Here is a 144,179-nt window from a genome sequence, read left to right on the forward strand (position 1 = left end):
CATCCAAAAAGATGTGTAAAATCATTCCCAATAGAATTAAGTCACTCCCATAAGCGACAGGTTCAGATTGTTTGACAATTTCTATTCGCGGAGCACTCGCTAAATCAGGTTCTAAATCAGCTGAAATAATTTCCGCAGCTGAAATTGGTTCTAATTCATCCATGGAACAAGAGCTCAATGGAGTAATAATATCTTGATTAATAGACCCATTTTCATCCACAACGGTTTCATTATTAATATCATCAAGATGAATACTATCAGACAATGGCTTAGGGGTCAAAGTCGAAGCTTTATCGACTAGTGAAACTAGTCGAGACTTGGGCATAACAAGAGGTTCTAGTTTGGTCATCCATTTATTAGTGTCTAATAGCGGTGTGGAGTCTAACAAGGCATTGACTTCACAAATAACACTATCATCAAAATCGTACCCAAAATGAGCTAAGCAAACCTCTAGTGGATGTTCCGAGTGGCTCTTGCAAAAGCCGTGCGAGTGCATACTTTCTTTTATCCCGCAGCACTTCAGGCTAAGGTACCTAAAAAAATCAAACAAACTGCGTAAAAAGGAACTAAAGAAAATCTAAAATCTAAAATAAAAATAAATTATGTACAAAAAATAAAAATAATCTATATACAAAAGTTGATATCAACTAGAGAGTATTTTGCTACCACTCCCCGGCAGTGGCGCCAAAAACTTGGTAGGCTCGAAAACCGGCAATAATAATACTGCAAGTGCACAGTGTCAAACTGGTAGACAATGGCAAGTACAGGTCGTTCCCACGAGGAGTGTGAAAATACTACTACTAACTAATACCAAATAATCAAATTCAATATTTCAGAAATTCAGAACAAAGTGAGAGAACAAAATGAAACAATAATAATTCTGACAATAAACAAAATGGAAATGGGTTATTAGGGTTTTCGGTTTCCACCAATTAACTATGCAAACTCTACTAATCTTTAAAAATATACTCCATGCTTTTTCAAATACTGTTTCTCCGTTATAGTTTTCTTCGCTTCATGGATAGTGATTCTAAAGCATTACCTATCAATCCTAAAGCATATCACGTCAAGGGATTTAACCAAAGTACGAAATATCAATTGAAAAGCATAAATAATCAAGAAAATCACATGAGCAATTAAATAACAAGCTATATGAGGAAAAAATTATTAATCAATCAAATCATTATTAAACATATAAATGTAGAGTTTACACAATTAAAATGGTTTCAACCTAGACCCTAACATGGCTCTAACTAGCCATGGCTTTCTCAAAAGCCATAAAAAGATTAAAATCAAACTAGCTAAGCAAAAACGGATTTGGAGAAGTGAATACTCCAAACCCTCTTCTCTGTTCACGCTTTGTGCCACCGGCCTCCTCCTTCCTCTCTTCTGTTCGATCCTTGGTATTTTTATTCTTTTCTCTCTCACGTCACAAAAATATCACCAACTAATGAGAGAGTGCCGCACCATCCCTTCCAGCACCACTTTTACCGAAAATAGATATGATATTTCCTTTAAATGTCGATATCAAAATTCCCATTGTAACTCCCTGTTGATCGTATACATATGAGCTCATTTTGCATTCCCAGCTAGGTAAGTAATTAATTTCTCACAAACAATTTTCCCTGCATGTGCTAGCATGAAAATATACTCTTTCCTTATTGGTGGGAGTAGCTAAGGTAGGTGCAAAGATTCTTTCCAAATCCAGTCCAGCCACCAACTTCAGAATTCAGGCTCTTCTCCAAGTCCTCGACACCTTCCTGTTCACCGGCAGCAACAACTCAGACTGTAGTGAACCCCACTCGAACCAAACAACCTCATTCCAGCAAACACCCAATTTATGTCGATGGCAACTAGCTTTGCTTCTTGAATCCAACAACACCTTCTTGATCTCTCTGTCTGCAGCCATCTCTGTGCATCTACATCATCCTCGAAACTCGAGTCAATTAACATTCGCAACTGTCCTCTTTCGTGAAATACCCAGTTCGAATCTGCTGCGTTTAAGACCAGTTCTAGAACACCAACCCATCTTAGAACCGAGCTCCATCACCTCTTGTTCGAATCACAACATCACAGTGAGAGACCCACGGCAACTGCTCTATTCTTACTGTTTTCACGGCACACAAAATTCAAGCTAGCTTCGACTCATCCATTCTCCATTTATATCTCATACCCAAACAACCACCATGCACAACTTTCCTCTCTCGATAAATACCCCGTTTAATCCACTTCAATCATCTCTATCACCGTCCGCAGATCATTTTCCCTTTAAGCACCATCGATTTCAAAAGCTCGACCATCATTTGATTGGTCCAAATCCGCGCCGGCGTTAATAACTCAGGCCAGTCTCCATCATCTTCTCTGCTTTCATCTCGAGTTCTTCTACACCTTCATAAGCTCGCCTTCGCAGTAGCAGTAATCAATACTGGTAGCAACCAAAACACCAGTACAATCCATGCAACATGTATCTCGGCCATTAACCAGTAATATCATGGCTTCATCTTCTTTACTACGAACCATTGACACCACAAATGATGAGAATTATCGGGACCTTTTGCTGCTGTAAGAAACATTAGTGCCGCAAGATTTCATATTTAATTTTAGGCTCTTGGTGGACATTCAAGATGGTAAGAAGAAAAGGTGTTTAGTTAGTGTACACCCAAGTAGCATGTACTCCCATGGTCAGGTGTCACTCAAATGGATTAAGGAATGGTACTCCTTAGGTGCACAACAATATATGACTAGTGGTTTATACGTATGTAACTTAACTTGGTGGACAGAAAATTCCTTGTTTACACTCCTTAGGTGCCTTCTCTTTTCCATGGGCTACTTTCTGTGCTGCTCATATATATAAAAATACCAGGTCAGTCACAGTAAGCTATTTTCATCTTCTTCTATTTAGCAGGCTATTCTTCCAATAATCGGATTCGTTCGTATTTTCTACAAAAGCACTAAAATAATATTATTAGATAAAATATTGAGTCCTAGCTAATATAAATATGGGTATAAAATGTAGCACTTACGTGCTTATCAGTAACCGTACCTAAACATGTACATTGAGTTGGCTCAATAACAGTTAACCGAAGTTAGCCCTATGAATGCTTTTGTCTTAACTACATTCATCTAGTACTTCTAGATCAAATATGATGATCAATCAAACATGAAAGATAATCAAATGAATCTAATTGTGTTTCACATGGAGTTTATAAATTGTTCACTATCTCATAAAAATATATACGAACAAGTTGAAACAAAATCGGATTGATTCGTAATCGTACAAAGTACTTATACAAGAATCAGTTCATGAATATCAAGCAATGGTTTGCAAAGATTGCATTCCTTAATTCATAAATGTTTTAGTTCATGAGTATGAGAATCATACTTAACCGATTTTAGAATTACTTAAACCACTGTGTTCGCGAACCAGGTACGCGAACAACAACTCCGGACCTTGGCATGTCCAGCCATTCGCAAACCAATACGCGAACAGCCGTCCCGGACGCAACTCAGGTGAAACCGTTCGCATACTAGGTACGCAAACAAGGTTCCCGGACCTGAATCAGAACAATAAAGTTCACATACTAGGTATGCATACAGTGTTGTATCCAGACATGGTTAATTGTTCGAAACTCTCATTCATTGAAACATCCTTAGAAGACTACAATAGCTGTCTCACACAAACCATTAGCTTCAAGTAAATTTCAAGTGATCGAATGATCAATACGAAACTTTCCAAGTCGACATCAAGTGATTGTCTCACACAAATCATGTAAGATGTTTCAAGGCAATTTCCACATGATCATCTTTTGACTTAATATTTAGTTTTCAACAAATAGATTGTTCCAACTAAACTCGTCAAGAATATGATGAACATAGTTAAAGCAAAATGCTTCCAACACATATTTCGAGAAATGGATAACTGAGATAAACTCATCTCGAAATATCAAATGTGTATAATATAAAATTCTATATAGCTATACGACTTAGTCTCATTAGGAGATGGAATAGAATAAACTTCTGAGTGATAGTTAAGTTTTAGTCTCCACATACCTTTTGTTGATGAAGTTCCTCCAAGCTCCCCTCAGTAGATCTTCGTCTTTACGATGAACGCCGTGAAGTCTAAAGCTCGACTACACATTATATCCTAATCCGAGACATAGCTATAAGTAGACTAGAAATATCAAGACTATAATTTTGATCAACTAAACTTGACAAACAAGCTTGAGATAACAACGCTTGCGAGTTCGACCGAGCAATGCTCTAACAGATTTCACCTAACTAGGATACTCTCTTATCCAATGAATATTACGAAAATACTACTAGAAGGCTTCCTCACACAAACATGAAGCTCCGTGTGTTCTGGGATAAGTTTTCAAGAATGACAAACTTTACTATTTATAATGACCAGTCCAGTTTGGATAACAAGGAATTACCAAACCCGAAAATACAAAAGATATGAAATAAAAGCCTATTTTCGATTTTGTAAATATTCCAACTGTAATTCAACTAATGCACCGAAGTCTCTCTTGGATGACAACTACATATTACCTAGCATAAAAAATATACTTTACTAAAATAGCAACCAGAGATTTGCTTATCCATTGGGATATGAATGGAGCATAATTTCCGAATATCAATAACATATTTTAGAATGTTTCGGTTTGGGATCCCGCCTTGAGTATCATGGAAAATACTTGAACATTAAGTAATAAGAGTTTAACACGTGTTCAAATACTATGTCGATATCTTGTGAACTTTCCGTATTAACCAAGTCATGTTTTCGGAAGCTATCCAACCGCTAAGTTAATAACCAAAATCGGAAAAAATCATATTTAGTGAACATTAAGGACTGGTCCATCTAGATATCCTTGTGAGGGGATTGGTCATGTTGGAAATCCTTGGGACCGGTCCTAGTAGATATCCTTGATTAAAAAATCGGTCCTACTAGAGATCCTTTGATTCTTTTCAACTACGAAACAAGTTTCACAAGTGTACTTCATTAAAATCATGAGTTTGACATAGTTTTCTAGGTATAGAATCAAACCAAAAGTTCAATACACTAACTAATAACGAATTACAAAGTAGTGGATGTCGAATCTACGAAGATCAACAGATAAACATTGTACTTCGTAATCCAATATATGAAAGTTGTATAGAACAACTAGTATATATACAGTTCATTGACACTTTGATCATAATAGAATGATCACGTCACTAGTACTAGAGATACATAAAAATACTTTATATGTTATATTTTGAATCTAAAGGACTTTAAAGAAATGTTAATAGAAATGGAACAAGTCAAATCTTTATTACTAACCTCCAACAGAAAGATGATACGTCCGTTGGTGTCGATACGTCTTCAAGTTCTCTGGAGTAACAAGGGTAAGTCTCAACATTTCTTTTATTCCTAGTCTAACCTAAAGAAGTTAACTCTAGTAATCTAATCAAGCAACTTTGAGTTTTGGAGCTAAAATATGACAACCAAACTTGAATACCAACGCTTGGTGGGTTCAACCAAGCAATTTTATAACATGTTTAGCCATATATTGCACATATTTCTAACGATTCAATGGTATCATCAAAGATACAAGTCTTGCTTCTAGGTTCCTCGAACAATTTGATTTCTCACACTTGATAAATCCTTAATTCTTCTACCTCTTACTAAAACTAAAAATTGTTCTTACGAATTATGGACAATACATATACAGAGTTTAATCGTATTCTGACAACTTTATGTTAAAGATTGTTCTTACGAAAATACAGAGGTTAATCGTAGTCTAACAACTTTATGTGAAACAAAGTTTGGCTTTTTAGGGTGACATTAGTAGCGTCAACTTATAGATTTTTTACTTTTTGTAATTTCCTCCCAAGCATAATGTGAGAGGTTACCTTTGATTTACTAGAAATCGAAGGATAATTAGTAGCAAGTTATCAAAAAGAATATTCATTTATCGAATTTGCTTTATTTTATGTTGTTTTTTCTTAGTTTTTCATTATTTGTAACTCCTAAATGAAAATCTAGCTAAGCTTAAAATCCAACTTTAGTCTTTCTACTAATAACTCGTTATGGTGTCATAAAATTTCATATTTAGGTCACTAACAACATGAGTTTTGACACTCAATAGATATAGAAGCAACAAAACAAATTTTATAAACAATCGTAACAAAAATCACGATTCAACATAAGTATACATAACGATGCATATCATAAACCACCTGGGAGGAAACCATCAACTTAGATGGGAATCGAACCACCTCGTCTTGCAACTCCCTATGTGGGTCAAGAAAGATTCCCCAAGGATAACTTCTATCCTATATGAGATCAAAACCATTTAATCCCAGGGGCAACCAACTCTCTGGGACTACAACTAGAGAGGCAATCACAAGTTTTCAATGACTGCCGCCCCTCAATTCCGGGAGGCACCCATTAACTCTCAATGACTGTATATAGAGAGGAAACCATCAGTTCCAAGGACCTTGACTCGTATGCGTCAACAATAATCATGTGCATAATGTGTTGGCAACATCGCGCTCGCGAAATGATAAAAATTATCGAACCTTAAATAAAATGATTTTAGAGTTTTTTGTTGTACATTCGATAAATATTTTAAACGTAAAATACAATCAGTTTAGGAGTCATTTTCACGCCCTCAAAACATAATTTAGACGTTAAAAAAAATCGGTTTTCGGGTTAGTGTTGCGCTTACCTCAATTGCTTTCTAATGAATATAACAAGAATAATAATGATGAAAGTGGTACTACGTTCTCGTAAGAATGTTCGGTGTTATCGAATGGTTATTAGGTGAACGATCAAATTAAAGTCTTAATAAAAATAACTTAAATGTACATGCTTGAGTTTGATAAGGAGCCTTGTGTGCTATATATACAATGCTATAATTTTTTGCAGTTTTAATTCACTAGCACCCTTGACCTAGCAAAAAGTATTTGTTTGTTAGAGTTAAAACACAACCCAAGAAAAGTACTGCATATGAATCTTAACGAAGATGATTGTATGAAAAACAATGATTTTTAATGTGGAACCCATGTAAGCTGCTGGTAAAGAAGCAAAACGAAGACGAAGTCGCTGAGTCTTTTCGCTCATTTACAGGTAACAATCATGGACGCCTCTATAAGTGACGTTTCTAACTTGGGAAATTTTGAATTATTTCTTGCCCTATAAATGGAGGTTATAAGCAATGGAACTTTAACTCAATGTTTATTTTGTGTAGTATCGAAGAAGACGTTAGTCACATGTTATTTCATTTGGATTCTGCTTTAACTATACGATGTTATATTTTATCAATTCGTTGGGTGTAAGCTGAGCATATTGAGAGGACATTAAATTCCCTTATAGCCCAATCCTCGTGTATCACGATGATTTTTACTTGCTCCTAGCATAGTGGTTAATTTGCTTGAACTAGTATTGAACTTTTTCAAGTCATCTTCCAACATATTGATTTTATCAAGAGCAGCAGCTAAATCAGCCTCAAGGCTCTTTTCTCGCGTGAGATAATCGCTTTCTCTGTCATCAAAACTTGCTTGCTGAAAGTTAATCCTTGCTTCAGTTTCTGCAAATTTCTCTTCCAACAAGAAGTATTTTTGACATTATCACATTCAAGTGATTTTCTACTTAGGTTTTCCTCGGAATCTTTGAGGATCCATTCGCAAGAGCGATTCCAACCATAAAGACCTCGGTAAGTCCTTTTTAATTTCTTATTTTCTCGACAGAGAGGAGTTAGAAAAGGTGTGACATGAGAAATTCTCATCTTCTTCTTTTCCAACGAAATCAAAACCTTAACATACTCTGAGACTTCCTCATCAACATCCTTATCAATATCTGAATCACCTTCATCAGAAAGTTAATCCAACTGTTCTTCTAGGCGTAATTCCCAATCAACAGTTTCTACATCAAGAGAATGTTTAGATATTCACTTAGATACGAGAATTATCTCGAGTGAATCCAAGCTTTGAAAAACATCTGGTAATTTTTGACCTGGTACGTTATTAGAGATAGACTCGTCTGTATAGTCAGATTGCTACAAACACAGACCTATGAGGTCTTAGCGTGTTTTCCTGCTCTGATACCAACTGAAAAAGCGGGGGTTTAAAAACCACATCCAATATTTCATTTAGGCAACCTGTATGGACTAACTCCAATATAATTCCAAGAGAATCAACTAGACAGTCAGAATCAATCAAGGAAAATATATCCAAGAGTTATATCTCTATTTGTCAATGTAAACAAAAAATCAAATAGATATAAATCCGCGAGCCTGATTATTATGAGAAACAACTTGAACGGTATCAAAGACCAATGTTCAAGTGTCAATCAATTTCAATCAAGAACCAAAGGTTGGATTTACCAATTGATTGAACTACGCACAACCTGTGATATTTCAATTATATAGAAAATATAATGCGGAAAAGAAATAACACTGACACCAGAAGTTTTGTTAACGAGAAAACCGTAAATGCAGAAAAACCCCGAGACCTGTTCCAGATTTGAACACCACTATGTATTAAGAAGCTACAGACTCTAGCCTACTACAAGTTAGCTTCAGACTGGAATATAGTTGAGCCCTAACCAATCTCACATTGATTAAGGTATAGTCGCGTTCCTTACGCCTCTGAATCCCAGCAGGACACTACGCACTTGATTCCCTTAGCTGATCTCACCCACAACTAAACGTTGCTACGACCTAAAGTTGAAGACTTGATAAACAAATTTGTCTCGCACAATTATAATCCGGTCTTATATTCCCGAAGAACAGACTGGAAATATCAATCACCTCACAATAACTTAACTATATGGTAGTAGAACAAGTTATTGTGGAATCACAAAGAATGAGACGAAGAGCTTTGTGATTACTTTTTATATCTTACCTATCGGACATAAATCTCGAGAAAATCTTAGATAAGATAGTACTCAATACGATAGAACAAAGTAAGATCGGAACACGCGACTACAGAGAAAATAGTTGGGTCTGGCTTCATAATCCCAATGCAGTCTTTAAGTCGTTAACCTATAATGGTATTAGGAAAAACCTAGGTTAAAGGAGAATCGACACTAGTCGCAACTAGTATCACACAGGAGGTGTGGGGATTAGGTTTCCCAGTTTCTAGAGTTCTCTCTTATATAGTCTTCAAATGAGGGTTTGATAACTTCGCAACAAAGCAATCAATATTCACCGTGTTAGATGAAACCTGATTTAAGGTTCAAGCTAATATATTTCCACCGTTAGATGGTCTTATATTGTTACACACAAATGAAATATACCTTCATTTAGATATGGGTAACCGTACCTAAACGTGTATATTTAGTTGGCTCAATAACAGTTAACCGAATTAGCCATATGAACACTTTTCTCTTAACCATGTTCATCTTAACACTTCTAGTTGAATCTAATTGTATTAATCTTAGAGTTGTTCAATTGTTAGTATTCTCATAGAAGTATACAAGACAAACTTGAAGCGAAGTTGGATTGATTCAAAAGAATCAGTTCATGAACATTTTAGCCACGGTTTGCAAATATTGCATTCCTTATTATATAAATGTATTTGTTCATGAATATGAAATCATACTTAACCGATTTAACCGGGTACGCGAATTTAAATTCCGTACATTGGTCACAAGCCGACAGTTTGCAAGAGGGTATGCAAACTTTAACTCCGGACCGAACTCAGTTGAAACCGTTTGTGAACGGGTACGCAAACTTGGTTCCCGGACTTCAACAGTTAAATCAGTTTGCGAACATGTATGCAAACTCAAGTACCCTGACTTAAATAGTTGAATAAGTTTGCGAACGGGTATGCAAACTTCCGAACCTGAATTCCGTCAAAACTGTTCGTACACTTAATACACAAACTGTAATGCATCCAGACATGGGTTTTAGCTCTTAACTCCCATTTCAACCATTGAAACATTCTTAGAAGATGACAATAGCTGTCTCACACAAACTATTAGCTTATAAGCAATTTTCAAGTGATCGAATGATCAATACGAGACATTCTGAGTCTACATATAATGATTGTCTCACACAAATCATGTAAGATGTTACCATGTGATTTTCACATGATCATCTGTTGACTTTAGTCAAGAATAATGATGAACGTAGTTAAACCAAAAGGCTATCCAACACATATTTCGAGAAAGATATAAGTGAGTTAAACTCAGCTCGAAATATCAAACGTGTATAATGTAAAGTCTATATAGCTATACGACTTTGTCTTAATAGGAGATAGAATATAATAGACTTCTGAGTGATATATAGATGAGTTCAAGTCTCCACATACCTTTTGTTAATGAAGTTCCACAAGATCCCCTTAGTAGTTCTTCATCTTCAATCGATGAACTCCGTGAAGTCTAAATCTCGACTACACGTTCTATCCTAATCCAAGACATAGCTATAAGTAGACTAAAAATCAAGACTTATAGTTTTGATAACTAAATTTGACAAACAAGCTTGAGATAACAACTTTTGCGAGTTCGACCGAGCAGTGCTCTAACATTTTTCATCACCCTCAATATATTGAGTTTGAAGAGCCATATATTTTTACAATCGAATAGCCATTCGTAATGGAGAAGCTTTAGTTTTCAATAACAATCAATAGTAGACGATATGTTTATTTCATTCTCAATGAAAATCTAAAAAAAAAAATGGTTGAGGTCATTTGGTTCAACAAGTATCTCCGAACTTGGAAATAATATTTATATGGTGAGAATTTACCATTTCTGTGATTTTGAAGTCATTCTACAACACACTCCATGGTCATTAAATAATGAACTCTTGCTAATTTGAGGTTTTTCCTTAAAGAATATAAATTTGAGTATGTTTATTTATGTACCCAGTCCATGGGCAGATGGGCTTCCCCTGCGTATGATGAATAGTAAGAAAATTATGGCTATGAATACACAATATGGAGAAGCAAGACCTATACATGATGCCGAGGAAGCCAAATAGACCAAATATGCCAGAGTTCGTATTGAAATTACTAATATTTTCAATATGGGATGATGTTTACCTTAGTTTCGAAAAAGAAATGCACTCAGGTATGAAAAGTTACCAAAATTCTGCTACTACTATGGATTTTTTGGTCACTCGATGAAACAATTCCCTAATCTTTCGAAGATACTAAAGTCAAACTATCAGTTATCTATAAAGGATTTCATCGAGAAAACGGGTGATGAGAAATTGATTTTCATTTTGAGCAAATTCTCTTCTTCAGATCATACGAAGAATAAGGTGACAATTCTGGTGCCGAGCTCAGAGCAGAATTATACTGATCTCTTTATTCAGTCTGATAATCTGCGATCTACCATATGTCCTTTATGGGGGTCATATCAACATCAAGAGATCATTATACAAAAGCAAATATTAGATAAATATCCTTCTCCACGAACTTTAGTAGATGTCAGAAAGAACAAGAGGAAAGTTGTAACTAATCCACCTGTTGTCACAAATGTTGAGGTAACAAATACATAACATCCTTGGACAAACAGTGGGATAAGAATTTGAGATAAAGGAAGCTTTAAATGACGAGGGTTCCAAGTACACTACAATATTTTCGATATCAACCTATAAGTCTGATACCTTGTGTGATCGTCTATGGACAAAGTTGAGACAATATAACAACAAGGTAATCACTTAATAATAGTTACGGTACAAGATCGATATACTATAGGATCAATATTAAGTGCTTTGGATTAACATACAGTGTAATTTACTTTATTATAGCTAAATAGTTACAATGCAGAAGTAAAGTAAATGACATAGCAAGATTTTTTTAATGAGGAACTCACAAATGCAGAAAAACCACGGGACCTAGTCCAGTTTTGAATACTCTCCGAATTAATCCGTTATACAAAGACACTACCAACTTCGTATAGTTGAGACCAAGTAAACTACCCCTAGTTACCTAGTTTACTTAGTATCCTTGCGCCTACAACCAATCTGACCAACGCACGTGAATCCTAAGATGGAGTCCACTATCTTAAGTTTTTTCAGTCTCTTTGAAAAATTTAAGCACTCAACCCTTTGGATCGTCTTCCAAACAATAAATAAATAATCTGTTTGGTAACCACTCTTCTGTCTCAAGAAGTTAATCAGAGACATGTATGTTGAGTGTGACAAAGGATTTTCTATTTAAAATTAATTGAAATCCTTTGTCAGGTTTTAGATCTTCCAAGATCTGGATTAAACAAGTTAACCAGATCAAGTCAAACATAACTACCAGATTCCGATACTGAAGAGTACCACCAAATGATAGCTTGTCGATCTAAATACAACTAGCCAATAGTCAGTTTATCAAAAGATAAACCAAATCTAGTCGTATCCCAGACGATTAAGTTTATGCACGAAGCAAACCACGAAGATACAAAACCAACACTACACCAAATTCAAGGATTAGTAACTAGATTTCGCAACAGCTTTAACCCTGTTGCGAATTTTCAGTTGCGAAAATTTTGCAACAATTAATCTTTGTTACAAAATTCGCAACTTGTGGTTTTTGTTGCGATTCGCAACAGATTGGAGTTGTATGTGTGCGACTCGTGAGTGTGCCTGCCCACACTTTTAGCTGACTCACTATTCAGCCCATTCAGATACTCGGAAAAGCTAACTCGGATCTCTATCTTTTTTATTATCGATCACAGCCTCTCATTCTCTATCTCATTACCTTCTCTCTCTCGTTTTGCCTCACTACTTTCTCCCTCTTTCTCCTCTCAGCGGAAACCATCCGAAACCCAGTTTAAATCATGTTTTTTCTCATCTCTCAGCGGAAATCATTTCTAATCAACTTTGTATCTCTCGATCTCACCTCTTTTATAAAAAAATAATAAAATCATTTGATTCAAATCGTTCAAATGAAAACCTAGGTTCTTCATCACTATCAGCTGCATCTTTTGGATGACTATCTATCAAATTGAAAGCCAAATCTAACCCCTAACCCTAGATTTACTTTAAACAGATGTAACGTTTCTGATGAACTAGTAGATCTGGCTTGGATGATAACATTCTCTATTGTTATCGTGTTTATAGGTTGTAGCTGTTGATTTTTACGATATGGGGTAATCTTATTGATGTATTAGTTGCTCTAAAGATTTAATCAACAATCTGCAATCAATTGGTGGTGGTTAGTATTCTGTGATATTTTCTTAGATTTAGGCTTTTTTTGAGTGAGAACATATAATCAAGCAATTGAGCTCTTGTTTTTTTTTGTTGTTGTTATTGCGATTTTTTCTTAAATTTTTAGGGTTTTTATTACTTATTTATTTGGTTTTTGTTGTGAGAGAGAAGGAGGTGGTGGTGGTGGTGATGGTTTACTGGTTTTAATGGCGTTTCTGTTTGATAATAGCTCTGGGGAAGTACAAAATATAGGTGAGATTTTAATTTTAATGATAAATGGGTTTTAATTTTTCTGGGTTTTATTCAGAAATCAGAAATATAACTAATTTTTTTGTGTTTGTTAATGAGGTTCTCTTAATTTTTCTGGGTTTTGATTTAGAAATTAGAAAAGAAGGCTCATTTTTCTAATTCTGATAATGGGGTTCTCTTAAATTTTCTAGGTTTTGATTCATAAATTAGAAATCAAGCTTCTCGTTTCTCTGAGTTTCATTTTGTGTCTATTTGACATTGTTTGATTTTGAGTTTGGTTGGATTTATCTAGGTTATGGATGTGATGATCTATATTCAGAGTTATGGAGAGCTTGTGCTGGTCCTCTTGTTGATGTTGGTGAAAGGGTTTCTTACTTTCCTCAAGGTCATATGGAGCAAGTAAAGACTCGTCATCTCTAAACTGATTTTCATTCTCCATTCTTCATCCATTTTGTGTTTTTCTGGTAAATTTTGAGCTAATTTGGTACATTACATTAAAACCTGGTGAAATCGTTACTGTCGAAGTGCTTTATGTACTAACACGTTCGTTAGAACCGTTTCCTGAAGAGATCAGACAATCAGAACCACAATTTGTGTATTTCCATGATAGTGCGATTATGTTATCACCTTATCATGTTAAGGAACAGACAACATTTGTTAAAACTCCAAGCAATAAGGTTGAATCTTTTACGAGAGTTGAACCTACTAACCGTGTTGGTGCAGAGATCAAGTATGGGCAATATGATAACCGTACTCCTTATATTCATATTCTCAAATACTTGTTCACTTTGAGAATAACATTTCATTTTCGATTGTTGAGGAACTTGTACATGAGGTTGAAATATCTCACTGGGGAAGCCTACAAATTAGAGAGCACTATGCTCTGGACCATGCCGGTGCACGTCATAAGGGCATCTTCTCAAGTTTAGTTATTAGTTCATAATAAGGTTTTCGTATCATTTCTCGTGTAAGTATTTGTGGAATTATTGCACCGTAAATGCACTTAGCTTATCGTTTTACGGCATGTTGACTTCATGAAACCAGATAATCTGACATCCTATGAAGTCTTTTAATGTTTTGAAAGAAATTCAATTTACTTTTGATACATTATTGATTTGCGGTTGTTTGTATTGTTTCTACTTCTAAATTGTTATATGTCATAATCCTCTGAACTCTTCATTCTTCCAGGGTTGAATATCAATCTAGGCCATCGATTAGTGGTGTATCTTCATTTAAGCAGCTAATTACAAAACTACCCCCTCGAGTGCACTCCGTCTACTATCACATCACACTTGCGTACTAGTAATTCAAAGGTTTTTTAAACATCTTACACTTCTGTACTACACAAATTTCTTACTAAGAAATTGCTTCATGGGGTTCTTTATAAATCACTATAACTGGAATTTTCTGTTTCAGTCTGAGCTTGAAATAGAGCCACGTTATCCATCGTTTGGAGGATGGAAAGCCACTTCCATTATTGGGTATGGACTACCATTAGAGGACTTCCTTTTCGAGTCGGCTGATGGCAAGCGTTACCTTAACTTCAGTTTCGTATGTCCCCTTGTTAACACCGTAGTTGAGAAATTTACCATGAAGGTACAAATAATATCATAGTTGTGTTAGACTCTTAATTTTATTCTTACCGGATCCTTTCATCCATGATCTATTAAGTGATATGGAAATTAAAAACGTACAATTATCTGTTTTACATACTGGTTGATTGTATATACTTATGCATCAGGTGGTGCTACCCGAGGGATCAAAAGATCCTTCTGCAATCGTCCCTTTTCCAGTTGATCAACATCTCGAGGTATTTCTTTTCGTACACATTATTAATGACTTACTGTTAAGAGTTGCTAGACATTTGCGTATTTTTGTTGACTCTACCATGAGAAATGTACTCAATCACCCATATCTAAAACATTGTATCTCTATGGAATTCTTGCAGACAAGTTACTCGTATCTTGATGTTGTTGGAAGGACAGTGGTGGTTCTTGAGAAGAAAAATGTAGTTCCTGAAACACGGTATTCCTTTTCAGGTAATTATCCAACCTATCAATCAAATGGACCAAGGGTCGAAATTAGCACTAAATATGAATCCTAGTGTCCAGTGTACCTTTTTTTGCTTTTCTCTATTCTAACTTCACTTTCTGGATTTTCACCGTTCAATCCTTTTATGAAGAATTTTGTTTTTATAGTTAGAAGCATCAACAAATAAATAATTAGTTCAGAGAATTCTTATGTTTACTCTACCTTCAAGATTCTTTGTCGGGTTGTTCATATCGAATTACTGGCATGTATTAGTCTTGGTTCTAATCTATGTTTAGATCTTTTTTATGTTATAATGTCTAGTATGATGCTAATTGGACTTTGAATATTTTGTTGTAGGCTGAACAAGAAGCCGATGAGGTTTATGCAAGAGTGACTTTGCAGTCAGAAGATGATGCAAGGAATCAATCAATCTCTCATTGAAGTGTTTTTCTTATTTTGTTGATTTGTCGATTTTGTTACTTATAAGTTTTTTTTTTGTTGTTTATGTGTTTTTGTTGCATTTTAGCCGAATGAACCTAGTAGTCCTGATCCGTGTACACAGAAACCACCAAGAAAGGTTGTTCAACCTTTTTGTAAAATTGTTTTCACATTTGGAAGAGATTGTAGTTTGTTGAACTCGTAAAATGAAGTCAGTTAATAATGTTAATTCAATTTCATATTTTTTTGATAATTTTGTTGGCTTAACTAGATTCCCAAATGAACAGGGGTAACTTGATTTTGTTACAAGGAACTTTAATTTGAGCCTGGTTTATGACCGGTCAAAACCACCATTTTTTTAATGTTGCAAAAAATTCGCAACTGTTCGAAACTGTTGCGACCTCCTAATTTCGCAACTGTTTCAAACTGTTGCAACCAAAAATTCGCAACGGCTTAGGTATCATTGCGAAAAATTGCAACATCGACTTTCATAACAGATTCAAATTGTTGCAACCCCTCTCTGCAACTGAAATACGCTGCCACTAAACACTAAAAATGGTATAGTGCAATAAGAAACATCTTCTTGTCTTCAATCTTCAATAGTCTTCTATACCTACACAATAACAAACTTGATTCCTGACTTATGATCGGTCACGCAAAGAACGAAGTCTGTTAATAACGGATGATCACAAGTCAATGTTATACTCTTGATATAGTTTGACTGAACTTATGTCATAAGAGAAGGCTCTCAAGAATAATCAAACTAGGTGCAAATCAAGAGATAACTACCTTTAGTCAATCTAATCAATAATTGTAAACTAAATTAACAATATGATTCTAGTTTCCCATCAGCGGTACTAGTAGGCGCTTCTTGATCCCAAATAAGTATTTAAACTAGCGAGCGTAAGGGATTTTTACTAATTAGGTTACTCTCTTCTCCAAGATAGTATTATGAGAATACTATTAGTCAGCTGCACCAGAAACAATAAATATGAAGTTTGCCCAGCTCAGGATAAGTTATAATAAGAACAAACTTCACTATTTATAGACCAATGTAGTTTGGACACCAAGGAATTACCATAACCAAAGATATTCAAAAGATATGCAATAAAGCACCTGTATTCAGTTTTATGAATTCCAACCAATATCCAACTATATAATCGAAATCTCAGGATAACCCAATATTAGCTAACAATTAACTAATATACATTTCCAGAGATATGTTTTGATTGCTAGTATAACAAAACATGTTAACTTCAAAAATCTCAAAAAGATTCTCTACTAATTTTGGTTTGGGATCTTACCTTGAGTATCAAGGAATGTCTTTTGAACAATTAAGAAATAAGATTTCATCACATGTTCAAATTACTCACTATGTCGACATCTTGAAATTTTCTATTTTGCATACCTAACAAATCACACAAACCCTAAAGTGTACGTGACTTATAGAATTCGGTTTTGCCTATTAGGTCTCTACCATGATACCTAAAGCAAGTTAGGATCGGTTATACCTTGACTTCCAATATAGGTAGGGATCGGTTATACCTTGACTCCCAACATAAGCTAGGATCGTTTCTACCTTGATTTCATATATAGGTAAGGATTGGTCCATACTTAAGATCTTCAATGAAAACTGAGACCATAATCCTTTTGATTTCCTTCTGACTATGAAACAAGTTCATACGTATATTTCCTTAAACTTATGTAATTAAACATAGTTTTTTAGGTATGAAATCAGACCTATGTTCACTACACAATCTAGTAACAAGTTACAAAGATTATGTCAATGTCACAATTACGAAGTTCAAAAGATAAGCATTATACTTCGTAAATCAATATACCGATATAAAGCGCTTCCTACTTAGTGATATATTGTTCCTTGACACTTTGATCACAATATGATGATCTAGTCTATTATACTAGAGTTTTATATATATATAACTTCACATGTTATGTTTTTAATCTGAAATGACTTGAAAGCAAACAATATAAAAATGGAAACAAGTCAAGTCATGTATTACTAACTTCAAATGAAAGTATGATGATATCTCCGTTGTCGATATGTCTTCGGAATCTTCGGGTCTTCAGAGTAATACTTATGTCTCGACATTTCTAGACTTCCTAGTCTAATAACGAAGTTGAATCTAGTAATCTAATCAAGGGACTTATGAGTTTTGATACTAAAATATGACAACCAACCTTGACATACCAATGATTGGTGGGTTCAACCGAGCAATGCTCTAACAAAGTTGTGTGATAACATTCTATTGCGATCGACAATCTAAGTACTGGGGCCTATGAACCAACTAAGCATCTTTTTTCTAACGAGCACGACACTTGCATCTATACGTATCAGAAAGTTTGACAATGTTTATAAGAAATAAATAGAACAACTATCTTTGAGAAAGGATATTCTTACCCAGGAAAATTATGGGGCCGGTAACTCTCATTTTGCAAAAGGAGGCATTTCAAAGTATAAGAATAAACCCAATAATACACATTGTAGAAGGGAAATAAGACCAAGTCAAAATCCTTATAATTGACTTTCAAAATCTTATCGAGTTCAGTTGACCTGTTTCAAGGGCATGTTTATACTCCATCTCATTCTGCAACAAGTGATTGTCGAAGTATAGAGATACCCAACAAAATAAAATAAATACGTGAAGCTCTTGACAAGAAGGAGCAACCTAAGAATGGGAGGGAAAATATTTTGGCAAAAAACGCCATCCATACCCAATGGATATTGAAGGGCTTCACTAGAAATCCATATAAGACCAGGTTCAGACTATTAAGTTAAAAAAAAGGTGTGGTGGATGTTCACATTCAGCCACAAGGTTAATATTAATCTTCTAATATTAAGGTTGGGAAGCACCTTGATAGTTCGTCGCCTCAAGATTTTACTCAAGGCCTGCAGTCCTTCGACTACTTTCTTGTCTGAAACTTAACTATCTTGCCAATTGTTTAATGTTGTTATTGTTACTTTATTTGGCTCTCACTTGGGATTCAAAATTCCTGAGAGTGTCGTCATTAATTTTAAAAACATTGTCACTACTTGGTTAGATGAGGGTGCTGATTTTAAGCTATTTAGGTTAGGGAGATGCATTTGGTGGGAAATATGAAATGCAAGAAATGAGGAAGAAAATCCAAGATAAGACCTTAATATTAGCAGAATCATAAGAGATGCTTATTTATGGTATAACTATGCGCAACCTTCCCTTGAGGACAATAGCATGGAGGTGACTGCTATCCTGAGCGATAATGAACCTATTGTTTGGAAGCCTTCACCTCCAGGCATCTTGAAATTAGATGTGATGCCTCTTTCGTAGATAATGTTGGTGCTTCTACTGTTTTTGCTACGAATTACCTGCCTTCCTTTCAAGGTGGAGTTACTGTTGAACATCATTTGAGGAACCCCTCGAAGCTGAAACTAGAACTATCATGTTAGCTTTTGAAGTGTCCAACAAGTTAAACCAAGCCAACTTCATCGTAGATAGTGATGCCCAAACTCTGATCAAGATTCTCAAATACGGAGCCTCTGCAGCCCCTTGGATAATTAAAGAATGGTTTTGCACCTTAAAGAGACGAAGAGAAGATGTTCCAGAGTGAATCTTAATTTCGTCAATAAAAAAATGCAAATTTTGTAGCTCACCTTTTAACTAATTAAGATTCTGCCAACCATGTCTACAACTGGTGGTTATCATTCTCTCTTCCTTATATTGGTTATCATTCTCTCTTCCTTATATTGGTTACAATACTTTTGAAAATGGTCATTAAACTAAGTAAAACCAATTTAGTTCTCTTTTGCCTTACTTTTTAATGAGAAGATTATTGGAAGAGCGAAACAAGCATGTTCAAGGTGAAGTATAAAAGCAAGGACGAAAGCACACAATCATTATTTCGTGTTATGTTAGTGCGCTTTTAGAGCAGTTCTTATGGGAATGGCCAAACTCAAAAATTTGTTGAGCCAGGTGGATGGCCAAACTGGGTTTTCCACTATGGTAAAGCGTGGGGCGTTGGACCACCAGATGCGCGACAGGACCTCAGACTCGGGCGTCAGTAGACCTGACACGGGCGTTAGGTATGCTGACTCGGGCGTTAGAAACAAAGTCGCCAACGGTCGGCTCTCTAACGCCCATATTTCCAACGGTCGAATTTCAAACCCTATAAATTCTTTCTATTGATTTCATTTTCAGTCACACCACTTTCATTTCCTTCTTCTAAAATCAAAAATTTCTAATACAATATGAACATAGCGAGAAGAGCGATGAATAGTATAAAGAAGAAAAGAGATCGAAAAAGTGAATCGACACCGTTGCCTCACACAGATGTAGATTTTCTCAAAATCGAGAAGAAGAGTTTGCTAACCCAAATATAGTTGCTGCTCCATTATTAGTTCCAGGTCATGTGTCGGGGCATCACGAACGATCTGAGGATTATCATGTCACGAGAGGAGGATTTTCAGAATTAAATGTTGTTTATGTTGGTCTACCGGCTGCCGTCCGAGCAAGGGTTGACAGATATCCTTGGCGTGCACTTTATAGAATACAGCCTAGAAAACATAACAAAAAAATTCTGAAAACAGTGGTATAAAGGTGGTGGATGACGACGCATACATTCCATTTTATGGATTTCAAAATTGGTAAGTTTTTTTAACTTAACTTAAATTAAATTATTAAATAATCAAAAGAACTAATCATAGATGATATTATACTTGTAATAGGTATTACTCTCCTTGATTTGTATTTCACTTGTGGGATCCCAAGTGGAGTGGGAGACCCACCACCATTCATCCAAGACGAATGAATCTCAACTAGTAAATGATAGAAGCTTTATCCCTCATTTGTGGAATCAGATATCCCTCTTAAAGGTGTGAAAGGAGGTGGGAATAGATGTTCGGCCTTGAAGATTTTTCTAACCAAAGCCAAAAACCCACAACATGTAGATGACTATCCTGAACTCGAAAGGATGTTTATCTTATGGGTACTGGGTCAGGCATTCTTTCCAAACTCAACTTTTGTTGATCATGTTGGTTGGCTTGAAGCGTTAGAAGATCTCGACAAAGCACCAGATTATGACTGGGGATCTGCAATTTTAGCAGAATTATACTGTGAGCTGGATAACGCGTCCATGGGCGAACCAAACTTCACTGGTTTCTGGAGCATCATAGAGGTAAATATCAAAATTATTATTTTTAAATTTATTGTAATTACTAAATACTAAAATTATGGAGTACTTTGCAGTATTGGTGGTATACCTACTTCCGTGTTGGTAAACCAATCCTAAAAGACGGGACAGTTAGATTTCCAACGATGGACATGTATATGAAGACCAACATACAGAAGAACACTGGCAGCGACGTCTTTGGTTCCAGTTTTGTGCAGATGTTACAATAGATGACTCGGAGCCACAACAACGTAGTTGTTCACCCTTACGTTGGTTTACCTCAGTATAATGAAGCGATTGGAGCAGGTATTCTTGATTATTCTTCTCGTAGAGTTGTTTTTTACAGTCCGGAATCACAAAGAGGGGTTTGGTATATGGGAGAAAGAGTGCAGTACCAAATACAAGGTATATTTGCAATTGCAATTAACCCGCTACAACAGATGTAAACCTCTACATCAGATTTTTATCGACTGAGAAGAACCAGCTGGGAGATGTATGAACTAAATACAAGGTTGGTTTTAGATGAAGCGCAGTATGTCAACTGGTACCAGTCAATTACGAAGCATGTGATTGGGATACAAAACATGCACGTCTATGGGGTTGATTTCCCAGGGTTATCAAACATGTCCCATAGTCCAAATATCGTTCCTAGCCAACCACCTCCAGAAGAGCCAAGCTTTATGACTTATCCCAGGACGGGTGCAAGTTCTTCATCATCCTCGTCAAATATGCCGGAAATTCGTTGGGAGCTGCAAAGTATTACTTCACAAGGTGAGCCAACCACGATCCCCATTGTTTCCCAAGGTATGAACCGTCATTATCCTTACGACAATGTCACTGCCAGCGAGGAAGAGTTGCGGATTCGACTCAACGATTTGCGTTGGCAGAATCAGCAAGTAGAGGCGATGCACTTGTAACAACTACGACAATGGCATACAATCTCAATGTTTGGATTGACTCCAACTCCAACTGCAAATGATGATGGGCTACAGTCACATTCTTCCAATTCCACCAAGAGCAACAAATCATTGCACGAAAGTGACGAAACCGACAGATCATGGCACGAAAGTGAAGAAACAATGGTGCGAGAAACACAACACAATACTACTTCACCACAAATTGTGCTTGTATCTCAACCTCATGCATTTCGGCTTGAACCTAGGCGCATTCCATCATCATTCTCGCCCTATAACCCAAATATGCCCTATAACCCAAATGTGCCCTCCAACCCAAATGAATGCTACACACCAACACCACCACAACAACAAACCTCTTATATGCTTGGACCGAGTACACATAGTGCTTTCCAATCACCTTTTTTTTTTCCAACCAGGTCAATCGCCTAATTTTGTTCAGCCAGGTCTATCAGGTCTATGAACATTTGGAAATTTACATACTATGTTGGCAGCTGATTTCCCAGGTCTATCCCCAGGACTATCTGAATTCTTGCCTCCAGAAAATAACAATGAGGGAGCTAGAGATGAGCGACATTAGAGAGATTAATGTAATTTTTAATTCTGCTACATTTGTAGTTTTAGTGTTAAAAGTACGACAATCTTAAATAAATAAAATTACATATGTTTAAAAGTAAAGCGTTTTACATTGGCTTCACTAAATTACGACGGACTACACATTACATTAGCTTCAGTAATGAGAAGAAGTACTAGGTGGAACAACAACACCAAAGAAGGGGTTGAAACTGTTCAGCACCTTAAGGATTTCAAAACATTTGTCGAAAGGAAAAGCGACATTTTTCCATCTTCGCCATCCAGCCAAAGATCTTGTTACCATCTCAGCATCAGTTTCACCTCTCAGTCAATATCGATTTACTTGTATGGTGAAAGCTACAAACTCACTTACTTCTTTCTTAATTGTACCAAAACGATGTTCTATGTCAGATATAGAACGATGACTCGGATTACGAGTGTCATTACAGAACCCATCGTGAATAACCGCCTAGAACTTCGCCTATGGATAGTTTGCCGAAGCAAGCTGAGTAGATAAAAAAAAACATAGTTTCTGCAAATAGATTAATCTTCTTCTTTAGCATATGGAACTCGCCGAACTAACCGGGGTCGAGACATGTTCAATCAAGAATTGAGAGTGAAGAGAAGACTGTGTAGAAGAGAAAAATGTGTAGAATGTGTGAATTTAGTGTTGAAATGAGGAGTATTTATAGAATTCAAAAAATCTAGCAATTGGATCACAACATTTTTCAGCCGTTCAGATTAAGTCGTTAGCGCCATTGGGACAGACGCTGGCGCTTTTAACACTGACGCGGGCGCTTTAGCTGAAAACGCGCGCTGGACATAGAAACACTGGCGTTTTACCTTCGGACTCCCGCGTTGGTAGAAATGTCGCCCATCCTTACCACAGACACGCGCTGGATGTTCCGACTCAATGTTCAAAGCAACAAATTTGATGATTTGAACATCCATTTTTCATGTTTGTTCATGCCATAGTGGGAGCAAAATGAACAAACTCTGAGTTTGTTCATCCCATATGAACCGTTCTTAGGAGTTATTTAGTCTCCTAAATTTATTTTCAAAAAAATACCATCCTAATTGCAACATCTATATTCCCGCCTCCAGAGTCTGCTGTGATTCCATGGATCATCTCTTCCTAATATTTTTTCTCTCCTTTCCCAAAAGAAAATGGAAGAAGAAAGAAAACAAATACGATCCTCTCGGTCCTATGGCTATCCCTATGGATAAAAGAAATATTCTAGTCCACTGGCAACTAACTCAAGACATGGAGGAAATGCTCGCTCCCTGTTCTCCATTGATATTCGTTAGGTTTAAGTTAGACTGCATCACCAAAAAACAACTTAAATTTGTCACCTTGCCCATAACAAATGACAACCAATCCAATAAAACACCAAACCAGAACAACAATGACAGCATCCATTGTGACTTCCGAGAAAAGGAAACTGGGCCCCGCACACCTCGCCTATACACCATTTGCCCACTGATACTTCTTTTGAGGTCCTATCAAGATGGTCTCTCATCTAGTTGCACGATATTCTTTCCCATCGTTCTGTACTGGATTGACTCAGTTCCTTTTAGCCACTGTGACGATTTGGAAGTTTCGGATCGGTGTCTTTGTACATGCATGATACATGCAGTTTAGACCGTAGGCATGAAATTGGCTGGCAGGTCTTATGAGTCTGCCAGAACTTAACGGTGAATCGCCTATTTAAACTCGGTACAACTAAATCCGACATGTCCGAGTCAATTCGGTGTAAATGAGCTGGGGCCAAATCATCCAATTATCTGAACCAACCAAACAATCATAGCAACAAACGTTACTTCCAATGAATCTAGTGTCGATTCGGTAAATTTGGATGAATTTAAGGGCATATGATACGCCATTAACAAACCCTCTTTCCTTCATTTATGGAGAGAGAGTAAAAAACCTGTGAAAGGAGTAATCTCTACTTTCTCTTCTTTACTCTTTCGTCATTCACTTTATAAATAAGTTTCAGAGCTCACTTTTTCTTCCTCTTCCTCTTCCTCTTCTCCTTCTTCTTTTTTCTCTCTTAAGAAAAACCAGAAGTAAAGGAGAGCAGAGACTGAAAAAAAAATGGGAGAAGAGAAGAAGCTAGGTGGTGTCTGGCCTACTATTAAGCCATTCGTCAATGGCGGTGCTTCTGGAATGCTTGCTACGTGCGTCATCCAACCAGTCGATATGGTTAAGGTTAGCTTTTATTTTAGTGAATATATAGCTTCTTTGATTGATCTTTCTGTTCTTTTGGATCTTTAATCTGATTTAGTTTATTTTACATCGTTGAACTAAAAATGTTTTCAATTGTATGGATTTCAGGTGAGAATTCAACTAGGTCAAGGATCAGCAGTCTCTGTAACCAAGAACATGATCCGTGAAGAAGGTTTTGGAGCATTGTACAAGGTTTGAATCTCTTTTATCAACTTAATTTCTAATTGTAATTTCATTTCTTACTGATATTTTGATAGATTCTGGATCTACAGTAATATCTACAAGATCTGGATTAGAATAAAAAACTATTTCATTTTATTTGAATTTGGACTGAAATGAAATAGGTATAAAGAATTAAAATCTAAGCAGATCTGTGATTGTGGTTAATGTGGGAACGAGAATTTTATTTTAGTGACTCTAATAATCAGATGTGAACACATCACAGTTGTGTTTTATTATATTCCCAGTTTCAAATGCTTCATTCCTCGTGATGCCATCAATGTTCTGATGTCTTCTAGATATTCGCAATGTCCAAATAATAGGCAAAACAAAACTGCCAATTTCTTCGTAGATCTCTAAATAATTTAGCTTACGAGGAAGGTGTGCAGAGATCATAATCATATATAGCATTATTAGAGATTGCTTGGGTTAGAGGGAAAAGGCAATATTTACAATTCACATCAGTTTTCTTATGGAAAGTGGTAGCCAAGTTTGAATTGTAAAGCCTTAATTAAGCCTTTGGGGAATTAGAAATGCTGAGTATTGGATGTTAAATGTATTTCTCTTCATCGATAAGTGATGAAGACAGCAATGTTTAACTCCTCCTTTATCTACGTTCCATATGTGGCTGGTCGTAACCTTTACTAGCTAGTACTTCTAACTGTAAACTGTTAGAAATCCTCGGGCCTAACTAACCTCGAAAACCGGCTTGCAAGATTAGGGTTGCCCAAGGCTTATTAAGCATGGAACCTAGGTTGCCCTAGGCGATGTGGTACTATTTAACATAAACATCTTTAGAGAGTAACGGATAACGTCAGATTTCCTGAATAGATTATGCTTCACTTTTTTGATTTCCTATAAGCATCACATGACCACTGGCACCTATTTACTATTAATTGTGTTTCTCTTCATCATTAAGTGATGAAGACAGCAACCTTTAACTCCTCCTTTATCTATGTTCCATATGTGGCTGCTCGTAACCTTTACTAGCTAGTACTTCTAACTCTAAACATCTTTAGAGCGTAACGGATAACGTCAGATTTCCTGAATAGATTATCCTTCACTTTTTGAATTTCCTATAAGCATCACATGACCACTGGCACCTACTTACTATTAATTGTGTTTCTCTTCATCATTAAGTGATGAAGACAGCAACCTTTAACTCCTCCTTTATCTACGTTCCATATGTGGCTGCTCGTAACCTTTACTAGCCAGTACTTCTAACTCTAAACATCTTTAGAGCGTAACGGATAACGTCAGATTTCCTGAATAGATTACCCTTCACTTTTTGAATTTCCTATAAGCATCACATGGCCACTAGCACCTATTTACTAAAATGAGAAACCTTAAATCGCCACTGCAAAAAGAAAGCTAAAGTGTTAGATACTATGATACTATTAAGTATTGGTCAAGCAATCGCTGGGAGTCTTAACTCTTATGCCCATGTAACATGTTCATGTGTTTTAGAGGCAAAGTTGTGCATGCTGGAGGAATGTCTAGCTCGATACTGTGGCCGAACATGTATTTGGCAAATCTAGTTAGGATATAGATATGATAAAAATGCAAATTATTAAAAGAAAGCAGGCATCCTCGTATGGTTAGGCTGCAGAATTGCTTTTAGTTTATTGTAAAGGTTACAACTTTGCTACGTATCGATTCCTTAAATTTTGTTTTTTACATTTGCAATGTCAAGCTATAACATTATTGGCTGTCGTGACTTCTTTTATAGTTATCTATTTGAAAAATAACGCCTTCTACCTTCCTTGGATTGTCTTGAATTTTCTGTGTGTCAAATTAATTCTGCAGCTCTGGCTCGAAGATTTTATTCTATCTTATATCTGACTGCTCTGTAATTGTTCAGGGTTTATCAGCTGGATTACTAAGACAAGCTACCTACACAACTGCACGGCTTGGAACATTCAGGTAAAATTGTAATATTTGTACTGAAGTACCGATGATAGTGCCAATTTGATAGTTATGTTATTGAGTAGATTTGTTATTCGTGTTACCTAGGATATTGACAAACAAAGCTATTGCTGCCAATGACGGGAAACCACTTCCTCTTTACCAGAAGGCTTTATGTGGTTTGACAGCTGGAGCAATCGGTGCATCTGTTGGTAGTCCAGCTGATTTAGCTCTCATCCGTATGCAAGCTGATGCCACTTTACCTCTTGCACAACGTCGTAACTACACAAATGCGTTCCAGGCACTCTATCGTATCAGTGCAGATGAAGGAGTTTTGGCACTCTGGAAAGGTGCAGGTCCAACTGTTGTGAGAGCTATGGCGTTGAATATGGGCATGCTTGCTTCTTATGACCAAAGTGTTGAGTTCTGCAAGGATAGTCTTGGTTTTGGTGAACTTAGTACAGTTGTTGGTAAGATATCTCTTAGATCTTGTTTATTCTGGTTAACATTTTTGACATGGATCTTACCTAAATTCCTTATGGTCAGTAAGAAAGCCTCTGACCAGCTCTCTATCAAATTAATAGCGCATTGTTAGATTGGTCAACTTCATTCCTTCCTTTTCTCCATATCCGTACTTTCTAGTATATATATGCAGATCAATGTGTTTTGGGAACTGAATATCTATATTACTGTAGACACTTTAGTAGCCAACCAAGTTCTAACCACTCAGAATATCTTGCATTTATTAGGAGTCTGCTTATAATATAGAGTGTGGAGCCACAATATCTTATCCAGTTTGTACTAGCAATATTAGTTATGACAGTAAATGGCCTCAACTTAAGTATTTATACATTTTTACTAAAATTTAGAATACTCAGTCAACACATCAAATCTGATAATATAACCATGAGAAATTGTTTAGTCCTGTGTTATTGGTATGAAGTTCTTTGGTGTTTTCTTTGGAAATTCGGATACTTACTTTAGTTTATGTCTGGATCGGAAGCTAAATATTTGCGTTATTTTGCAGGAGCAAGTGCTGTTTCTGGATTCTTTGCTGCTGCTTGCAGTTTACCCTTTGACTATGTTAAAACTCAAATACAGAAAATGCAACCTGATGCTAACGGGAAATTACCTTACACTGGTTCTTTGGACTGCGCCATGAAAACCCTGAAGTCTGGAGGTCCCTTCAAATTCTACACTGGATTTCCAGTTTACTGTATCAGGATTGCGCCTCACGTCATGGTAAGCTTTACTTTCTGTGTTATAAATCCAGTTTATTGATTCTTGAAGTCAGCGACCGAAACAAATAAATTTGAAGTTGAGTCAAATAATTTTGTGTTTTAATTGTTGAATGTGGTGATTATCCAGATGACATGGATATTCCTGAACCAAATTCAAAAGGTGGAAAAATCGATTGGGTTGTAGGATTTTCTTGGGCTGGCAAGCTGCTGATTTTTTTATGGAGCGGGTTTCCAACAGTTGGATCAGAAATTGATACTCTTTCATATGAGGCTTCTTTTCATGGTATAGTCTAGTAGAAATTAATAAAATTATTTGGGGAGATTATATCAGATTAAGATATTTATATTTGAGTCCTTTTTCCCCTTTATAAGTAAGAGCCACACAATGATTTTTAACCCAAGATTGCAGTAGGTCTTGAAAGTGGTCAGTCTTATATTTTATTTTCTGAAGACTAATGAGGAACATGTAAGCATACTATTTTTTGTTTTATTTTTGTGCACATGGTATTACTTTTCACCTTTAAAATTTGGTTGTACAAGTTTTTTAAGAGAATCATCTCACTAGCCTGGGTTCAACTCCTGTGCTGTGTTGAGATTGATCTCAGGAAAACCTTTAAGTCGAGTTCCATGTAGTATGACCTCAGCGGACAAAAGAAGAGCATTCGAGTTGGCCTCATCATTCTATTTACACGAAAATCATGAAAAAATAGCAGAACTTGTTCAGCTTTCCCCAGTGGCAGCTGGGATCGCATGGCATTTAACATAGTCGGCCACTTTTGCACCCACTATGGGTATGGCCAAGTGGTACATATATATGGCTAAGTGGTATATTTATCACTTGGTCAGGTGTGATAGTGGCTATACCACTCGGTTGTTAAAAGTGCCAGGGATGTCTCTATGTCCCTCGATGCTATGGTCATCGCTCAAAAGTACATCATCTAACAGTCCAAAAGCCACCCCTGTAAATACTCAACTTTAAATTCATTTTAACTCACATCATAATTTCTTAATTTTCCAATCATCTTTATTCTAAAACAAGATACACTAATCTGTCACGGACTAGTCCTTATTGTCCTTATTTAGGCACCCATTATCTTATCTAGCTTGGTAGCCCTTATCTTAAGTAGTGGTGCTTTTGTAGAGACTCGCACGTTGTACGTGAGTAGTTGCTATATGAGCTGTTTTGCTCAGACTTATCTCCCAGGAATTATTGATGAAACTTATCATTTCCTACACTTCTCATTCTCTCATTCTTCTCTGCCTTTTAATGGCAAATGCAAGGTCATGACTTCAAGTTTGATATGAGGTTGTTACCTCTAGGGGCTGTGACATAGTACTTGGAGTTGATTGGATGAAGGGTGTGAGTCCAGTGGTCTTTGATTTAACAAGCTGACAGTTTCTTTCACTAGCTAATCAACACATTGAGTTGAATGGATACCCCGACACTAGCAAAATTTTCATGATGTCTGACACAGAATTGCACAAATATTTTAAGAAGAACAAGACTGGATTAGTATGCCATCTCTTTTCCATATCAGCCACACCTCCACTAAACTCTTCTCCCACACCACCACCTATTGCCAGTCTTCTTGAATCTTTTTCAGACATATTCAAAGAACCTACGCAACTTCCACCATCCAGAGCTCATGACCATCATGTTCCACTCAAGCCACTTACTGTCCCACCAAATCAAAGACCGTATAGAATCCCTTATGTCCAAAAAGAGGTGGTAAAAAAATAGTACATGAAATGCTTAACTCAGGTGTGATTCAACCTAGTCATAGTCCATTTTCTTCTCCTATCCTACTTGTGCAGAAAAAAGATGGTAGCTGGAGATTCTGTGTTGATTATAGAAGATTGAATGAGCTGACTATCAAGGATAAGTACCCCATTCCAATCATTGAGGAGTTGTTGGATGAATTAAAAGGATCTAAAGTATTCTCCATGATTGATTTGAGAGTTGGATACCACCAAATCAGAGTGTACCCTGCTGACACATACAAAACAACCTTTAAAACTCATCAAGGGCATTTTGAATTTTTGTTCATGCCATTTGGCTTAACTAAAGCCCCTGCAACTTTTCAAGACTTGATGAATGAAGTGTTTAGCTATATTTAAGGAAGTTCATTCTAGTGTTTTTTGATGATATTCTCATCTATAATACCGACATGCAATCACACTTAGAACATCTTCAGATTGTTCTCACCTTACTTCAACAACACTCATTATTTCCTAAGATTAGCAAATGTTCTTTTGGCCAGACACAAATTGAATACCTTTGTCATATTATTTTTAGTGATGGGGTAGCTTCTGATCCGATGAAGATTGAGTGCATGGTAAACGGGCCAGTTCCAACTTGTCTCAGGGAATTAGGGGTATTCTTGGGATTGACTAGATATTATAGGAAGTTTGTTAGACATTATGGCCTCATTATCAAGACACTAACTGATCTACTTAAGAAAAACAATTTTTCTTGGAATTTTTCATCCCAAGATGCTTTTGAACAACTTAAAACAACTGTCACCACTACTCAAGTTCTAGTGTTGCCAGATTTCTCAAAACCATTTGAGGTGGAAACAAATGCTTGTGACTTAGGGGTTGGAGCTATGTTAATGCGAGAAAGGAGACCAATAGCTTACTTTAACAAAGGTATGTGACCAAGATTTTTGCCTCACTCTACCTATGGAAAGGAGTTGTTCTCCATTGTCATGACAGTTAATAAGTGGAGACCATATTTATTGGGCAATCATTTTAAAATATTCACTAATCACCAGAGCATTAAGTTCTTCTTAGAGCAAAGATCGCACTACACTCTTCAACAAAAATGGTTGGCTCAGCTCCTTGGATGTGATTATGGGCTTTTCTACAAAAAGGGAGCTAAAAACAGGGTTGCAGATTCTCTTTCTAGGCTGGGGAATACATCCTCCTCTCACTATCACTCTCTAACTTAAATACAGCCTGCGTGGATGGATAAAGTCCTTAAAAGTTACACCTCCGACCCTTTATCTAAGGAGGTACTCCCTAAACTCATGCTATATCCTACCAACATCCCTAATTATTCATATTCTTAAGGTGTGATCAGGTTTAAAAACAGGATCTACATTCGTGAGGAAGGGGACTTAAGGAAACAAGTGTTAGCAGTTATACACTCATATGCAGTGGGAGGGAACTCAGGCCAACAAGCTAGTTACTAAAGGGCAAATACCTTTTTTCTATTGGACGGGTTTAAAAAAAGATTTGATTCAGTTTATTCAAGAGTGTGATGTTTGCCAACAACAAAAGAGCTCTAACACCCTTTCTGCTACCCTACTACAACCATTACCTGTTCCTGGTCAAGCCTGGAAACATATAAGTATGGATTTCATCACTGGTTTACCAAAGTCAGAGGGAAGAGAAGTTATTTTGGTGGTGGTGGTGGACAGGTTCACTAAATACAACCATTTCCTCCCAATCAGTCACCCATTATTTACAGCTTTATCCATTTCTAAGGTATTCTTGAACACAATCTACAAGCTGCATAGACTTCCTTCTTCTATAGTGTCAGATAGAGACAACATTTTTTTGGGCAGTTTTTCGCAAGAATTTTTTCCAAGTTGGATAATGCTTTGCATATGAGCTCAGCCTATCATACACAGTCTGATGGCCAGGCTGAGAGAGTGAATGCATGCTTAGAAACTTATCTCAGGTGTATGACTAGTTACAGGCCAACTAAATGGGTGAGTTGGCTTCCAATGGCTGAATGGTGGTTCAATACCACTTACCGCACTAGTCTCAAGCTTACTCCCTTTCAATCTTTGTACGGATACACTCCACAACAGTATGGTATCTCTATTCTTCAGCCATCAATGCTTCAGTTGGAGATTACTTGCAGCAGAAACAGGCAGTTGGCATTGTTTTGAAGTCTACCTTAGAAGAAACCCAACATCGCATGAAGCAACAGGATGGTAAAAAAAGAGTTGAACGAGAATTCCAAGTGGGAGATTGGGTTTATTTACGGCTGCAATCTTATCCTCAAACCTCTGTTTAGCATGAAAGGAATCTTAAATTAGCTGCAATTTTTTTTGGTCCTTACCAAGTACTGGAAATAATTGGGACAGTTGCTTACAAACTTCAACTTCCTTCTTCTTCAAAAATCCACCCAGTATTTCATGTTTCTCATCTTAAGCTCAAGTTGAGGTATGGGTTACTTCCTCAAACCACTCTGCCCATCTTAGATTCTAACGGGTGCATCAGGGTGGTTCTACTACAAGTGTTGGACTCTTGTAAGGTGCTCCGTAACAAGCAGTCAGTGGCTCAAGTTTCGGTTCATTGGGCTCACTCTACACCAGCTGAGGCCACTTGGTAAAACTCATTGTTCATGAAAAAGAGTTTTCCTAAGATAATTCTTGAGGACAAGAATCATTTCGAGGAGGAAGCACTTGTCATGGACTAGCCGTTGCTATCATTATTTAGGCACCCATTATCTTATCTAGCTTGGTATCCCTTATCTTAAGCAGCAGTTCTTTTGTATAGACTCACATGTTGTACGCGAGTAGTTGCTATATGAGCTGTTTTGCTCAGATTTATCTCTCAGGAATTATTGATGCAACTTATCCTTTCCTACACCTCTCATTCTCTCATTCTTCTCCGATCTCTCTTCTTCTTCTTCTTCTCTTCTTCTTCTCTTCTTCTTATTTTTCTTCTTCTTCTTCTTCTTCTCTTCTAAATCTCCTCTTAATATCTATTTTTCTAACCTTCGACCCTTCCTTCACTAATTAACTGAATGCATTTATAGTGTTATCACTACATAATCACACCTCCTCCACAATTCAAAATTTCTTAACTTTCTATAATATGACTTCTCAATCTCAATCTCAACCTCAATCTCAATCTCAGGACAAAAGTACCAAAGTTCGGGGATTCAAAATTCATTGTCGCTGAAGATGAATGTATTTGTCGTAATTATTTTTATTTTACCCAAGATTGTATCAATGACTCACAACAACAAGGTAACACCATGTGGAAAAACATATTTCAAAAATATCATGAAAAAACCATGAACATCGATGGTCGTGATTCAGCTGGGTTGTGAAGTTGGTTCGTTACAATTAACAAGGAAGTCGCCTTATATGTTGTTGCAATAATGCAAGCCAAGAGAGGCCGGGAGAGTGTTGACGTTGATGTGGAAAGAAAGTGTCATGCAGACTGGTAACGCCAATACGGTAAAAATTTCTTAACCGAAAGTTGTTGTCATATGTTAAAAGTGTTGCCCGAATATAATCAAGAGTTGTTAGCATCTAATCAACAAATATCTGACAGATCACCATACAAATCTTATCCTTTAACACCAAATTCTTCATCATTTTGACCAGGTCCATCAAGTCATTTTTCTTCACTAGAAACACTTCAATAATGAACATCAAACAAAAACATGAATGACAATTATTATTATTATTATTTTTTACTAAGTCCAACAAAAGAAACACAATTATTTTGTATTTTTGATAGCCCATGACGGACTATTAGGTATGGCAATTGAATTTTGGTAAGCTACAAAGATAGATCGAACAACAATCAACATTTATCAACCCAGCTGGTGATGATGATAAAGATGTAACGAAACCTCTTAATTAGGTAATTTATGTATTAAGTTGAATTTTAAAATGTTGCTTCATTCTACTGAATTAGAAATGAGATTTCTTCTTAATTTTACCCAATTATACTTAATTATAGCATCACATTAACATCATTACATAGTATTAAAATCCAATACGGAAAACAAGAAACTCCTTGAGGATGTGAAAATGTATTTGAAATTGTTTCTTTTCTATCTTCGCCATTCCTCTCGAGATTGCACAATAATTTCATCATAGGTTTCACCACTAAGTCTATATCGACTTACAATACGAACTAAAGCTATATTTCTTCAACTTGTTTTCTTATTGCAAAAACTCGACAGAACAATATTGCACGATCCCGATTGTGAAGGTTACCTGTGTCATTGCAGAAGGTTTCATGAACTTTACCCCAATAACTCTAACTGGCTAAACCATTTTGGCAACGTTCTTCACCCCTCTTCTGATTGTATATTACATAGTTTCTGCAAAGAGATAAATCTTTGTCTAGAGTAAATTTGGGATTAGACATATGATGGAGGTCATGGAGTGAGAGTATAATACTTTTGTAGAATTTTGGTGTAAAATGTGTGAATTTGAAATGAGGCCGGATGAGTAGGTGTATATATGGGATTTATTAAAAGTTGTTGGGAAAAACTAACCGTTGGCGATAGAGTGTTTGTCTCTTGATGAACTAAAAACCGCTAAGTGACAATTAAATACTTTTACAAAAATTAATATTGAATAACAAACCACAAACAAATTAACAATCACATAAAAGCCAAAAAGTTATAATGAAATACTTTTATAAAAATTAGTATTAAGTAACAAACCACAAACCACAAACAAATTAATAATTAAATAATTAAATGAATAAATTAAATAAAACATAAAAATCACGCTCGCCGATTCTTCCAAACTCATCCTAAAGCTTCACTTTCAGATCTTCTCTTAACCTGTCATACAAATTCTAATTCTGAATATAACTAGTCATTTGCACATAATTCCTTGCAGGCATCCCTCTTTCCAGGCCTTAAATCTACATCATCATGGTTAGTTCAATCCTTATTACGGTTGTTTCATGAATTACCATGTTATGTCGAATTATGCAAATGAGCATGGTTTAGTGCATTTCACGAGCACTTGGACCACGATATGGCCTATAAATGACAGTAAACTTCCCCTTAAAAATTCCAAAAGCCACTTCCATATCATTCCTCAGCTCCATTTGTCTACTGTTAAAATACCGGTATGAACGATCCATTCTCCATCAGGGGGCTGGCGGTAACATTGAACTAAGGTTGACCATTTTGGATAGATCCCATCCGCAAGATAATACCCCATGCATTGATTGTGAAATGGACTTTTGGAGAAATTCCATACTTTAGGGCATCCCAGCCATACCCAATGCATACAATCTACACTACCTAACATTCCTGGGAATCTCCCATCCTCATTTTGCTTTCGTATTTCTCTAACATCTTCCTCGGTTGGTTTTCTTAAATATGTTGGACCAAAATATTACTTCTAAAAGCAATAGAAGATACTTGTATGAGGTTGTTTTTTCCCATACGAAGGTACTTATCTTTCGAATCCGCAGGTTTGCATAACCTAGAATCCTGAGGGCTGAAATAACCTTTTGCTCAGGGTTATAACCTCTAATATTCAGTGCATCAAACTGATAATTAAATCGAGGTTCTACCTAACAAAGCTCATTAATAATTTTTATCACCAAGTGTCGAGGTATACGGGATTGACACTGGAAATCTTGGTTAGAGTATACACAATCGGGAAGAAAATAATCGTGCATAATCTTCCGGTGAAACTTATACATCCCTCGATGTGTATATCATCTTTTGAATACTTTTATCGACTCGAGAGATCTAAATATATCTCTTGAATGTGTCAACATCATAGTGTTTTTTAGTTCTCTAGCTTCCTCCTCATCAAGTTGTCGCAACATTGGAACACATATATTTTCCTGCCTTTTAAACCGATTCATATGACCTCGCATCTCATTAGAATAAGCCATTGGTTATGAAATTAAAAGTAAGTAAATTGAGGATGAAGGTTCAAAAATTGGTAAAAACAATGTCAAGTTTATGTAAAAATAGGTATGAATAAATTGATGAAGTGGGTTGAGGGCGTATATAGGAATGGAGTATGAGGGAAATAGTCGTTGACGACAGAATAATCATTGAGAGGTAGAGTCCCCAACGTCTCCAACGCCAGAAATGGACTCTATATCGCTGGCGACATTTACATGATTGTTCGATAGCATTTATATCACTCTATACTTTGCCCATAGTGGTATGACTAGTTTGTCAGGCTACCTGATGTAGCAAACGGAAATTTATGGCCATACCCATAAGAACCGACCTTAGGCCTATTCCTATGCATATGTCATGTTTTGCCATATATGCACCCACTATGGGTGTGCCAAACTGCCAAACTCATATGCCTATATTCCAGGAATAACATATAGGCATACACGACAGAGTTTCCAGTGAGCGATAGAGATTTCATCTCTCAACGGTCAAACCAGCGCTCGTTGGTCATTAAACCGCCAGCGCTAGTCAAGCTATCACTTGACTCTCTTACCAGATCTTCATCCAACGGCTAATATCCCTCTCCCCCACCCCCATAAATACCTAATTTCAATCTCATTTCAACTCACACCGGAATTTCTAAATCTCTCTAGAATTTCTCAATCTTCTTCTTCAAATCTAAAACAATCACACATTTTCTACAATTCTTTATTTCTTGTCATATGGATTTACAATCTCAAAGTCAAGACAAAGTCAAAGCTATAAAAAACAAAGTCCATGGTGCAAAATACAGCCTGATAGAGGATGAATGCATTTGTCGTAATTATGTTTATTTTACCCAAGATTGTATCGATGGTGCACAACAACATGGTAACACCATGTGGGATAATATATTTTTGAAATATGAAAAACAAACCATGAACATCAATTCTCATGATGCAAAAGGATTGGCAGAACACTTCATTGTAATCAACAGGGAAGTAGCCGCTTATGTTGCATTGATAATGCAATCCAAGAGAGCAGGAAAGGAGAGTGGTCAGGTGGATGTTGATTTTGAAAGACATGTTCGTTTAGATTGGAAGTGAAAACATGGTAAACAGTTTTCTCTCGAAAGTTGTTATCATATTTTGAAGGTGTTGAACAAATATAATCCAGATTTCTTAATAACTAATCAACAAGTACCTGAAAGGTCACCATATAATTCTTCTCCCTCAACACCAAATTCAAATTCTTCACCAGATACTGCAAGAAACCCAAAAGGTACTTAGTTTTAATTATGATGATGGTAAGAGAAAATTGTCAGGGAGGAACAATGCAAGACTAGCTATAAAATTAGCTCAAGAAGGAGGTAGTTCCAGTGGATTTAACATGGCGGAGTTTATGGAACATTAAAAAACCGTCGAGAAGCAAAGAGAAGTTGATAGGAAATTTCAAAACAAGGAGAGTAAAAAAAGTCGTCTTTCTCAAGAAAAATTTGGGGTTGACTATGATAAGCATAACATTCTTCAAGCTAACACTTCAATTATGAACGCCCAACAAAAACATGTGTGGAAAATTGAATGGTGATGATGATGATGGAACTGATGATGAATTTGATGTAGTAGTTCCACTAAATGATTGATGTATTAAATTAAGTTTTAATTTAAAGTATTGCATTTTAATTTGATATGTTGTTGTTGTTGCATTCTACTTAATATTGGTTTGAAATGAAAAGTTGATTAATTTGAAATGTTGTTGCTCATTAATTTTAAATAAGTCCATTGCTCATTAACTTAAATAAAAATACATAACTTAAAGTAAAATAAATAACTTAAATAAAAATACATAATTTAAATTATAATAAATAACTTAAATAAAAATACATAACTTAAAATAAAATAAATAACTTAAATTAAAATACATAAAACTTAAATTAAATTACATAACTCATTGTCTTCCATGCTCAGCCCAAAGATTCAATCTCAGATCTTCTCTTAAATTGTCATACAAATTTCGGTTCTGAATGTAATTAGTCATTTGAGCATAATTCCTTGCAGGGACGCCTCTTTGTGGTTGAATCTCCGGCCTCAAATCTTCATCTTCATAGTTAGTCCACTCCGGATTACGTCGGGTTTCCTGAATTACCATGTTATGAATAATTATGCAAGTGAGCATAGTCTTGTGCATTTCACGAGGACTCAACCCATGATATGGGCCAGAAATGATAGCGAACTTCCTCTTCAAAATTCCAAAAGCGCGTTCCACATCCTTCCTCGCTCCCATTTGGGCATCGTTAAAATGCCGGTATGAACGGCCTAATGCACCGGCAGGAGGCTGGCGGTAGCATTGAATCAAGGTGGACCATTTTGAGTAAATACCATCCGCAAGATAATAGCCATGAGTGTACTGGTGGCCGTTAATCATGAAACGGACTTGGGGACAAATTCCATGCTTCAAATCTTCAAACAGAGGCGACTTATGAAAAACATTGATATCATTTTGTGAACCCGAAAACCAAAAAAAGCATGCAATATCCAACAATCGTAAGAATCAGCAGCTTCAAGGATAACTGTTAGTTTTGGATAATGACCTTTATATTGACCGGCCCAATAAACAGGGCATCCTTTGCCATACCCTATGCATACGATCGAGACTACCTAGCATTCCTGGGAATCCCCTTTCCTCATTCTCTCTCAATTTTTGTCTAACATCTTCCTCGGTTGGTTTTCGTAAATATGTTGGACCAAAATGATTAATAATTACTTCACAAAACAATAAAAGGTAAGTGAATGAAGTTATTTTACCCATACGAAGATACTCATCTTTCGCATCCGCTGGTCTTCCATAACCTAGAATCCTTAAAGCCGAAGTAACTTTTTGTTCATGACTATGAACTCTAATATTCAGCGCATCAAACTGATAATTAAATTGAGGTTCTACCCGACAAAGCTCTTCAATAATCTTTATCACCAGATGCCGAGGCATACAAAATCGACCTTGGAAATCTCGATCAGAGTACACACAATTGGGAAGAAAATAATCGTGCATCAGCTTCTGATGGTAAAATTCCCTCCCTCGATACGTATACCTTCTTGAGAATACTTCTTGTAGCTCTGGAACTCTAGGTATTTGGCATGTATGTACTAGCATCAAAATGTCGATGAGTTTCATCTTCAGCTTCCTCATCGTCAAGTTCTTGCAACCTCATTCGATGCATTTCTTGTTGTAATATAAACCAATTCATAATAATATTCCTCTCTTCATTGGATCTCGCCATTGAAATTTAAAATGAGAATAGAGATAGAGAAATTGGTGAAATATAGGTTGAAGTAGGTGTGAGTACCTTGGAGAAATACGATGGCGTATATATAGGAACCAGTAGGGAGGAAATAGCCGTTGCAAAATATCCAGTGGTCGATATAATTAATATCGCCAGCGATACTATTTATATCGCTCGGTTTAATGTATAACGCCAACGATAATCTCATTATCGCCAGCGTTATTCATTATATCGTTCGCTAGAATATCTATCGCTTATTGGTTTTCCCATAGCAACGCAATTGATTTGCCATGCCACCTGATATGCCAAACAACATTTTTTTTGCCATACCTATAGGAATAGGCCTTACTAGACTCTTTAGGCGTATGGAACAGGTGTGACATTGGAACTCCCTTTAGAGGCCGCACCCATCACTTCTTATCAGAAATACTCTCAACTCAAAATTCTGGAGAAGGGGGTTAAGGGGAGAAGTAAAGGAGATATTGACAAGAATATACAAAAAAGAAAATGGCTGGCTCTAACATAAAAGCTGTGGTTCTCATAACCGGTGATAACAATATCAAAGGATCACTTCAATTCATTCAAGATTCCAAAGGTATCTTACTTGATTCGATCCCTCTTTCTCTCCCAACTTCACTGTTTCTTCTACAGTGTACTCATGAGTTGAATTGATTGATTTATAGGGGTTACCCATATAAATGGGAAGATTACAGGATTGACTCCAGGTCGTCATGGTTTCCATATTCACGCTCTTGGGGATACCACCAATGGCTGCAATTCCACTGTTTTATCTCTACCTAAGTCTCTTTCTCTCATTCAAATGAATCAAACCCTATCATTTTGATGTTTCATTTACTTTTATATGCTGTTAGTGTTAATTTAAATTTGCTTATTAAGTATAATGATACTCTTTTACTTTTTGCAGGACCTCATTTCAATCCACTAAAGAAGAATCATGGTGCTCCAACTGATAAAGAGAGACACGCGGGTGACCTAGGAAACATAGTTGCTGGCCCTAATGGTCTCTCTCTCTCTGCATACATTGAATTGTATTTCTATTCTTCCGAGTCTTTTTATTTTGTGATTTTTTTGGTTTTGAGTAACTTTTGTTTAACTGTAGCCTAATTTTGAATGTCTTAGGAGTTGCTGAGGTTTCTATTAAAGATACCCAGGTACTGTAAATCATTTCCTACTACATTTTTTTGTTTTGTTTTTCCTTTTTACATAATTCTCATATTAAATTGTTGAATTTTTACTGTTCTTTTCAAGTACTTTGCCTGTCCTGTGAATTCTTTTTCTACCTAAAAACAGTTGAAGTAGCTTAGTGGGGTTTGTTTTGTTTTCTTTTTGGGTGATTTGCAGATTCCACTTAGCGGGGTGCATTCAATTCTTGGCAGGGCAGTTGTTGTGCATGCTGATATCGACGATCTCGGCAGAGGTATGGATCATCTCTTACATAACTCCTTGATTGAACTGCTAAGCATTGTGAAGTGTGAATTCAAGATAGAAAGTAAAAAGAACAATCATAAAACATCTATGTAAATAAATTCGTACTTTTTAAGTCTGAGCAATTCCTGGAGCGTTCTTAAAGCAGAATTGAATTTGGATTCAAGTTGCGAGCGATAGAGTTTGTTAGATATAACATGGTAACACCTACAATACTAAGTATCTATGTTTCCCAGTTGCTGCTGGATGGAGTGATCTGCCATCTTGACTTTGCTTAATTAGTTGATCTCCACGGATAGCTTCGCATCCTCTCTTATCACAAATGTATCATTAGGGAGAGGGGGAGGAACCAAGGAAGCATCAAACATCTTTAGTTTAAATTAAAAGCTCGTAGAAATAATTAACAAACCTTTGGTTTTTACCTGTTTGGCTGTATGCCCTCAGTTTATTCACCTGCTGGATGGAGTGATCTACATCACTAATTTTTATGTCTACGAATGACCTGAGCGTCACCTATATCTCAAAATTCTTGTGGCGATCAGAAACATCCAAACTTCTGTGAATTATTTTCTCTGACTTCCTCTATTTTTTGTGTATGTGTTATAACTTATTATGTAACTGATGTTACAGGTGGGCACGAACTTAGCAAGACTACTGGGAATGCCGGTGCAAGAATTGGATGTGGTAATTCCTTCTACTATGTTTTTCTTTTTTTCTTTTTTGTTTTAGTTAATAATTCTGTTCATCCAAAGTTTTAAAATCGCAGTATGGTCTTGTGGCCTGCATTAGCTGTGGCAAGATTAGGTTGAATTTTTCATAATATAGAAAACCAGAAACATCAGGTATCCATCTCCTGTGGTAATTGAGCCGTAAAAAGAGAAAAGAACTGCCACACCGTGAACTGTGCTAAATTGTTTCTAGGAGGAAATGTCCACCTGAATGGCTGAATCGTGCAACCGTTAAAACAAATATTTTGAACCACATAGAATGGGGATATTCATTTGACCAAGTGCCTAGAATTTGGTTGTGAATCCCATTACACCGAATGATTTCCTCATTTCAACTTTCCATTTATATGACCTGAAAAAACCATGGGAAGCCTTCCAGAACCTCAGAAGTGTCAGTTGAATTTCTATAGGGTAACAATAATTTTGTGAATCTTCATGAGACTGTTATTGAGCATTCTGTACATATTCCTTAGTTTTCACTTTACAGATACTACTGATGGAAGATGTTGTGGTGCAGGTATCATCGGGCTCCAGTCATCTGTTTAACCGTGGCTTGCAATTTGCATTGAACAAGTCAGAGTTGCTTACTGTCAGAAAAAGGAATATTACACCAGCATGAAATGTGTAAAAACAGCTCAATTATCATAACACTTGTGAGTTAGTTCAGTTCGCAACAGCGCTACCTCAGTTCACTGTACCAAGTACTAATGTATGCAAACTATGGCTTTTTTGTTCTATCTTGTTCAGTTACTTCAGTACCTAAGCAAGCCAAATGATAAAACCATATGAGTTTAGACACTGCATGTCTTGTCTAAATGTTTGAAATCTGAGCTTGTGATTTGTTACTGGGAATTTAAGCAGGGTATGCTGTGATGAGATGTACAAACCGACTTTTTAAGTTCAAATTCTCTTCACATCATGTATTTTAGTCTTCAGTTTGATAAACAAAATAACTTATTCCTTTGGAAGTGAATCTTAAGTTGTTGAAATCTTTCACTCTCTCAGGAATGAGACTAATGATAACAGTTGAATATCTGGTTTTTCTTCAGAATGTAAATGATGAAAACGATTACATGAACTGAAAAGTAACATGTGTAAGACTGGAATATAAATCAAGTGCAAAGGGGAGTTCTTGATCAGGTTCAAATAGATCCATGTCTCATTTTATCTTTTTTCTTGATCCAAGTCGTGGTTGCTTCTATTCCATCTCCTTTATTTTGAATCCATGAACCAACAACACTTCCGTAAGTTACTGACCGCTCCGACTATTTTGGTTTTCCCCAACTAAATCGGGATCATACATTGGAAACTAATGAAAGCTCATACTTTACCACCACAACCACCTCCTTTGCCAATTTGATGTAATTTAAACGTGCATTAGTTTTTTTATAGCACTCTCAGCCTTCACCGAATAAGGGTACTGATTGCTGACTCCAGCCTGCTCGCAGCCAATCCGTATCAAAATTTGGTGATTCAAGTGATATTTATCCTGACATTGAGTCAGGAAGATGCCACAAAGGAGTAGATAATGCTGAATGCTTGAGCACTCAAAACAACCAATATGGATGGGGTTCAGGTAACCAGTTTCTGTTTTATGAAGACTACAATAGAATGATATATGCTGATTATGGAGCTCTGTGTTCTGTAACCAAGGCCGCCAAGTTAAAACTCAATAGGCCTTAGCCTTGGTACTGAATATTACGGGTAGATTATTCACCTTTAAGAAGGCTGCTGTATATAGTCAGTCAATTAAATAGTAACCTTGTGGTCTATCAACAGAACTATCAGGATGACTTTCATAAGGAGTTAGTTGGGGAATGTACAAACTAACTTACCCAGTGCTTTCAACATGTTGATTTCGAATCAGATCTATAAACAAATACAAACTTCTAGGAATTACAACCATTTTGCTAAGTAGATATTCACCTAGTTGCATTTGACTGAGCAACACAGACACACCTCCTGGAATACACCAAAGGAGACTTTGAGTTACCCATTATACATTTTCGAGCTTATGATTACATAATAAAGACGTGGACTAAAAAAGGAAGTACTGTGTTACACCAACATTCTGCAAGTCTACTAAATAAAGCATGAAATATGATTCAACAACCAAATTTCATGTAGGAGTTAGTTGGGGAATGTACAAACTAACTTACCCAGTGCTTTCAACATGTTGATTTCGAATCAGATCTATAAACAAATACAAACTTCTAGGAATTACAACCATTTTGCTAAGTAGATATTCACCTAGTTGCATTTGACTGAGCAACACAGACACACCTCCTGGAATACACCAAAGGAGACTTTGAGTTACCCATTATACATTTTCGAGCTTATGATTACATAATAAAGACGTGGACTAAAAAAGGAAGTACTGTGTTACACCAACATTCTGCAAGTCTACTAAATAAAGCATGAAATATGATTCAACAACCAAATTTCATGTAGTCTATTCATTCTAACCATTTACCAGGTACTGAAGCCTACCAGTCAAACTGATTCCGTTTAGGCTCGAACTCCATATACATCTATTAGCATGCCGTCCTTCAAAAGACATTGGAAGTCAGCGACATATATTTCTTGAAATATGGCAGGCACAATCTGCTTTTTCACTACACGACAAAATACCAAAAATATGTGTTTACCACATCACTGCATTAGTTTTGAATGCATTACGGGAAGAAGCCAAAGATATATCAAGGTTAAAGATGCTTACAAATTGTTAGCCAGGCATTTCTCGGGGTTCTATTTGCGATGGAGATTCCTACATAATGATTGAGGTATTGTCATACACGGATCTATACTGTAAAAACTCAATATTGCAAAAACAAAACATGCGTGAAATAAAAATAAAAACAACGAGACTACACAACTGCATACCTGCTGTGGTGCGAACAAGCTATTTTGAAGATATGGCCTTCGCTGCTGAGAGGGCACTGAATTATATGGTGGAAGAATGTCTCGAGGATGAACCCCTTGGGGATGAACTACTCGCTGGTTCATCCACTGCCAACCAGTTTGGCTATAATTCGGCTGTGGCTGTTGCACTTGCAGCAATCTGGATGCCTCCTACAGAAAATAAGAGTTAAAAATAATATGCAAGAACACGACACCAGTAGTAACATATTTTCTCAAAATAAAAAACATGCATATTATAGCTTTTCTTTTGGAAGATAATTGTAAGCTAAATAATTTTAGAAACTATATTGCTGCAAAGTTGGATACCTGGTTCTGATTAGTGTCAGTTGTAGTTTTCTGAACTGCGGACGTTCTTCCTCCCCTAATGATCTGAGTTGGTGCCAAGTAGGATACCTGATTCTGATTAGTGTCTATTGTAGTTTTCTTAGCTGTGGGCCTTGATTCCTCCCTAGTATTACGTCCCTCCATCTTCGCTTCTAATTCCAACAGTAACGCATTAGTGAGAGAAAACACTTCTTCTGACTTCGAACCCTTCGTGACAATTCTTTGTGAAATTTGTAACAGCGCATTGTGACGAGCGGTTGATGATGGATCATTATCATTCGGGATTAACTCCCCAGAAGGGTCAAAAACATCTTCTTCTGTAGCTTTACGTGTCCATCTCTTCAAATAATATTTAGGAGGTAGATTTTTAAATCGCAAGTCGCGGAACAACTTTAATGCATGAGAGCAGAGGATTCCATTAAATTCAAATTTCCTACAAGAGCAATAGACGGATTGTTCAGCTTGGTTATATGTTAGTGTGCGAATCTTTTTCTGACCTTCCATCTCAGTTGCTCTATAGGTACGAATCACTCCGTCGTCTGACACCAACTCTAACAGTAAATCAATAGTTTGTTGAAGCCCTTCTTGAAAACCATAGAACATCTCTCTAGTGTATAAATTTGATGCTTCACGTTCTACAGACCATGCAGAGATCAAATTTGGTGCTGTTTGGTGTGTCTTTTTTTCTGCTTCTTTTTCCTTTTCATACCGATCAACCATGGCTTTAGAGTATTGATCTACGAACTCCCGAAGAAGAATGCTACCCGTGCTAAAATAAGCTTTCAAAAACTTGCTGATGTTTTCGCTTCTTTCTGTTGCAGTCATGCCAGCACAAAAATGACCAGAACTATAAACTTGAGCCCACATTTGTCGCAAATCATACAAGCCTTGAAGCCACTCTATACCTCTAAGCCCATACTCATCAAGCAACTTGCTCCAACTTTCTTCAAATTCCTCAATTGTTTCTGGATCATATATGCAAGCTCTAAACTGAACGGAGAATGATTTAAACGCTTTGAATACTTTCGTCAAGTGCTTCGAAGCATTTTGAAGTATATGCCATAAACACAATCCATGTTGAGCTTCTGGAAATACAACACTAACGGCATTTGAAATGAATGCAGATTGATCCGTAAATACACTTATGGGCTTCTTGCCTCCCATAGCCTCCAAGAAAGTAGTAAATAACCACACCACAGAATCCGTTGTTTCAACGTCTAACAAACCACATCCAAAAAGCATAGGTTGCCCATGATTATTTATACCAATAACTGGTGCACATATCATATCGTAATTGTTTGTTTTGAATGTTGTGTCAAAAGATACTGCATCACCAAATAATCCATAGTCTCTTCTTGACTTTGCATCACAAAAAAACACACCACATATATTGCCATCTCCATTAGTGCGAAAGGAGTAGAAAAAATGTTTATTTTCTTGCTTCTTTTTCCTGAAATATTCGAGGAGAAAATGAGCATCACCCCTCTTGAAAAATCCGGACTTTGTGTTGGGATCAGATAAGCTGACTTCTTCAGGAATGTAAGAGAAAACATCCGCTGCTTTTATTCCACGAGGAGGGCTACTGTCAACATGTGCTATATGGGCAGACTCGATTCTCTTTGGCGTCTTTAGGTAACTAGAAAATTTAGGCGGGATAAGTTCATGTGTATGCTCAGCTTTGAACCTAATCAAAGCATACTTGTCACCACTCATTAGTTTGATTTCAAAGACTGCCATGCATTCAAACCGCTTGCTTTCTCTTCTTTTTCTAGGTTTCCTTACCATCCTATATGTTCCTTCACATGAACAAACTAGCACTTGTCGATGAATCTTATCACGCTTACTTCTGTTCATGTTTGTCCTCAATATTCTCACCCGAAAACCAATCTTTCTTGCATATTCGTTATAGTAATCAAATGCTTCTTTTGCAGTGTCAAAAATCATGCCAACCTTTGGCTCTACTAACTCATCAGAATCACAAAACCGTTTTTCAACAACTTCTGCGGTATTCTCATTATCATTAGAATCCAAATCCGGGATAGTTTCACAATTATCATCTGTAACCGGAGTTTCCTGTTAACAAATTATAATCAAATCAAAAATGATCACAAAATGAACAGTCCATTAAGCTTCCAAACCCAAACAATGCAATACATCAAATCTAAAAAATAAAAAATAAATCCAATTATCTCACACAATAATGACACATCAAAGGAAATCAGAAGAAAAAATCCTAATATTTCTAAATCTTCTATTTAGATGCACAAAACTAGATGCAAAGAAAACATCAATGACTAAGATTTTGTAGTGATAAATATAAGTAAGTTTTGGGAAAATGAACGAGAAGAAATGAATTAGGGAAAAAACGGATAATACCTCTGGAATAGGATCTCCTTCATCATCAGTTTCATAGATATCAGGGTCGCCATTCAACGTACAGGGTAGTGAAGAAGAAACTATGATATTATTGTTAGGGTTTTCAGATTGGGAATCCATGGGTGGAGAAGAAGAAGAGCTCTTCAGCGGAGAGAGAGGACTGTGCGGTCTGGTTTATGACTTTGTTGACCCACGTAACAAGTGGGTGAACAGCTCTTGACGCACCATGGACGTGTTAGAAACGTTTAAAATACGGTCTGATAAGAAACCGCATCAAGTCTTTTATTGACCGTTCAAAATCGGTCAGGTTACAATCCCTCACCTCAAATGGCCCACCACTCCCATCGGTACCGTACAAAAACAAAAATGACCAAGGTAATTTACCAAGTTACATGAATAATAGACTCCATTACCACGACGACGAAAGGTAACGGAAGGAGTATTATAAGGGGTGCATATTGGTCGGTCGGTTTGGTTTTTAATCAATACCTACCATTAGCGGGCTCGCATATCTGTGTTAAATATCAAAATTGTTACTATATTTTATATATAATTTGAGTGGAAAATGCTCGTTCCAGAATGGAAGTTAGGTCAAAAGCTTGAATTCTAGAGCTCCTGACCCCCTACCAATAAGAATTAAGGATTTTGCTAATTTTTCGTTCGAAACACATATATTTGGGGTGAAAATTACTCACCGTTCCCGTACCAAAAATAACATAACCCTAATTTTCTTCTCATCCCTTCCCCCTTAGCCGATTTTCGTCTGCTTTTGCATTCTTTTTAGTACCCTATCAAAATATATTAGTTTTCAGATATTTCGGTTGATATCTCAAGGTACCCTCTTCATCATCTTAGTTGGTTGTCAATTTACTTTGGGATTGTTAAGTTTGTTGTATTTTCATCTCTTGCCTTTTCTGGAACATTCTGACGACATATTTTTGAAGTGTGTATTTCAATTTGATATTGTGTCGCGAATCAAATTTGGGGTGGTTAAGATGTTGTCTTCCATATTCATTTGGTGAAGATGAGAATTGATTTGAAGTCAGTGAGAGGTAAGTCGTCGCTTATCGAATTATATTTCAGTTTTGTTTCTTTGTTTGGATAATTTCAAGCTTAATCTTGAGATGTAAAAATCTAAAATGTGGATAAATCTCAAATAAGTGAATGTTGAATAGCATGCAAGTATTTTAATGGACATCCTATTTGATATCTATGCACTGGATAAAGTGGTACTAATTGCGACGTTGTCGAATTTTTGTGCAACCAAACCATGTCCTAATATTATCGAATTATATTTCAGTTTAGTTTCTTTGGATAATTTCAAGCTTAATCCCAAAGTAAATTGACAACCAACTAAGATGATGAAGAGGGTACCTTGAGATATCAACCGAAATATCTGAAAACTAATATATTTTGACAGGGTACTAAAAAGAATGCAAAAAAGAATGCAAAAGCAGACGAAAATCGGCTGAGGGGGGAAGGGATGAGAAGAAAATTAGGGTTATGTTATTTTTGGTACGGGAACGGTGAGTAATTTTCACCCCAAATATATGTGTTTCGAACGAAAAATTAGCAAAATCCTCAATTCTTATTGGTAGGGGGCCAGGAGCTCTGGAATTCAAGCTTTTGGCCTAACTTTCATTCTGGAGCCAGCATTTTCCACTCAAATTATATAGCATGCAAGTATTTTAATGGACATCCTATTTGATATCTATGCACTGGATAAAGTGATACTAATTGCGACGTTGTCGAATTTTTTTGCAACCAAACCATGTCCTAATATTATCGAATTATATTTCAGTTTAGTTTCTTTGGATAATTTCAAGCTTAATCTTGAGATGTAAAAATCTAAAATGTGGATAAATCTCAAATAAGTGAATGTTTAATAGCATGCAAGTATTTTTAATGGACATCCTATTTGATATCTATGCACTGGATAAAGTGGTACTAATTGCGACGTTGTCGAATTTTTGTGCAACCAAACCATGTCCTAATATTATCGAATTATATTTCAGTTTAGTTTCTTTGGATAATTTCAAGCTTAATCTTGAGATGTAAAAATCTAAAATTTGGATAAATCTCAAATAAGTGAGTGTACATGATTTCTGGATAGCATGCAAGTATTTTAATGGACATCCTATTTGATATCTATGCGCTGGATAAAGTGGTACTAATTGCTACGTTGTCGAATTTTTGTGCAACCAAACCATGTCCTAATATTATAGATATTGTTTTTGTAAAGCACCCTTTCGATTTTATAGAGCTCAAAATTTTAGGATTAAAGATGGAGTGATCTTTACTAACTTCTGTGGCTGGATTAGAGTATTAGCAACTAAATTTTGACACTCCTTACAGATTTTTTGATCAAGTTTTACCCAATAGATTCAGAAAAGATTAAGTTTTTCCCTGAAAATCTTTAGGAAACTTAGAAGGTAGACGCGTTGTACTGCTGCTTGAGTTTATGTATTTTGGTACTACATTGCAGACGATATATAATCAATTGATTAATAGAAAAGATAATCTGTTTACATGACAGACTGAGTTTATATAGCTCAACAGAATATGTCTCTCAACTCTAGCACTTTTATACCTCATACGTGCATAGCACACGCTCAATGGACACGACTCTACATGACACGCACAGTCACATTACACTATAGCATTATGTAGCAAACATTGCTATTAGTTTTACCAATTCATATGCTCATACTCACTCCAGTGACTCGCAATGCATATTCTGGTTCATGACTTAACAGGGTCCATAAAACAACTGTAATATATTGCAAGTGTTCGGAATTGTCGATGAGTTCTGCGCGTTTGATGTTGTTCATGTCCTAAAACAGATCGAGAAAAGAATACATTGTCCATAGATTTGGTTGTAATTCCAGTACTCTTGCGCTTCTACAGACACTCAACATCAGTTCAATGCACGAGAGAGTGGTTGGAGCTTCACATCACCCATGTCTCTGTGATCCAGGTGAAAATGAGGTTGTTGGTGCGGGAGGTTGTCGACTGCTGGAGTTACGATTTGTATAGTATCCACAATTGAATTACAAATATAAACTTAACAGTAGAACCAAAATACAGATATGCTTTGTTAATTACGTTATTTTCAACTGGGTCTGATTCAGCACAAAATGATAAGGTTTCGCCAATCGACGTGGGGTGCCTCTACATTTTATACAGCATGAAGCAACCTACCAGTTACCACGCTAGGGAAGGAAATGGTCATGCTGCATACAAATTTTCTCAATCAAATCTTATGTAAATTTTCTCGACATAGAGTTCAGTAGTTCATGATTTTATGAATTCAGATCCTCTAATATCGATTTACGATGTCATTTCAAAGTTGCTGATATGTCAGTAGTGATATTTAGATTTCATTTATGAAAATAGTGTGTCTCTACAGAAAACACAGGCGTAAAATATCACAAAAATATCACAATAACAAGATTAGATAGTTATCTTCTCGATTCCTTTGCAACCCTAGCTACATGCATATTTTGATTGTTTAATTAGCATTCTTTTGGGAGGCTTAATATTACTTTTCATTTGTTTGATCTTATTAATGTTGTTTTAGAAATTTGCTAAGCGTATGGAGTTTAAGGAGATAATTTCACAAAGTAAATGGAAAATGGGTAGGGGTATCTAATGTTCTCCGGAATGGGAGAAAATTGCTAAGTAAATTATATGTAGATGTAATGTTTTTATTTTAAAGAAATAATTATTGAATATTGATTTGTAGCTGCACCTGAGTACATCAATGGTAATCTTAGAACGATAAGTTATTTTGATTTCCGAACTTTAAGAAAGGCTAGAAGAATTTTAATCATGCGAACTTGCCTGGAAATGGTGGACTTGGACCCGTCTACAAGGTATGATTGCATAACTTTGATAATTAAGTCTTCCCCCAACAATGATAAAAATATCTAGCAGTAACTGAATATTGCATGATCTTCAATGTGACATTGTAAACTGAAAAAGTATGCGATTCATCACGAACTAATGCCTGCAAATCAAATATTTACACTACAAACACCCATTAGAAATCAAGAGGTGCATTTGTAGTTTAACGTGGAAAATTATGAGTATCCAACACAAAAACTTGGGTTAGATGGTGATAGTTTGTTTCATTTTTCAGTTCTTTGTTATTATTTGGAATTGGACGCCATAGTTATTATCATGTATGGTTCGCAAGAAACTATACACCGAATGTGTTTTCTTCCTTCTGCCAAGTAGGTTTGAGAGAAGCTTTGAGGTAACTCGCTTTAGTCTCGAATTTCCTTAGGCATTGAGAAAGGGAACTAATAATTCCCATATTTATTGATTACAAAAAATTAGTAAAATTACTACTGCTAGGATTGTGATTCCAGTCACCTACATAGGATGATGTCGTTGTTATCAGGTAATTGGATAACTCGCATGACTCCGCACTCTGATATAGGGAATGTATTTATATAATAAACGAAATAAATAAATTGAAATTAAGTTTCTGATAATTTGATAGATTAAGTAAGGTAGAGTTAAAAGTAAAATAGGTTCAGATGTTATTTCTTAACTTATTATGGAGTTAAATGTATTTCAGTTCATGCATTAGTTCTTCAAGTTGCTGCTTACTGGAATTGCTGGAATCAATAGTGGCATCTCTAGGCTATCCATTTTGCTATATATTTTTCTTACCTCTGCAGTTCGTGCAATCAAGGGACAGTTCAAAGATCCCTCAATAACTCTTTTTTGTGAGAAGGTTCATGGAGGTCAAGGATAACATTGCAAAACTAAGGAAGTGCTTTGCTGGATCGTTGAGATTGGACGATTTAAATGCCATCTTGCCGTTGCCATTGAAAGACCTAAATCGTTTGTTTTCAGACCCTGAAGAGGAGGTCTAGCATAACAAATTTCATAAAAAGAATGAGAAATGCTTGTGACTGCGATGATGGCTGGAGCAATACTTGAGTTAGGTTCATAGAGCACATGGAAGTTTTGAAGAAGAAGGGTTTACCATACGCCTGTCATTTTTCCTCAATGAGACATATTTGGATGGTAGATGAATTGGAAAGTTGATGAGGGGAAAGATAATTTGAGCACATTAACTGTATATGGTTGTGATAAGTCAACATGAATCTCGAAGCTCTAAGAGTCGCTACTTTAATTTGTTGTATGTGTGTTTTATTTTTTTGGAAATTTGTTCTCTGTTCTTTTTTGTCAGTATTCCGATGTTTGGGGTATTACTACTTCTACTTCTATCGATTGGGAATATGGTTGATACAGTAACTCAGGATAGCCAACCTGAGCCCGTGCAACGCACGGGTGCAACACTAGTCGACCTAATATTGGCTCGGTTTTAAACTGATTCGAGCTGATAGGGTTTGTAATATCGTGCTTTTATCTGTGGTAATGTTGTGTAAATAAAAATTCAGTTCACGAGTTGACTCAAATTAGCTGAAAATTCCTGCAAGAATTTTTGCCTGCTAACTTTTCTCATCTTCACTTGTAATTTTTGTTTTTGTACCTTCCTTTCATTCATATACATATTGTTAACTTAAATAACTATATGTTCAACATTGATAAAACTTAGAAACAATACTTTCAATTAAAAGAAACAAAATTTCAAATTAACAAAGTTCAACTTAAATGCAATAAAAAAATACAGATCGCAGAGTCCGCAAAACAATTTCAAGTGACTGTGAATATTTTTCAAGGATCAAAGACCACTGGCATATGACACGATAACACCGCAACAACAAATAAAATCTATGTTAAAGTATTTTAACAACATCGAATTGAAAAGCAAAGAAAAAAGACTAAACAAGATGACATTATCTTCCTCAATGCTAGAGTTTATGTAACACTCAGTATTTTTAGCATGGCGCATGTGCAAAGATGCGTCATGACATGAGATGAAGCTTCATATCAAGCTCCGTTGCGTGTTAAGAGGAACATTGTCTTAGAGCCAATATGGCGCAAAGTAAGGCGTATTGCGAAGATATCACACCAAGAAAGTACAAGTTGTAAGTTGTATTGGCCAAGAGCCAATCTCGCACCAAAGGTGCTTCAGGCCAGTCGGGTGGTTGGCCTTGAACAAAGTAGCGTCACAATGGCGCATTACGCAGTTCATTGGCCTATGGAAAATATCGCAACATGCCATAGAAGACTGGCCTTGGAAATGTACAACCATCACGGCTGTACAGTGGAGTGGCTTATGAGCCAAAGCCGGAAATACAACCATCATTTCCCTTCACTGGATCTGGCTCAGGAAATGTTCATCCATCATGGCCGGACATTGGAACTGTCCTGTGAGCCAGAATTGAATGTACAACCATCACGGCCGTAGATTGTAGTTGGCCAGGGTAGTATTGTGCAGCCATCACGGTCCTTGGGACTTGGTGAAGTCATTTTCCTCCGCTAAGCTAAGTTGTAAAAATGTCTTTAAAGCATGTATAGGGAAGGGTAGTTGGTTGAAGGTGCATATGCGGACTATGCACCAAGTAAGCTTAATAGCTTAGCCAAAAGAGTATAAATGATGCTTCGACCTCATTTATAGCTGTGTAGCCTTGCCAATGGATCATAATAAGCATGGGCATCACTATGCCATGTCGCGGACCAAATATACATCACTATGATGCATTTTAATGGAATGGCCTATACAAACTAGGCCATTACCGTTATTGCTTGGCCATGGCCTTCCAAACGAGTTGGCTTAAGTTTATGTCCCTTCGAGGATGAACTATGGTCAGTGCTTGATCTTTTTAGAGTAGGGGAGGGTATGTAGGTAGCCGCAATGAGTTGCAGCATTGTCGGTCCAGCATTTTGTCGCTCATATCATCTAATTTAGAGATGATTGTGGCATACTGGCGTCTCTTATCATCTGGCTCGGCAGTTCGACGTAAGAGATGATTGTGGACAATTTGATGAGGCAAGTTGAATTCCATTCATTGGATGCTCATACTTCCTATCAAGGCGTTCGACTTAGGCATATGCCAATGGCGCATTGGTCATGGCCTCGAAAGTAAGATACATCGATATGCAGGTTAACGGAGCTTTCATAAGCCTAAAGAAAGTACGACATGAGCCTGATTGATGCACCCTTGGCACAAGAAATATAAGTGCATCCTTTCAGAAATGCCTAAGCTAAGTGAAGAGGGGGTATTAGGCTTGCAATGGCATATGCGTAAGTTCAAGGCAAGTCTTATGCCTGGACAAGACTCGGAAGCCAGTGATGCATGTAAGGTGCATCATCCATAACCTTCAAGGTTTTAAATCCTTTGTAGAACAAGGGTAAATTGGAACGATGTGGAAGCTAGATTAGTTGCATCATGCTCCACACGAGCATGCTTGCAAGGAAAAATGGACATGCATTTTCCTAGCTGTAAGGCCCAGATTATGGTATCATTATGGCGCATTGGGGAAGTTATGGCCTACGCTCCCTGACGCGTTAGGCGTATTTTTCCGGTCCGTCACAGCTTATCATATAGTACATATCCACATAGAATATCAAGAGCAATGGATTTTTTGTAACCATCTTTGCTTACAGTGCAATGCCCCAACTGTCCTATATGATAAATATCTTCTCCATTAGACTAGTACACGCTTACGGTACTAAATGCTGATTCAGATGCCACTAAATAACAAGCATGGATAATATACTTTAAGGAAATGATCTTCAGGTTTATGAAAATCATGCTGAAGTTGGTGCCACCTTTTTAGCTATGAAGTTTAAAAAACTAAGAGCTTGTTTGGTACAATTTTTAAAAATTGTTTCAAAAATAGTTTTCCATTGTTTTAAAAACATACTTTTTTTTTCATTTTCTAAAAATTGTTTGGTTGAATAAAAACTGTTTTTGAAAACCAAGGAAAATCAACTAAATCAGGTCAAATGTAAAGACTCGTCTAAGAGATAGTGATACTAGCCATGACTCATTTGCAGTCATTCCTCCAATCTCTTACTTTGTTCTGAAAAGAGGAAGAAGGAACAAAAAAAAGAAAAAAGAGAAAACACAGAAAACAATAATTTGTTTTTTTCATTTTTTTTTCTTTTCAAAAACAGAAAACAACTAGAAAACATGTTCAGAAAATATCCCTATCAAACGCGTTTTCTCCTGTTTTTTGTTTTCTCTGTTTTTATAAACAGAAAACTGTACCAAACAGACTCTAAGTCTTCAGAAGGCTGGTAAACTTGTAAAATAGTCACTTGTATTTTGAATATGATCTACTCGATGTTACCAAAATATCATCTACTTCATCTTAATATAAAATATCTTTATCCAAATTTTTTGTCAATAATAGAAAAGAAAAACAGAAGCAGTATAGGACATAAAGCCGGAACCTCCTGAAGAAAGAAGCAGAAATGAAAAAAAATTGGAAAAAACAAAAATTACATCAACCAGCTCGTATAAAGCTATTTATTCGGTAATTCTTTTCAAAAGCTTTCAAGTAAGTTCCATGTTTTGGTTTAGTATTTTTTTTCCTAGTACCACACAAAACAGGTTGAAACCTATCCTATGGGGAAGATGGAGTATCTTCTACCACAATGATGAATATATTGGTCAATTGCCACTTATTTAATATGTGGCTAACCTATTAAATATGTTAGTGTTAATTAGTATAAACAACCATGTTTAATTTTTGAGAGTTTCTTGCTCTTTGTAAATAAATTATACGTTCCTCCTCCGATAAATTTGTCCAGCGAATTTTTTTCAAAAAGACGAAACTTGCAATATTAACAAAATTATTATTTGAAGACATAGTAATCTGTATCTCAGTTTGTCATAAGCATAATAACATTTTCTTATGAATTTATAACGTCAACACTAACAAGGTCGTCATCTTGCTCATTTACTATGTCATTGGCTGCTTGGTTTATGAGGTTTGTCGAAACCTCATGAAGAACACCCATGTTGTTGCAATTCTATCCAGAAGGTAGTGATACTTTGACGACCAGCAACAAAGATAAATGGGTAGGATCCCTCCACCACAACTTAGCTTCACCTTTTACATACATGTTATTGTTAACCAAAGTGACTTTCCGTTTTTGAACAGTTATGGATGCTTTGAAATACTGCTCCATGTCCAAGATAAAGTTATCTAATCACCGGAAAAAACTTTCAGTTTTGGAACTTTCATCTTAGTAAAGTCTCCACCACCACTACCACCAGCAGTAGCATTGTTCGCTTCCAATGTACACACACACCTTCTTAGGACACACATCTCCTCAGTGAGTTCCTTAAATGATTCTGTGAACATGGTGTTAGCGGTACTAATTTAGCCCTCCAAATCAGAACTTTTTTTAGTCGCTTCTACATTCTAACAACAAATCTGTCCAATGCCTGAATATTATTCAACAGAGTCTCATTAACATTTGCATCATTCGGATGACATACCTCTTCGCCAATGTAAGTGTAGAAAATCCTACCACTACATCCGACAATCCACATAAACTAAAAGCAATCATAAGTAAGTAAAGACTCATAAGAACACAAGGTTTACGTGGTTCGGCATGATTACCTACGTCCACGGGGGTGAAGGGTTGATCTTATTACTTCGCACAATGATACAAGATATGGTTCTCTCTACAATGTTCTCTCTATATGCTCTCACTTACTCACTACTTGCTTTCCTTTCTCTCTTGACAAATCTCTCTATTTATAGGCTAACATGCTCATACAACCAAGTTACAGTGTAAGTCATAGTTCATCCTTTTTGATGACCTTGTCGAGTGGTAAGTGATATTCCCTCCGATATTCATTACCCGAATTTCGTGTAGTCCTGATGGGTGTGGTGCCCGATGTTAGTGTATTGGTATTCTTCGACCGATGTCGCCCTTTCTCTTGACTCGAGCTGGTACTTTTATCTCTTGGCCCCACTTTGTCTGAATTCTTCTGATCTTCCCACGTGCTTCGTCACTGTACTCATTATCCTAATTCCCGATGAGTATCTTTACACGTGCTAGTTCCACAAGTGTTTGGTAGGAATCTCTTTCTTCGTGCTAGGGTTGTAAAGGATGATTCGGTGTTGCGCTTCACCCTTTGGCTCGGTTGGCGCGACAACTTTGCCGAAATTAGGGTTTGGCATGTCGAAACCCTATTTAGCATATATGGTATGTAGTATGCGGTAGGTGGCACATTTGTCATGTGCACTTGGCATGCATGTTTGGCGTGTGCGATTGGCATGCTTTTGGCATATTTTGCATGTCGTTTGGCATGTGCACCTAGCATGTGTGTTTGGCATGTTCGGCATGTCGTTTGGCATGTGCGTCTGGCATGTTTGTTTTTGGCATATTTGACATGTCGTTGGCATGTTGGCATGGTTTTGGGAAGCCAACCTGGTAGGGTAACCTTTTGACACAATTTCCACCCTTTTTTAAAGATGTGGCAGGTTTAGAGCAACCTGATTGGTCAACAAAAGTAGGGAGCCGGCCAAGCATGGGTGTAGCCACCCTTTTGGTGCACGTGGCAGGTTTAGTGCGACCTGATTGGTCGATGGGAAATAGGGCCGGAAAGTATGGCCCATCCACAACTTATGTGCGTGTGGCGAGTTTAAGGCGACCTGATTGGTCGAGGAAAATAGGGCCGGTTTAGGATGGGCGTGGCCAATGGAAAATGGCTCTGCTTGGCCTATTAAGGCATGGCCACGCCTCTCTTTGCTGCTGCTCCTATCATACGGCTCCTTGTTTTCTGATTCTGGGCAAGATTTTGCATCTGCTAATCCATGGCGGATTAATTACCTAGTTTGCCTAGGCTTATTTTCGACAAGCAAGGTTTGATATACTACGCAAGGCGCAAAACCCTAACTTTTACAAATTAGTCAGGATAATTGATTGAATTCTATATGTTGACACAAAGTTCTTTTAAGTTCATTGCCAGAGAGCAGCATGCTTTCTGATTGAATATCTTGTGCAAATACCTTATCCTTGATACTTGGAAATTCGTGCTACTCTGCTGCGAGTGAACACAAATTGTCATGCCATATCAACATTAAGGGTTCAACCAAGGAACATAGCACACATAGCATTCAAAGAAACTTATATTAATTGAATGTAGGCAAGGTGCCAAAATTTACAGAATACCTGGGATTGTTGCTACATGCACCATTCTGGGTAAATTTTATGAGAGAATATTGAGTTGCTCAATAAGTGTGCCAGTGAAGAGGTTAAACACCCATCACCTTTACACGGCTATGTCTCTTTATAGAGTGTCGGCCTATTAGATGCAGGGTTTTAAAATTTTAGCCCTGAACTAAAATCCACCATCAACATTAAGTCTCATGCTTAGCACGTAACAGTGGCCTTATTGTGGGTAAGCATGAGATGGTGACAGACAAGAGTAAAATCGAAAGGGCAAGACATGAAGAGATTGCCAAGGAAATCTGACTAACCTTTGGCAAGAGGAACAAGTAGTCTATGATCCTTGTGTCGGCGGCTTGGCATATTTCTGGCTTGGCCACAGGGTGCTGGCGAGCTTTGCTTCCCGGAGCGTTGGTGCTAACTTGGGACATGGGGATGATGCCGACGTCGCGGCTTCGGCCGTGGAGCGGTAACGATGGCGTTGCTGGCTTGGGCCACAAATTGGTGGATGGCGCTAGCTGGCTAGGTCACAGAACGTATGGAGATGGCACTTGGCTTCAGTCTGTGGAATGATGGAAAGTGGACTTGGAACTTTGGATATCCAAACAGTGAGGATGGATCCGCTAGGTCACAGGATGGGCGGAGATAACACGGCTTTGATCACGGAGTGCTGGAGTCATGGCACTGCTTGTTAGGCTGTGGAGCGGGAAGATGGCGCTGGCTAGGTCATGGAATGGCAGGGATGGCGGCTGACTTGGATGCCAAACCTTAATTATCCGTACATTCAAGTATTTAATCCAGCTGATATCCCGCGTTCGGAGCCTTGATACACGAATGGTAAAAGGGTTTTCTTTCTCAGGCTTCATCAATCCGCCCAATATAAGAGGCGATCTTGAGCCTTTATTTCATATATATCACTATGGAATTGCGTCCATCCTCTTCGCAGGTACCGTCTCGTGTCTCTTCTCCTAGTTCTCTATTTTGTCTTCTTCATCATGTAGATTGCCGATGCAGACATAATGTAAAAAAAAATTGTTTGTTTGTAGGGCACAATGGGATCTTCCGGTGATGATCATACCTTTGACTCCTCGGAGAAATTTTTTGAAGTTGACAAACCCAGGTTTTATTCACATGAGGAGATATTAAAACAAATCAATCCTTTATTCCATGCAGCCGTCCGGATTATACAAGGAATGTATTTCACCCATCTACGCATCGTGCGGGTGCGTGCTTAGGCTTTCATGGCTTTGATGGACATGGAGGAGAAATGGAGACATGATGAAGCGTCCCAGCAAGTCGGGAAATCTCAAAGTGATGAAGCTTCTCCACATCCCAATGTCAGGGGTAATCGATTCGCTTCTCAATTGAAACGGCGAAAGACTCATCCCAAGAAACTTCTGGGAGAGGGCCAGTTTGATTAACTCTTCCATAATGGAATCGTAATCCTTGGTTCTGACGTGGATGAACTGGAGCATCCTCAAGGGCTTGTTGGAAAAGTTACGGAGAAAGATGTTGACGCGGTTTACGAGACTGAGGCAGCTTCCGGAGTGGACGCCGAAACTGCTGCTGGGGGAGTTGAAGCGATCGCTGAGGATGCTGTCAAGGAAGATGGTGAGGCGGCGAAAGCATATGTCGGATCCATTGTCGAAATGGATCCTGGACGGGATGCTGACGCTGCTACTGAAACGGCTTCTAGATGGTATGTTGAAGCTGCTGCCGAAACGGCTTCTGGATGGGATATTGAAGCAGCTGCTGAAAAGGCTTTTGGATGGAATATTGAATCTGCTGCTGAAACGGCTTCTAGATGGAATGTTGAAGCTGCTGCTGAAACGGCTTCTAGATGGGATGTTGAAGCTGCTGCTGAAACAGCTTCGGGATGGAATGCTTGCTGTTGGAGAGGGTGCTGGGGTAAGTGATTGAAAAGGCTCTGATGGAGGCGTCATTGACCAAGGTGTCTTTTCATTGACAACTGGTTTTCCATTTTGTTATTTCCTTCTGCAGTGAAAACAATATTTTCGTAGATCGTAAATGTTTTTGATACTTCGGTTTTTCTTTTTGTTCGTGCAACTGAAGCCATGTTTCACCAAGTAATATTCTTTCATTTATGCTGCTTTGATAATTTCACATCTTTGATTGAATGAATAAAATCTCCCGGAAGAGACCTAAAACCCCTTTTGCGAAAAACAAGTTCATCCACTCTTCCAAAGCGATTCAGCGTATGGGAAGCCAAATCACATAAATGACACAGCAATAATGCTAGTAGGCGTGTCACATTCTCTCCGCTTAGCTACTTCCATGGGAACACCTCGCATGCAGTTGGCAATAGTAACTCAAAACAGGGGAAAACAGTAGCAATGATTAAGGATTTTGACCAACCTTTTATTGGATTTTCCCTCGCAAATTACATAGGACGTCTGTGACATGCCGCCGGGGTATGTAGAAGTGTGAGCCGTCACAATCTAGGAAACACATTGTGAGAAGTAGAGAATCCTCGTCGGGAAAAATTTGAAGCCATATGTTCTTGAAGGAAGGCGTCCGTGCAGCCACTCGATGATCTTCTTCCTTGCACATTCCCTTCTTCAGTTTTTTTTTTCCGAATAAGATATTTCTTGTAGGGTTTGATTTTTCTAGTTTTTAATTGATGGGTAATGACTTTGTAGGTTTGCTGGATACTTTTCCCTTGAGATGATTTAGGAAAACTTATTTTGAAATAAAGATGCTTTTAATTAAAATCGAAACCCTAAGTATGAATGCAAGTATTGCAATCATTTTGAAGGGATTACAAATATTGCAGGGAAAAGGGAAATTTCTGAAGGAAATACTTAAAAGGAAAACGCTGGAGGAAAAGGTAGCACAACATTTTAGGTATTGAAGGGCTTGAGCCATCGCGAGTGAATTGTCACGCCTTCCAGTTTGTCGGCATTGATGAGTTTGCAGTAACCTCCCAAGATAACATATGCCACCAGGTATGGCTTGTATTCCCTTTCTTTAGGCGAATCAGGTTGAGTGGATAGCTTCACTGTTACATCTCCAACTTGAAACGCGATCGCCTCGACTACCATATCTCCAATTTGAAACGGGTTTAGGCGTTGCGCAACCACTTAGCTTCTAAATTTTTGATAAAGCATTTGAAAGGCCCAGCATCCCATTCACATATCTTAATGATGCCCGGGTTGATAACTGGACCGAGTCCCCACGCCTAACCGAGAGGACAAGTGACTGGGTGCAGAAAGGGTTGTTCAATAAGACTTACTTGTGTTCGGAATCTTCGGATGAACGTCGACGGTCTTTCTCCAGGTAATTGAGTTACCTTGGTAAGTTGTTGATATGGAAACATATGATCTTCAGGGTTGGATGGCTTGTTGGAAATTCTTTCGGGTATCGACACCGGCAGAGGGGATACTCCTAATTTCGATTTATTGCCATGTACCCATGACCGCGCCAGAATCATGTCGTAATTTGAGGGTTCTTTGACAATGTGGAATTTTCCATGTGTTAGAGCATCTCCCACTTTAATTTCAAGGTTGATGTAGCCATATGCGCCTATTGCTTCTCCTTCCAAGTTTTTGACCACAATTGGGGAAAGAGTAGCCTCTTGCTTCGAAATTCTTGCAGCTCTCAGAGTCTTGATGGTAACGATGTTGAAGTCAGAGGCCGCGTCGATCAATGTGCTATCAAGATCGGTGTCCCTCAGATGAACCGTGGTCAGCAGTCCCCAGTTGCATTTCCTAACACCGCTTCTTGAGAGAGCTTGGGATTCCGGTGTGGTTTCTTCAATAAGAAAAACTTGCTTTCCCGACACAACGTGATTAAGGGCTGTGAACATATCTTGACGCTGCGCCTTGGAGAAATAGAGAATTTCGCATACATGTTGCATCATGGATTGCACGGTTTTGTGAACAGAGTCTCCAGAAAGCCTGCAACTCCTGACTGGAAGAAGATCTCTGTGAACTCCCTCATTTCCCAGTTGAAGTTCCCCTGTCTCCACCTTTTCTTTGAAGATACGCTTTAATCTATTGCAGTCACTGGTCGGGTGGTGAACAAACCTGTGGTAGCGGCAATACTTAGGGTTTGCCATTTCCTCTTCAGTTGATGGGCGCCTGATAGGAGGCAGCTTGATGGCGCCATCTTTAATCCATGCTTCCAAGAGTTCAATTACTTCTTCGATTGGGAACGGGAAATCTAAGGCCTTTTCTCCGGCTTCTTGATGCTGCGCAGGAGCCTTAGCTGCGGTCTTTCGTGGTGGAACCGCCTGATGTACTAGCATTGCGCGCTTGGATTGATGTTCTTCCGCCGGAGCCTTCCTTTTTCCTATTTCACTTACCACGCTCACAGAAGGACCAGTGTTATATTGCTTGTTGATGAGACGTCTATTTTCTCGAGTTTCGCATGCGTCTTCAACCTTGGCTGGCCTGGTTCTTTCTAATAATGTTGGTGTTGTTGTGGCCGACCGTTTAGCAGCCTCATGAAGTTCAAAGAATGTCTGGAATCGCAGATTCTCCAGTAAGGCACGGTATATTGGAACCATGCCATTGATGCAAGAATCCACTAATTGTTGTTCGGTCACATTTGGGTCGTGACAATCCAGCGCTTGAATTCTGAATCTTTTGACATAATCATTTAGATGTTCATTGTTTCGTTAAAACATCCTTCCTAAATCTGAGAAGGTAATTTGCTCAGACACAAAGAAGTACTTTTTGTAGAAATCCGTGACCATGTCACCCCAGTTGGATATGCTATTTGGTACAACGCTGTTGTATCACGTGTATGCTCTTCCGTTAAGTGATTTCTAAAACTCTTTCAAACAGAGTATATGATTGTATTCGTTCTCGCCCAAGGATTCCAAAAATTGAGAGACATGTTCAGGCGCATTACCGGTGTCGTCATACATGGAGAATTGAGGAGAAGAGTATCCTCTCGGAAGAGGAATTCTTTATACTTCAGGAGGATATGGGGGTTGATGCTGATGCATGTCCGCAAAATCGCTTTTGTCTCGGTTTCGAAGAAGTCATTCCAAATCTTCTCTTGTGATAAAATTGGATGGTTGATTCCTCTCTACTGGAGCTCCTGAACGAGTCTTTTCATCTACAAAGGTGCGCCCTGCTGAGTTATCGGCCTCAGGAGTATTGAAGGTGTTCCTCATTGGCTATGGCTGGCGTGATGCCTGTGATAGCCGCTCCATCACTGTCTTGAGGAAAATAAGCACTTCTTTCTGAGTCAAAGTCATGTCCGTCTGAGCTCTAGCGAGAACCTCCTGTCTTTCCATCAAATCAGCAATGGTGATATGGGATCGGATTCTTCTGGATCCCCCAGTTTCTCGTCCCGAGGGTGGAGTAGCAGCGGCTGTAGTGACGGTTGGAGGTGTCACACTTGAAGAAAAATTTGGGGTGGCGGCAGCGGCCCTGGCTCTGGTGACCAGAGGAGTAGCGCCTGAAGGAACGTTTTCCGCGCCGCTGGTGTTGATAGGTGGCGTATTAATGCCACTGGAAGGAACGTCAATACCGAGTGTATTTTCAGCGCTAGTGTTTTTAGGGTTTGTTGCTGATCCGGACCTGAGTTCTACCATCTTGAGATCGGGATTGAAAAATGAAATTAGAAATTGGAAATTGATATTGCAACCGATAGATTAATCTCCCACTGTGGTCGCCAATTGTTTGAAGGTGAAAACAATTTTTGCTGGTTTTGGTAAATTCGTGTGTGTGGATGAGAAACGAGTCTAGACCCTAAACAATGTACTGCACGGGAGTACTTTTGATTCTAGAGATCAATCTGTACAACCCTGGCCTAAACCAAGAAATGGCCGTTCCAGGCTTGCTTCGGTCACAAATTGAAGGAGAAGGGTTGGTCTTAGGGAGGGAAGCGAAGAAAGTGTTGAGACCAGAATAGTTGATTCTGAAGGTGTGGTTGTTTACGACTTGTATCAGAAAGTAGAACTGGATAGCATAATGGAAAGCAACCAGTTGATTTCAGGTGATTTCTGGATATTGTGTTGTTCTCTGACCAAAACTTGTCGTTTGGTGGAAATAGGTGAAACCTATTTATACAAGTCGTAGTAAAACGTACCATGGTCTCGTAGGAAGTGAAGACGATTGAGTAGTGGAAGAGTGGAGTAACGTGTAACGTCATAATTTATGCTTCCATGATGAAGGAAACATTTACACCATTACTTCTTGCCATTACTAACCTCCCCTTCTTCATGACACTTTCTTGTAAAGGGGGTATTGCACGCCGCACGCTGTAAACCGCCAGACCAATACCTTGATGACTATCCCCCAGTTTGTGACATGTTTGATGTCTCGAGTGTTTTCGTGGAAAACATGTAGCACTTTGTTATGTGTGGCAAGTTAAAATCAAGAGGCTTGCCTCAGGAAAATAGCACGCGCTGCTATTAGGCTTGTCTTGTCTGGTCGCCTGAAACTTGCCACAAGCCTGGCGGCTCGGTGGCGAACTTTGATGGCTGAGATTACATCTCATGATGAAGGGTAGTCGTTGATTATGGTTGCCTTTTGTTGGCGCCTGGTAATGGCGCAATGGCACCTTTGGTGCATGCCAGCGGCATTGCAGCATGGTTGGCATGGCTCGTGCATGTCAGTGGCACGGTGGTGCAAGCGTCTCCTAACATAGACATGGACACTAGATTTAGGCGGTGGGTCGCCTAAAAGTTGCCACAAGTCTGGAAGTTCGGTGGCAAACTTGGATGGCTGATATCGCATCTCATGAGGAAGGGTAGCCGTTGATTATGGCTACCTTCTGTTGGTGCCTGGTAATGGCGCAATGACACCTTTGGTGCATGCCAGCGTCATTGCAACATGTCTGGCATGGCTCGTACATGCCAGTGGAACAGTGGAATGGCTGGCATAGTTTGTGCATGCCAGCGGCATGATGGTATAAGTGGCGCCTGGCATAGCCATGGCCGTTGGATTTAGGCGGCTGGTCGCCTAAAAGTTGCCACAAGTCTTTCAGTTTGGTGGCACACTTGGATGGATGATATTGCATCTCATGGGGAAGGGTAGACGTTGATTATGGCTACCTTCCGTCGGCGCCTAACAATGGCACAATGGCGCCTTTAATGCATGCCAGTGGCGTTGCGGCATGGCTGGCATAGTTTGTGCATGCCAGTGGCACGATGGTGCGAGTGGCGCCTGGCATAGCCATGGCCACTGAAATTTTGGCAAGTTGGTGTTACACCCAAACGTGGTGTGGCAACATCAGTTTTAACAGCCACATTGATCCCCATGTTCTGTGGAACATTGTTTGGCTCGGTTGGCGTGGCAGCTTTGCCAAATTGGGGTTTGGCATGTCGAAACCCTATTAGCATATATGGCATGTATTATGCGGTAGGTGGAACGTTTAGCATGTGCACTTGGCATGCCTGTTTGGCGTGTGCGATTGGCATGCTTTTGCCATGTCTGGCATGCCGTTTGGCATGTGCGCATGGCATGCGCGTTTGGCATGTTCGGCATGTCGTTTGGCATGTGCGCCTGATATTTTTGTTTTTGGCATATTTGACATGTCGTTGGCATGTTGGCATGGTTTTGGGAAGTCAACTTGGTAGGGTAACCTTTTGACACAATTTCCACCTTTTTTTAAGGTTGTGGCAGGTTTAGAGCAACCTGATTGGTCAACAAAAGCAGGGAGCCTGACAAGCATGGGCGTGGCCACCCTTTTGGTGCGCGTGGAAGGTTTAGTGCGACCTGATTGGTCGATGGGAAATAGGGCCGAAAAATATGGGCCCAACCACAACTTACGTGCGTGTGGCGAGTTTAAGGCAACCTAATTGGTCGAGGGAAATATGGACGGTTTAGGATGGGGCGTGGCCAATGGCTTGTTTTCTTATTCTGGGCGAGATTTTGCATCTGCTAATCCATGGCGGATTAATTACCTAGCTTTCCTATGCTTATTTTCGACAAGCAAGGTCTGATATACTGTGCAAGGCGCAAAACCCTAATTTTTGCAAATTAGTCAGGATAATTGATTGAATTCTATGTGTTTACACAGAGTTCTTTTAAGTTCATTGCCAGAGAGCAGCATGACCTTATCCTTGATACTTGGAAATTCGTGCTACTCTTCTGCGAGTGAACACAAATTTTCATGCCATATCAATATTAAGGGTTCATCCGAGGAACATAGCACAAAAATCATTCAAAGAAACTTATATTAATTGAATGTAGGCAAGGTACCAAAATTTACAGAATAACTGGGATTGTTGCTACATGCACCATTCTGGGTAAATTTTATGAGAGAATATTGAGTTGCTCAATAAGTGTGCCAGTGAAGAGGTTAAACACCCATCACCTTTACACGACTCTGTCTCTTTATAGAGTGTCGGCCTATTAGATGCAGGGTTTTAAAATTTTATCCTTGAACTAAAAGCCACCATCAACACACTGCTTCATACTCAGCGACATTATTTGTTGCTTTGAATTCGAGTCTTAACGAGTGGACTATATTCTTCCCCTTCGGGGTTGTGAAGACCAATCCTAGCCCCGGTCCCTCTTGTTTGAGGATCCATCAACAAATAATTTCCATCATGTCGGGTTACAGGTTTCCAGAAGGTCTGGTGAGTCATCTCTATCTTCTTCCATGCCCGGGATATCCTCTACTTATTCCTCCTCACCAAGGGGGAAATCCGAAAGGAAATCCTCTACCGTCTGTGCTTTCACGGTTGTCCTCATTTCATACAAAATGTTAAATTGCTTAATTTGAGCACTCCACTTAGAGATCCGTCCCGATCTCGCTACACTGTCAAGTACTGACTCTATAAAATACTTTGTAAGTACCCGAATCCTGTGAGTCTGGAAGTATGTTCGCAACTTCAGTGTTGCAAATACTAATGCAAGTATTAATTGTTCAACTCTGGTGTAATTATTCTCCGCCGGGTTCATGGTCTTGCTTATGAAGTACACGGGTTTTTCTTCTACCCCGACATTCTTGACCAGAACTGCACGTATAACATAATTTGTTGCTCCGAGGTACAAGGTAAGTACTTCTTCGGGCTCGGGTCTTTGTATTACGGGTAAGCTCGCGAGATGTTGCTTGATATTTTGGAATGCCTCCTTGCATTCCTCGTTCCATTTGAATTTTTCCCCTTTTCTTAGTGTCCCGAAGAAGTTTTTACATTTGTTTGACGATCGTGATATGAACCATCCTAACGCCGCCAGATTTCCATTTAGCTTTTGTACATCCTTTACCGTTACCGGAGATGGCATTTCCAAGATGGCCCTAATCTTGTCGGGATCTGCTTCTATTCCTCTATCAGTGATTATGTATCCCAAGAATTTACTTGAAGTTACCCAAAAGGTGCACTTGGCCGGGTTTACTCTCATTTTGTATTTTTTCATAGTTTGAAAAATATCCCGAAGGTCTTTGATATAGCTGGACGCCGCCTTACTCTTTACCAGCATGGCGTCTACATAAACTTCAATGGTATTATGTATCTTATCTTCGAACATGTACTCTACCAGCCTTTGGTAGGTGGCATCTGTATTCTTCAACCCGAACGGCATCTTGGTATAACAGTATAGTCCTCTGGGTGTAAAGAAGGACGTATTTTATTGATCCTCGAGGGACAAGGGGATCTGGTTGTATCCCGAGTACCCATCCTTTAATGTTAACGCCTTGTGCCCCACTATGGATTCTACCAGCTGATCAATGTTGGGGAGAGGGAAACTGTCCTTCGGAAAAGCCTTATTTAAGTCGCTGAAATCAATACAGATCCTAACTCCTCCATTTAGTTTAGGTACTATTACCATATTCTAGATCCACTGTGGGTATTGCGCTTTTCTGATGATTCTCGATAACCGGAGCTTCTTCAATTCTGCCTCTACAGCTGTTTGCAGCTCGGGAGCAATTCTTCGCATCTTTTGCTGAACCGGTTTGAATTTTGGATCTATCCTCAGGTGATAGAAGCATACTTCCGGATCGATCCCTTTCATACCATGCATATTCCAAGCGAATGTATCTATGTTTTCTCGTAATAATGATATTAATTGGGACGCTTGCTCCTATGATAATAGTGACCTGATCTTCACCATCTTAGGCTCTTCCTCAGTCCCTAGGTTAACCTCCCGAGTAGGTTCTAAAGCCGTGAAGTTTGGCTTTGGATCTTTGATCGGTGTTGCTACCTTTGATTGTTATAAGATTTTATCCTCTCCGAATTCGTAGGACATAACTGCTTGTGAAATTGTTTTCTCCAATTATAGCCCGACCTTAATCTCCTTAGCCTTGTTATTTTCTCGTCGCAACCGAGCTCGCTTGTCTTCATTTTGCTGAATATCCACTTGTATGCACTGCCTTGCGGCCTGTGGATCTCCCAAGACTTCCACCACGCCTATGTAGGTAGGAAATCTCAGTCTTTGGTGGTAGGATGATACTACTCCTTTGATGCCCGCGATCCAGGGTCTCCCGGTGATCGCTTCATATCGTGACACGATATCGACTACACAGAAGGTAGTGAGGGTATCAAGGTAACCTTCTCTGTCCGAGACCCTAAGTGTAACCTCTCCCTTTGGTATTGTCACCGTCCCATTAAAACCATAGATTTTATAGGTCGAAGGGATCAGGATATCATATGATAGTTCCATCCTTTTGAACGTGTCATATAAGAGGACTGCAGCATAACTTCCGCTATATACTAACATTCTTTTCACACCCCATTCTTCGATTAGCAAAGTGATGACTAGAGGCTCACCGTGTGATTGACCATTCATCGGGACATCCTTTGCTGAAAATGTGATCGGTTTCATCATCCAGGCCTCCATTGGCAAGGTTTTTGCCACACTGAAAATTTTCTTCCCGGCTCGATCCCTCTTATGGATTCTTGACGTGATTCCCGTTCCTAAGTCGAATCATTATGTCGTGGAGTGCGAGATGGTTTTGCACACGAATTGAGTTCCCCGATCGATTCTGACTTGGTGCACTGGCGCGTCGGGTGTCGGTACCGTCTACTTGACGAACTATCTCAAGTATCCATCCCGAATCAAATGTTGTATTATGTCTTTTAATTCTCTACAGTCATTGGTAGAATGTCCCCGAAACTGATGATAATGACAAAATTTTTGGTGGTTCTTTGTATCGTCAAACTGTATCCTTCTGGTCTTCGGTTATCTGATGTCATTCCTTTTTTCTACTTCCTTGAAGATTTCCTACAGCGGCGCATTTAAGGGTGTGTATGTCCTTGGTTCGTGTCGGGGCTTCTTTCCCTTTTCGACCCATTCCTTCTTCCCCGAGGGTTTGTGGTGTGATCCTGACCTTTTTTCCGGCCGCTTCGAGACTTCCCGGGGGATTGCTTCCGCCGCCGTGCTAGCTTCTTGTCCTCCCTTATGTTGTGCTTCTTCTTGTATTTCCTCCAATTCTATGTAGTGTTTTTGCATCTTCCGCGTTTCTTTCAATGTTTGTGGTTTCTCGGTAAACATGGCTATCCAAATAGGGTCTGATTTCCCGAGAGAATTTTCAAACCTGAATATTTGCTAGTCCACTGGTACCTTCCCAGTACCGGTACATGATTTCCTCCACCTGTCTGTTAGATACCTCAAAGGTTCCCTGAATCTTCTAGCTAGAGTGAATAGTTTTTTACCCTAGGTTGGGCAATACTTTTATGCATATAAGTTTCGAGGAAAGTTTTGACCAGGAATCCATAGTTTCCGATGGATCCCACTGGTAGGGTGTAGAACCAGTTTCTTGCTTCTCCCTCCAAACTTGTAGGGAAAAATTTACACATGACTACGTCGTTGTTCTTCCATTGTAATAACAACATCGTATACATCTTGACATGTTCCACTGCATCTCCTGTGCCATCAAATCTTGATGGGAACGTCGGGAGTGTACACTTCGGAGGGAACGATGCTTGCTCTAACTCTCGGGTGAAGGGAGTCTTTTCCACCTCGCTAATCACTTCCGCTAACTTGTCGTTTTCGCCATATCCTGCGAGTTTTTTGACCATCTCCTCCAGTTGTTTGAGTTTAGCTTCGGTTGCACTATCAGACCTCCCACTTTGCCCGGGTGCCTCTTCTTCAGTCGATGAGTTCTCGGGTGGGCCGTACCCTCCACTTATTTGGTTTGGATCGGGTATGCATCCTTGAGGTGGCGGTGTTCGAGTGTACCCTGATTGGGTTCGATTGCCTGATGTACCTCGGCTTGAGGATCCTCTAGATCTCTCCCCTTGGTTCCGGAGCTGATAGTTCTCGTGCTCGACTGCTAAATTTCTCCTTTGTAGTTCCCTCATGAATTCTTCCTGCCTCCTCTGATTTTCCAGAATTTCCATCAACGTCGGGTCTATACTCTCGTGACTTTAATGACCATTCGGGTGGTTTGCTGTTACAGTCGGAGGTACGGCTGGAGGTGCAATGGGCGGTGGTTCTGGTGGTGCAACAGGTGGTGCCAATGGCTGGTTGACAGGTGGTGCTCCTGGTGTTGCCCCTGGCAAAAAATCTCGGGTTCCATTTCTAATTTCTAGTCGGATTTGTATGAGTCTCTCTTATTCTCGGTTCAAAGCATCTTGTTACTCAGCACGTTTTCTAGCTCTCCTGCGGTCCTGTTGAATCATTAGTATGTCCTCAGTGTCTGATGCTGTCAGGACGTCAATCGTATTCTCGGGTCTCCTCTGACTGGGCTCGATACGTTCCAGAAGAGTGAGGTCATCATCTTGACCTAGCTGGATCTCCTCGTTGACAGTCGACATTCCTATTGCATGTGTCGGGTTCTCCTCGAGTAGACGCTGACGATTTCTCTCCTTTCGTGAGTCTGTTACTCCTTCTTGCATGCATGTTCCTGCTACCGTTCGGTTCCTTAGCGTCCTACCTGTCCTCGAGGTGTTGGTCATCGGGTCGGGTTCGCTTTTTCTTCCGAAAGCTTGACCTACATCCACAGAATATACAACACCTTACTTTGAACTGTTTTCGCAAAGGTTTTGCAAATACAAAAAAGGAATTTGCTATTCGTCAGTGTGCAGATACAAGTACGATTCCTTTGATTTTGTCATGCTGAACTCAGCAAAGTGATTTGTTTGACTATTAGGGTATTTTTTATGGGAAAAGTTATTGTTAGGTCGCTTTAAGTACTCTTATTATGCATTAATCATTGTTTGTCCTACATTCCTTTTATTAATTGTCATCGCTTGACAGTAGGGTGGCCGGAAAAGTAACTCTTTGGTCGAGCTTTTTAATGCAATGACTTCCTTCATTAGATATCGACGAAATCACCGCTTATATATGATGTCGAGGCATGGATTGAATCATAATGTGCCTTCTTTTATGGTTATCCACGAGATTCCACAAGGATGGTTTGACCTTGGGATTCCTTTGGTTTTCCATGCACTTTTGCACTCGTATGAGTTTAACAGGGAAGGTAAAACAAATCTTACACTAAAAACCCTCTTCGAGCATTGCTCCAGCGACCTGACTCATTGATTTTGAGCCGATCTACTAGTGGTGAGGTAACACAATACTGCATTTACAAACTTTCAAGCTTTTAAATCATTATGCAAAAGTTTTTGACCGGATTTTTTGCCATTTAGTGAGATGAAGTTTCATTTAGCTTCTACCAAACATCAAGGATGTTATTTTTGGAGATTTTGAATCTTTCTAACAACTCCACTATCAAGACCTTGGAAGATCGTGTTTTAGGAAGATCTTTGTTGTCCCGGCACTCTAAATTAAAGTTTTTGAAAGAAGTGAAACCTGTATTGAAAACTAGGAAGCAAAACTTTGATCAAAATCACTCATCGTTAAAAAATACTCGATTTATACCAACTGATGCATCTAACCACAAGAGTCTTCCATTTAGCATCAACTAACATCCTAAGATGATTTAGGAGCTTTGGGTCTCTCTTAGTCGGCGCCAGAATGTATGTGGTTTTCAATCAAGGTATCCGAAGATGTTACTCGGTCCCCTTAGTCGTCGCCAGAATATAGGTGTAGAAAATCCTACCACTGCATCCAACAATCCACATAAACTAAAAGCAATCATAAGTAAGTAAAGACTCATAAGAACACAAGGTTTACGTGGCTCGGCATGATTACCTACTTCCATGGGGGTGAAGGGTTGATCTTATTACTTCGCATAATGATACAAGATATGGTTCTCTCTACAATGTTCTCTCTATATGCTCTCACTTACTCACTACTATCTTGCCTTTCTCTTTTGACAAAGATCTCTATTTATAGGCTAACATGCTCATACAGCCAAGTTACAGTGTAAGTCATAGCATCCTTTTTGATGACCTTGTCGGGTGGTAAGTGATGTTCCCTTCGATATTCATTACCCGAATTTCGTGTAGTCCTGATGGGTGTGTGCCCGATATTTATCTTCCCGATGTTGGTGTCTTGGTATTCTTCGACCCGATGTCGCCCTTTCTCCCGACTCGAGCTGGTACTTTTATCTCTTGGCCCCACTTTGACTGAATTCTTATGATCTTCCCACGTGCTTCGTCAGTGTACTCATTATCCTAATTCCCGGTGAGTATCTTTCTATCACGTCCGAATTATTTTCTTTACACATGCTAGTTCCACAAGTGTTTGGTAGGCATCTCTTTCTTCGTGCTAGGGTTGTAAAGGATGATTCGGTGTTGCGCTTCACCTTTCTTCAGTGCGTCATGGCTTAAGATCGCTCCACCTGGGTTTGTCATTTATTCACACCTACAACCAACTTTATCTTCCAAGTCTACTAATCGATCCATTAAGGTTTCAATCTGACTCTTCATACTAGTCATCGTAAACCAGCAGTTGAAGTGTCCAAATTGAGTAAAACAAGATAAAGTCTTCACGAAAGCAGAGCAAGCTATCAGAATTCCTAAACCCCAAAATACTCCAAAATGCACCTTGAAATTTTGACTTGAGAGTATAACCAATGTAGTCAATATCGGCCGTATCGGCCGATATATCAGGGATATTTCGAATATCGGCCTTGGAGCGGTAGGATAAGCATTGTATCAGCGATACGATATCTTGGCGATAATATCGTCCAATGCAGTCAATATCGGCCGATATATCGGGGATATTTCAAGATATTCTTGATGGAACTTTGGATGATTTGCAAGATATTTTGGTAAAGAAAGTAGACCAGTTGGTAGTATAGGTGCATGTAGCTCTCAAAGTAAGTCTACTTACCCAACCGACTCTGAGTATGATGGATATGATACTGATCAATTGATGTTAGAAACTGATTATGGACTACTTGATGGAGCTAATGGAGTTACTGAAGATGATGATATCTATAGTGGCTCGTATGATTTTGAATAAGATTGTAATATTCTTGTTTAAATACCATTTTAGGTAGTAAACTTTAAAGTTGTTGAAGTTACTCTTTTGTTTCTAGTTTGAACTTTGTACTTGTTTAATTACCATTTTAGGCAGTAAACTTTAAAGTTGTTGAAGTTACTCTCCTATTTCTAGTTTGATCTTGTTTATTTATCATTTTAGGTAGCAAACTTTAAAGTTATTGAAATTACTCTTGTATTTTTGATAAAATTGATGGTAGCTGTAAAATTATAGTCTCTAAATTTGGAACCGATATTTGAACGATAATATCCTCGATATAAAGTCGTACCAGTGTATCGGTCCTGGCCGAGATAAACCGATATCCGATATTAACTACATTGAGTATAACACGGAAGCACAGTGGTTCATTGGACACAAACCACCCACTCGTGCTTTGAAGCTCAAATCTAAGAGAGTTATTGCTTTGATGTAAAGCAAAGCTCAATCCTAAGCGAATTGCTGTCTTATCATCGATATCATCGTTTATTGAACTTGAAACAATGAGACATGAAATTGAAATAAAACTCATAAAACATGAGAAACAATTGGAAACTCTAGATAAATTCTTTTTTTCAAGTCTCCCCCTAATATCGGCCATCTCAGCCGAGATTATTAGCCAAATACCGCATCGGCTATATACCATGTTTCATCTCGGGTGAGTTCTGGATCGGCGATACCTCGGCCACCTCGGCCGAGATCGACTACGTTGGGGGAGAGGGGGGAGTATAAAGTAGCTGGGAAAGAAATACTTACTAAGACTGGAATAATTCTCCGCCAAATTGGATTGGTTCTCACAAGACATGGATGATGTAATTTCTTAATTTAATAAATTCTTTCCGTATCGGAACAAAAAGCTCCATTTTACACTACGCGAAAGTTTTTAAATAAAGTTAGAAATTGACTCCGCAATCGAACTTCTTAAAGTCTATCACTCCAATCTACTCTACATGTTGAACTATTGCAACCTGCCAAACTGATTCCAACTCAACATAATCCTTAGTAGCCATGATCAGGTCTTCCAACTTATGGTTTTGTCCTCAAACTGCTTCAACACTACACACAAAATTAAGGAATGGTTACCAATTTTTCATATAAAACACAAGATGGGAGTAAGCCATAGCCATTTGTTTAATATTCTCATAGGCCACTTACTAATTGTTAATGAGGCATCTCCGGAGGTGGGATTTGCGACGAAGATCCCTATGCCACAAACAAAACGCAAAATAAAAAACAGGTTAAGGACACAAATGGTAAAAATTGCCTTTGCATGAACAATTTATAGTACCTGTTGAGACATGAACAATTCGTTTGGATGGAATTGCCTTTGCTGTTGAGACCCAGCAAAATTATATCCAGGAATTATATCTTGAGGATGAATACCCTGGGGATGAATGCCCTGAGCATGAATGGCTTGCCTATTCATCCACTGCCAACCATTTTGGCTATAGTCTGGCTGTTGTTGCATCATCCCAAAGACATCCTACACCATTAAGAATACAACAAATAACATTTGAAATCAAAACCATCAACAATTCAAAAATTCTTATCAAATAACTATGGCATATTTTATAACCACACTTATGAATTACCTGTGTCGCTTCCTCATTCAAATTCGACACCAGATTCTGATGAGGGTTGGGCAACCTCTTCTGAATGGCAACTCTTCTTTCATCCTTGGAAGTTATATGTGCATCTGCCTTGGATTTCACTTCTTGGAGTAATGACTTGATCAAAGTGAACATTTCGTCTGACTTCAAACCCTTGGCCACGATACTTTGAGAAATATGTGTCAAGTCATCGTAACGACTTCGAACTGTTGAGGTTGGATCGTTGTTACTTAGGATTAACTCCCCAGAAGGGTCAAAAACATCTTCATCTGTAACTTTTCGGGTCCATCTCTTCAAATAGTATCGAGGAGGTAGACTCTTATATTGTAAGTCACGAAACAACTTCAACGCATGAGGGCAGAGGATTCCATCAAATTCAAATTTCCGACAAGTACATGAGACTGATTGTTCAGAGATGTTATGTACAAGTGAATGGATTGTTTTTTGACCTTCCAATTCAGTAGCTCTGTATGTACGAATTGTTCCATCATCCTTTTCCAATTCCAACGACAAATCAATGGTCTTTTGAAGCGCATCTTGAAAACCATAAAATATCTCTCTTGTGTATACTTTTGATGCTTCGCGCTCTACAGACCAGCCAGAGATCCAATTAGGGGTTGTTAGTTGTGTCTTTTTTTCAGCTTCCCTTTCTTTCTCATAGCGATCAGCCATGGCTTTGGAATATTGATCAAGAAAATCACGAAGAAGAATACTACCATTGCTAAAGAAGGCCTTCAGAAACTTGCAGATGTTCTCACACCTCTCTGATGTGGTCATGGCAGCAGAAAAATGACCAAGACTATAAACTTGCGCCCACTTCTCTCGCAACTCATACAGTCCTTGCAACCATTCATTATCCCTAAGATCAAAATCTTCAAGCAACTTGTTCCAACTATGATCAAATTCTTCAACTGTCTCTTGGTCATATATCCAAGCTTTGAACTGCGGCGCGAATGTTTTAGATGCCTTAACTACTTTAGTCAACTGTTTCGAAGCATTTAGAAATATATGCCATAAACACAAACCATGATGAGATTCTGGAAATACAAGACCAGCAGCATTTGAAATAGCTGCAGAATGATCTGTAAACACACTTACAGGTTTCTTCCCACCCATAGCCTCCAAAAAAGTCATAAACAACCATGCCACAGCATCGGTTGTTTCACCATCTAACAAACCACAGCCAAACAGTATGGGTAGTCCATGATTGCTGAGGCCAACAACTGGCACACATACCATATCAAAGTTGTTTGTCTTGAACGTCGTATCAAAACACACTGAATCGCCGAATAACCCGTAGTCTCTTCTGGATTTTGCATCGCAAAAGAAAACACCACATATCTTACCATCTTCATTAGTTCGGAAAGAGTAGAAAAAATGCTTGTTTTCCTGCTTCTTTTGCTTGAGATAACCAAGGAGAAATTCTGCATCACCCTTAATGGAAAACCCAGCTGGTGTTTTCTGTTCTAAACTATTCTGGTCAGATACACCGGCTACTTCAGGAAGGGTAAGTTCAAGTGGTCTTGTTCCAGGAGGCTGTGTTTTGTCAGTCATTCCTATCTGGGCGAAGCCAAGTTTCCTGGGGGCTTTCAAGTAATGGGAAAACTTTGGTGGGACAAGCTCGTGTGTGTGCTCCGAACTGAACCTAATTAATGCATACTTATCACCAGTAATAAGTTTAATCTCGAACGCAGCTAGACATCCAAACCGTTTAGTTTCTCTTCTTTTTCTAGGTTTCCTGATCATTTTGTAGGTGCCTTCACATGAACAAACTAGTACTTGGCGATGAATTCTATTACGTTGAGCTTTATTCATGTTTGTTCTTTGTATCCTAACTCGGAAACCAATCTTTCTGGCATATTCATTGTAAAAATCAAATGCCTCCTCTGCACTGTCGAAAATCATTCCAACTTCTGGTTCTATTAACTCATCGTATACTCGATAGATTTGATCAACTTCAGTACTTTTTCCATTATCATTCGAAGCCAATTTAGGGCCAACTTGGACAGCATCGTCAGTAACTATTGGAGTCGGATCCTGTTAGGGTTCAAGTTAACAACATACATAGTATCACTAAATTAACAGTCCATCATTATGCTGCGGCAATATATTACCAAAATATAGTTAAAAATGATTTATTTATTTTTCATTTTTTCTGATGAGTTAAAAATGAAACCTAATCAGGATAATTGTATCCAATTTCATAATAAGTAAAATTTAAGTCTATAGACGACATGTTTTAGGGAAAATCGAGAGAGATTATAGTATACCTCTGCAATAGGATCTTCAGAAGGTTGAACAACAACATTGGAAGGAGATTCTTCACCACTTGAGTCCGAAGATACTGATTCAGGGACTGTACCGCTGTTATTCTTGTTGTCTTCGAGGCTTTCATTGTCGGTGATGTTATCGATATTAATGGTGCAGGTGGTGGTGTCTACGTCGGTGTTAGGATTTTCAGATTCTGGCTCCATGGATGATAATGATGAAGGAGACGAGTTCCTGAAAATTGCTTCCCAGAGAGAACGGAGAGAGAAGAGGAACTGTGAGGGAAGGAGTACAAATGTTGACCCGCATACAGAAGTGGGTGAACAGATAACCACTCACTATGTTCATTGTGGATGAAATAGTAAGGGTATTCTTGTTAATTCCCTTTATTTTTTCATAATTCCAGAAAGAAAGAAATCTTTTAGTTGATACTTGATAGCTACTTCAATTTGACATAGCCATGGCATTATCCAGCATCGATGTACAAGGAAAGGCAGTGTTAAACATCCTATCATGTTATGATGTATCAAAGCAGAAGTGCTTGCTGGTTTAGCAGTTCAGTACTAGAAATGGATATGTTTTCCGAATGAACTCTCTTGCTGGTACCTAAGATGCAAGGCATAAAATGCATGGTTAATAACTGTTTGTGTATGTGATTCCTTGGCTTTAATAGCAACTTCGGTCTTTTCTAGTGACACCTAAAAATAAAAGGGAAAAAATATCTTCAAGAGAAAACCAACAATAGGAACACTAACATTAGAAACAAAACAGAAATTAATATGAAGTGTAAGAGAAGTACTACTGATAGATAAAGCACTTCTTCCGACCACATTATCTGAACGGAATACAGATGAAAGGAGCAAGTTGGCTACAGTATTTAAGCACAACATATATATAACAGACGATTCTGGATTTCTCCATAAAACCCTAGTATTTGATTTGCTTTTAGGTCCTTAAGCCTGATACACTGGAATTGTGTTATGCCTTTCATTAGCTGAAACAGAACGAACACTGTTTCTTGTGCTTTAGATAAAAATTCCACAATGCTATTTCAAGGTTTCTACCATCCATTACACAAGTCCTGACAATATCCTTTTCTCTCTCTCTATCCTCTCAACCAGGTGTTTCTGTACGATGAGTTGTCACGCAGAGAAGTGTCATGGGCCTTGTACTCCATTACGTAGCCAAGAGGAAGCTTCAGTTGTCTCTTGATTGCATCTCTTAGAGCCATCACAGCCTGTGTAAAAACCAACAAAAGGGATATTTTGTTATCAGTAAGCAGGCATTATTCTGCTGCCAAACCCAACACTAGTTTATAAAGTTCATTAATAAAAAAAGAGTCTGCTCTTGGGTCGTGAGCTGCAATACATTGATTAATGAAGGAGGAGATTTAAAAGAAAAACAAACAAGCAATTAGTTAAGTCGGTTTAGAAAGTGACTTATCCAAGTGGCCAGTGCAGGAACACTGATAATTAGAAGAAATCCATTATCCGTTATTTAATGTTCAAGTGGTAGATATCTGAATATATGCTTTACTAACAAACCAGTGACAGGATAGATAAAATCGTGATTTCAAATTTTCAGAATCTAGCCTCGTGTTTAAAACCTCGCAAACCTGACGCTGGCAACACTTAGCACAGTATTTACTACTAACCTGGTGGTCGGCTGCATTGCGGTTCCAGACGCTCAATATGTCTTCATTAAAACGGATGCTCAATACTGCTCCACATATGTTCTCTCCATAGTCAAGTTGGTCACCAACTAATGCTAGAACCTGCAAACGTATCCAGACAAACAAATGTTTAACCTCGTTCATGCCCATAGCTTCAAGTTCATGAACCCATTACACCATATAAAGAATTCATCCCAACTCTTTACACTACAGAAACGTCTGAGCAAAGACTTGAGCATCAAAACTGAACCCACAGTTGTTATTATCATATGCACCATTTTTTTAAAGCAAGTAAGAACGGATAACATTATACAGGTTGAACTCACACCGATACACTCAAAAAAACTCGTGTGCTCGTACGTAAATACATATTGCCATTGAATTCCTAGCATGGAGTCCAAGAAATCTATAGAGCCTTGTACCATATTACAACATAGGACATCCAATAGTTTCTTCTTTTGAGCATAAAAAATAATGTTTGCTTCGTGTAACATATAACAGAATCTGCTGTTCTCCTGGAAATCTGAAAGCTTGTACCATTTCTACAACTTTCTTTTTTATGCATATTCAGTGACCCATTCATCTCTACAATTTTACTTATGGAGCAGAAAAAAGTACGCCAATCTAATCTTGTTTTTTAACTGCTCAAAGCATAGATCTCCATAACCATAGGTTCATGGCGAAGGCTTTAAACGTTTCCTTCCGATTACAGTGATCATTAAAGAGATAGTAAAATAAATTTAATGTGTCCGCTTACCAAGTCCTCCCAAAAGCGACCCGAGACAGCCTTCTTAAATCTGATTATCCACTTTCCACCATTACAGTTAGCAGAATCCTGTAGACATAAATTTTAAGTTGCAGAGCAGTACACTTCTGAGTTAAAATAACAATTTTATAATTGTAGAGCGCAGACAGCTTGGAAAGTAGAAAACAAGAAAAGGGAAGTGCAGATATATTTAAAGGATGAATTAAGAAGCAAATACTTACTTCCCACAAAGGCCGAATACCCTCCTTGAAAAGATGCAAGTCAGTCGGACTTGGCAAAGAAGAAGGGCGAGCTAAATGGCAATAACAAACCCAAAATCCTTCAACCTAATATAAACATCACATTTCAAATGCGTTATGCACCACTGTTCGGACAACAGATGAAACTCCACAAACGACCATGGAAACATCACAATTTATAATCGCAAGCTAAGATTCACAGTAATATTGTTATTTCAAGAAGCATACCGTACTGAACTCCACAATTCTCTTTATATTGTCCTCGTATGATGTTTGAGTACGAACTCCAGGTGTTCGGCGTGTGTACCACAATACAAACTTGTTCTGAAATGAACCACAGTGAATACATTAGTGAAGCTACAAGACAACTCCAAGAATCATTGGAGTGCAGGAATTGACAAGGGTCTGGCTAGGATGAGGTATGACGGTATGGGCCACATGACACCTAAATGACACCTCACACTCCTCTTACTACAACTCCTCTTTTATCTAAATGACATCTCACACTCCTAACAAATCTCTACACTAAAGCCGTTTCCTAATAGATATTCCAGTTAATATTTTTTCAAAGACGGTGATTAGCCTTGAGATTTATTAATTTCTATTTCAGCGAATTTTTCTAGACAGGCCCCTCTGCTAGGATAGGCCATTGTGTGCACAATCAAAAGTTGATCCATGAACCCGTTGCTTTAATCTACGGCTGAAGATAGCCCTATCACAAATTAGATAAGGTTTTATGGATTACTAAAGTTTCCAATGCCGGAAAACCTACACAGTTATACAGATTTTCCTGATTTCATGCCTAACTAGGTTTAAACTTTAAAACAACAAAATTTAGATTGATAAATAAGTGAATTATTACTATCAATTTTTTTATTAATAAATGGTTCTTGATTAATTGATTTCTTCAAGGGGTTGGCACTAGACTCATATATTTGTTCATCCGTAAGAGGAACTGCAAACTAAAAAGATTCAGTAAATAGAATAGGTAAAGATCAGCCGAAATATGGTAAGTGTAAAAAATTGGGAAATTAAGGGCATTATTATAAATGATATGATAAGTTAATAGTTTGGTGATATTTTTCCTACAACGGCTACTTGGATTAATGGGTTGAGGTGTCATGCAAAGAACTGGGGACTCATACTGGCAGTGTCTGCCGCATACCCATCGTAGCCGGATCCCTTAGGGAAATGCAGTATTCTATATCTGACAACGGTATAAAATGCAGAATCTCAAATGGCATACTTTCTGTCTAAATAGTATCATCAACAAAACATTAAATAATGTCACTTGTTGACTAGTTTCAGAAGGATCCTGAAAGCCATCAACTAGTAAGATTTCGAGTCTCCCATGCTAAAGGGAAAACCTACTACAAGCTGTTGCATAAAAAAAGAAATCCCAGAAAATGAACTTCTCGCAGTTAAACAAATGTATAGGCATGCATACTCTTTACACGCATCTCTAGTGGCATCACCTAAAAAACAGTCCAAAATTCATTTCAAGGTTGTCGCTGTGGTGGATAAAACAGATTCAGAGTGTGACAGAAAATCCTATAACTAGCAGTGTGATCCATGATAGTATCTCATTTTTCAGGAATCACAACAGATAGATGCAACGAATCTCATCCGTAGCTGGCATACTTAACCAAATAAGAAAACCTATTATCTTGATTTTGAAACAAAGCAGTACCATATATGATATATCAAATGAACTCAAAAGAGCAACGGAAAAGGTATATCGAAACTGACTAACTTAAATCAGTTTCTTCGTTGTTCTTCTACAACAAAGATTTTAGATGGGATATACCAATACTAGTGTCAGAATTTTGAAAAAGTTGTTTTTGTGATTACAGGCGCCCAATTCAAATATCAAATTTCCACTCGGCAACATTTGAACACGGATCACAGATGGTTCAAACAGAGATAAGTTACCAAAAATCCTTTATCCCCTGGTTCCCCGAATAATTAGGGTTTAAAATCTAATGAAACATATCGCCATCCCTTAAAACTTTAGTTCCCCAAATCTCCTCAATAAAGGGAAAAATCAAATAATCAGTTCAGGAAATCCAAGTAAGCTTATCAATAAACTTCAAATAAGATATATAAGGAACAATTTTGAATCACTAAAACAACAGAAATTGCATGAAGAATAAGAACCTAATCTTGCGGTTTTTATTTATAAAAACCTAGAAGAAAAAAAAACATACAAACTATGAAGACATAGAGAGTAATAGAGAACCTTCAATGGATGTAAACCAGCTTTGAGCTCATGAGCATGCCTGTCTCTCTCTTCGATGTCTTTTTCATTAGAATCAAATATGGCTTCTGATTGAGAATTCAAACCCTTGATTTCACCAACTTCCTTCTTCTCTGCAATCTCCATAACCTAATTTCGAACCCTATTTTTTTCGAAACACGAACTACACCCCAAATTTTCTAAGCTCTCGCTAAATACTATCCTGTTTAAATAAGAAGGAAAAGAAAGAGGAGCTCGACTTTCAGTAAATCCGCGAGGCTGCGAGGGTTGAAGGCCGAACGTGCTGGGAAGCAACACGGAATGGGATTTGTCGGAGGAAAATAAAGTTACGGTCCAAAGCCCATATATGATGTTGGTGCTAGGTTCAACCAGATCATTTGGCAGGGACCTTCGGCCCTTGAGTGGGTAGGTTAAGGTTAGCTTTCGTACTTGTATGGTCTAATCTTTGTAGAAATCAATGTTTAATCCCATTTTTTCTGGGCTTTGGACGCTCTAGTCCTTCTCTTCAAAGCCCAGTACTAGTTAGTCCAAATATCTCTCGTCCTAACAGTTTAGTCCAAAATGTAAACGAGTTAATCCAAATTTCAGCCGATTTAAAAAATCTGATCTATTCTCAGTATCCTGATTACCCTTCTCGTATTACGTTTTAATTTTTTAGATCTTAGAATTTTCTTGGAGAGAGAAGAGACATAGGAGATTTAGAGATTCGTTCTTCATTCTTCAGGTTAGTATTTTGATCGATCCTTTTCATTTAATGTTTATTTGATTGATTTCTCTTTACTCCTTCTTCGATTTTCAAGGTTTATTTTCCATTTGATTTTAAGTTTTTGAGTGTTTTTCAAATATTATCGACGATAGATCCGTGATTTGTCAAAAAATTTAGTTTGAAGATCCTTTTTATGTTTTTTAGGGAGAAATCATATCTCTGGCAAACTACATGGAGATTCAAATTTATGATACAACTCATAAAATGCATGGAATCCTGATAAATTGGTTTATTGAAGTATGATATTAACTCATTCTTAATTGCCTTTTCCCCTTTTTAAAATCTATAATTCTGAATCCTCAACTGTAATTCACTTGTTTGCAGGTTAACTGCAAATTTGATTTGATGCCAGAAATTTTGTTTCTTATGGTCATATTATTTGACAGATTTCTTTTTGTTTTTGCAATAAAAAAGAACCGACATGCAGTTGGTTAATCTTACTGTCCTCTTATTGGCATCAAAATATGAGGATTTTTTGGCATCCAAAGGTAGATTTATATAAGTTTATCTTTAAAACATTTCATCAAAATTGTTCTAATTAGAGGTAATCTTCTTGCGCATATTATATTGTCATCTATTTGCTCAAAAAAATTGATAATTTTAACGCAAGTTAAGGAGTTAGTTAGCCTTGCTGTTGACTCATATACATCGGAGATCAAATGCTTTCAATGGTGTGGATCTTAAAACTCACCTTGTATACATTCGTATCAGCCCCAATTTTTGTATATTAAATTGATTCCATCCCCCTTTTATCAATTTCCAGGAAAATCTCATACTTAAAAGGTTGTTGTTTCGTCTTAATGCACCAACTCCTAACGTTTTCATCATTAATTTCTCAAGGCTTGTCAGTGGGATGCTAAGGTATGTCATTATTTATTAACTGAATTAAGCTACCTAATGGCTATAGAATAAGTTTACTTAATATTATCTTAAATTGGATGAAAAAGAAATAAGCAGTTATTGAGGATGAGGAAAAGGAACCCATTAATTCTTCTAATTTCAGTTGGGTTTAAAAAGCTTTTCAGAATTGGTTATAATTTGGATTATGTTTTAATGGGGATTGGTAATTAGGTGTTATTGTTCATGGTCGTTCTTTACCCTTGTTTTTAGATTCTTTGCTGGTCATATTGATAAAATGATGGATGAATAGAATTTTCTTAATTTATTCCATTTGTTATACATTTTTTTTTTTGAGTTTTTTTATTCGTGTGCTCGTTGATTAGTTGATATGACTTTGTGATCATGTCGACACAATTATGGAGAAGACCCACGTGGAAGAGATTGAATCTGACAAGGAGGGTTCCATAACGGTTTCTCAATAGCCAAAGATTCCCTATGACCAAGAATCAACATGTAGTAGTTCATCATTTTCTCTTTGTGCTAATCTACTACCTCTGTTAAGTTGTTTACTTGGACAATAGCTGTTTAGGATTGCAGTAAAGTACAACAATAATGTTCTCATCAACTTTGTTGAGTTTGCTTATCCTCCTCATGTATAACCTCATGAGCTTCCTTAACACTTTTATTTGCATACAAACATTCCTATTCCAATAAGAAATTGATGCTTCATTCATTGACTATTAATGTGTACATAGTAGTACACATGTTGATTCTCGATGTGTACATAATTGTACACATGTTGATAAATGTGCACATAATTGTACACATGTTGATTCTTCTTCATTATTTACTATTTTTTGCAGGTTAGTAAGTGGTATTAGCTTGTTGGTGAATTGGGAAATTGACGTCAATCGAAAAGTAAGTAAATCTCTAAATTTACTTGAAATATTATGTTGTGAAAATGAATGAAATAGTGAGAAATTGCACTAGTGAATTTGCTTGATATTCATTAACAGTATGACCTCAGTGTTGTACTTCCATATTAGAGATTGAATTTACGTTCTACTGTAAAATTTTGGAATCAAATAACTAGGTTCAGGCAACATATAGATAGAGTATAAGTAGAGTCTGCAGTTTCGATATTAATATTTTGAGGAGGACCAACTGTTGTTGGACTTGCTTGTGAGATTGATTTTCATCAGGAGAGGGCCAAGTAGTGTTAGACTTGATGGTGAGCTTGCTGTTTCAACAAGATAGATGTATTTTCTTGTACACTAGTTATACACGGTGCACATAAAAATACATTATTTTTTTGTGTGCTTGTTTTACGAGGTGTATATGCTTTTACATCAGTTATATCTACACGTTCGCTTGGTATGGTTTTGTTTCCGCGACGTATTTTAAAAAATGCTCAGGTAGGTACACGATGGTAATATAATGCACTTGCAAGATTTAACATGATGAAATTCAGGATAGCCTTCGATTGAATGGAATTATTCAATGTAGAGCTTGATCAACAACACCATCAAACACAAAAAACTAGTTTATATATTAGAATTTAATTGAGTTGGTCCTGTCACTTAATGTGTACATAGTTGTACACCCGTCGATCATTATGTGTACATAGTTGTACACCCGCTGATAATTAATGTGTACATAATTGTACACATGCTAATTATTGATAATACAGAACTGTTTTACTACCGTTGCATGTTTTCCTTTGAATTTGGGCTTGATGAACTCTTTTTTATACCCACAGGCTTTTGTATCCAATTCATGATTTAGTGGCAGTCGTTGACCATGACCTGGTTCAGTGATGCAGGCTAGCGCGGCTAAGGTTTTATTTTCTTCTTCTGTTTTTTAGTGATTTCATTGTATGGGTGTCTAAATATAGTTATTATATAGGCTAAGATGATTATTAATTCTGTATTGTTAAATGTATTTTTTATTTGGAGAAACAGTAAAACCCCTCAAAAGACAGAATCTTATTAATGACATTGACTAAATTTTAGTGGGCAATTCATGAATAAAATCAAAATGAAATTTTCAGTTGGGGATTCTAATTAATGATGTGTGTCTCTGCATTAATGATGTGTGTATCTGCAACTAAGGGATGAGAATACTGGAGATCTGGGAGAAATTGACGTGATAGTTGGAGAGACTGGTCCAAAGGTATCAAGGATCTCTTAACTATATCTGCAGCATTTTAGATGTGAAGTGTGATTGGAAATTTAGCTGGAGTTGGTGGAGAAATGATTGAAGATGAAGTGGAGTAACATGTTGGTTAAATTTTTTTCGGTTGTTTTGTGGTGTTTTTCATGTTGGGTTTTTCTAGTTATGTTGCCATGCTTGCATCCCAAGACGGTGCAACAAGGTGCAAGGTATTTGTTCTAGTTGTATACTTTGGTTTCCTTGATGATTCCTACCTTAATATAAGTCCTAACTGATAACATGATTGTGTGATTTAGACTTTCTTAGTTGAATTCGATAAGTATAACCTTTTTTTAATGAAATAACATATTGATTCGTAATGTGTACATAATTATACACATGTAGATAGCTAATGTGTATATATTTGTGCACTTGTTGATTGTTAATATGAAATGATTGATGTTATGCATGTTTTACAGGAGTGTATATATTGGTGCACCTGTGTAAATCTTATGAAAAAGTATGTTTCCCTTGTTTTACAATGGTGTACATATTGGTGCACCTGTGGGAAGTAACTCCCATGAAAAATAGGTTTGTTGCGGTTGTGAATGATTAGCTTTATGCATGTTTTGCAGGGGTGTAGTATTGGTGCACCTCTGTAATTCCCATGAAAAGGTGTTCCCGAGTGTGAATTTGAATGATCGATTTATGCATGTTTTGCGGGAGTGTACACATTGGTGCACCAGTGTATTTTAAACGAAAAAATAGGTTTATCTATGGGTATGAAAGATCGGTTTTAGGAATGTTTCACAGGGATGAATATATTGATGCACCAATATACTTCTCATGAAAAAGTAGGTTTGGGTGTCAATATGATTGATTTGTTGTGCATGTTAGTAATCTCCTTTTAGGTAAAGTGCGATGAATCACTGTACTGGGATGTTTCGAAGCCATATTAAGTTTGTGTAGTAACGCCCACATGGATTGTGTCTCTGACCATAAACTGAGTAACTTTTTATTTTGATCGTTTTCTTGCTTTGTTTTCTTATGCGAATGTTGGTGAAAGGATAATCAATTTCTTTTCAAGCTGTGATTTCTTATGTCCATTGTTTTTCCTTGATGCAAGTTATCTGCTAAACTTACCTCTGCAAATCTGGATGTTATCCAACTGGAGATTGGCGTGGTTGGTATTTTTTTCAGTCTGTGCGGATTAGGGTGCAGTTTGGCTATCATGGATTCTGGATTCTTTGGATCTTTGCAGCGGCGTACATAATTGTACACACCAATGTAAATTAAAAAAATTTAAAAATGAAAATTATATAGTCATATGGGTACTCTTTTTGTACCTCTCGGAAAATGCTTTCCAAATATATAAAGTTTGTCGATTTTGGACGAGCGGTTCAAAAGATAAATTGTTTTTAATTATTTTTTATATTATTCAAAATTGCTGACATCATCATGAGTCAGTGTGGACTAAATTGCAAATATTTGGACTAAATAGTAAATAACGAGGGTTATTAATGTACTTTCCATATTCTTGGACTAATCTGTACCTAGTTGACTCGGACTGGACTAAACTGTACTTTTGGATTGATTTTTGGACTAAACCATATTTTTCCTTCTAATCTTTGTCGTCCAACTCGAGTGGTTAGGTTAAGGTTAGCTTTCGTCCTTCTATGGTCCAACCTTTGTCGTCCAATTTTGAAATAATTTTAACCAGTCAGCGTTCACCGGAGCCACAGGGTAGGTCAAGATTAACATTAGTCGAGCCAAGGGATAATCTTTGTTGTCCCTTTTAAAGAGAATCTCATTTGTCTTTTATTTCCAGGCAAAAAAATCGTCTGACCATATACTCAAATACATATCTTCGAACTTTGGTTCCTGGATTTGCTACACGAGCATGTGGAGAAAAACACTTAAATAAATGGTTCTTGATTATGTGAAGTTACGATTTTATGGGTTGATTACTCCTTTTTAACGGAAAATAAGAGTTCGATGACTCAGATATCAAAATAATTGGACATGAAACAAGAAACCATTTCTCGAAAAGCATTGGTTTCCTCATGGAACTATATGCAATTAGTTCGCTTGACGTATATTATTATAGTTCTTTCGTTAAGAGTTCTCGTCAATATCACTTATACTAGTATAATTATTCATCAAAACTCGAAATTTATGTACATTCTTTTACAATATATAAATTACAAAGATTGCTTCTTTAAAAAAAATGCATTTATTAAAAAGGGAGAAAAAATAAGAAAACCTAGTTATTCAAAGACACTCAAATCATAGATAATAAATCATTCAAAGTCATTGATCAGTGATTGATTCATAATCAAGAACAACCAGATTCGATAAAAACATGGAATAAAACGATAAACCCTGGATCTACATAGTTTAGTTATTAATTTTAGGTCAAATAATCATACAAACGAAAACCACGAAAAACATATATTTACATCGTCAGTGAATGCATCTATGCTAACCAAAATCGATTAAGACCTATATTTCTAGAAATTGAAATAATTAAAAGAGGTGTGAGCGGGATCAAATGGGAAACAAGAATTAGTAGAGAAGAGATGACACCAGCGGGAGAAGAGAGTACAAAAGTAGAAGAAGAATGACATAGTAATTCTGAAGAAGAATCTTCAAAAACTAAAACTTGCAAACAAAAAGTGTATTATTTGCATGCATAGTGGTATACGATATGTGGTTGAAGTTTAACATGATTACAACAATGCATTTTGGCTTGCTGAAAAAAAGAGTATGTGTTACTATTTGTTATTGGTTTATGAGATGAACTGAATATCAGTATACATTATGCTAATCATGTATTACTTATAAAATCAATAGCTAAACAAAAAACATTGAAACCCTAACTTTTGCAAAAAGGATAGTAATAAAAAAAACTAAAAAAGAAATCGAAATCCATCACGACCTTAACCATAATCAAAAATCAAACTAACAAATAAGTAAAATATAAATCATAATTAAATTGGTAAAACTATTTTTCAGTAGGAAAACAAACATAATTATCAATATGAATCGAAAAACTAAAGTAGTTCCAAAGAAAAACTTTTAAAAAGTATATATCAAAAGAATTTTCAGTTAAATTAGTAATTAAATCCGAACTTTAATACTTCAAGTTTTCCCTTTCGATCAAGTTGCATAAACACATCTAGGTAAATTTTTAATTGAAACTAAAGTATATATATAATGCAGTTTTGCTTGTATTGGTAAGAAAAACAAGGTAAAAAAAACAGAGTTGATTAAATATTATTGATTTAATTAGGTAAAACATTGATAAACTAACGGAAGACTTGGAAAATTATTAAGTTCGAACATTAGACAATCAGACACAAATAATCCTCTATGTGTTCATAAACCAAACTACCAACACATGACTAACAATACATTATAGTTATCTTTGATTAAAATCTTAATTTGGGAGATTGGTAAGTAAGTTGATTATTGAAACATTTATAATCATTGGTTGTTTCAGGTTACGACCCAAAGGATTCGAAAAGCAAAAGTCTTCACATCGGGTGAAACAACTCAAGATCGTGGACTCTATATTATTGTTCACGTGCGTAGAATATATTGGTTGTAGGCGCATGGATACTGAGGAATTGTTTAATGAAAAAGTGTTTACCTGGTCTCAACCATACGAAGTTGCGATAGTCAATTTGTATAACATCATCATTTTGGGAGTATTCAAAACTAGACTACGTCTCGGGGTTTTCTGCCAGATAGTTTTCATCGTTAAAAAAATCTTGTTGTGCGATGTACTTTACTTCCGTATTATATCATTTTCTATATAACTAAAAAAAATATACTTGTATGTTAATACACTTGGTATGATCACGTATTTAGCTTCCGTTCGAACTTTAACTATATATCAAGTCTTGGTCATAAGTCGAGGAATATCATAGAGGATGATAATAGTCGTAAGCTCTATTATAGGTAATAGTTAGTTTCTTATTCTTCTTTTGTTTTCTTTGTGTAGTTTGCGAGATTTTGGGTTCTCCTTAAACCCTGCCGATTATGTCGTTTAGTCATACTATATGTTTCATATTAAACTTCATGTGTGCGACCAATAGTAATGGTCACACTAATAGGATGAACTTGTTATACTCTCTTATTGGTGCTCAAGGTGAACTTGCCCCTTTTTATGCTCATCTAGATAGTGGTGTCTACATAACGTATGAGGTTAAAGGTTAGTAAATTGATCGCAATTTGAAAGAAAACAAATTTTGTAATATGTCTGCATATAAGCACAATTTTAACTAGCATCAATTAGAATATATCTAAACATGAGTTTATATTGAGCATCCTAATGCAATTTGAAATTATTTAGTAAAGTTTTAAATGATTAGTTATAGATAAAGGGTGTAAACATCACCCTGTCAGATAAAACAAGACCTAAGTATTAAAGATCTCAAAATAACCTAAAGCACAATAAAATGGACAAGGCCCAGGTTCATAAGATAAAGAAAGTGAGAAATTAAACCTAGAATTGTATTTTTAATATTATTCTTCCTCAGTGTTGATCACTCAGTTAGTAAACAAGAAATTGAACCCATAATTCTAATTCAAGTATGTCTTCTACTTGATTGCTCAAAATCATTACCCAATCAACTTCACCTTTTTCGCCAACCATCGTTATCCCCAGTTGTTGTTCATAATCATTGTCGATGCAATTAAGAAAGCTGAACTCAACACGTACAACTGTATTTGGATGACTGTGCAACATTAAAGTATTTTGGATCTGAGGGTGTTGAGTGAACTCTTCTTGTCTTGTTATTCTTGATTGACAGCCTTTGTAGATGTCATATGTAATGAATGTCTTATGCTTTTGTTTTTCCTTCTCGGTGGGGTTTTGATAACGAGTTTGATGAAAAACAGTCAACCGTGAACCTACGGAAATTGATTCTTCCCTATTTGTGAAGAATCAGACGCACCGGTAATCCAAGCCCAATAGAATTCCCATGAACTATATTAGCCTCTTTACATTTTCATCAATACGTTAAAAAGACAAGAAAAAAAATGACATAATTGTAAAATAAAGAACTCATTGATCAAACAAAACACATTCAGAACTCGAAAATCAAGAAAAAAGTAATAGCGCGTCACACCAACTGTTCACGCAAGTTACAAGCATAATTGTAAATGCCAGAAGATGATTTCTTATCTCGTAATAACTTGTTGAAATGATCTTTTATTAATAATTGTTTATATAAGATTTTACCATGTTTGTCTGTATAGCTTTATATTGAAAAGATTGTGATGTACTGGCCCTCGTCATTTCATTGACAATCAGACCAGAAAAAAAAAACTAAAGAAAATCGCAATTGAATTAGTAACAAACTTTTTATCGAAAAAGACAAACATAAATCATGAGTATAAATTAAAAAATCCAAATAGTTTCAAATAAAATCTTAGAAAAAAAGAAGAACTTTAAAAGATCTTCAGCTAAACCAACATGAAATCCCAAATCCAACAATTCAAGTTTTCCCATTAAATCATGTTTTATAAATATACCCCTATAGTTTTATAACTCAAACAATATGTGTGGTTTTGCTTGTTTTAAGTAAGAAAAATAACAAAAAGAATTTGACTTGACTAAAAAGAAAAATGAGATAATTTTTTTTTTATTGAATCCGGGAATATATCCAGTGGAACACTGATAAATTAACAAATTTTTTTTGCATAATATCATACTCAAGCGTTTAACAATTGGATACAAATAATATTGCACAATGCATATGTTAAACTACAAATATTACTTAAAATACGTTACTAATAACTCATTATATTTATACTTTATATTCCATTTACATGATAACATCCAACTAATTATGAACAACTTTAATTAACTAATATTATCCACTTCCAAGTCACAAGTCCCATTGTAAACATTTCTTTCAAACGCATTATCATGATTAACAATATACATAACAGATAAATAAGATTTTTGAATCCATTACTAATTTGAACTTTTCCTTCTAACGTTTTTAATAACAAGTCATATATATGTCACTCGCCTGATCTTGTGCAATAGAGATATGCAAACAGATAACAAAAAAACCCAAAACTTTTTTTTCCTATTTTTAGTTATTCCAAATTCAATAGACTCGTGCATACACAAAAGTTCATCGTAATGATATTCATGGGATTGGAATGGGTTAATATTTCTTAATGGTAACGTTGTCTGCTTAGTTTATTTAGTTAATGATCACCGTGAAACCTTGTAACATTTGTTTTTAAATTGCCCCATGATAAATAGAATTTGGTTTGCACTTGATTCTACAATTTTTTACCCTGTCATCAATGTAAATTTCTTTTAATGGTTTATTAACTTGTTTAATCATAACTCTTATCATAGCCATGATCATCAGTCTGTTATTAGATTTATTTGTTGACAATGTGGACAATTTGGAAGCAGAGATATTTTGTGTTTGACAGGGCTAAAGTCAACCCCACCGAGTTGATTTCTCTAATAAAAAAGAAGATCAATAAATGTGAAAATTTTCTCATTAAGGATACCAAAAGGAATGTGCCAACTGTTTTTCAAGAAATAAGTTGGAAACCACCTTCTTTTGAATTTAAGAAGATAAACTCTAATGCATCTTTTTATTAAGACACTTTTACTATGACTAATCAACAAAAATTATGCAGGTGATCACAAAGGAGCATGGGGAAACTCGGAAGAAGCCATATATGGGGATCAAGCTGTAGATTTGGCTCTGCATAAAGTGGTAGAATGGGTCATTGTCTAAAAGCTACAAAAAATGTATTTTGAGGGAAACAACAAGAATGTAGTGGAAGCCTTGAATGAAACCTGTAATAATATTCAATGGACAACAAGTCCAACAATTAGGAGTTGCTTATTTCTTTTAAGTTCTATTTTTTTAAATCAAACTATAAGTATTTCATTCCATATAAGAAACGTTTACATGATGGTTTTCAAGAAAAACAAGTTCATCAAAGACGTGAAACAAATACAATTAATATGCGACACATAAATAAATCGCGAAGGGAAAGAGCGATTTACAACGACAACACCCAATTTTTGTACATAAAGATTGGAGAAGGAATGGTACTCGAAATTATAATTCGAACATTTTGATTTGTTTTCTTCTTTAAAAAGAGGTGCTTATACGAAAGAGGAGTAATATTCCCATAAATTCTTCATGTGAAGCGACTAACCCGGAAATCGTATATCAATTTTTCCGTTGAAGAACTTGATATTGGTCTCCTTGAATCGCCGATGTACTTGTATCCAAGATAATGAATCACGAACAAATCTTATGAAAGAAACACTATGAAAATGTAGATAGATTCTTCCAAATAGCGAAGAAAAATATTTTAACCAGCTATTAACTAAATAAAACTAATCAAAAGCAAGTAATATTTGCTCAGATATGATTCCTAAAGGACCAGATATGAGCAAAGAAGGAAAAAGATTAAAAAAAAAACTAAGTTTTTTTTTTTAAGTTCTATTAATGAATGGGTATGTACCTCTATAAAGTCGGAGGAAAATTCATGCCCATATCTATTAGCAAAACATGCCAAGTTGAAAACTTATTATTCATTTTTTATTATAACTCCAGAAATATGTATGGACAATCAAAAGAACGATGAAAACGAAGTAAGTGTTTAATTATCTTTTAACCAATTCATATCAAAAGAAAAAAAACTGTAATTTACCAGTTGGTTACCTAGTTAAGCAAACAATAAAAATGGGTAGTTACCACGGAAATGATTTCCAGTCTCTGACATGATATCCCCAGTGTGTTTTTTGTTTCGCTTTTCAAATACTATTATCTGCATTTTTGTAACTCTTGCATTCAGTTAAGTACAAGAATTGGTCCTACGCTGCTAAGTGTTAATTAATGTGTTAGATATAATAATGTATTTCGCGTTCCTAAAACGTTACTTCCCTCTACAAGAGGAAATTTAAATCCATACGAATTCGAGTTTGTTATCCTTCCTAGTTTGAGGCCTATCTTAATTATTTGAGACCTAACAAATGGAATCTTGTGCACGTCTGCATAACTTTAGCATTCGTATGTAAGAAACAACTCAAGTGTGTACACTTTTTTTTTCTTTTTTTTCGTGTATGTGTGCGTAGACGAGTTCCTCATACGTAGAGCAGTCGAGGTAGAGTTGTATATCTAAATAAAAGAAACCTAATATAGGGGGTTCACATTCCAATAGAGGGGCTTCACTAATAGGACAAAAAACGGGTCACCCGTTAGTAATTTCAAAAACTCCTTATCTAAAATATTTTCATAACGGCTAAATAACCATCGTTTAGTTAGTAATAATAATTTAATTAGATTAGGTAATCTAATAATATTAGTTATTAAATTAGTTTGATTTTATAGTTAGAGTTAGAAAATTAGAGCTAGTGTTTTGGTTTTTGGAGGGAAGGTAGACAGGGAAAAAGAGATTTTTTGAAAACTCTAGATTTTGATTCACTCAACTAAATTGAATGATTCTAATGAGAAATTTGAGGTGAATCCTTATATGATATAGAAATAAAGTTTTACATACCTCATGATGGACGTCGTGATTCACCCATTGGATTTTTTTTTTAATCTTTTTAAACTGGTTTATGGTTGGGTTTTTTTAATTTCGTAGCCAACCGTAATACTAAGTTACGGTTAGGTGATGATGAACTCCTAACCGTAACTAGGTAAAACTGAAAAAAAAACAATCATAAATCAGTTACGGTTGGGTTATTGGTTTTTCGAAGTAAACCATAACTCATTATATATATCGATTTAAGTGGTGTTTGGAAGATTTACGGTTAGGTTTTATCATGACCCAACCGTAACTCATCAGTTATGTTCACTTTTAATTTTTGATCGGAAAAATGAAATACGATAGCATATTCAATCCCGAAGATACATATATGGCGTGGTGGATCTGTGGATCCACGTGAAGCATTTATTCCAACAAACTCAAGTTGTTCATAATAAAGATTTGGAACTTAAATAAAAGCAAGATTTCTCTATAGTGATGGTCATCATAATCAAGTAAAAGGACGTGGATCCTATGGTAATCAAGTACACATAACAACTGATCAAATTGAAATAGGGAGTTTATAAAAGAATGCAACATTGTCTTTTAGATAAAAGATACTTCTAGAAAATCAAACAACAACTAACACACATCTGTAAAGAATTTGAATTTTTGGTAACATTATGCCTGAAAATTAGCTGGGATAATAAAAACTTCCATAGTCGAGCACCATCTATGCTAGTGCTAAGAACATCTAAGACAAAAAAACGGAAAAAGTAATCTCAATATGCATCCATTGAAATTAAATGGTGTGCTCATACTCAAAACCCTATAATTAGCTTGATGTCCTATTGTTTAAAATCCATCATCCGAACCGGCTAGCATTATAAGAAGATGAAGTTGGTGATTCTGGTGGCAAGGAGAATTTCTAAACTAGCAAAAAAATATCAATAACAAATTGATACTGTGTGCTCTAGCAAACTTAACTCTAATGCTCGATCAATCCTGCAATACATCAAGTTTATTATTATTTTTCATATATTAAAGGCTAAAGGAAACTAGATATCGTGTGCAATGGACAACTGAAAAATAAGCATCCAACGCACGCCTCAATCAAATGTTTTAAATGTAAACTGAGCTTACAATATAATTTGCACCATAAATACTATTTGTCTGTTCATTTGATTATAGCCATGCTAAAACGAGAATTTACAGTGTGGAATAGATTCTTTATTTGGACTTACAAAAACACCACCTACTTACCAAACACACACACGCGCGCCGAAAAGAGATAAAAGAAGAATAAATCATATCACGACCCATTTCTCAACTTGTGTAATATGGGAACATTTGAGCAGATCCTTATATCTATTAGTGAGTATGTAGGGTCCTTACGTAAACAGAAACTAATATAAAGGTGATATGTGATAATGTGGCATCACTTGTAGATTGTTGATGAATAATGTTATGGAAGAATAAATGTTAACTAACTAGCCAAACAATAAGTTTTTTTGAACAAATTATATCATAAGTTTCTTAAGTGTAAGTGCTAACATTGAAAGGAAAAAACATGATTAGGAAATAACAACAGAACAAGAAAAGATTGAAGCAGAACACACACCCACATTTACTTGTAAATTAATTTGTATTATTAATCAATAAAGCAGTAAAACACTTACCAGATTTAATCTTCATGGATTTCAGGTATATGGCACCTAAATATGCTTCAAATGGAAAATTTACTGATAGATACGATGTGTTTTCGTTTGGAGTGGTGCTTCTAGAGCTTGTGACTGGACAAATACCTCTCGAGGCAAGCCAGGATGAGAGTTTAGTTGAGTGGAGAAGCACATATATCATTTCATTAGCTCTTGACCTGTTGGTATATTATTTTCCTATAAATACTTATGTGCCCCTTTGATGCGTGTCACAGGTGCAATCAAATTAATAAAGATATTTCCCACTAATTAACTAGTAATATAGCGGTAGTAAGAGATCGTTCTCACAGAGAGCTGTGTAATTGATATGTTATTTGAATCAGTAAAATAAAGTAAAATACAAAGGGGTTTGTTGTTGTAAGATAAATATAAAGACAATAATAAAGAAAAGAGATGATCAAGGAATCCTTTGTCGTTACCAAGCGATAGATGGATTAGTATACTTATCTATCGTTCATAAGAACCATTCATCACCAACCGTAGAATAGCAGCTAGAGAAGTGTTATTTCCAAAGCTCCTTATGTAACCGGATACTGAAACGCTCGCATATCAAGTTCTATCCAACCGAACCACCAAGTAGTAGCGCACTCAAGGTGTAACCCAATCGGAAGCTTTAAATTATGTGAACTTAGATTGGTCCTAGCAGTTAGACTCTTAGCGCAAGGTACAATTACTAGTATTGTCTTCACACATGATTGCTCCACAGAATTCCTCTGAGAGGTCTCACGTTCTCTACTTGTGTAAGGGTTATTCAACAATTACACGGATATCCTAACCCTTCACTAGCAATAAAATGATCAAGAGGTTAATCAAATTGTTTACTTGAAAAATATAGAACTCAATCATAACCCTAAATATAGTGGAAAAAAAAGATGATGATTAAAACTCTCAATAGATTTGTATTAATAATAAAGCTTCATCTTAGAACATTGAATTTATCCTTAATCAACAAAGGATTTAGCTACTCATATTACAAAGAAGATGAATAATGGTGGTTTCCCCCTAAAGGGGTAAATCCTAGGTTTTGATGAATAAATCCTAGATTCTAATATGATATGATTGATATGATCTTCTTTGGAAGGCCTAATACCTATTTATGTAGGCTTACAATGCTTGGCCTCCAAGTATCCTAGTCGGTTAAGGAACCCGACCCTAAAAAAATAGTAATTAAAGACCCTAAACAAAGTTGGGGACTTCTGGCCTTCAAGAGTATGCATACCTGTTTGCATACTTAAATTTTGTAATTAAATCCAGGGAATAAGTATGCATACCCGTTTGCATACTTGCTTGTCTTCGGTATTCGATAAAAAGCTTGTTTTGCCCACAAATTCTTCGTCTGAACTCGGAATGACCTCATTATTTTCGTATTATTTTTATAATTGAATTATATTCAATATGATGATGATAAGTCCTTAATTTGAATGAGTTAATATCGGTATTTGGCCGGTCTCTTGATTTTGAGAGTTTTGCTCCTTTTTGTCGCACTTCTTCAACTTTTGTTGGACTTGGGCACTTGGATACTTGGAATAATTCTCTTCTTAGATATTTTTAGCATTTTGTAGCTCCTTTTTGAATGATTCACATAATAGAGACAAATAATAGAAAACAATAGTAATAATACGAAAATATGCAAGAATAATAGCTAAAACAAGTATGGAGTGGACACTAAAATCATATGAATTATGCACTTATCACCCTTCAATAAGATGAAATTTTGTCTTGACGGATGCAAGCCCAACCATTGATAGCCAATGCAATAGAAACCAGAGATTTTTCAGAGTTCGACATGCATAAGCTAAATTAACAAGAGGAGCCCTAGAATTTTACTTATTGTTGTATACCTTTCGAACTGATATTTTATATGCATGTTGAGATGGGGATTTATAATACGAGATTGGTTTTCTATTTGGAGTCTACAGGAACACCACCTACTTACCAAGCACGCAACAGGCGTGCGCGCACACATACACCGAAAAGAAAAAAGAAAAATGTATCACAATGGTAATCAACACAATGGACAACTACTTTGGGATTTAAAAAAAAACCTTTTTTTCTTGAGTTCCATACCTTTTACATATTTGAAGATTAAGCAAAGATACACATCCCATAATAGAGTTATTTATCTTGTATATGAAAGTGAGAAAAGAGGAGAGTTTCTTCCTCGTGGGAGAGTTATTTACGATCGAGCTAAATTCAAATAACTACATTGAGTGGTCTCATGCTTTCAACAAAACAATGTAAATGTTAAACAATTTGTCAGCGCAATTATTTCAAGAACAGTCGGCCAAATTTCTGAAATTGTTATAACAATAAACATAAGATTACATGTTTGTCAACATCTTCACGGTGTGTTAGCACAAAACCCAACTTTGCTGCTCGATCCTCCCTCCAATACATCAAGTTTATTGTTAAAAAAAACACAGGTATAAAACTGAAGACCATAGAATCTACAACCATATAATTCAAAATCCCATTAGCATACATGACATACCCAAACTGTGAAGCTTAATTCCATTAAAATAAATTTTGGACATCCAAAATTAATCATGGTTAGGCTTTGTGTTAGTCTTTACCAACCATAGAGTACTTACGGTTGAAAAACCCAATTGTGAATGTCTAAATTTACGGTTGGAAGTTCTTTCTTCAAACCCAACCATAACACGTCCAGAAATTGAATTCACGATTGGGAATGAAAAACTCTCAACTGTATGTCCTTCTATACCCTATTTTTTCATAATAATTTTAATCAATCTAACCTATTTGAAACACAAAAATTACATAAAAATGAGTTTTTCATATCTTACCTTAGATAAACCCTCCAAATTGATCCATCCGGTGGTTGAGGGGTTTTCAGTTCTTGTTCTTTATAGATTGGACCTTCAATAATGATCGGAGGATGTTGATAACAATGAAATTCAATTGAAGAGAAAAAAAGAAGAGTAAATGGTTTTTTTTTTACGATTGGGAGTTGGGGAGGTAGAGGAGAAGAAGTTGATTTAATTTTTAAATAGGATTATGGTTAAATTTTGTTTAGTTATTAGATGGAAGATAATTTAGACATTTTGTGAGTTCCCTAAGACAATTCCTAACCAACTTTTTAGTCGGTTGGAATCCATATGAAGTCATAGCATCTCCAATAGGAGGATGTTAGGCTCCTTTTTTTACGGCTTGTGTTATTTTTCACTAAAAATCATCTCCAATGGGAACTTCAAGAGAAAATGTGAAGATTACGTGGTGGACAGTTAGCTAGCCTCTAGCACATCCTCTAGTTTCAGAGGATCTCTTGGAGGATTTAATCAATCCATGTCATCAAAAAAGTAAACATTCAAATATATTTCAAACGAATTCATTTCATATTTTTTTCTGAAATTTTCATTGTTCTCCAAGTTGATGTTATTTGTAAATAAATCTCCTTAATAATGGGTTTACATAATGATAGCACCACATGAAGAAGATGAGTAGAAGAATTTGATGTAATTAAATTTCTGCAGCGATACTAGAAACAAGTATAGAAGACGAAGGGTTTGCTCTGCCGTACCAAGCATAATTAGTATATCAAATTGTGTTTTAATCTGGATTAGTTTATGCTCAATTCGAGATATCCGATGTTCAAACAAAAGTAAGTCGTTTTCCCTAATTTTTGCAACACTTTGTTACTAGATTGTGTCGTTGAATGATTGTTTTCAAATTTTTACCAAATTCAGTAAGATTGAATCCCAACTGTTTGATAAAATGCTTGATAGGGATTAAATAGCTTATTAGTGTCACTTTGATGGCAGTTGTTGTAATATTGTTTTGGCTGATTGAGTTGTTGAAGGATTATTTTTTCGTTTCTTTTTGGACTGATTGCCAACATCCGGTGCTTGTGAAGGGGAAACAAGACTCTCTGTTCACGGAGGAGGAAAGTTTTGTGATTGTGTCGAAGAAACAACAACACTCATCATACTTTGAAACCCATATCCAGGTCCTAAATTGGCGTGAATATTGTGAGGGAAATGAGACGGAAACTGAAATTGGGTTGAATTGATGAATTGATTTTGTTGGGGCATATAGGGACGAGGAACAAACGAAGTAGCAGTAGCACTATAGTCATCAGCCGCGACATTTTCAGATTCAAAACTGTTTTGTTCACTAGCAGGATCCATGTCTTACAATCTTTCAGCACTATATATAAAGGATTCCAAAGTAAAACTCATCAGAACTCCATACAAACAAAATCACAAGCATATAAGGTGTATACTTAAAATCAAGACAATACAAAATCACAAGCATCTATGGTGTATACTTAAATCAAAACAATCTGATTGATATAAAAAGAACAAAGATAAGAAGGGACTACAACATCTGGTAACAAATATACTACATCAACACCAAAAAAAAGGAGAAACTTATCAAAACCTAAAACTTGCAGTTCTAGTGGTGAATGGAGAATAAAAAAAACCACCCTAATTTTATAGAGAAGATCTATTCACAGTCCGGCGGGACTGAATTTTATTTTACGCACGAAAGAAAAAAAAACTGCCCATCCTATCAATACAAGAAAACTGTAACACCACTTCCTCATAAACTTACGCGGTTGGAGATGATATTTTTGAACTTCCTATGCTTAAGGAAAGTTTCGATACAAATCAGCAAAGGATGTTTATTTTACCCATCCGTATATTTGGGACAAGGATGTGCCATTGGAGATACTCTTAGGTGCTCATGAAATCCTCCCAACTAATGAAATCCTCCCATTGGAGATACTCTTAGGATGTGCCATTGGAGATACTCCATAGAGACTAGGGATCTATATGGAGTTTGGAAGTTGCACCTGCTATCAAAATCTTTTTCTGGAAATGTGCTCATGAAATCCTCCCAACTAATTCTAAAACCGCAAGCATTCTTCACTATATTGATCTTATATGCAAAATATGCAAAAGTGGGGAGGAGACAATGACACACATGTTCCTCAATTGCCCAGTTGTTACTGATGTTTGGCATCATATGTTTGGTGAAAGTCATGGTCTGTTTTGGTTTCAATATACAAGCAACAGTGAAGATATCAGCACTTATGCTACTACTTGCTGGTTTATTTGGAAGGCTAGATGTGATCTAGTTTTCCAAAACATCAAACCCAATTCTGAGAAAACTACTCAACAACACTTATGTGATTATAACAGAATCCAAAATTTGGCTCATAATGCCCTGAATACTCAGGGGCATATCTCTGAAACTGGTCTTTAAAGAGAAGAAACAGGATTCCATGTTGGGATCCCTCAGCAAAAGCAGGATTATGGTTACATAATCAAAATCTGCACTATACAGGATCCTAACAGTTATCAGTTTTTCTCAGCTCTGACTGTTACTGATTTTGCAGGCAAATATGTCGATAGCAGAGGACACAGAGGCCAATTGGGAGCAAGCGGAGCCACATGAGGAGCAGAACTAGCATTTGGCTGGGCTGAGGAAAAGCAGCACATGAATATCGAGATACATGCTGAAACCAATGAAATTTTGGAACATTTCAATGCTATTTACATCAAAGCCATCAAAGGAAGATTCAGCAGGAACTATCACAGGGAAAAGCAGTTTTTGAGTGAAGATACCACATTAAAAATTAAACATGTAACTTTTTTTTTAACGGGTCTTAAACTTCTACATAGACTCCAAAATATGCAAGTCTTAAATATGATTATTGTCTGTAAAAACCTTAGCAGTGGGTCAGATGTTTGTCTAAACAATGATACCACTAGCTCTTCTACCACGCGTTTTTAGGGGCCACTCAAAAGGATTTAGGGGCCAACAATAAAACAAAAAAGGTCACCCAAAGGGAAAATGTAGCCAGCCCTTATCTCGCGTAATTCGTAATGGCAAAATTACCCTTATATATTCGGAGGATATGATAACATTTTTATCCTCCGATTTCAATCGGAAGACAAAAATTTACCGAGACTTCCGATTGTAGTCGGTGCAGTATTAGAATGATTTATGTTTCATTTTTCCATTTCTTTTTCATTTTTGAGTTGTTAGAGTTATAGAGAAGAAGGTGAAGGAAAAAAGGGAAAACCCATTTTATCACTACAAAAATGGATGGATATGAAGAAGAAGGTGAGAATCATGGCGAAGACGATTTGGGGTATATGTTGAATGATCCAAACTTTTGTGGAGAGGAAAACCTAGACGACCCTTTCATGGAAGAAAATGGAGAATCGCCTGATATTGAAGCTAACGATGCATGTAAAACACAGGTATTGTGTTAAGAAACTCAAATACTCGATTTGCATGCGTTTGTGTGCTTTTGTAAACAAGAAAAACCGATTATTGCATGCATTGAATGCCATGAACTACCCATATTCGGTAGATAATTTCTCGAATAAACTTACGAATATAACACACTGAGTACCAAATATGTATATTCGGTAGTTCCAAGATAGTAGTTTACTGCCGAATATGAGAAAAAACCCCAAACTGGTTTTCCAAAAAAATCTACATTCGGTAGTTATGTAGAGTTATTTACCTCCGAATGGCCCCAAAAACGAATTCCTCAAAAATTTTCAAAACTCAGTATTCTTATCCTTTACAATCGGTAATAGTTTAACATTATTTGACTGCCGAATATAACAGTGGCCTCAAAATAAAATTTCCGAAAACTTGAAAATCGGATGTTTATCGATTAAAGTTATCTCCCGGTTATTTATATTCGGCTGTTTTACTATATATTTTAGATTCCTATTATATCATTTTTTGCACTCAGTAAACTGTGTACATTCATTTGCATAAATCGGGTGTTTTGGGTAACCGATAGGATTCCGAATATAGTATATTTGGCAGTTTGACTTATTTAATAACCTCCGATTATTGTATAATAATTTGTTGCTTTCATATGCAGGCCGTTGAAGAGTTTGTTGATGATTTCTATTTGAGGCCCGACACTTCCCTATACTATGCAAACGATTTGGTATACTCATTACTACTTTTCTTTTTTTTCAAAATTTATATGTTAAATGGTTATGCTTATTAGATTTGTTTTGTTTTATGCACGTTTAGACATTTGGAAGTAAGAAGGAGGCAAAGGAATGGCTTATGAACAAGGCAAAAGATAACATGTGCGTGGTAGTTCAAAATAATCATGTTAGTGACACTCCATTTGAAATGATTTGTGAGCGAGGTGGGACGCGAAAGAGTCACGAGGGAAAGAATAGTAAGTACGTATGGAATACGAATAGGAAATACCGAAGCAATACCAAGAAGATAGGATGCCCATTTAAGATTGTCTTCTATAAGCCCGATGGTATTAAAGGTAAAGAGTATAAAATGTATAAAGTTGATAACAGTTGTCACAACCATGATGATCCGTTGGATTTAATTGGACATGTAATGGTTTCCAAGTTAAAACCACATCAAATGCAGACGGTGAGGTCTATGCGGATCCAAAAAGCGAGTGCGATCTTAAGTAAAATAAAGGAGGACGACCCCGACAACTTGTCTTCTTTGTCTACAATTAAGTCGGCCCTATCTACGATCAAAAGTACTGAATGGGATGGTAGAACGGTCATGCAACAATCAGAGTGGTTAGCGGAGTTACACGGCTACACCTTGAGAAGGGAAGAAAATGATGGTATAGTGGTTCGTATTTTCTTGGCACATACCGAAACGATCCAATTGGCTCAATGATTTCATCAAATTTTGTTGATAGATGCTACTTATAAGACAAACAAGTATAACATGCCGTTGTTGAACATTGCTTGCCATACTTCGGACAAAAACACGTTTACGGTTGCATGGGGTTTAATGGATCATGAGAACAATGTGAGTTTCATTTGGATGTTGGAGACGTTGAGGTCCATTTATAACGGTGATAATTTTCCAAGGATTAATATTAAAAATTTGAATTTACAGCACTCAAACATCACATGTTATTCTTTTTTCCCAGTCCGAGATGCAACAATCAACGCGGCTTCGAAATGTAGAAACGACTCTCCTCTCCACTTGGAATAAGCATATTGTGCCGCAAACCTGTCGTCTCTGTGCCTAGCAAGAATACGGTTGTACTCGGTGCACAATTTTATAACATGGTGCACCCTTGAAGAAACATGAGATGGTTCATAATTGTGGCGTGACTTCTTGTACTTACCAACAAAAGGACCCAATGAAACGTTAATCCAAAATATACGATCGTCCTGCTGTTCTTTGGGTAGATCTTTCACAATGTAATAATTTTTTATCCATTCGGTCTCTTCCTCAACTTGTTTTAATCTTTCTCTATGATGGAATTGTTCTTGACCTCGCTTCTTAGCCTTGATTTCCTCTTCCTCCTCCTTCGTTGCCACTAACGATGGTTTAATTTTTTTGGGTTGTTTGTTCCTTTTTTGTATTTCTTCTTTCATTGCTGCAATTGATGTAGTTGTTCGCTTGCATCTTCGAAGTATGTTGTCGATTGATGATGGACTTGCCATTGAAAAGGTTTTTCATTCTGATTTTTTACTCAATAATAACTGAGAGGGGTTACCCTCCTTATATAGATTAGAGTTCCAACGGCTCTAATTTTTGAAAATATGGCCGTTGAGGTTTCGTATCAATAATGCACTACAATCGGTTGCTAACGATACACGTATTCCCTTCGAATAGGACATTCGGTAGCGAACTTAAATTTTTATCTACCGATTAGGTTGGTATTTCTAAACACGACTATATTATTTGGAGGATAATTTTTTTTTGTAAAGTCTAGAATGTACGATGGCCCAAAAATCAGAATTTGGGAAAAACTGATAATTTTCAAATTTTGAACTTGCAATAATCGGAAATAAACTAAGTTACCCAAACTTCCGAATATGGGTTGTCTAACCTTCTATATTGGCCCTTGGAACCACCTAGAGCCATGGCATGGTTTTTTTTGAACTTGTAATATTCGGAGGATAATTTTTTTTTGTAAAGTCCCGAATGTACGATGGCCCAAAAATCAGAATTTGGGAAAAACTGATACTTTTCAAATTTTGAACTTGCAATAATCGGAAGTAAACTTAGTTACCCAAACTTCCGAATATGGGTTGTATAACCTTCTATATTGGCCCTTGGAACCACCTAGAGCCATGGCATGGTTTGTTTTGAACTTGTAATATTCGGAGGATAATTTTTTTTTGTAAAGTCCCGAATGTACGATGGCCCAAAAATCAGAATTTGGGAAAAACTGATACTTTTCAAATTTTGAACTTGCAATAATCGGAAGTAAACTTAGTTACCCAAACTTCCGAATGTATAACACAAATCATTGTCATTTATCTGCTTTTCTTTACTTTACGACCGTGACTATCTCCCAGTCCTGCACGACCACGGGTTTGAGCACCTTCAGTTGGAGCACCTTCAGCGCTCGATGAAGCTCGAGTTCTTTTACCCGTCTTTGATACTGCCACCTTGGGCGGATGCCTCTTCGTGACTTTCTCCCCAAACTGGGCAGCATAATCTTCGTTATCCATATTATCAATTGGAGTTCAGAAGCTCTAAATTTTTCATCCTACACAATCGGAAGAAAAAGTACAAAACTATAACCCGAATAAACAAATTTGGAAGTAAGAAGACACATATTTTTCCCGAATGAAAAACAATCGGAATATAACTAAACATGTTTACAACCGAATATTCATCAACTGGAGTTCAGAAACTCTAAAATTTTATCCTACACAATCGGAGGTATAAAACATTATATTGTCTTCCGAATAAATACTGGCCCCAAAATGGGATTTTTCCTATATCAGAAATTTTGAGATTTTTTCAATATATATATATATATATTCGATAGTGAGTGTACTTCCGAATACTGTGTGTCTACTTAAATATATTCGGGAGCCAAAAAATTCATTAAACTACCGATTATTACCAGTTTGTATCCAGGAAGATATGGCCAACAATATTCGACCGATAACCATCAAATATTTCTCCCGAATACTGTCGATGTTCTTGAGAAATGAAGAACACGACTACATTCAGAAGTAAATAAGCATGAATATCGCCCGAATCTGGATAAATAACCGAAAATCCTAGAATTTTTTTTTCTCGATTCGTCGAATTAAAGCGAAATAAACCCCAAAAATGATAGATTCTTACCTAATTGGGGCCATTTGAAGTTGAAGAAGTGTTTGACTATCGGAATCGCAACCACCGACTACATCGACGGGTACTTCTTCTTCGCGTTCTTCTTCATTTGCAGCAACAATTTCTTTATTTCTTGCTAAAATCCCAATCTTTGGATCGATACCCCGAGCAACGTTTTTGGTTCTAGGTCTGTGGGTTTCATTTCCCTTATCCATTGTTTTATAAACGAATCGACGATGTTTTGATTTTACGATTCGCGGCGATGTTTCGGTTGAACACAAGAACGAGGGAAGGTTTTTTTTTCTTCCACAATCGGAAGATAATATGAAACTGGAATAAGAAGAGTTGAAATGAGTAGAACTTTTTTTGATTTGGTTTTTATACATTTTTATCAGAAGGGCATTTATGTAACTTCAATATCATATACGGTACCCCTTAACTAGAGTCTTTGGCTGGGTATAAATTGATGGCCCCTAAATCCTTTCGGGTGGCCCCTAAAAACGCGAGGCTCTTCTATGTATCACTTTCCTTAGGCTTTGCCTAAGTTTTTCTAAAAAAAAAAGAAAGATACTCTTAGGTTTCAAATGAAAAGGGAGGAATTTTTGGTAACAAAATAACCGTGGAAGAGGAAGACTGCTATTCTGCCGCAGTAGTAGTAGTCTGTATTCGAGGACTTTTCATCGGATACCCCCAAACTTGACTTTCCCTTTCAAGTTTTCCCTTCAAACTTTTAAACCATCCCCCTGCATCTAGTCCATTATATGATACCTAGCATCCTACACAAGCAACCGACATTTCCCCACCTTGCTTTCTTTTCCCATTATTTGGTTTTAGATTCACATAATCTTTTTTTTTCTTTGTTATGTTCCTCACGAACACCTACCCCTCATATTCATTAGAGTCACTCTCACAAATCAGTTGCTTAAAAAGATAAACAACCGAGTTAAACCGGAAGAGAAAAATGTTTAGTGCCACATGGGATTAACTAATGTATCTTTTTTTTTGTTGAAGGATTAACTAATGTATCAAATACGTGTGATATGTATTATTGACCAACCTGCAACTTGTGAATGCTTCTGCACTGAAAATAGGATTCCGTTCCACGTGAAGCTGAGCCCACATGAAAATCGTATAAAAAGAAGGTCTAAATTTTGTTCCGGAAACAATCCAAAACTCCATTAATTCAGAATCCTCATCAGCAGAGAATGGTGTCGTTGTCATGACTCGTGCTGTAGTCTTCACCGTAAAACGGAAAAAATATCTTTAGTACTAATCATTGTTCTCGGGTAAGGAACGGGCGCACTTCTCATCTGTAGATTCTGTACACGAAAAATGAGTAGCTAATAAACTAAATGCGGGGCAACACCTACAATGAATTAATTATAGATGATCTGTAACTATACAAACAAAATCTGAAAATCAACTAAAAGGAAAGTAACCCGTTATAGGGACGGCATGGTTTATTAGAGTGGCGGCATTCTAGTAGTACAAAAAGGATCGTTACATGATCATTCAAGGTGTCTCTTATAAAAAAAATATTGGAAATGACAAATTAATCCTCATAATCGATAACCTAGTTTAGTGATGATAATCAAGTTTTGTGTTAATGATTAATTTCACTTATATTAACTAAAAATCAAAACCAAATCAGATTTTTAGAGTTAAAAAAAAAATTCGGAGGAGAAGGTCAATCTCAATCAATTGAAGAAATTAACCAACAAAATGAACAACCAGGACCAGAAAATGACCTTCTAACCGTATGTTCGGGTCTGGCTTGTTACGGGTTACATGGGTTCGGATTATTACGGGTCAAAACCCGCGGGTTGATATTCTTCACGGGTAGTCATTTCTTCAACCCGTACCCGTGACGGGTTAAACCTGCGGGTTCACGGGTTAACCCGTTTATGGTGAGTCAACTCGGCAGAAACCGATTTGACAGAGTTTCTTCTGATTACGAACCAATCCAATCAACAGATTCAACAGTCACAGTGACAGATTCAGACTGTCACACGCCAAAACTTAATGAAAGGAATCAAACTTTTACAGGGTTAATCGTATTTCTCGTAAAAATTTTACAACTTCTGTTTAGATTGATGCAGAAAGAATAAGCATATAAATTATAAGACCACTGTGTTGCTACATGTTTTTCACGCACAATTTTCTCTAACAATACTGGATCTGCAAGAAAAAGTTCGCACTCGTCAGTAACATTTCTGAATTGTTAACCCAGTGAATAGCAAACTCTTGGTATTGTTACCTCTATCAATTGGTAATTGTCACGCACGTAAGGTTCATAAGGTGCCAAATTAAACAAAAAGTCACCTACCTACTTCTCTAGCACTGTGAACTAGATATCTTGCGTTGATTACACACGCCATATCCCTACATGATCAATGAGAACGTACTAAAACTTTACATATTATCATAGGATAAGTAGTAGCTTTTATAAGATTCCCACGAAGTGTTTTTAAGTTAGGCATGGCAGACCGTGAATGGTCCTGTCAATTCTCATATTGCTTATCGAGCTGTAATAACTGGGTCTTGGCGCATGTAAGAAAAGGATCAATCATATGGTCCCCCACACATCAATTCATCTTGTTTTCTGATAAACTTTTTTTTTTCATTACTTCAATTCAAAACTCCCCATTTTATCTGTGATCCTGTTTTGTTATAAAAGGTGCTAGTTTTATTGATATATAAGGTGAAACTATGAAAGGAAAATGAAATGCAAATTGAAATTCAGTACCTCATAGTTTTCATCTTCCTCAATTCTTCCACTTTCTCTTGAATTCGATATCAGCGTAGAAAGATGAGTGCAGCACAAGATGGAGAAGCAGGGCACGTGCATTACTATCTAGCTCAGTTGCATTTCTCTCTTCATATAGTGAAGAACAACAAGTCAGTAAGTTCTTCATGTGCCATTCTTTTCCGTCACAACCACTCTATTTAGTCATAGAAACAGCCCGCGGCGGCGGAGATTAGTTGTGATCCATTTATCTTCCGCATATGATCCAGAGAAGGTGAAACCAGTTCGCAGGTACATTTATTTTTTCTACTTCTAAATTGGGTAAGACAGAAATTGCAGAAGAGAACATGCACATAAGACAAGAAGTAGCTTCTGTTCATATGGTTTCCAACACTTAACATGACAATGAATGATCCAACAAATTACATAAGCAACATAGTGGTATATCACCGGCAAGTATGTCGGTCAGATCCTTTTTGTTTCGATTTCAAGAATTGGAAATTGTCCAATAAATCGGGTAAGCTACTCAGCTAGCAACAATGTTTCTGAAAACATACTAATTAGGCATAAAAAATGATATGAGATAATTGGTCATTCTAGATAGACAAATCTAATTAAATTTTCTACAACTCAATTCATGCCAATTGTTATACATATTTGTTATTTCACTTTCCGATCTATCTATCAATCTATCTACCATGGCGACAAATCCGATAAATCAGTCGAAAAATATAACAATAAGAGCAACAATCAAAGCCTGATCAACAAGTCCAGGAAACATAGTTACTCTTAATTTTCTCCTCCCTGTTGTCAACTTCCCCAGCTTGTAAAATAAACTCGCCTGCATATAAAATAAATCAAAATCAGACATATAAACATCTAAATTCAGAAAGAATAAGCATAATTGCTTAGTACATAGAATTATTTATCGTAGTCACATCAGAAAGACCCATGTAATCCAATTGAGAACATAGAATAAGCATAATTGCTTGGAAGTTGGAACAAATTATGCTGCTGTATATTAAGCCAATTGAGAATCAGGAGAAAGACCCATGTAATCAGATACATAAATGAGATCATAAAATTGATGAGAACGCCAATTTAAACACTACTAACTGTCTAAGAGTCCCATAAGTAAACATTTCAGTGACAAGATTGATATTCCTCTTTGCTGTATCAAGTTATCAACCCAAGAAGTATAAAATTTCATGATATTTTTATGTTTCAATATGTTGAGAACATGGATTTCACAGTAATATCTCTCAAGATCTTCAGGACTTTGGTAAGAAATCATATACCTTGACTTGATTCCAAGCAACTTCAATCCCTTCATACTCATCAAACCCTTTATACCTAAAATCAATCAACAAAACCAAAAATCAACTAAAATCAAAATTTAACAAGCTCCAGTTTTCCAAAATCCCCAAAGTTTCAGACTTTTTAGAAATTTCATGAAAGGGGCCTAGAGATTTTTTCATACACTGTCTTTGAAGCACCTTTCCCAAGGATTTCATTGTACTGCAAAAAAAAAAAAAGTTAAATGAAAAAAGGAAAGAAAGAATGTAACAAAAATGAGAAGAGACGGAGGAGAAGTGGGAACTACGGCTGCGGAGTGCGGACGGAGAAGACCAAAGAAATAAAAATCTAGGGTTTTCAGGTTTTTATACCTAGGGCAGGAGAAGAGACACGCGGCATAAATAGAAGAGCGGGTTAACGGGTTAAGCCGCGGTTTCACGATCCGGGCCGGGTTAACCCGTTTCTCGACGGGTCACCATTTCTCCAACCCGAACCCGGCTTGGTTAGAAACCAGCCAGTCCGGGTTCGGGTTTTCACGGGCCGGGCACGGATTAACCCGCGGGTTTCGACTTGTTTGCCAGCTCTACGTGACAACATCAAAATATCCAGTTACGGTTCGTAATTGAGTTAAAATCAACCGTAACTCACATAAACTCAGAAATTTCAATTTTCATCTAAAACTCTAATTTTCGATAGAAATTAAACTTAAATCGAACAAAATAAACCAAATCGTAACTGGGTTTTCAAAACATACCTCATATAAGTCATTACACTACACTTGATTAATTTTCGAATCGTCGATTAATCGAAGACGATGAAATTTTGAGTTTAATGGAGGTTACGGTTGATGGGATGAGGAGAAGAGAAGAAGAAAGAAAATAAATTTTCAATTTAGCTTTAATTTAGGTTAAAAAATGGGGAGGATAATCTAATTAATTTACCCCTTATAGGACATCCCCTAACCAACTAGAGAGACATTACTATCACACTGCCACCCCTCTAATAAACCTCGCCGCCCCTATAACAACTTACAAACGAAAAGATAGTAAAAAACAAATGAGTACAGGCAAAAAGAAAAAAAACAAGAAGAAAGAGTAAGGATCAAGGAATTAACAGAAGAAAACAGTAAAAGTAAACAAATAAAATATCGGGAAAATGGTCAGAAGTCACGTACTGGACTTATTCTACTTTTGTCACTATTTGATTGGATAAGTTCATACTCCACTTCTATCTTTTCTTCTTCGTTCCAATCTCTTTTAATTGCACAGCACACTCTTATGAGCAACAAGACATAATAAGGGCGTCTGCTGCTCTCTACTCTCTATTATACCAGGAAAACAAAAATATCACCGTATATAAAGCTCCATGATATTTAGAATTTCAATAATTTAACACTCTCAGGTTCAGCTCTGATTGCTGCTACTTGATGCTCATCTTCTGAAATACTTCTCTCAAAAAGACCGACCCTTTTCATTTTCCTTCTTATTCTTAGTGATCATAATGGAGAAACATACAAACCAAATGGATTTAGATGAATGGGAAGTCCTTTCTGATGATGGGTTTTTCGAATTAAATCATCTTCATCATCATGTAAATGATAATCATCATAATAAGAAGGTATTAACAATTGATTCAGGTTTTGATGATTACTTCATATGTCCATCACCGAAGAAATCAGTTGTCATAAAGGATATAAATAAGAATCAACTTGTTCCAGTTAATATTCAGTTGGAACAAAAAAAGGAGGAGAAGAAAAAACCAGAAGAGGAACAAATAATAGTAAAAGAGATGATTAAAGTTCCTATTGTTGAGATCAAGACTCCAAAATTGGTACTAGTTGGAGAAGATCAAGATACAATCTCACAAGTCTTCTTTAAGAAAATGAAGGAGAACGAATTCGTCGACATGAAATTAGACTCCCCAAAATCTGTGTCTAGGGGAATTAAGGCACCACCTGCAATTGAATCAGGAGCAATTCAATTCGAGGATAAAGAAGAGATCATAGAAAATAAGAAAATTGATGATCAAGAGGCGGTGAAGAATTATTTGGACTCAAAAGATGAAAGAAACTTAGAAAAAAGTAATCATGGTGGTGGCTTGCATATTTGGAAGTGGAGAATCACTGGAATTGGAGCTCTTTGTTCTTTAGGAATTACTGCAGCAACTATCTGTATTTTCATTATAGGAAGCAGGAAAAAACAAAAACATCATCAGCAGAATCAAAAATACAGAATCCAGATTTATGCAGAAGACAAGGTTTGTAAATTCTCTTCATTTTTATATTTTTTACATGTTCAAATATTCACAGACTTGTTGAATTTCAGATGCATTCAACAATTTATCTAACACCCATTTAAAATATTGTTGTGGGTTTTGCAGAGGATTAAGCAAGTGGTTCACCATGCAACTAAACTGAATCATGCAATTGCAGCAGCAAGAGGTGTTCCTCTCACAAGAGCTCATATTACCATTGGAGGTTACTTTGATGGCCTTTAAATTACAACCCATAACAATTCCTCAATTCTTCAAAATATTATGTTAATCAAGTCGTTAAGCTGTCGTCGATCAGGATCTTAATTTATAATATAATATGGTTTATTTCTGATACAAGTTATGTAAGTCAGATCTCTGTACATAATGTAGTATAGAATAGGATGTAGAATGCATGTCCAGTAGAAGAAGAGGAAGTTACTTTAAATTACAACATTCCTGATTTGTGTTTTAGGATTTCAGTTACAGTTTGTTAAGGAAGATGTATTTCATGGGAAAGGTATGGGGATGTTGTTGTATTGCGTCTGGTTTATATTGGTTCGAACTTGAGAGTTTGAGACTACATTCTGAGCTGTTCAAATAAATAAATAAAGTTTCGTTTAGAGTTTTTTTTTTCCTTCCAATCAATTGCCAATTGGTCGTATGTTTTTCTTGTCGAAAGTACATGTTGAATAACAAATTTATGCAACTTGTTTGACGGGCCTGGAGTTCAAACAATGATTAGTAGTGTTATGCAGTTGTTCCTTCTTTGGAGTAATTTTGTTTCTCCCAAGATCAACTTAAAACACAGCTTACCAATAGACGAGGCCAACATAGATTGCAGCATTCAAAGGGGCTCTCTGGCCAAATTAGGAGCATAACTATATGATAGAACTTACTACGCCCTCCGTCCTATTTTAGAGTCCTATTTTAGATGAAGGGGAAGATGTTTTCACGTAAATTAAGAAAATGGAAAGAAATTATTTTATTTTTCATATATATCCCTTAATAATAAAATATTTAAATCTCCTAGTTTTTTATTTCTTGTTTCTAGTGGTTGATTCCAATGCAAGGTCAAATTAGGAAGAAAGTGTAAAAAATATGGAAACCATGGTTTTTAAAAGCGTACGCTTCACGCTTCGGAGCGTACGCTTCGCTTCAAATTTCAGCATTTCGCTCCGAAGCGGTCATGTGAAGCGCATCTTTCATGAAGCGTAAGCTTCACGCTTAAGAGCATATGATTCGCTTCAAATTTCAGCATTTCTCTCCGAAACGGTCATGAAGATTTAAAAATTTCGCCTAATTTTTAAAGCTTTTAAAAGAAAAGTATGAATGTTTTAAGGGGGAATTGAATGCCCCACTTCCCACTCGTCTGGAGTAGGTTGAACTGGTCTACACACGCGTTGTTTTTAATAAAAATTACTTATATAAAATTTATATAGATATTATCTTCCTAATAAATTTATAATTACTAGTTACAACTAATTTATTTATAAGAAAACATCCGCTTCAAACATCAACCATGAAGCGACGCTTCACGCTTCGACATAAGCATCGCTTCCTAAAAATTGAAAACGCTTCACGCTTCCAATACCTTGATGGAAACCTTCATCTACTTTGGTACTAGAAAAAACCCCTTCCCTTCATCTAAAATAGGACGGAGGGAGTACAAGTTTTTTGTGTATCAAACCCCGACAGAGTCTCAGTAGAGTCAGGAGTCCTGATAGCAATTCTTATGGTGGAATCCATCATATTCCAAGTGTGGAAAATTTGTGGAATGTTAAGTCTAATGACTTCTAAGTTGGTGTTTTCCATGAAAAATCTAAGCAGTGTTCCATGATTTCGTGGAAGGTCCCGTGGAATCCATTTGAGCGCTAATCAGGATAGCACACTAGAAGACGAAAAGCGTTAATCAGAATAGCGCTTAACGCTATTTAGTTAGACGTTTTTTTTTATCCGTAGATTTAAAATGATCCCTTGAAAATCTAATGGCTGGAAAAAAAACGCTAATCTTAATAACGTTGAGCGCTATTGTGAATATCATTTTTTCTAACGCTATTCTGATTAGCGTAAAACGCTATTTTGATTAGCATTTTTGTTGTTGCACCACTGCACTTGCACTTCCATCCACAACTCCAAATGCTGAGGTGGCGTGGAAGATGGAACTCTTCCACCATAAGACTTGCTCTAAATGAGAACAAGATTCACAAGACTCCGACTAAGAGCAAGGGCTATGGGATTGAGAGTCTCGTTCAATATGAATAAGTCTAATCTAAAAAGACCTAATTTGGTGCTATTAGGGTTGAGAGAAACACTCTTTCACCCCCAACTCAATCATAGACTCGTTCAATCGAGAGAGGGTATGAAAGTCTTCACTATACGGTTAACTAAATGACGTGTGAAAAAAACAAAGAAAAACGACAAATCAATTTCCGTGTAAGTCTTAAGTTATTAAAAACCAACATAAACATTTTAAACAAATATATTTTAGGTATATTTTGATGTTTTGATAAATATAAATCTTACTAAATCTTATAAAAATTATTATATAACAGAAATTTTGGTTTGGACGGCCAATTAAGTGCCGTATAGTCCCTCTTCCCACTCCTTCCCACAGTAAGAAACTTACTCTATCTATCACATAGTCTCTCAACCATTTTGAAATGGATAGAGTGTTAAAACATCCTATCCCATATAACATTTTTTTGGGATCATGATTTTTTTGGGGGACCATGGTTTTGTTAGGCCAACCTCCCTATACTTATAAGAGGTATCATAAAGTTAGGAAAATACATATTTACCCTTTACTTTAATTTAAACTAAAACTAACCTAATAACTATATAAATCTAATCATATACATCTAATATAAATGACTCTATTAACCAAAATCAAAAACAAAAACAGAGATAGGAGGGGCATCAAAAAATTTTAGTTTTCAAAAAAAAATAATTTCTCTTCTTCTTCTTTTTTTCCTTGGCGTTTGAAAAACCCATCAATCGTTTTTAATTCGTTTTTGATTGGGAAAATTGAGTAGAAATCATCAAAATATGGTTTAAATGGAAGTTAAAGTGGCATGTTTGGTTAGGAATAGTTAAAAAAAACTAGTTTTCTAACCGAACATTCTGAAACCAAAAACACGAAGAACACTTCGGTTATCACGAATTAATTTTTTCGAATTCGCAAAAAATTGTTTTAACCGAAGTCCTCATTGAAAACCAATATATTGTGTTCGGTTGGTTAGGTTAATTGGAAAATTTTGTCCTTTAACCGAACACTTGTATTCGAACAACAAATGCTGAGTTCGGCAGGTTCTCAAAAAAAAAAGAAATTGCTAACCGATCCCTTCTCTGAAAATCAATATGTTGAGTTCGGTTGGTTCGCAAAAAAAAAAAAAAAATCTAACCGAAATCTACTATGCAAACACATATGTTGATTTCGGTTTATTTGAGATTTTTTTCTCCTAACCGAACTTCACTCTAATATTAAGTTCGATTCAGTCGAAAATTAATGTTGGAAACCGAACATTACTCTGTATACTCTAGAATAAAAGTTCGGTTACCTGTCCCATAGCCTGTTAGCCGAACTCATCAAAACCTCCATTAAAGGCGAGTTCGGCTACCTGCGTCTTAGGAAAAAGTAGCCGAAATTACACTTCCAAATAAGTTCGGCTACCTGTTCTTCACATTTTGTAGACGAACTTGTTTGACTTAACCCCAATTCAGGCTATAAAATTCCTTATTTTCAGGAAATTTTGGCAAATTCAAGCAACAAAAAACCATATTTGAAATATGCTTTAGTGATTTGAAGGTTCAGATTAAAAAAATAAAAAAATAATTGAGTTTTTCCAACTCTTATAATCTCCTTCTTCTTCCCTTTCAATAACTTAATTTTAAGAAAAATAATATTGATTTATCTTACACCAATCACTAATTAACCAAATTTAATTACACTAACTAATCATTACACAAACTTAATTAGGAAGAGCTAATTTTGTTATTAAATAAATATTTGGATAAGGGGTGTCTTCATTTTACTTCTAAATGTCTTATTAAAAATAGAAGCATGGTACCCAAAAAAACAGTTCAATACATGGAGGAGTAACAGCCCATGACATTAACCAGCCAGTAGGCCCAACATTCGGCACTATTGTTCTCTCAGTTTCAGGATGCACTACTGCTGCAGTGAAAATGAAGAAAATCCAAAGAATAGTGGAGTAGAAAAGAGATTTGAAAAGTGAGACTGAGAGAATAAACTCTTGGTCGAAGAAAGTGTATGAATCAATTCCGTTGATAATCAAAGTAAGATTCTAATTATTGTCTGTTATTTTTTTTGTTGCGTTAAATCAAAAATCTTAGGGTTTTTTTTTGATTAAAAACTTTCATGCATGTTGCAGGATACGATCTCGAGTTGAAGGAAAGTTCCGATTTCATCAAATGTTGGTTTCTTTTAGAGTGACAAGTCCAGCAGAGATATATTTATCTCATGACAGGTTTTTACTAAAGTTTTAACTTTCTAGCTTTTTGGGTTTTGACTATTGTAAAACAGCAATATTCTTGGTGGTATGATCATGAGTATGCAACATTCCTCTGCAAGTCTGATAATTGCACTTTTGGCAATTGTTGTTGCCCCTCGTGGAAGGCAAGGTGGAGTTACAGGGTACTGTCCTAGTGATCTTGTGAAGCAAGTGTGCTTAAGGTATGAAGCTGGTTTTGGGTTGGCTTCAATTATTTTTCTGGTTTTAGATGGTTAGAATTGGAGGAGCCATTCCATGATATCAGTTATCTTTATGGAGATACAACATCAAAATAATTTCCTAGCTACACCAGCAAAGAAGAGTTTAAAAACTGACGCTCAGTATATGTTTAATTAACCTGTTTCTCTTCATTTCCTTTTCACATGTTAACAGTTCCAGCAAGTACACGGCTTTGAGTGGGTACCTCTTAATGCTGCTCAGGCTTCTGGGTGCCAGCTGAGGTTACCCTTGGCTGCCATGGAGCCAAAGCTGGAAACGGTGATGAGAAGCAATCTTCAGTAGATAATTTGCAAGCTTCCGAAGGAACATTTATCCACTCATGGTGCGTAAAATGTCTGCTGGATCTTCTCTAAAAAGGCACGTCTACTTTTTAGCGGGGTAAAAGAACACTAGTTTTAATAACTTGGTTAACATCAGTTATATGGACTGCAGAGTGCAGACTTTGGCTACCCAATTGGGTTTGGAATCAAAGTTCGGTTGGTCTTTTTCTATGAACTGGTAAGTCTCGTAAAGCATCATCACTGCTCACTTTTAATTAAATGTTTTATGGGATTGGGTCTATTACACATGCATTTTAAAACTGAAACGGTTTCTAAAACGATAGATTTATATGATGATTATCTACTTCAACGGATTCATAGATGACATATTGACACCACTGTGTGGTTCCTCTTTCGCCGTGAACTGGTTAGTCCTGTAAAATGTAATTTTCACAACTCAGTTTTTATTTTATCAGACTGAAATGTTGTCTTGTGATAGATGGGGTCTATTACACATGCTTTTACTGAAACGGCTATATATTTGACAAATATCTGTTGCTGTTATGCTCATGTGTTTGGTGCATTCCTAACGTGTTAGTTTATAATGTTTACCAACTGAAGTATGTCCTGCAAAAATCTGACCAGTTGGACAAAATGTATCATTCCAGTTCACTTCTCAGTTGCATTCATTTTCTCTCAAACATTGTTGTAACAGCTTTGTCGTCTCAATTACACCATGTTCTTGCATTAGGCTAGTTGGACTGTCATCATGACTACTTCTGTTGTTTGCCTCTTGCCTGAAACTAAAGGAATACCACTAGAATCTAAACATACATTTTTTCTGGAAGAAACCTCTAAGATATTAGGGAAATAAACATTTAGATATGTATATGATCGATCATTTATGGTCAATTGTTTGTATTTTCGATCATCAAAGTTGTAATTAGGTTAGATATTAGCACATTATGTGCTAATTAAGATTAGGTGAGTACCTCGTAATGCTTGTGGCGCCTATGTGGCTGTTACATGTAATGATCAGTCTTTTTATGGCCACGGTGTAGTTTTAATGATATGGCCACTGCACGGCAGTACATTACTAACCAATTTATCTGTTTCACAAGATCCAAAAGTTTTGTGAAATCAGCATCTGGGGTTTATGAAACTGACTGGTTTGGGAACCTGTAAAAAAGATGGAAGATCATAAAATACTCATTTACCTTTTACTTTTGTTTTTGCATGCTACCATATGTGGAGTAGTTACAACTCCCCAATACCTCAGTGGTTGTCAGAGGTGTACAACCATCTATAAGGCTTCATCGAGTCTTGGTATCATCATCATCATGATCAAATATGTATTATAAATTGACTGATTTTGAGACTATATTGGCTGCATATTACTTTTAAGCATCATTTATCAGTTCCGGTTCTTATCTCTTTGGTTCCATTATCTTTACCTACCCATAAAGCATGCAAAGAAACCAAACTCCTTTTTGCATACTAAAGGTTTCATATAGTTTCACGAGTCATAATCCTGTCTGAATTTCTTCCTCAGAGAGCGATGGAGAGTGGTGAAGGAAATGGCATTAGCAGTAACATTAGGATGAAGCCGAGCGGAAAGTTAACGGCATCCATGATTCTCACTTGTATTGTTGCTGCTTCTTGTGGTTTAATATTTGGTTATGATATTGGAATTTCAGGTGAGATGAATTTCATAATTTATGCTTGTTTTCGCTTTTAGATTATTACTACCTTACCCTACTTCATAATTTATGCTTAAAAGGCGAAAATTGCTCAAGTTTTTTATTTTGATCTCGTAATACTTTCTTTGTTCTCTAAAATAGAGTATATATATTATCATTGCAGTTAAGACTTGAGATTATAAACATGGATTAACTACTTTACTTTGTCAAAACATCTCCTTTTGAAACTAATATCTGAATTCCGAGTCTAGTATACTCGAAATTTCAGAAGATCTATGCTTACATTGTTAGCATTTGAGTCCTCTCTACAGTTAAAATATAGGGGTCCTCGTATAAATCCTTTGAACATAGGTGTGTTTAAGAACAAGTACAATAAGCAAAAAGATTCTATGACCTATGGTAGGCACATAACCCATTTAAATTGTCAGCTGAGAAGTTACTTTCTAGAACTGATGAAAAGAAAATCTCTCATTACTCGATGGGGTGATGCACTAACACAGTAATTCTTTCATTCTCTTTCTCTGTTTTTTTTTTTTTGAATTTTTTACGAAGCCATTTCAATCTCAAAATCAAAATGTCCAAGAAATGACTTGCCCAAAATTTCAAATATATGTAGCTAAGAAAACCATTGCAATAAATTAGATTTTTCTTCGTTTGTTAAAATGTCTAAGATGTTGAAAACAATTCATAGGGAATGTTCTCAAGTCCCAGTCTCTAAGCATTATGCTTGTAGTTACCCAGAAGTCTTAGCATGAAGAAGTTATGGCAGGAAAAACCTCAGGAAAGTAAATCCTATTAAAAGTAATGTGTATTATTTCGCTTTAGAATCTCGGGACCATATGAGTAAGTAATATGGGATACCAGAAAGTATTGAAAGTGACCATATACCAAACTCTAACCAACTTGCTCATATGGAATTGATGACATACAACACATTGGCCCTACTACATTTTTTGATGCTTGCTTGTTGAGATAGGCCACATATATGTTCCTAAAAAAGGAAAATGGAAAGATGATGTTTGAAATTAGCCCAAATTTTCCTTTTAAAGAGGCAAAGTTAATTAGAATTCTGCTACCTTAGGCTTTTATATACCATACACCTTACGTTGAAAGAAAGAAAGAAAAACCGTAACAAAACCATCAAGTTGTACTCTCCTAGAGTTACGTTATTTATCTGGTGAACATAATTTCAACTACTCTTACAATAATACCGGTTTTTCAAACTGTGAGAAACAAACACCAACCACCTAACTTTTGCTTTGTAATAGATAATGGAGTATTACTTTTGCATGATAGCCACACTCACCTGGCTGATTTTCAGCCCATTGAACAAGAAATAGTAAACTTAAACTAAATACTCTTGAGTTACAGGTGGTGTAACGACGATGGAGCCATTCCTTCACAAGTTCTTTCCCGTGGTGCTGAGGAAAATGGCCGAAACTACGCGAAATACGTATTGTGTCTATGGTAGTGAGGTTCTAACTCTGTTCACTTCTTCATTGTACATAGCTGGGCTGGCCTCGTCCCTTGTGGCTAGCCGAGTTACTAAAGTTATGGGTCGTAAAGCTACAATGGTGCTTGGTGGAATTACCTTCTTGGTCGGGGCTGCTATCAACAGTGCTGCTTTCAACATAACGATGCTCATATTGGGACGGATCCTGCTAGGTTTTGGTGTTGGTTTCACAAACCAGGTAATTCCGTTCCGTTCTAAACTTTTCCCAAGGCAAAATGAGAGCCTAACTCTTCTTGGGCTCCATGCCCAAAGTTTTCTTGTCAAAATACTAACTTCAGCAAAACATTGCATGACTGAAGGCAACTCCGGTTTACATATCAGAAATGGCCCCACCAAAATGGCGCGGTGCATTCAGTTCTAGCTTCCAGCTATTCATAGGCATAGGTGTTATTGTGGCTACTGTTGTAAACTTCGGTGCCACACGACTCGGCTCCTGGGGTTGGCGACTTTCCTTGGGGCTTGCTGCAGCACCAGCTGCTTTCATGTCAGTCGGTGCACTTTTAGTGACTGACACACCAAGTAGTCTAGTTGACCGTGGTAAAGTAGTTCAGGCTCAACAAGCTCTACTAAAAATCCGAGGAGTCAACTCTAATATTGAAGCAGAGCTGAATCAACTCATTGTTGCAAGTGAAGCTACAAAAGAGGTTTATAAAGAACCGTCCAAGACTATATTTGAGAGACAGTATCGACCCCACCTTGTAATGTCGATTGCAATTCCGTTCTTCCAACAGCTAACAGGAATTAATGTTATTGCCTTTTACGCTCCGGTTTTATTTCAGTCTGTAGGATTTGGAAATGACTCGGCCTTGATTGGAGCAATTATTCTTGGTGTGGTTAATTTTATTTCAATAATAATATCAATGTTTATAGTTGATCGATATGGACGCCGAGTTTTATTCATGCAAGGTGGGATTCAGATGATTATCTGCCAGGTGAGTTTCATCTCTCAAGACTCAGTTAACTAATGGTGAAATTCACCATCTCATGATTTACCGAGCCTCTTGAATTCAGACTGATTTAAGTTTGAATCAGTTGGCAAAACCTGCATATTGTCTACACTTGAACTTATTACTATATTTACCGAGTAGTACTAATGTCGCTCCTTTATTTCCTTCTCAAATTGTAGAGATTTTTATGTGTGAATTTCGTGTTTTGTTGAAGGTGGCTTTGGCATGCTTTTTGGGGGCAGAATTAGGGGTCTCTGGGGATGAACCATTGTCTCAAACCTCGACTATTTTGGTACTAATTCTGATGTGCATATATGCGGCTGGTTTCGGGTGGTCATGGGGACCGCTTTCATGGCTAATACCTAGTGAGATATTCCCGATGAATATTAGACCAGCAGGGCAAAGCATAAGCATTGCAGTTAACTTCCTGACAACATTTATTTTAGCTCAAATATTCTTAACGATGCTATGCCGTTTTAAATTCGCTATCTTCTTGTTTTATGCTGTGTGGATCGTGATGATGACGGGATTTGTTGCTGTTTTCTTGCCGGAAACAAAAGGGGTTCCTCTTGAATCAATGCATACTGTTTGGGAACAACATTGGTACTGGAGTAGGTTTTCTGCTTGAATAAACGTGGTTAATTACCGTTGGTGGGCGGCAACGGCATCAGGACCTTGGGGCCAAATTAAGGGCGTCTAAAAACTAGAAATCGCATGTTTTAAATAAACAGAAGAATTATCATTTGCAATCGGGACATTATGAGTTGTGCCTCTTCATGTAGTTCTTTTCTGGTCGATATATTAGAATAGAGGCAAATGTGGGCCTTAAGTCAGGGGTATGTATGTTCTTGCACTTAATATTAATCTCATCCTACATGAGTTTATGATTATGAATGCGAAAATAGTCAAGGAAATGGGTTGGTTAATGGCGAGGTCCTCCAAATGGGTGTCCGTTGGCTGGTGAAGTTCAGAGGAATTCTAGCTGTCAAATACTATCGGAGAACCCAGGGGGGACAATTACGGAAAACTTTAAATTTCTAAGCCTAAAATAGTAATTTTGTAAATTCTGGGAGGACAACTGTCCTCTCTAGTCCTCACTACGCTCCTCTCCTGGTCAAACCTCAAATACTATCGGAGATGGTTTATTAGTCATGGGGTCCTATATTTATTATATGTGCAAATCCTCTTAAATAGGGGTCTTAAAAAAAAATCCACGTAGAATTTTTAACACCCGCTATTGGAGATGCTCTTAGTGTGATTAGATTAAAATCAGATATTAGAATTAAAATTGGAAAGAAAAAAAATTGGGTTTATGTGAGTTGAGAAGAAGAAGATGAGGTTTTAAAGCAAAACCTAGGATTTTTAGAAATGAGTGATTTAAGTAGGGGAAATGATGTTGGGGAAGGTTCAAATAACAAACATGATTTAAGTGAGTGATTTAAGTGTTGATGATAAGATTATCTTAGATTCTCCTATGGATTGGATATATGATGAAGAGATGTTAATAGAGGAAGCTCGAAATGAGGGTGTTAATGAAGATCACATTGATAAAAGCGAAGAAGCAATCCTCAAAATAAAGAACCCGAAGCTCAAAATACTCAGGTAAACTTCTTATACTCTTTAAATTGTCTAGATGGTGCTTTAAGTGGTCGAATCGTAGACACTATGTAACAACACAGTGAAAGAGTCGTCAATGTCGATGGGTGTGTACATAAACAACTCTACAGAGTCGTCATTATATGACACCACAAATGACGACTCAAACCTGCAACATTTCCAAGTTATGAAAAATCGTCAGGGTAATAGGTTATCCTTGACGATTTCTAACTAGCTTGGATCAGGAAGGGTCGTTATTTTTCTGTGTTTATACCTAGACGACTTTATAACCAAAAACTTTGTGTACATGCAACTTACGGAGTCGTCATAGTATATATCTTTATATGTTGACGACTCTTGTTCGGAATTATTTGCTTTTGAACTCGTGAACTCATTTTATTGAATGGATATAAGGATACATCTATTATGTAATAAAATAAAAGGAAAAGAAATAACATAATTCACTACATCACGTTTGGACACTTAAGTCGTGACTTCCAACTCTTATTACGCCGTCAATCAAAGCACCGGACTCTTTAGCGTATACGCGGTGAATGTCCATGTACTTTCCTCCAAGAGACGATAGCAATCCTCGTGCCCAAAAGTTTTGCTATACTTAAATTCGTAGTGGTGGGTAGCCATCACCCACTAGAAAAACAAAAGTATCTATAAGTTAGCATCATCCCAAATAATAACCAAAAAATAAACAACGTATTGATTGACAAACTTACTCTATCCCATGCATCTTCGTTGGGAATAGCGTCTTTATGAAGTTTCTTTTCTTCTCTCAATGCTACGCATTCGTTAAATACATAATCGTATCTTTCCCTAATGTGTTGGAGTGTTCTTCTATAACGATTTCCGTTTAGTGCTTTGAAAATCGTAAATACACGTTTCCACCGAGCGTTGGATGTTTGATCCATGTTAAGGTACGGATCTCCGTTTTCGTCATGGTTAATATGAACATAGTGATGTCTCTCATAATCGTGTGTCGTGACCGTAATCCATGCTCTAAAGATAGCAACATCTTCTTGGTTATTGAATGGAGTATCCATTTTTGGAAGTTTGAAAGGGATGGGTGAATGAGTTTGGAAGTTTGAAAATGATGGGTGGATGAGTTTGAAAGGGAAATGTGTCCTTTTATAGTCTTTAATGACCCGACGGCTAATCTAAAGTCATTATTGTTTAAAAGGAAGTCGTCGACCAAGAATCGTCAATTTATTCTGTTAGAGCATTGCTCGGTCGAACTCGCAAGCATTGCTATCTCAAGCTTGTTTGTCAAGTTTAGGTGATCAAAACTATAAGTCTTGATTTCTACTCTACTTATAGTATGTATAGGATTAGGATAAAATGTGTAGTTGAGCTTTAGACTTCACAGCGTTCATCGATTTAAGACGAAGATCTACTGAGGAGAGCTTGGAGGAACTTCATCAACGAAAGGTATGTGGAGACTAAAACTTATCTATCACTCAGAAGTCTATTCTATTCTATCTCCTAGTGAGACTAAGTCGTACAGCTATATAGACTTTTATATCATACACATTTGATATTTCGAGCCGAGTTTATCTCGCTATCTGTTTCTCGAAATACGAGTTGAAAGATTTTTGCTTTAGCTAGGCTCACCATTATTCTTGAAGAGTTTAGTTGGAAACAATTTATTTGTTGGAAACTAAATAAAAAGTCAAAAGATGATCATGTGAATATTGCGTTGAAACATCTTACATGATTTGTGTGAGAAGGTCATTTGATGTCGACTCGGAAAGTTTCATATTGATCATTTAATCACTTGAAATTACTTATAAGCTAATAGTATGTTTGAGACAGTCATTGTCGTCTTCTAAGGATGTTTCAATGATTGAAATGAGAGTTTAGCACAATTAACCTTTGTCCGGATACAACACAGTATGCATACTAGTATGCAAACTGTTTTAGTATGATTCAGGTACGGAAACCTAGTTTGCATACCGGTATGCGAACGGTTTTAACTGTTAAAGTTCGGGAACCAAGTTTACATACCAGTATGCGAACGGTTCTACCTGAGTTAAGGTCCGGGACAACAGTATGCATACCGGTTTGTAAACTGTTGGACAAGACCAAAGTCTGGAACTATAGTTTGCACACCAATTTGCAAACTTAGTGGTTAAAGTTCTAAAATCGGTTAAGTATGTTTTCATACTCATGAACAAATACATTAATAAATTAAGGAATGAAATCTTTGCAAACTGTGGCTTAATGTTCATGAATTGATTTCGGTATAAGTACTTTGCACGATTGCAAATCAATCAGATTTTGTTTCAATTGGTTCTTATATACTTCTTTGAGTTATATACAATTGAACAACTGTATGAGTAAAACAATTAGATTCATTTGATTATCTTTCATGTTTGATTGATCATCATATTTGATCTTGAAGTGTTAGATGAATGTGGTTAAGACAAAAGTGTCTGTATGGCTAACTTCGGTTAATTATTGTTGAGCCAACTCAATATACACGTTTAGGTACAATTACCTATATCTAAACGAAGGTATATTTCATTTGTGTGTAACAAGCTAAGACCATATAACGGTGGAGCGATATTTCTTTGGTTTTAAGCAAACTTAGCTTGAATCTTAAATCAGGTTTTCAACAGTGAATATTGAATGCTTTGTTACTAAGCTATCTTGGCTTTGATTGAAAGCAAACCCTGATTTGAAAGAGAAAGATTATATTAGGGAGAACTCTAGCAACTGGAAAACCTAATCCCGACACTTTCTTGTGTCCTACTTGCGACTAGAGTCGATTCTCCTTTAACCTAGGGTTTTTCCAAAACAATTATAGGTTAACGACTTGAAGACTTCATTTGGGATTCGTGAAGCCAGACCCAACTATTTTCTCTGTAGTTGCGTGTTCTGATCTTACTTGTTCTATCGTATTGATTACTATCTTCTCTATGATTTTCTCGAGATTTATCTCCGATAAGTAAGATATAAAAAGTAATCACAAATCTCTTCGTCTTATTCTTTGTGATTCCACAATAACTTCTTCTACTACCATATAGTTAAGTTATTGTGAGGTGATTGATATTTCTAAGCTGTTCTTCGGGAATATAAGACCGGATTATCAATTGGTTCATGTTCACATTGATTTATCAAAAGAAGGAACAAAACTTCATAGGTGCTTCTGTGGGAGACAAATTTGTTTATAAGTCTTCGACTTTGGGTCGTAACAACTCTTAGTTGTGGGTGAGATCATCTAAGGGAATCAAGTGCATAGAGTCCTGCTGGGATTCAGAGACGTAAGGAACGCGATAGTACCTTAATCGGTGTGAGACTTGGTTAGGGCTCAACTACATTTTAGTTCGAAGTTAACTTGTAGTATGCTAGTGTCTGTAGCGTTTTAATACAGTGTGGTGTTCAAAACCGGACTAGGTCCCGAGGTTTCTCTGCATTTGCGGTTTCCTCGTTAACAAAATTTCTGGTGTATGTGTTATTTCTTTTTCGCATTATATTTTCTATATAATTGAAATATCACAGGTTGTACGTAGTTCAATCAATTGGTAAATCCTACCTTGTTTGTTGGATATAAATTGATTGACGCTTGGACATTGGTTTGTGATACCTTCCAAGTTATTCTCACACCAATCAGTTAATGGATTCTATCATGTCGATTTGCTTATTGATTTGAGAAAGATATATAACTCCTGGATATCTTTCCTGATTGTGTCTGACTGTCTAGTTGATTCTCTTGGAATTACATTGGAGTTAGTCCACACAGATTGTCAAACGAAATATTAGGTGTGGTTGTTAGACCCCTGCTTTTTCATATTCTATAATACAGCGGCGACTCTAATCTAGGGAAAATTCAATATGTATAGTCATTATTTTTGAAAAAGGGGTCGTCATATGAGGATCGTCAATTGATTCTATAATAAAGTGACGACTCTAATCTAGGGCTAAAAAGCAGACAAACCAGAAATAGGGTCGTTATCTGCTTCATCATAAACCCTAACGATTTTTCATAGTCTATACAAGTATATGAAAAATCATATGGGTTTATGCTATTAGCGATAACGACTCTCTTTCTGTAATTGTCATTTTTCGATTAAAGCAAAAAATTTACAATCAATACACCAAAAATAATACAAACAACAAGTAGATTAGTGGGTTTTAGTTCACTTACTTTCAGATTAGGGCCGTATCTTCTTCCAATTCGGCCTGATTTGATTTGTGCTTGGTTCTCACATAAACCTTTCCTCTTACTGCTTCGACGAGATTAGGGTTCTCAATAGCTACTTTATTGCACTGCTTTGTATGAGCCATGTTTGTAGATGAAGTTAATCGTCGATTAAAGTTTTCGAATCGATGAATCGGGTGAATTTTTTTTTCCTTCTTGGAGTCGTTAATGGAGGATAAGATAGGAGGACGAGAGTCTGATTTTTTAGGTTTAGAAATGTAAATGAATTGGGGGCTTAGGGTTAAAGGTTAATAAGATTTTAATATTTATCATTAGTGAAGGAAAAAAAAATAGTATTTTCACTATATTTTGGAACCCCCTATAATATTTGGAGTGGGTATAAATTGGTTGAGGCCCCGAATTAACCAAGGTAAATAAAGATGGACATGACGGTCTCATTTATGGCTTTGAGGTTACCAAGTCTTATCCCCTTGTTCTTTGTTGCTGATTGTTTAATTTTCATTAAGGCTAGAAATAAGGATGCTAAAAATCTGGCAAACATTATTGAAAATTTTAATAAATTTTCTGATAAAACAGTTAAATTTCAATTCTGCTACATGACCCGCTCGATGACAGCTGAATAACAGTGTTTGTGACGTGGTCGATTACGTGGAGGAGAGAGGGGACTTTTATCTTTGCCAAGTCACACGATAAGAAACATAAAATTGCGAAGTTTTACAACCGGTAGGGAAAGGATGACATCTTTCTTTACCGCCGTTACTTTCTCTATGAAAATCTGGTTTTTCTAAATTGAGATAAAACTATATTATCTTGATTATTAAATACAATTTTAGGAGAATAAATAAAAATAATGCAAACCTGTTTCTATCTATTGTTTTCCTTTTATCTTCTTTTACTAAAACCCTAACTTCCTTGTTGTTTACTATCTTCTACCATTAATGGTTATTTGCTACCAAAAAGAACATAACACGACAATTTGATCACCTTAGATGGTATAGCGCCATTACTAACATAATTTAAACAAAATCACTACTTTATTAAGCTTTGATTTAACTAAAATCTTTATTAAAGTGACCACTATAATTTTAAGATTTGATTGAATGAAAAAAATATAAGTAAAGATGAAAATATTAAGATTTGATTGAACGAAAAAGTATAAGTAAAGATGAAAAACAATGAAAATTTATTTCGAACTGTGATCTTATGCGGTTTCTAAAAAACTGATTATTTTTTTTATTTTTAATATTTCTCATTATTCATAATAATAAAAAAACTTTTAAAAACTGTTCCAATTAGATTGACATTTTTTTGCGAATGATTGATGAGAGATTTGTAACCAAAATTCTTCATTTGTTTTACAGCGAAGATTATTTTCTTTCTTTACATGACGAGTGAAAGTAAAACGACTTCTCCACCACGTCAATTACCACATGAATGACTACATCAGCATAGTTGTTACTCAGTTATTAGATAGCTGGTCATATAGCATTGCTGGTTAAATTTGATACGTCAACAATGAATTTAAGTTCAAAAGTGCCACCTAATGTGAAAAATGATTTGTCTTTGCAACTTAGAGAATGTCTTTGTAGGAAAAATACCTTAGGGTTCCTCTGTTTTTTCAAAAAAGTCGCGTTATCCCGCAGCTGCGTGAGACGTATTTATAAGCTAGCAGGTTGCTAGCCGTTGGATGTCACCAGATCTCCTAAGTACGGAATAATATACCACATGTTTAAGTTTCTCTCTCTAATTTAAGTTTTTCTCTGTAAAATTACTTTTCCTTGTCTTCTGCTTTTGGAATAGTTATCGAAGAGCTAAACCTTTAACTTCTTGCTTTGAGTTTTTGTTTTTGAAACGTACTTCTTGTTTTGATAATCATCATATAAACCAAATATAAAATAAATATTTAAAATAAATCTTCATAATGTTGAATTTGGATAGAAAAAAAATCTTTCTATTTGAAACTAATTTACTGAAAACCATTGTTTGATTTTTTGTTCAAGTTTTGAGAAATTATTGGGACTAAATATTGTTATTGGAGTTTAACTTTCTGGGTTTCTGGTGGTTTTGGTGAAACATTTTGAGTATGAGATTTCTAAGAAACTGATAGTTTGGTTATTTTTTTTCAAATAACCTTAACATTATCCTGAAATATACTATAAATTTGTTGTTCATATTTTCAAGATAAGATTCAAGTTAGATGGGGTCTTCTAGATTCAAATGAGGCATATTGATTTTTGGCTGATGAACAAATTTGTTGATTTTGAGATTCTCAAAATAACTAATCAACACGATTTTGAGCAATGGCAGATCAATTACTAAAACAAGTTGAAAAGGGGTCTTTTTGATTCAAGTATAAGAGGAAAACTTCTTATAATATCAATAATAGAAGATCACCACCACCAACAACAACAAGAAGCTCATCTGGGTCGGTAGGATTCTCAGAAACGAAGAGATTAGATTACTTTAAAGTAATATATGTTGGTTATTTTATTTTGTGAGATATGTTTGTTTTGATGGTTATTCTAAAAATACATGAATTATGGGATCTAGTAAAATTCGATGGCTAACCATACCTGCTAGCTCAAAATGGCGTCTCTCGCAGCTATACGGGACATCACGATCTTTTCAAAAACGCAAAGCTGGATCCTTTAGTTATCTTCTGGATACCTGTGAAGGAAGACTAGATCCTTGGATTCTAGCACCTTTAGGTAAGACCATCGTAAACCATCTTGTTCTGGGCACCATGGCCAATCACCATCTAGATGTTTCCCAATGTCGAAAACGATAACAAATAATATGGATATGTTATTTGGTACTCAGGTTTTAGTCTAACATTTTTCCAGACTTTGCGTTTGGTACTTGGACTATACATTGACCCGTTGTTGATTGGTGAAAACGATTTTTTGGTTTTTTAGGAAAGTGAAGAGACGACCGTGCGGGCAGGGACTCCTCGAATGAGCAAATTGCTTAAATCTTTTTCAGATAGATGCATTTCACGGGAGTGCTTTGAGTTCGAGAGTTCAATCTGTAGGACTCCGGCCTAAACCAAGACAATGGTCGTTCCATAGTCAACTCGGTCACAAAGAGAGATAAGGGTCGATCTGTAGGAGGGGAGCTGAGAAATATGTATGTGATCAATGATGATCGAGGATTGTGTATGTGTTGAAGGTTTCTGCAAGTTTTATGAATAGTTGAGTTCAGATGAGATAAGTTTTGATCGATTGAGCGATAATTTCTTGTGTGTCGAAAATTGTTGTTGTTAAATTGTGGATTCAGAAACTTATTTATATTGCAAGAATAGTAGACACATTGATCCCAATAAGTGTGATGGTTGCTGGAGTGAAAGAGTGGGAAAGTCGGAAATCGAAACCAGTTCCACGTCGTACAAAGACTTGGTTGATTTTTCATCCACTACTTTGCTAATTCCCTCAACTGCTTGCACGACTTACTAACATTTCTCATCGTGGGTGTACACACGTGTCGTAGGCCGCCAGACCAAAACCCTAGTGAATATCCCCCATGTGACGTGATTGATGTCTCATGAATATGGAGTTTGCAATGAAGATGTGTATTTAATTAGTCAGTTGTTGACTTGAATAGACGATGAGTCAAGTATACGGGACAAATGTGGTATGCTCTGGGACTCATGGATTGGGTACAAGGTGTCTGCTGAGACACAATGATGGAAATACATTGAGTCTTGATGAACTGTGATATATCATTTTACCAGTAGAGATAATGATGATATTTTGGATTAGAGGTGTCAAAGAGGCCAGGCCAGCCTGAACTTGGTCTGGCCTAGCCCGTGTAAGCAGGATAAAACCTGACCCGACCTGTACTTAAACAGACCTGACCCAGACCTGGGCTACTAACAGGCCCAGGCTGGGCTGTAATTTTCGGCCTAGTATCCTGTTCGGCCTGGCCTGCTTAAGCATGGGTCTATATTGGGCATGTTCAGGCCAGCCTGCCATGGCCTGTGTGGGTTGAGGTAAAATAAAACTAACTAAAGTAGGAAGGTTTGAAATCTTGGTCGCGAATATAATAGGCAGAGTAAGTAACCACTGATCAAAGCTATTTTTTGTGTTATTATTTGACAAAAAAAAAACATTATGTTCATACCATATTTAACTAATCACAGTAAAACGTCTCTGAAGAATACTCCATATAAGAATAAAATTTTACGGCCACGATTTGGGCCAGTTATATTTAAGAATAAACTCTATATTGGAATAAGTCATAATTTTTTTTGGTCCCGTCTTAAGGAACCTACCTCCAAATAAGAATAATTGACATCATAATATAAATATATAGCACTTGTCGTACATCAAAGTTTAAGATGAAGAGATTCTTGTAATCATATTACAAGATGAAGAGATTCTTGTAACCATATTACAAGTTTTTGATTTTTTGTGGACAACTTAATACGAATATCTTCATACTAGTTTGATCTCATTTGTCAATTTTCGATGTGATAATTGTAATGTATGTGAATCTTTTAATTACAAATTTGTATATACATAATAAAAAAAAAAAAATCCTCATTTAAATAGTTTTTTTTTATACTTAGATACATTTTTGTGTTTCCTATACATATGCATGAATATGCCCAAGTACACATATGAAAAAAATCCTCATGAATATAGCTTCCATATAAGAATATTTTTTATAGTCCCTAGAATATTCTTATACAGAGATTTTACTGCATGGATATCATTATGTACATTATCTAACGACAATATCTACATACCATATCCAACTAATAATATACCGTATTTATATATTAAGACCAAATATTCTAATGACATATAATTATGTCATATTTATCTAGCTGTATTATTCTACAGCATGTAAATATGCGATACTTATCAACTGCATAATAAAACGAGATCTATTAACTCCCATATGTGGTCTTTGTTAGTCAAACAAACGAGATCTATGCAAATCAATAATATTAAATGTTTCAAACATATATTCCATTGCTAAGATGGTAAGACAAATTACAAACGCACCCACACGTCTTGAAAACCTCGTTGCTCGTGTTTATTCATTTTTGCAAAATATAAGAAACCTGTTTCGAGGCATACTCAATTTTTTTGAGACATACTCATTCATTATACCATCTAGGGTGGGTTTATAAGGGATGTCTAAAGGTATTGCAATTACCTATATATCCTTAAACAATTTAAATTATTAGAGCGTCCTTATCCTCAAAAACCTAAAATAAAAAATCAAAATAAACTTTAAACTCAAACATCTTGGACTCCAATTCAATCAAGAAATTGATCAAGCAAAGCAAACACGAATCGAAGTGAGCGATATTGGAGTGCGAAATCCAAATCTCAATTGCTCTTAGATGTATTTTAGAATGTATTTGTAACAAACCCATCTTGTTTTTGATTGATTTTATTTTGTTTGATCGATAGAATATGATTTCAAAGATGATATTAGGATTTTCAGAAGATCAGTTCGGCTGATCTTGGAGTATCAATTTTGAGCCGAACCTAGTGTATGAGTTAGAGAAACACTATGTTCGGCTAATGCGACTTTGCTAAATTTTGTTCGAATCAGCCGAACTGTTCATCTGGTCAGTAGATCTGGGTTTTAAAAATTCATTTTTTTGACAGATTCAATTCATAAAAAGAAATTAAACCTCGTATAGAATTCTACCTCTGATTTGAATCACCCATTTTGGTCACTTCTAATCACTGCAATCTCAAAATTCAAAACAAATTTTTTTTCACTTCTTCTTCCTCTCAAAAATCCCAACTCTCTCACATAAAATTGATTTATCTACTAATTCACCACTAATAATTTTATTTTTAATCAATCCTTAAAATTCCTAGCTAATCAAATCTAATCATAATTATTAACACTAATTATGTAAGGGTAGTTATGTCATTATCAAAAAGGGTGGATAAGGGGTGATGTTGTTTTTTATTTAGTGACCCTATTTTGGCGTTATTTAGTATGCCTCAAAAAATTAAGTATGCCTCAAAACAGGTTTCAAATATAAAGCAGTCTTTAGCAGGCTAGCCAGGCCCGGCAAGGTCAGGACCAATGAAAATCAGGCCAGGCTCAAGCCCATGCTGGACTGTCTTAGTTGCTTTCCAGGCCAGCCCGTCCTGGATAGTTTAGTGGACATGCTTCTTCAGGCCAGGCCAGGCTGAGATAAGACAGGTCGGGCCAGGCCAGCCTGTTTGACACCTCTATTTTGGATCGTCCGATGAGATTGCTCGATCAAGGACTTATTTTGATATGTCGAGTATTCGACAGGAAATCAAAGATATCACTGAATTATACAGAATCCTCATTTCTGATCTAATATATCATGAGTGATCGAATGATAAAGTAGGAATCAGAAATATTAGATGGTCGTTCGTTCGAACCATGTCGCTTAGTCGAGTAAAAATGTTGGTAGCAGGACCAAACATTAAATTAGAATATTGATTTCTGGATCAATAGAGTCCTCAAATGTTGATAGTTGAATCAACATGAGGAATATTGCTCGGTCGAGCAATTGATAGTTGAATCAATGAGTTCTGAACCCAGTTGGTCGTTTATTTTGCTAACTTAAGCAAAATAAATATTGCTAGTTTAAACAAATATTGCTCGATTCATGAATTATTGGTAGCGGGACCAAATAAAATGTTAATTATAGATACTGGTAGATGGACCGAATATTGTATAACTAATTAGGATGTTGATTGCTGGATCAACATAAAATTATTAATGTTTGAACTTGCTCAGAATTATATTTGCAGAGCATTTGATTTGAAACCCCAATTTTTGATCAATTTTTGATCAATTGTTGATCAATTGATGATTTACTGAAAATCAACCGATGAATGAGAGAGGGACTGGCTACATAGGATGATGGCCCGAATCAGCATGCACCGAAGTCCTTTGTAGATCAGTTGGTGAAAGGATGATTAAATGGTCGTTTAATCATTATTAAAATAGTGCTCGTCTGAGCATTAGGTTGTAAAACCTAATTATGAAGAGAGGTAGACCAACCAAGGGGTATGAAACCGTCCCTTGGTGGTTGTGGGACTAACTGATGGTTGATTAATCAACTTCCAAGTTGTTTGGAAAGAGTTTGAACCCAATATGAATTATGAAAGATTAATCATGTCAAAATCATAATAGAGTGTGGGACCGGCTTCTGCAATCCAAAGAGCCGACCTTGGTCAGTCAAGGTAGCATGCTTGTGTCACCATATTGTCCGTAACTCAATTCTGGGAATTTTGACATTTTCTGGTGTACGTTCGAGCAATATTTTGGATTTTCAGAAGAGTTTGATCTTGACTGAAACTCTCGATTTTGCTTGAATGAGAAAGTAGAACTTTTCTCGTGCGACCAATATTTTAAGAATATTAAAATAATAATATTTTAATATTTTTCGTGAGAAGCCCGAATGGTCGTGTGATCATTTAACTTTTGGCTTTTTGGTAGTTTGAGCAATATTTGAGAAATATGGAAAAACAAGATTTTTTGCTCAAACGAGGGAGTTTCATGAGATGAGAGAAGAAATAATAATAATAATAATAATAATAATAATAATAATAATAAAATAAAAAATTAGGAAGGTGTGGTACCGGTGATGGCCAAGGCATGGACAGTCGACCAGTGTGCCCGGACTCGTGCTCTTTCCTATTTTATATTATTACTAGGCCTTGACCCGTGTCGTATCGTATCAATTGTCCCGAAAATTTATCAATTTCTTCTGATGCAACACCTTTAGTATTTCTCCCAAAATTGTAGGGGTTTTTGTCTGTTAAATATGATATTAGCCCTTACATACGTTGATCCAAATTGCGTTCATAGAATTCATAGGGAATTCTCTTATTTTATTTTTCCCCATTTTTTTTTTTTTTGTAAATATAGAGTTGGTCAAATTTCACCTGTTGCGTAATGCTTAAAAAAGAAAAAACAATATACCAGGTAAACAACTAAGTTTTTTATTGACTCTACATTCCCAAAAATGTATATTAGAAATATATAAGGTTTATATATATACGAGGTATCACCCGGCCTACGACCGGACTCAACCTTTTTTCGATTTTTTGTTGTTGTTTGGTCGGCTGTTTAGTATCTGTCATTAAATTTTAGTCACTAACACAACTAATTAGGTTAGAACTGTCATACATCGACCTATAAGTTAGTTGAGCATGCGGCCCTAGTGTTCTGTGGACGTGTCAAATTAGTCGGTGCTTACAGCCCTGGCCATGGACTCTTGATCATGCTCTAATGTTGTGTTGGTTGTGTCACATTAGCCGGGGCTTACAGCCCCGGCCGCGGCCTCTTGATCATGCTCTAACGTTGTGTTGGTTGTGTCACATTATCCCCGACCGTGGCCTCTTAAGCATTGTCCTAATGTTTTGTTGCTCGTGTCAAATTATCCGGTCGTGGTCTCTTGAGCATGCCGCAGTGTTCTGTTGGTTGGCTCAGATTGACCATAAAGCTCCGGACGTGGTTTCTCAAGCATTTCCCTAGTATTTTGTTGGCCGTGACAAATTAGCGGGGCTGCTTGACCTCTTAAGTATTGCCTTAGTGTTTTTTTGGCCATATCAAATTAGGTTGGTCTTAAAGTCCTGGCCGTGGTCTTTTGAGCATGCCCTAATATTAATTCTTGAGAATCCACGTTGCAAATAAGAAAGGAAATTAATTCTTTTTCCTGTTTATACACACAGTTCGCAAAGTCTTTTGACTTAATTCTCCCATTCACTTTTGGTACCAAATTCTCGTAACAGAAAAAAACCAATCCCACTCGTTTTTGTTTTTCGATTTCAGTCACAGTTGTTGGGCCTATGACCCGCCATTAGTTTTGACCCCTAACATCAACTTTTGCTTTATTTGAATTACCTTTCTGTTCGGATGTTGGAGCCCTATCACCGAAGCATTATTTACATTTCAGGTGTAAGATCTCGTCTATTCCTAAGATCTCGTCAATTCCTATTGATCAAGTGTTCCCATGTGCACAAAAGGCAAGCCATACAAATCTACCATGTACTTGTTTGAGTTCATGAGATCCCTGCAGAGATAAAACTTAACAATAAATTCAAAATAGTGCCCAACAACGGCAAGAGGAGCATATGTATCTTCCCGGTCCCAAACATCAAACCATGTTAACGTTGGCATTGCACAAACTTTGATGTGCTAGTACCCTTGCCACTATTATTTCGAAGCAGCAGCTTGTGAATGCTCTTCCTTTTGTTTTTGCAATTTCACCTCCTCAGTCACACAAAGAACTTCCATTGCGTTGACAACAACCTGCAGTCTCATAGGAAGTTTCATTTGGTACAATCTTGTTGGGTTCTCATATTATCTTTTCGTAGTTGGCTTCATCGTTTATCTGCAGCCTTAGCTGTTTAACTTGTTTCTAGTCATTGACGGCGGCTAAACCCATATGTTGACCCCTCAAATATGTCATCGGATATAATGTGGGTGTATAGCAGTTCCCTCGCTCATGAGTTTGTCGAAAGGGAATGGTTAGCACATTTTCAAGTTGGCTCTTGAAAGAAAAAATAAAAAGTGGTTGATTGACAGTTTTATACAAAGCCTTGTTGTCGGTCTTGAAGATTACCTGTTGAAAGTTAGTAGCTGCTGACTAGCAGCTTGATGTTGGTTGAAACCGTAAGTGGTTAAAGCTTAATTTCGCAGCAAGAAAATGCTCATCAGCTGGTCGAATTATCATATAGCTAAGCCTGCGATAATCGAGAAACAAAGTAGTGTTGTTAAGTTTGATAAAGTCGGATTATGGAGGATTCCAACGCAAAGCTTCAATATGATTTATAGCAAAACAAAGTTCCCTGAATGCAGGACAGTAGAATGGAAATCTCTTTTTCCATTCTAAAATATGAACCGAGTCGCTAAAACTCCTTTTGTATTACCACTTCAATTATGTATCAATTTCTTTGGAAATAACATTGATTGTTTTTCGCTTTTGCACCTTTTGGTGGTGCAATCCATGACCTACGTAACCTGGAAATCTTTTTCTTCTTTCCCATGAAACGTACTCTACTCAGCTACAACTTCCCCTGCTTTATTACCACTTCCCCCCTATCTCCTTGGCAGTGTTTTGGGCCAAATACTCTTCAGCATACTTCTTTTTATCCTCTGTAATTTTAACTTGTACCCTCTGTTCTTCCCAAGAGCACAGACTCCGTCTATTTTTCTTTAACCAGGGTTATCAATATCATTATCATGATCCTCCTCTAATCGACTCGACCTATTTCTAGAGTTTTTTCTTTCTCTGTTGAGATTGAGGAATATTCTAAACAAAAAATCCATTGTTTTTCTGTAATGCATCTAAATCACCTACACAGTTGGATCCCGACGAACCAAGGACCAGCAACATAATTATGATTATATTTATCAATGATACGTATTATATTGTTCATAAAAAACAGGTGTATCGATTATTGAATTTTCAACAAACCCTAATTCATTGTTTGCGCAAACCAAGGTTCGTTTTGGTTCTATAAATACATCTTCTAAGGGTAAGAATTAGGAAATACAAATATTTACGGAAGCATAATCAAATCAGGAACCCAGGATTCCGACGCACAAAAATATCCCTCTCCCAGCTCTCGATTCGGGCCTTAGGATGACGAAATCAATGATCAAATATATTCGGATAGACAAACAACACTTCTTTTTATAATATATATATATTTCGAATATTACAAATATATTTTATTTTAGAAATGTTGTTTGTTGTGTTTACGAAATCATATTCCCCTTGCTATTTGTGGCATCTTATTCTTTATCTTCAATCCTCGCAAAGCTATTTCCAATCCATACTTATGCATATGATTATGTTTATCATCGATAGTATCAAGTCTAAAGCTGTCTGATGAGAAAGTTTGGACTTGATACTAATCGATGATAAAATTAAATATATGTAGTATAATGCAATATATTATCCCTTATTACCCCGCGAATATATTTCCAAACCCTATATGACCCTTACGTTTATCATTCCGAGAAGATATTTTCTTTTGAAGAAAAAATTTGGACTTAATCCTCATCGATGATAATCGAAGATATCATAGTGATACATAACCACACCAGATTAGTTTGGATGTTTGTAACAACGTATGCCATCGTCCGCCAGTAAAATATGAACCTAATAACCCAAAAAGACTTTAGCGACATTGATTCAGAAATATTATTTTCGTTATAAGTTGTTTAGGGAATTCACAATACCTTTTGCCTTGAGAACAAACTTTCTTATTTCAAGATTGGCTTCAAGAGATTTGATGCTCAATTCTGCTTAACATTCAGCGTTTATATGGTTAGTAAATTGTAGAGCAGTTTTAATTGTGATCACGCGGTAATTGTGATCGCCCCTCTGTGATTGTTTAATAAATCTGTATATATTTTTTTAATTAATACTGTAAACGTATTTATAGATTTATTTTGTTCTCCCAATATATTTCCGGTAAATGCAATAAATACTAACACAATCACAGAACATATATTTCCATTAAATTATGGGAAATATATTCACGATTTATTTTTTACTTATGCAAATATATATTTTATGAAAGTTTTATTTATTCCTGATTCCTAAAAATTCGTAGGACCATATACTCTACCTTGCCAATTCAGTCATATAATCTGGTCATCTCTTACACCTGAAAAATTGTGTCCTCAAAACTTATGGCTAACACTTGACAATAAGTGGCCTTGGTCAGTTCCATAATTGTTACCATGTTTGGTCGCCGTTTGGCATAACTATTGTGATTCTTTTTATGGTCGAGTACTATGGGGATGAACTTCAATATTTATTTTTTTGAGAAAAAGAAATTGTAGACTCTCCACGGACCAATCCGGACGCTAGGCATTCGCAGATTATAAATGGAAAAAAAATGGTCACGAAAGAGATTAAATCATAACTGCGTGACACTGTTTTATTTAGGTTCATTGGTTATAATGAGCTAATGCTCTACATGAACATGGAAGTTTAAAGTTGGTAGTGGAATATGTCGTCAGCAGCTCCCTTCTCAGTGAAATCAACTCATCGAGATCTTTCATAGAAGTCTCCCCATGCTCATCTTTCATAGCAACTTTCCCCATTACATCTGTTAAAGCTTTCACTCCAGCTGACTCATCTTTTATTGTCATGTTCTCGATCCTCCAAATAGGTGGATAATAGGACTTTTTGGCATCGAAATAGTATTCTCCAGCGTGGCATGTTGTTCCTGTAATTTTTATAACACTCATTAGAAGGCATGTTTAAAATATGTATGCACTACGTTATAGAGGGATAATGTATATGCGAACCTCTTCCATTAAATCTTCAATAAATTATTGTGCCCAACAATTCCTTTTGACGAATGCTTTTGTAACTTCAAAAGTCGTGTCCCTATTGTTACCTCCATAAATTCCTATCTGCACCTGGAATACAACCTGACGATGCATGACCTCGTAAAGAACCCCGAACACATGCTGAACTCCTTGTTCCTGTTCGAAATTAATAGACTATCAGCAATTTCCTTACCACTTCATGTAATTTTCGACTATAAACTTCATGTAATTTTCGACTGTAAACTTCATGTCATTGATGAATCGAAATAGATATATCGCTTTCATTCGCACCAAGTAATCCGTCGTATGTCCCAATAATTCTTCATGCAATTCCTTTTGCTTGGAATATTGCCGATTCTGTCCCATTAGTAACCATCATTTTCAAACGCAATATGTCCAAGTGTTGATTAGTATAACAATTTCTTTATGTCGATATTATGTAATTTTCATTTTTTGTCATTCAAAAAGTCAAAGAACATAAATATTACGTTTGGATTGAGTTAATGTAGTTCAAGCACTTTGTACACTGCTTCCCGTGCATGATTTCCTCAAAATCATGGCTGTATTTCGGACAGTACATGCAACACCAATCATCAGTAAATTGAGTTATTTACGCCAATATAGTCAGTGTATCCCCTGCCTGTAATAACACCACGTCAAATTTTTGGAGTCGGTAAATAAATTAATCGATTAGTTCATACCTCAATCTTGGACTTCATTTTCTTCTCACATAGCATAGCAATTGACATCCTGTGTCTTCGTTTGTATGTAGAATGGATTGCCTGATCCCTTTAGATGGTAGTCATGCTACTGTTTGTTGTTCGGTTCATTTGAGGTTGTGCCTGCAAATGAGAAAGAATGTTCCATATTGAGTAATTTTTTTGGTTTTTCCTATTTTCTATCCCCATTTTTCATATTTCCCATCCTTCCACAATTTCTAAAATAAATTTACTTTTTAATGATGATTTTCCCTAACTACCACCTACAAAAGTCAAATTCACCATGACTACGACTATTTGCCTTCTTCTTCTTCGTTAACCAAATACAGAAACTCTAGATTAGAAGAGAATGATCACCGACTGTGAATTAACGAGTTGCGAAAAAAAATGGATTAACTTCAAAATGTGATGCTGCGCTTATGCAAATGTAATTGAAATCAGCAGTTAGCGTATCCATAATCCAGATGCTTCATATAATTATCCCAGTTATAAAGAACCTTGGCTCTCGCAAGGGGAATCAGCTGCTATCTTAGTTAGGCTATTATATATTTGTTGTTATCGGTTTTTGCGTTTGCTAAATTTCGTAACGTTTGTTTTTGATTGTTTTTCATGTTGAACGCATTTGGATGATAACTTGCAGAAAGCTTTTCGGACATATTTGGAAGTATTTGAAGGATTTTATTGCCAACATCACCACAAGAGATTCAAGAGCAACTTCAATTCCAATTGAAGAGATCCAATTTTGACAACACTTTACTAGGTGCTATTGATCCTTTACTCGATCATTCTGAGGAGAAATTGCATGAGGTTTGTTCCTTTTTCAATCTAAGGCTAGTGTTTTTTTATGCATAAATTGAATTTCACGCTTGGCGCCCTTCACGCTTTTGAAAAGTTTGTTATGAGAGTTTTTTATAAGTCTGCCGTTAGCTATATTAATTTAATTCAAATTGCATAATAGGAAAGTTAAGTATCCTTGTCTTCATCATTAATGTTTTTGTGCGTTTCTAAATAATTTGCAGAGGCATGAACGGAGTTGAGGATCATGTAGGGGAAGATTATCTAAGGATGGAAACTTTTACATTGACCAGAGTCCAGAGATTATCAGGGTGAGGAGATTAAAGCCAAAGTTTATGACGAGTCTTATTACTTGAGATCGGGTGGCATTAAATTTATTAAAAGTGTGTGTTTCGAATGAAAGTGGGTTAAATTTGAGATTTGATGTTACGGCTGATTCGAAAGATGAAACTAAAATCAAAAGTTCCGATGTGAAGAATCCAAACGCTTATATTGAGGATGATCCTTACAAAAAAAACTCATTTCTCGCAAGTGGAATTGATTGTTATGTTTCTTGCAATCGTCTGATGGATTTGATGTTTATCGAAACACTGACTACCTAGGTTATTTTCTGGTTTGGTTGTAGGACGGTTTTATTAGTTGTAGAGTGGTTTTATTATTAGGTGTAAATAAAAATTCAGAGATAAGATTTAGGACATATAAAAATTTATATGAGTGGTACTTAGGATTATTGAGGACAGGATTTAAGGGGATTGAAAATAGGGAAAATGAGGATAGGAAATAGGGACATATAAAAGAAAATTGGTTACATCTGGAAGATTAAAATTAAGTAAAAAGGATCCTCATATGTAATTTTTATGGATCAATTGTTCTGCCTGGTAGGAGTGCTCTTCCTGGTGATTGTTTCTTGAGATGGGACATGATGTATTTTGTTGTGCTGGAGTCTATCTCTGCTACCATATTCAAGTTTGAAAATATGTGGTAAATTTATCTGTCGCATGTGGTATCTCAACCTTTCCACCCTCTTAAATAAACCTTTTGGCATTAATGTGGATAATGAAAATTTATTCGATGGCCATGGTGTGTTTGCATGTTTCCCTTTCAAAATCCAAATGTTAATATAAATTTCAATTATGATTATAAGGTGTGGGAGTTACATAAATGTGGTGGCGGCAGATAAGGTACTTGGAAGAGAAAGCATTCATCAATTGTGATTACAAATACACGTACAGACTGTCATCAACTATGATTGTCATCCCCCTGTGCTTTTACTCGGCATAATGATATATCTCATAAATATTAGCAATCCAAGTGAACCCTGTTAAAAAAAAGAATGATTGCGCCGATGTGATAAAGTCATTACCATAACAACACTGGAACGGATATTAGTCTAGATTTAGAATTTAGATGCATACTGAAAAAGCGGGGGTACAACAACCACACCCGATATTTCGATTAGCAATCTGTATGGAATAATTCCAATATACTTTTAAGAGAATCAACTAGACTCAATCTTAATAAAGTATATCAAAGAGTTCTAATATCTCTATTTCTCGATTCAATTTCTACTCAAGCAAATAGAAATCTGCGAGTCTAATTGAATACAAGAGAAATCACTTGAACGGTACCAAAAACCAAAGTTCAAGTGTCAATCAATGTAAATAAACAACCAAAGGTTGGATATTCTAATTGATTGATATTAACGCACAACCTGTGATATTTCAATTATATAACAAAATATAATGCGGAAAAGAAATAACACAGACACCAGAATTTTGTTAACGAGGAAATCGCAAATGCAGAAAAACCCAGGGACCTAGTCCAGATTGAACACACACTCTATTAAGCCGTTATAGACACTAGCCTACTATAAACTAACTTCGGTCTGGACTGTAGTTGAACCCCAATCAATCTCACACTGATCCAAGGTACAGTTGTGCTCCTTACGTTTCTGATCCCAGCAGGATACTACGCACTTGATTCCCTTAGCTGATCTCACCCACAATTAAGAGTTGCTACGACCCAAAGTCGAAGACTTTAATAAACAAATCTGTATCACACTGAAAAGTCTACGACAATAGATAAATCTGTCTCCCACAGAAATACCTACAAGTTTTGTTCCATCTTTTTCTAAATCAAGGTGAACATGAACCAATTGATAACCCGGACTTATATTCCCGAAGAACAACCTAGTATTATCAATCACCTCACAATAATCTTAATCGACGCGGCGAAAGAAGATATTTTGGAATCACAAACGATGAGACGAAGATGTTTGTGACTACTTTTATATCTTGCCTATCGGAGATAAAAATCTCAAGCCAATCGTTACGATTGTACCCAACACGATAGAATCAGCAAGATCAGATCACACAACTATAAGAAAGTAGTATCGGTCTGGCTTCACAATCCCAATGAAGTCTTCAAGTCGTTAACCTACAGGGTCTCGAGAAGAAACCTAAGGTTAAAGTAGAATCGACTCTAGATTATACAACTAGTATCACACAGGAGGTGTGGGGATTAGGTTTCCCAGTTGCTAGAGTTCTCCCTTATATAGTCTTTCAAATCAGGGTTTGCAATCAATGTTAGCTTAGTAACAAAGCATTCAATATTCACCGTTAGATGAAAACTTGATTAGATTCAAGCTAATATCTTTCAACCGTTGGATCGAAAACTTAGCTTTTTACACACAAATGAAATGCACGATTTTAAGTTTGTGTAACCGTACCCAAACATGTACATTTGTTGGTTCAACAGTAGTTAACCAAATGGTTAGCCATATGAGCACTTTCATATCAACTATATTATTCTTCACCATAACTAGTTCAAATGAATCAAATGAACTAGTTAGAGAGTTGTTCAATTGTATAAATCTTATATAACTATACAAGACACAATCGAAGCAAAAACGATTTGATTCACTTGAATCGATTCATGAACTTTATAGCCACGGTTTGCAATTTGCATTCCTTAGTTAATATAAATATAAGTTCACAAATAATAGTCTTTAGATATAACCAACTCAAGTACGCGGACTTAGTTCGCGGACTTAAATTCCCGGAAGGAGTTCACAAACTCCAGCAGATATTCTCGGGATGAGAACCTCCGCCAGTTCGCGGATTGAGTTCACAGCTCT

General features: G+C 36.6%; 10 protein-coding genes and 1 pseudogene across 31 annotated transcripts; 6 read left to right on the top strand and 5 right to left on the bottom strand.

Moving 5' to 3' along the window:
* Positions 1–13,333: 13,333 nt before the first annotated feature.
* On the top strand, positions 13,334–21,238 carry LOC113324286 (annotated as a pseudogene).
* Positions 21,239–24,438: 3,200 nt separating this feature from the next.
* Positions 24,439–28,613, top strand: LOC113321981 (mitochondrial dicarboxylate/tricarboxylate transporter DTC). Its single transcript, XM_026569975.1, has 6 exons — positions 24,439–24,704; positions 24,831–24,914; positions 26,803–26,864; positions 26,955–27,316; positions 27,874–28,088; positions 28,215–28,613. Exons 1-6 carry the CDS (start codon positions 24,591–24,593, stop codon positions 28,269–28,271), a joined length of 894 nt encoding a protein of 297 aa, XP_026425760.1. The 5' UTR covers positions 24,439–24,590; the 3' UTR covers positions 28,272–28,613.
* Positions 28,614–39,422: 10,809 nt separating this feature from the next.
* Positions 39,423–42,076, top strand: LOC113323323 (superoxide dismutase [Cu-Zn] 2-like). Of its 3 annotated transcripts, XM_026571612.1 has the most exons (7): positions 39,423–39,583; positions 39,672–39,773; positions 39,914–40,009; positions 40,129–40,160; positions 40,351–40,426; positions 41,065–41,118; positions 41,680–42,076. In XM_026571612.1, exons 1-7 carry the CDS (start codon positions 39,496–39,498, stop codon positions 41,706–41,708), a joined length of 477 nt encoding a protein of 158 aa, XP_026427397.1. In that variant the 5' UTR covers positions 39,423–39,495; the 3' UTR covers positions 41,709–42,076. The 3 variants fall into 3 exon arrangements, with proteins under 3 accessions (XP_026427397.1, XP_026427396.1, XP_026427398.1); XM_026571611.1 differs by having other exon boundaries at positions 41,065–42,076; XM_026571613.1 differs by having other exon boundaries at positions 39,533–39,583; positions 39,672–39,789; positions 41,065–42,076.
* Positions 42,077–43,306: 1,230 nt separating this feature from the next.
* LOC113322203 (protein FAR1-RELATED SEQUENCE 5-like) lies at positions 43,307–47,039 on the bottom strand. Of its 5 annotated transcripts, none has more exons than XR_003347083.1 (6): positions 46,785–47,036; positions 44,391–46,481; positions 44,046–44,234; positions 43,882–43,929; positions 43,653–43,709; positions 43,307–43,448 (listed from the first exon to the last, which is right to left on the bottom strand). XR_003347083.1 is itself a non-coding variant. In XM_026570247.1 (5 exons), the coding sequence occupies exons 1-4, from the start codon at positions 46,902–46,904 to the stop codon at positions 43,888–43,890; spliced, it is 2,442 nt and encodes an 813-aa protein (XP_026426032.1). In that variant the 5' UTR covers positions 46,905–47,036; the 3' UTR covers positions 43,307–43,709; positions 43,882–43,887. The 5 variants fall into 5 exon arrangements, 3 of the variants coding, with proteins under 3 accessions (XP_026426032.1, XP_026426031.1, XP_026426033.1); XR_003347082.1 differs by having other exon boundaries at positions 43,653–43,777; positions 46,785–47,035; XM_026570247.1 differs by having other exon boundaries at positions 43,307–43,709.
* A 21,000-nt stretch (positions 47,040–68,039) lies between these two features.
* On the bottom strand, positions 68,040–68,603 carry LOC113324287. The gene has a single exon (XM_026572607.1). It carries the CDS (start codon positions 68,601–68,603, stop codon positions 68,040–68,042), a length of 564 nt encoding a protein of 187 aa, XP_026428392.1.
* A 1,529-nt stretch (positions 68,604–70,132) lies between these two features.
* Positions 70,133–70,663, bottom strand: LOC113324288 (cathelicidin-2-like). The gene is made up of 2 exons (XM_026572608.1): positions 70,354–70,663; positions 70,133–70,260 (listed from the first exon to the last, which is right to left on the bottom strand). Exons 1-2 carry the CDS (start codon positions 70,661–70,663, stop codon positions 70,133–70,135), a joined length of 438 nt encoding a protein of 145 aa, XP_026428393.1.
* A 3,191-nt stretch (positions 70,664–73,854) lies between these two features.
* On the bottom strand, positions 73,855–77,305 carry LOC113322980 (protein FAR1-RELATED SEQUENCE 5-like). The gene is made up of 5 exons (XM_026571192.1): positions 76,975–77,305; positions 74,687–76,741; positions 74,383–74,577; positions 74,250–74,297; positions 73,855–74,150 (listed from the first exon to the last, which is right to left on the bottom strand). The coding sequence occupies exons 1-4, from the start codon at positions 77,176–77,178 to the stop codon at positions 74,256–74,258; spliced, it is 2,496 nt and encodes an 831-aa protein (XP_026426977.1). The 5' UTR covers positions 77,179–77,305; the 3' UTR covers positions 73,855–74,150; positions 74,250–74,255.
* Positions 77,306–77,728: 423 nt separating this feature from the next.
* LOC113322981 (eukaryotic translation initiation factor NCBP-like) lies at positions 77,729–82,172 on the bottom strand. Its single transcript, XM_026571193.1, has 6 exons — positions 81,889–82,172; positions 79,878–79,973; positions 79,632–79,736; positions 79,402–79,479; positions 78,627–78,746; positions 77,729–78,209 (listed from the first exon to the last, which is right to left on the bottom strand). Exons 1-6 carry the CDS (start codon positions 82,030–82,032, stop codon positions 78,078–78,080), a joined length of 675 nt encoding a protein of 224 aa, XP_026426978.1. The 5' UTR covers positions 82,033–82,172; the 3' UTR covers positions 77,729–78,077.
* A 296-nt stretch (positions 82,173–82,468) lies between these two features.
* On the top strand, positions 82,469–87,048 carry LOC113321067 (putative cyclin-B3-1). 15 transcript variants are annotated; one of them, XR_003346450.1, is made up of 7 exons: positions 82,469–82,630; positions 82,817–82,909; positions 82,997–83,160; positions 83,288–83,343; positions 83,436–83,533; positions 84,376–84,430; positions 85,272–85,579. XR_003346450.1 is itself a non-coding variant. In XM_026568949.1 (6 exons), exons 3-6 carry the CDS (start codon positions 83,137–83,139, stop codon positions 86,934–86,936), a joined length of 324 nt encoding a protein of 107 aa, XP_026424734.1. In that variant the 5' UTR covers positions 82,469–82,630; positions 82,817–82,909; positions 82,997–83,136; the 3' UTR covers positions 86,937–87,048. The 15 variants fall into 15 exon arrangements, 8 of the variants coding, with proteins under 8 accessions (XP_026424734.1, XP_026424730.1, XP_026424737.1 ...); XR_003346448.1 differs by having other exon boundaries at positions 83,288–83,533; XR_003346451.1 differs by having other exon boundaries at positions 83,087–83,160; positions 83,288–83,533.
* Positions 87,049–111,260: 24,212 nt separating this feature from the next.
* LOC113322786 lies at positions 111,261–112,917 on the top strand. The gene is made up of 2 exons (XM_026570934.1): positions 111,261–112,279; positions 112,403–112,917. Exons 1-2 carry the CDS (start codon positions 111,524–111,526, stop codon positions 112,517–112,519), a joined length of 873 nt encoding a protein of 290 aa, XP_026426719.1. The 5' UTR covers positions 111,261–111,523; the 3' UTR covers positions 112,520–112,917.
* A 3,530-nt stretch (positions 112,918–116,447) lies between these two features.
* Positions 116,448–122,337, top strand: LOC113323877 (sugar transport protein 5-like). 2 transcript variants are annotated; one of them, XM_026572222.1, is made up of 9 exons: positions 116,448–116,572; positions 116,668–116,763; positions 116,913–116,969; positions 117,181–117,349; positions 117,460–117,525; positions 118,840–118,984; positions 120,359–120,678; positions 120,800–121,432; positions 121,662–122,337. In XM_026572222.1, the coding sequence occupies exons 4-9, from the start codon at positions 117,347–117,349 to the stop codon at positions 122,073–122,075; spliced, it is 1,581 nt and encodes a 526-aa protein (XP_026428007.1). In that variant the 5' UTR covers positions 116,448–116,572; positions 116,668–116,763; positions 116,913–116,969; positions 117,181–117,346; the 3' UTR covers positions 122,076–122,337. The 2 variants fall into 2 exon arrangements, with proteins under 2 accessions (XP_026428007.1, XP_026428006.1); XM_026572221.1 differs by having other exon boundaries at positions 116,668–116,969.
* The last annotated feature ends 21,842 nt before the right edge of the window (positions 122,338–144,179 follow it).

This window comes from Papaver somniferum, chromosome 11 (genome assembly GCF_003573695.1).
Source record: "Papaver somniferum cultivar HN1 chromosome 11, ASM357369v1, whole genome shotgun sequence".
NCBI lineage: Eukaryota > Viridiplantae > Streptophyta > Magnoliopsida > Ranunculales > Papaveraceae > Papaver > Papaver somniferum.

Coding starts and splice junctions, on each gene's coding strand:
- LOC113321981 (XM_026569975.1), top strand. CDS start 24,591: ATGGGAGAAGAGAAGAAGCTAGGTGGTGTCTGGCCTACTATTAAGCCA. Junction 24,705..24,830: donor AACCAGTCGATATGGTTAAG/GTTAGCTTTTAT, acceptor TATGGATTTCAG/GTGAGAATTCAACTAGGTCA. Junction 26,865..26,954: donor GCACGGCTTGGAACATTCAG/GTAAAATTGTAA, acceptor CGTGTTACCTAG/GATATTGACAAACAAAGCTA.
- LOC113323323 (XM_026571611.1), top strand. CDS start 39,496: ATGGCTGGCTCTAACATAAAAGCTGTGGTTCTCATAACCGGTGATAAC. Junction 39,774..39,913: donor CAATGGCTGCAATTCCACTG/TTTTATCTCTAC, acceptor TACTTTTTGCAG/GACCTCATTTCAATCCACTA. Junction 40,427..41,064: donor TATCGACGATCTCGGCAGAG/GTATGGATCATC, acceptor CTGATGTTACAG/GTGGGCACGAACTTAGCAAG.
- LOC113322203 (XM_026570247.1), bottom strand. CDS start 46,904: ATGGATTCCCAATCTGAAAACCCTAACAATAATATCATAGTTTCTTCT. Junction 46,482..46,784: donor AAGGAGATCCTATTCCAGAG/GTATTATCCGTT, acceptor ATTTGTTAACAG/GAAACTCCGGTTACAGATGA. Junction 43,930..44,045: donor GCTTGTTCGCACCACAGCAG/GTATGCAGTTGT, acceptor ATCATTATGTAG/GAATCTCCATCGCAAATAGA.
- LOC113324287 (XM_026572607.1), bottom strand. CDS start 68,603: ATGGAGGCCTGGATGATGAAACCGATCACATTTTCAGCAAAGGATGTC.
- LOC113324288 (XM_026572608.1), bottom strand. CDS start 70,663: ATGACCAACACCTCGAGGACAGGTAGGACGCTAAGGAACCGAACGGTA. Junction 70,261..70,353: donor CCGCAGGAGAGCTAGAAAAC/GTGCTGAGTAAC, acceptor ATTTTTTGCCAG/GGGCAACACCAGGAGCACCA.
- LOC113322980 (XM_026571192.1), bottom strand. CDS start 77,178: ATGGAGCCAGAATCTGAAAATCCTAACACCGACGTAGACACCACCACC. Junction 74,578..74,686: donor TGAATGAGGAAGCGACACAG/GTAATTCATAAG, acceptor TTAATGGTGTAG/GATGTCTTTGGGATGATGCA. Junction 74,298..74,382: donor AATTGTTCATGTCTCAACAG/GTACTATAAATT, acceptor TTTGTGGCATAG/GGATCTTCGTCGCAAATCCC.
- LOC113322981 (XM_026571193.1), bottom strand. CDS start 82,032: ATGGAGATTGCAGAGAAGAAGGAAGTTGGTGAAATCAAGGGTTTGAAT. Junction 79,974..81,888: donor CTGGTTTACATCCATTGAAG/GTTCTCTATTAC, acceptor GGTTCATTTCAG/AACAAGTTTGTATTGTGGTA. Junction 79,480..79,631: donor GTATTCGGCCTTTGTGGGAA/GTAAGTATTTGC, acceptor TTATGTCTACAG/GATTCTGCTAACTGTAATGG.
- LOC113321067 (XM_026568945.1), top strand. CDS start 82,844: ATGGAGATTCAAATTTATGATACAACTCATAAAATGCATGGAATCCTG. Junction 83,161..83,435: donor GGATTTTTTGGCATCCAAAG/GTAGATTTATAT, acceptor ATCAATTTCCAG/GAAAATCTCATACTTAAAAG. Junction 83,534..84,375: donor CTTGTCAGTGGGATGCTAAG/GTATGTCATTAT, acceptor TATTTTTTGCAG/GTTAGTAAGTGGTATTAGCT.
- LOC113322786 (XM_026570934.1), top strand. CDS start 111,524: ATGGAGAAACATACAAACCAAATGGATTTAGATGAATGGGAAGTCCTT. Junction 112,280..112,402: donor AGATTTATGCAGAAGACAAG/GTTTGTAAATTC, acceptor TGGGTTTTGCAG/AGGATTAAGCAAGTGGTTCA.
- LOC113323877 (XM_026572221.1), top strand. Junction 117,526..118,839: donor TGGTCTTTTTCTATGAACTG/GTAAGTCTCGTA, acceptor TTTCTTCCTCAG/AGAGCGATGGAGAGTGGTGA. Junction 121,433..121,661: donor TTCAGATGATTATCTGCCAG/GTGAGTTTCATC, acceptor GTTTTGTTGAAG/GTGGCTTTGGCATGCTTTTT.